The sequence below is a fragment of the Cibotium barometz genome, chromosome 25, assembly GCF_041138505.1.
Source record: "Cibotium barometz isolate CiBa-2024 chromosome 25, ASM4113850v1, whole genome shotgun sequence".
In the NCBI taxonomy this organism is placed as follows: domain Eukaryota; kingdom Viridiplantae; phylum Streptophyta; class Polypodiopsida; order Cyatheales; family Cibotiaceae; genus Cibotium; species Cibotium barometz.
Window position 1 is genome coordinate 41,068,258 of NC_141070.1, and position 144,179 is coordinate 41,212,436.

The window sequence follows — 144,179 nt, forward strand, 5'->3', positions numbered from 1 at the left end:
TACTTCTAAGTGCTAATTAATTAAGTGCTCACCTTCCACTTGACTGAATCCTATGCTAGCCACCCATTCTTAAGGTACATTTTCTTCTTCATAGAATGGTGCATGACATTGAAGACTACTGAAGAAATAAACTGCTACACACAACATATGGTAGGTGTGGAGATATGGAGTAATAACTACATCCAATGTCTCCCTACTGAATCCAAGTTCATAAAACATACACTTGTCATACTTCAAAATGGTCAAACTTTCTTCATTTTACTGTTGAAATCATATATTACAAAGTACCTATGTGTAACATATACGTCATTGGTAAGATTTCTTACTTGTCTATCTTCAGAACTACATCTGTGACACGAGAGGGATTTTTTGTTGAGGAATGCATGCTCGTACACCTCTTTGTGTTATGAATTCAGTAAGTTGGCTTAAATTGAACATAAATGTGGTTGTCTTAGCCATCTCCTCTTCAACTTGAATCTGGTCTAGAGTAGCCTCTTGTATCACATCATTGGAAGTTGATAATTTAGCTTCGAAACCAGATAGGTCTTTTTGTTAATTCCTTTAGCAGTGCTGCAGTAGTTGAGCTTTGATTCTATTGAGCATTATGGAGTTTTGTTTTAACCCACGATGATGTGTTTTGGTGCAAGTGCTTGCTTCCAACTAGATATTACCATGTTGAGTTCCTCGGATATAAATGTACATGCTGAACGATCGTTCCCCTTTATTGTGCCCAAAAATTCATGTTCTTCTTTCATATGTTTGTTGTCTTGACTAGCAACTTTGACATTGACATCTCTATGATGGGAAAAATCATTCCAATCAACACTGGTGCCATGCTTCATGGCAGTAAGGCACGAGCAAGCATTGTGCCAACTTCATTGTTCATGATTAATGGGGGTGAATGATAGATGATGGCATACAGATGCATAAATTCTTCTATCCAACATGGCTTCAAACCATTGATATGGTATCCATCCCTGACAGCTGACCTTATCTCGATGCTACCCCATGTTGCAGCCATCCATTGCTTCATTTGGGGGTACAATTCTGGTCTCGCATGGAGGAAGAAGTTCCAACTTAGCTTCTTGCCTTTGGGGATTGTGAGGGTATAAAGTGCAACCTTTCTCTTGCCCTTTGATTTGCTAGGACTAGCCATATTTCACACCTGCATGCATGAATTTATTTTAAGAAAATCAAATTCAACCCCTCTAAATGAATCATGCATACCAATTTCTACTACTTCATATCCTTGGTAAGTATGTGCATATGAGAGGGTGAGAAAAAGAATCGAGAGAGAGATTACATCACTGAAAAATTGTGAGAGGATGGATGAGAGAAATAATTCTCTGAGCAATATATATATATATGTGTGTGTGTGTGTGTGTGTGTGTATTGGCACGTCATGCTCTCTCATCCACTTCTTCCTTGATGTTGTTGTACTCTGCCGCCCAGTAAGAATTGTAGGAGAGCTTCTTCCACGTATCCTCCACACGCATCTGATCAATGTGATGGAGATGTGTTGCAATTGGAGCTGGCAAGTGAAGGGCCTCTCTGATCATTTTTCTGTGATATGGATCTGCTCTTTGGATCCATTGGCCTTGGTGATGGTTCCTCTCTTGGTGTTTTTGTCGTATGTCTTTAGGTACTCTGCACAGAGGGTTTGATTGAATGTTCTGGGGAGTACCTCGGCCATCCTTCCCAAGCCCACTTTCTCTAGCTTTTACTGCACATCTGTATCCTCTAGAATCTTGAGGCATTCGGGGCTGTGATACTAGAAGAGGAGATTTCCCTGCTCTATTTGGACATCCTACTGGATCACCGTCCCGTCGTCCAGGTCCTTGGAATATGGGCCAAGATAAGTAGGTTTTACCCCTCGATGTCCTTTGTTCTTTTGTTGGAATTAGGGTTGCAAGAAAACACACAAAGCTTGGAGAAGAAGAAGCAAGAATGCACACAAACACAGTGTATAAGATTGTGTCAATGTACAAAAGATAAGTTAGCCCTAGAATGATGGGTGTATATACAAGCCGGGGGGAAAAAACCTCCTAAGGAGGGAAAAAGTGCCTCGGCGGTCCTAAGTGTATTCACACACATCACTGCCTATATATAATATGATGGCAACAAATCTCCCCTGGGAGTGATGGTGTGAATGAGAGCTGGCACTCATATATAGGGAAATGCCATGCCCAAAGTAGATCAGTCCACAAAGGGGAGCAAGCCCAAAGCTTTGCAGAAAGCTTCAAACTTCTCACGAGGAAGCGCCTTTGTGAAAAGATCGGGGCGAGGTTGTCCTCTGTTGGCACATATGCCAAGCTGATCTCTCTTGATGAGAGTCTCTCCCTGCCATAGTGATAATGCACCTCAATGTGCTTTTGTGCGAGCATGAAAAACTGGGTTTCTCGCAACTACCAATGCGCTCTGACTGTCAGTGTAGATAGAGGTGGCAGACTCCTGTCCAACACCCAAGTCAGCCATAAGCCGTCTGAGCCACACACACTCAACCGTAGCTGTGAAAGCTGCCGTGTACTCAGCTTCACAACTAGAAGTGGCCACAGTAGGTTGCTTCTTGCTCAACCAAGATATGCATGAGCTACCGAGCATGAAACAAAAACCACTTGTGGACACTCTTGTGTCATAGCAACCAGCCCAATCTGAGTCCGAAAAAGCATGTAAATCTGGCAGCAGCGATCCCCCCTTAGGATAAAATAACCCAAGATGTATGGTGCCACTCAAGTAGCGAAAGATGCATTTAACTGCCTTCCAATGCTAAGACCCTGGGCTATGCATAAACTTGCTCACCTGTGAGACTGCAAACTGAATGTCCGGCCTCATAATGCATACATAAATGAGGCAACCAACAACTGTCTGGTAGAGTGTGACATCAAAGTGATCTCCAGCATCATGAAAACTCAACTTCAAACCTGTCTCCATTGGAGTAGCAACAGGCTTGCAGTCTTCAAGGCCAAATCTCCGCAACAATGTCTCAATATACTTTGTCTGACACAAAGCAATACCTCCATCACACTGCTTAAATTGTATCCCCAAATAATGATGCAAATGCCCCAAATCTGACATCTCAAAAGAGGCATTCAAATCAGCCTTAAAATCAGCAATATGACTCTCATTTGGTCCTGTGAGCAGCATGTCATTGACATAGAGAGCAATGATTAGATGTACATCATCCACACGTTTGACATACAAAGTGCTTTCTGTTGGACTATTCTGAAAACCATGTACAGTCAAATATGCATGTATCTTTTCATACCAAGCTCGTGGAGCTTGCTTTAAACCATATAAAGTCTTTTTCAACTTGCACACTTTGTTTTCCTGCCCTCTTTGAACAAAACCACGAGGCTGCGATACATACACCTCCTCATGCAAATCTCCATTCAAGAACGCAGTCTTTATGTCCAATTGATGTACATTCCAACCATTATGAGCTGCCAATGCACAAATGCTATGAATGGTAGTCATACGACAAGTGGGAGCAAAGGTCTCATCAAAATCAATGCCCTTTTCTTGAGCTTAACCCTTTGCAACAAGTCTAGCCTTATAGAGATCAACACTGCCATCTGGCTTTCGTTTTAACTTAAAAACCCACTTACATCCAATGACCTTTTTACCAATAGGCAAATCACACAAAGACCATGTACCATTCTTTATTATAGTATCATATTCACTTTGCATTGCAGCCAACCAATTTTTTGATTTTTGTGCCTCATCAAATGAAAGAGGTTCTTCCTCTTCACACATACTAGACACAGCCAAAGCATAACAATCTGATGCATAAGAGGCATGCTAAAAACCTGAATGAGTACGACTAGACATAGGTGCATCAATTTTACTATCACACAAGGTTTGCACCAGCCATTTAGGCATACCTCTAACCTGCTCATTTTCAACCCTATCCTCATAAATTACATCTTGTAAATCTGCATCGGAAATAGGCTGATCTATGATGTCGTTTGAAATCTGCATAGGCTAAATATTTACCTCATTAGGACTTACATTTGAATTGCCACCTGTAAAACAGAGACAACAACGTATCAAATACATCCCGTGAGCTCACACCTCTCTTTGGTACATGATAACAAAGGTTGCACAGCATCTTCCACAAAAACAACATCTCAACTAATCAAGATACGCTTTGATTGCGGATGATACAATCTACAACCCTTACTCTCAGCACTGTAACCAACAAAAATGGATTTGACAGCCTTATCATTCAATTTTTTATGTTGTTGCACAGGCACTAAAGCATAGGCCAAGCAACTAAAGACACGCAAGTGACCAATAGAAGGCATCCTGCCATGCCAAGCTTCGTATGGAGTAACAGACTGCAAGGCCTGTTGAGTACATATGCAGCACACATGATAGCCTCAAGCCAAAATGCATGTGGCAAATCTTGGCTCTTGACCATACATCGTGCCATCTCCATAAGTGACCTATTTTTCCTCTCAGCAACACTATTTTGCTGAGGAGTATACGGCACTGTACACTGGTGTTTTATCTCATGACTAGCCAGAAATGCATCAAACTCTTTAGACATGTACTCCCTCCCTCGATCAAAACAATGGAGGGTGTCCACAGTACAATTGGATACATTTTCAACCATAAGCAAAAACTGTTTGAAGCACAAAAACACTTCGGACTTTGCCTTCAGTGGATATACCCATGCATGCCTTGAGTAATCATCAATGAAAGTCACGAAGTACAAGTGTTTACCAAATGACAAAGTTTGCATAGGCCCACATACATCACTATGTACAAGTTGCAATTTGTGAGTGGCCCGCACAGAACCATTCTTTGGAAACGCAGAACGTTGCATTTTGCCCAAAATACAGCCTTCACAAACATGTTTTAATGGTGCCTCAAGAGGGGGCAATGAAGCAACCATATCAAATTTTTGCAAACGCAGCAAACTACCAAAGTTCAGATGACCAAAACGAGCATGCCATAGTTTTGCATATGAAACTACCTTTTCATCAGAAACTGCATTTACTGAATCTTCCACACACTTGTCATAAGAATTGAGCCTATACAGCCCACGAAACAAGGTGCCAGATACAATAATCGTATCACCAGAAGTCAAATCATGAACAGTACATCTGTCATCCACAAATTTGACTACAAGTCCAAGTCTAGCAAGCGCAGAGACAGACAATAGATTCTTCTTTATCCCTAGCACATACAAAGCATCTGAAAGTGTGAAAGCGCTGCCATTTGCAGCAATAAGCATAATTTTACCAACTCCCTTCACTGGGTAAGAAGCATTATTGGCACATGTGACAGTATTCCCATTAGGGACAGCCTCAAGACAAGTGAAATATCACGATGCGAGGTAATGTGCTTTGTAGCACCACTGTCAAAATACCATACATCAGAGTCAACAGAAACTGCCAAACATGCATCATGTACAGATGGGTCATACTGGCAATACACGCTAAACGTCCATTTTGTATCCTGCACAACATTTGCAGAATCTGCATTTGTAGAAGCATCCGCTATTGTGGCTGCATTTGACTCTTTCTTCTTTGCCTCTTTAGCCTTTAGCTTAGGGCAATTCTTAATGACATGATCAGTTGCCTTACAATAGTTACATCTAATTTTTTTCTTACCTTTATCAAGAGCCTTCTCAGACCTATTGTTGCTACCTGTGGAAGGAGAAGAAGTTGCAGACCTACTAATAGGAGAAGAAACAGTGGAAGGGGCTGCCTTACCACTTCTTCTCTTAGTGGGCAGCAACAAATGCCTGATCAACTGCACGCTGCCTAGCCCTGTTTTGCCTGGACTACGCTTCTTGCAAGAGCTTGTTGACTAAAGTATCATACTTGACAACATTAGGTCTGTCCTCAGTAACAAGTCTCCACGTGGAAGCAAAAGTTTGATATGACTCAGGTAAAGCATCAAGAACAGTCTACACAAGAGAATGATCAGGAATAATCTCACCTGCAGAAATCAACTATTCCTTGAGATCTTTAATCTCAGCAAGAAAAACATTCATGTCATCATCTTCCTCCTACATAATCTTTGATTATATCTCTTTACGCAGGTAAGAGAATTTTGCCTCGTGATTATGACCTGCATACAAACCAGCTAGAATATCCCAAGCCTATTTTGCTGTTTTAGCTGAACGAATATGTGGAGTAATGTTACATTTGACAGAAAGTGCAATCAAGGCATGAGCTTGCGCATCTTTACCATCCTAACGAGCTTGTTCAGCAGTGGGTAAAATAGCAGCAACATTAGAGCTGCTAGAACTTGCAACATCCTCAACAGATCCTACATCCATAGAACCTGGACGTACATCCATACCCTGCACAATGTTCCACACTCCTTTTGCAACCAAAACATGCTGCCCAAAGTGGGTAGTTGTTGTCTCCATCCAATTTGTTATCAGCAGACAACATGCGAAATACATCACTTTGTTGTTATCAGCCATGGCCACTGACTGAAAATGATGCAAAAGCTACCTGAAATGAAGCAAAGACTGAACAAAAAACAACTCATGCTATGTAGCATGGTCCACAATAGAATACGTATGCCTGTTTTGTAAAAAATTGCACTGTTGAAATTTTTGGCACAAAAATGACGAAAACACCTGTACACTTGTAATGCAAAAACGGAGCCCGAAACGACCTCAGATGCAATTTCTGAGAACGCAATGCCATATGGGTGAATCTGCAGAGTATAAGGACCTACAAGTACTTGTAAAAGCTCACCTCAATCGGAGAACGTGAGTCGGAGGGTGTTAGCGGTGTAGCCCTAGGAGCCGATGTCTGCTCTGATACTAATTGTTGGAATTAGGGTTGCAGGAAAGCACACAAAGCTTGGAATTAGGGTTGCAGGAAAGCACACAAAGTTGGAGAAGAAGAAGCAAGAATGTACATAATACAGAGTGTATTAGATTGTGTCAATGTACAAAAGATAAGTTAGCCTTAGAATGATGGGTGTATATACAAGCCGGGGGAAAAAACCTCCTAAGGAGGGAAAAAGTGCCCCGGCGGTCCTAAGTGTTTTCACACACATCATTGCCTATATATATGGTAACATCTTTCCTACAGGCGGTGACTCCAGCGCAGGATCATGTTTTGTCCTCCTTTTCTTCTTTGCTGTACAGCAGGAGATCCGGTGGCGCTTGCTTGAGTGACCACAAGGGTCGCTTCGTACTCAGGGTCAGAGTCTCCTTTTGTGGATCTGGAAGCCATCTGAAACAAAATCATGAGAGCGTTAGCCTCTGCTGTGGTTGGTAGGAGTTCAAGAACACTTGGTACATGTGTGTTATGTCTTGGAGAAAAACTTGAGGCTCGCATTTAAAAAGTTAGAATTCCATTTCCGGCCATGTGTTTCACGGGTCTACATGACATTTCACATCATGAAATGCGACTTGGTTCACGGTGTGAAATGGCAGGTTTGAAGATGTAAATTTTGAATAGAATATGTAAGTAATCTTCTAAGGGTGTATGCATGATGGAAAGTGGGTTAGTATGGTGAACAACAAAACAATAGTGCAGTGTGGCCGTGAAATAGCAGAGTTAGCATTTCACAGCATGAAATGGTGCTTCGGCAGCATGAAATAGCAGAGTTAGGATTTCACGGCGTGAAATGGTGCTTCACTTCATGAAAAAGCCAAGTTAGGATTTCACAGCATGAAATGGTTAGGTGGTCAGTGGTGGTGATTTTTGTTAGCTATTAGCTTTGTTCTAGAACATAGATAAGAGCAAGTGCTAACATCAGATGGAGTCATGAGATGTTTATAACCCATTTTACGGTGTGAAATGGTGCTTGAAATAGCAGGGTTTGAATTTCACACCATGAAATCGTAGACTGCTATTTCACAACTTGAGATCTATGTCATTAGTGATTGTGATCTTAAGTAATCAAGTGCATGACATTATAAGATGAAAAAGATGAGAATTGATGAAACAAAAAAGAGGAGAATCAATTACAACCATGAGGAGAATCGATTAAACATTTAGCAGGGTTGCAAGAGCATGACTGATGAATCTTTAACATGCAAGGAGGCATTATGAGTTAACATGTGGGCGTATGAGCTCCTACTTGAGGAGTGGAAGTGGCAAAGTGCTAGGCTGATGAAGCACACACAATGGACACAATCGATAGCGTTGAGATGCAAATTTTTAAAGTTCAATAGGAGCAAAGTGCAAGAAAAGGGAAAGGTTTTCGTTTTTATGGTCCAGTCGCCGCGTGTCGGCATGGCGACCATCTTAATTGGGGATGCCATGTGGTAAAATGTGATTCGCTGAATCTTGCTGGCCATTTCACGACATGAAAACTCCTAGCTCTTCACGAGCGACATGAAATAGTCTACAGCTTTTCACGGTGTGAAATGCTGCCAAGCGACCATTTCACATCGTGAAATGGTTGCTTTCCCTTATTCATATACAATTGGTGATACCCTAGATGGTCCTATATGCTCATTCAATCCAGGACTAAAAAATATGCATGTAGAGGAATAGAAAGTGAGCTCGTGAAGCATATAATCCTATTTCACGACATGAAATGGGTTAGACAATTCACGATGTAAAATACTTAACCCTTTACCTTGTACCCATTGAAAATTTAATTCATTTCTTGGTATCTAGGTACTCGTCCCTTGTCACCTTCCCTTCGCCTTATTTCTAGGGAAACCAAGTTGGAACTTTGGAGTTTGTTGGTATTTGTTGTTTAGATGCCTTAGTTTGAAATGAGAACTCCTTAGTTTTCTTTCCATCCAATGGAGGAGAATATCAACAAAATCCTGCTGTTTTTATTGTGCATTACCTTTGTCTAGAACTTGGCCCTGCTTGATCTCTTTGGTGGGTGACGTTGGTGGTGTTGCACTCTCTTGTTTACTTAGGTGAATGGTTTTCTTCCTCCAAACAAATTTCAGTGCTACCTTGACACATGATATAGCTGGGCCCTAATTCTTCTTGTGCCTATGGCTCTCTTCTTTTCTTTTGGAGGTAAACCCCGTACTAGATTTTTTATTGTCCCTTGGTACCCATACTTGCGTGGCTTCTTGATAGTATCCTTGGGTGGCTAGTATGTCTTTTCTTACCTACCTCTTTTGGATGCTTGGGTTGTTGCTTCCTCTCCATGGTTTGGTTCTCTTGGCCCTTACATGTATCCCTATTGTGCTGCCTTGACATCCCTGAGGTGTTGACATTATCATGATAGCCTTGGGCTTTGAGCTGGGACTTGGGAATCCATTGTTGCCTTGCTGGATACGTATAGTTCTTTTGCGAGATGATCCTCGAGTGGTGAGGTTTGTTAGAGGTCGATGCCTTTACCATGGATTCTCCTAATTTGCCTTTTATTGGCATACCCATGTGGCATTCAATTGCTTGCTTTCCTTTATTCAAGGGACTCCATAATGGGATGGTCAGGGGTTCATTGCCATGGTGCAGTTGCACGTTCCTTTCCTCCCATTGGATGATATAGTTGGTCGCACAAATCTAGGACCTTCCTAGTATCATCTCCTCTTCCATTGTACCTACTGCGAGCATAAAAAATACCTTCCCAACTGAGGGATTATTTCTCATGGAGATGTTAACATTTAAAAGCCCCATGGTTTGCGTAACTGACAGATGCACACTACAAACCTGTGCGTTAGTTAACTTGGGGTTTGTTTCATAGGAAATCAAGTTGTGACTTGGATCCCATATCAATCAATGCAATGCTCTTTGTTTGAATACCCTCCTTTGTAGACACATGTACATTTAGGCATGTAGGTTCAATATCCAGGTCATCATCTTCGAGCAATGTGAGTGAAGCCATGTTTACATGTAGCGTTCTTCTCTGGAGTCTCTGTTTTATTTTGGCTTCCCTTGCCTTGGCTTCCACTTGAGCTTGTCTGATTTTTTCTTTTTCTAGCTGTTTCTTTTGTTTCAAAAGATGCTCTTATGCAATCATTTCTTGGGTCAGGGGTCCGTAATACTTTTTCAGCTTGCTTCCATTTATATAACCCTCCATTTCTACCCCATCGATAGTCTCGATCCTGACTGACCCTTGCGGGGTGATCTCAAACACTTCCTAAGCCTCAGTTTTTCAATTTCTTTTACCTCGTGCTTCCAACACCATACACAAAGAAAAGGTCCCCTTTCAAGTTCTTTGTCTTTTAGGTTATGGTCAAACCAATGCTTTCTTCATAGTTTCTTGACCATAGGCCCATGCGATGCAATTAGTTGCTGTGTTTCATCAAGTTTCTCCGAGTCAATCAACCTCTTGGCTAATGCATTCTCTGTGAGCCTATCTTGTACCGTAATACGTAGGCTTGGAACTAAGAACCCCATAGGCATTACTGCATGGATGCCATAAGTGAGACGAAAGGGAGTATATCCCATCGCTACCTTATACGACGTATAATAGGCCCATAATATTGAAGTCAACTTGTGTTCCCAATCTGTTTGACTGGCCTCTAAGGTCTTGGTCAAGATAGCACATAGGATCTTGTTAGTGCTCTCAGCATGGCCATTTTCCTATGTATAGTAAGGTGATGATTTATGATGTACTATAAGGAATCCTATGAGTAAATGTTAAATCACTTCATTGATTAAATGTGAACCCGATCACTGACTAATTCTAGTGAGCAGCCAAATCTGGAAATGATTTGTTCATACAAGAACTTGGCCGTAGTTTGAGCATCAACTCTTCTAGAGGCTCTTGCCTCTGCCCACTTGGTGAAATAATCTGTTGGCCACAATCACATATCGAGCTTGTGATGGATGCGCTGTTGGACTAATGGGTCCAAGAAAATCAATGCCCCGTTTCTCAAAAGGTTGTCTCACAATGGCATCCTATCTTTTTGTTGTGGAATGGCAAATCGTTGGCAGCATTCTTCACATCTCTTTACAAATTCTATGGCATCTCCAAAAATGTAGGCCACCATAGTCTTGCTTGAAGAACCTTGCAAGCTATAACTTCTCTAGCAAAATGTCCTCTAGCAATTCTCAAGTGTGCTTCTTCCAATACCGTAACAAATCCATCTTCTCGCACATAGCTTCTAAGGATATTGTCTTTACCCAACTTACATAGTTCTCCCGCAATTAGTTGATATGGTGCAACCAACTTAATAAGCCGCTGCATCTTATCCTTGTTCAAAGGCCGATCCTATGGAAAACCATATGCTAGGTACTCGGATATTTTCTCACTCCACTTAGGCAACAGATCAATCTTAAATAGACATGCATTTGGAAGGTCATCGTCCACACCAGCTGTGCAGGTTCTCCATTTGGAATCCTTAACATATGGTCTACCACAACATGTTGTGATCCTTTCCTTATCGTGACCATAAAATCGAATTCTGAGAGTAAGAGTAACCATCGTGTGACCCTCCCCGTGGTGCATGGCTTGTTCACCAGATATAATAAGGCTTGATGATCCACAAAAAATACAAACTTATTGGCCAATAAGTAATATCTGTATTTCTTAATAGCGTATACCATGGCCAACCCTGCACATTCAATTGTGGTATAGTTAATTTCTATATCAGTTAATTGTCAACTGGCAAAGCAAACCGGATAATCCAATTTGAATTCCCGAGGTTGCACCAACACAGACTCTATAGCAAAATTTGATGCATCAGTTAATTGTCAACTAGGAAAGCAAACCGGGTAATCCAATTTGAATTCCCGAGGTTGCACCAATACACACTCTATAGCAAAATTTGACGTAGAGCGATGTGCACATGGAATACAAGGTCCTAGTTGGGTGTTCTCAAAATTATTGCACTAGCCAATGCTTTCTTCAAACTGATCATATGCTTGTTGTTGGTACTCTTCAGTCCATTCAAAGACTATGAGCACTCTATACAATGGTCTGGCGATTTCAGCATAGAATATGATGAATCTTTGATAGTACCCAATATGTTCCATAAACCGTCGTACACCCTTGTAGTTTGTTGGTGGGGGTAATCCTAATTCCAGAATCAACTTCACTTTTCTCTGTGGAAATACCATTCTTAGACACAATGTGTCCTAATATAACACTGTGCTTGACCCAAAATTGGCATTTTAAAGGGTTTAAAGATATGAGATATAATCAACATCTCTCAAACACCTTTTTTAAGCAAGCGAGATGTTTAGTCCATCATGAGTGTGCACAAAGATATTTAATGAATACCTCAAGCCACTTTTGCAAGTAGTCCTCGAAGGCCATGCACATTAATCATTAGAAAATTGCAGGGGCATTAGTGAGGCCAAAAGGCGTAATCTTATAAGCATAAGTCCTCCCTCCCCCACATTGTGTTAAAGGCTATCTTTTGTTGGTCCTCTAGTGCAATGGACACTTGGTTGTATCCCAAAAGATCGTCTAAGAAGCTATAGGCTTCATCACCCTGCTACCTGTTCTAATACATGCTTCGTATATGGTACTGGGTAGTGGTCTTTCCTGGTAGCTACATTGACCTTTTTGAGATCAACACACACTCTTAGCTTTCCATTCTTTTTTGGCACGATCACAATTGGTGATAGCCAATCTGTGTGCTCAATCTTGTAGATGAAATTTGTAGCTATATGAGTTTATTAATTTCCTCCTTTACAATAGCTGTGTATTTAGGATTCATCTGGTAAGGTTTCTGCCTGGATGGTCTCGATCCCTCCATGATTGGAATAGTGTGTTGAACCACCTTAGGTGGTATACCCTTCATTTCAGTATACTTCCAAGCAAAACAATCCTTGAACTCTTTCAAGAGAGCAAAGAGCTCCTTTTCTTCAGCAGAGTCAAGTCATTAGCAATGTAGATAGGTTTGGGATCCTCCCCTAGCTCAGCAATGTCTACCTCTTTAACTTCTACTAGTCCATCGTAAGACATGGAATGGCCATTCTCCTTCACTCCTTTGGCCGTCAGTTGGACTAATTTATGCTCATCAATGGTGTAAGTTTTGAAATGTTCTGGCTTGTCATCATCATGTTGGACTAATTTTTGCTCATCAATGGTGTAAGTTTTGAAATGTTCTGGCACAGGTCTGGCTCGTCATCATCATCCTCCTCTTTCTAAGCCATCACCTTTCTTGCCTCTCGCTTGACTTTATCCAAAGCCTTATTTTGTTTCCTTCTTCTAGCCTTAGTAAGTTTAGGTGGATTAGGCTCTTGAAGAGTAGATTTCTCTTCTCGTTTTTTCCTTCCAAGGTAATCTTACTCAACTCATCACCCCAATTCTTAGAGAACTCATCGTACACCTTAGTGACCTTGAGATATATTAGCCATTAGGCATCCATGGGTTTACTTTGCACACAGGGCATTGCGTTCAGTGGTATACCTCTTTTGTTTTTGCCACTTCCTGAGGCATGTAGTGCTTGCGACCTTGTGGCCCACACACTTCTATGCTTGAGGCTTCATCCTGTGTTTTCTCTTCCATGAGTTGCACATTCACCATGCGTACTAAGTTAGTGGGAATGGTTCTTGATTCAACATACTTTGTTCCTCTGGGGGGGCAACACATCTATTGTGGCAACAAGCACATGCATCTAGTTCCTGATTCAACACACTTCTATGCTTGAGGCTTCATCCTCTGTTTTCTCTTCCCCACCTTGAGTTGCACATTCACCATGCGTACTAACTTAGTGGGAATGGTTCCTGATTCAACATACTTTGTTCCTCTAGGGAGGCAACACATCTATTGTGGCAAGTACATGCATGCATCTAGTTTCATGAAAGTCTAGAGGTGGAAGCGACGGGGATACATCTCGTTCTCTTCCTCTTCACGTGAGTGTTCTTTAACTGGTTGGTAGACTTGTAAGGATGTGGTTCATTCTGTTGTGACCAAATCATCTCCAAACAATTGGCCTTCCATGGGGCGTCTTCCATGTATGGAGATCGATCTTCAAAATTTGCGAATCCTTTTATACATATACTTGGTCTAATGTCCAATCATGCACCACATTGGCTTCCCTCATGAAGAGTCTGCCCAAGATAATATCATATGAATTTGGTTGGCACAAAAAGTCCATTACAACAAATGCATGATGGTAACGGAACGAAAAAACCTTAAGCTTAACGTTTCTCAAAAATCTCATTGGCCTTGAGGATGTTCCATTTGCCATCTTAACGATTAGGTCAACTCTTTCTAACTCAGGTTTTCCCTAGTTTTCCCAATATTGCTTGGTGATAATGCTCACAAACGCACCTCCATCCAGGATAGCAAGTGCTTGGTACCCATTATGGTGGATTAGAATTGTGGCATTCATGTCATCGCCCTCATAATATCTTCCCAATTGGTTGATAGGTATTTGGATAAATCTAGGTGCTTCCCTTTCCTTAGGTACTAGGTTTTTCTCAACTAGAGGTGTCTGGCTCTCCTCTGTAGTGGTCATTAGGTTCATTCTTCCTTCTACCCAATCCTTGACGTCTGCCCACAATGCTGGCATGTTGCGTAGCAATGGTCCAAGCGGCATTTTGATATTTGTGGACAATACTGCTGCTGAGAGACTACCTATATCTCTAGGTTCTCTGGCAAGTGAAGTCTCCTTCCATGTATTTGTCTCATACTCAATCCTAGGGAATGAATGGGTCGACAGTTCTTGATCTGACTCTGCAAACATCCTTGCCACCCATCAGATCACTATGAGTCCCTTCTTGAACTCTTCGAGAATTGGAGAAGGCACATCTAACTTTCTTTCTCTTAGTAACTCATTCCGTGGATACAATGTATCCCTAGCCTTGTTAGCCCCTCAATTTGGCTTCATGGTTGCGTTGACACTCCTCTACAAGGGCCTTAGCTTTTTCTAGCTTTCTTTTTGCCTCCTCTGCATTTCGATATTCTCCAACACCCTTGGGGTTCGCTGGTCGCTCTTTTGCGATTCCATGTGCCTGCTCATCTGTTCTCAGCAATAGATCGCCTCCTTCCTTTGACTGGGTGGAGCCGGTGTCATGGTATATTCCCCTATCCATCCTGAATTATAAACAAGGTGTCACCCTTGCCCACCTTTTTTGCTCTTCTCCTTCTCCCAGCCTTAAAAGTTGTAATATCTTCTAGGTTTTTCCCTTTGTCCACCTATTTTGCTTGTGTGCATGTTAGGACATTCTAGCGTGAGATTTCTAGTCTGCACACTTAGTCATGGTTAGATGAAGAAGAATTACCATTGGTGCGATAAGGGCAGTCCTTGATTAGATGATCAACACCACACTTAACACAAGAAAGAATTGGCATGGTGTTGATCTGTGCTGCCAATCGGCCGAGGGTTTGACTAGCATTTGCTACATTTTCAGAGGACGCTCCACATACTCGATGAGGTCCATTATAATGAAAACATTGTATGGGTCCCATTGTCATAGTCAAGATTATGTCTTTTCCCTTCCACTATACCATGGTCTAAAACACTGGCACTAGCATGCTATTTTGTAGGACATAATACTCTGGTGTGATCTCAAGTGGTTCCTCATAGTAGTCATTATTCACTTATACTTCGCACATATTTTCCCCGTCTTCCAAGGGTTCTTCAATCAACACCTAGTTGATCTTGGCATGTGGTGGCTATGGTGGTAGAACAGGTGGCGGTAATGACATCATATCCTACATCCTACCTCTTGAGAAATAGGATGCTTTTAGTTGCCTTGCAACCATATTGGGTTGCATTGGTGGTGCTGGTAAAGCTAATGGCACTCTGGGTGCTAGCAATTGTACTAAAGGTTGGATCCTTGGGTATCTACACATGGCAGTATCGTGGTCTCTAGTCTTTAACAATGAGCATAATAGAGTAACTGCCTTGGTCTTAGGTGAGGACATTCACTTCTTGTATAATTTTGTCTACCAACAATTGAGCACCAAATTAACTATCTCCGGGCGTAGAGATGGGCATTCCCTAATTGCTTCCCTCCCATCCCTTGTTTTTAGCTTCTCCAAGATGGCAGTACTGAGCTCTTCAACTATCATGTTGCCAACTTGCTTGTTTTTAGGTCTTGCATCTTGATGACTAGAGACTCATAATGTTGCTACTACACCGAAGCTACCTTGGCATCTTCTGGTGGTGCGGCAACTCAAGCATGTTATCTTCATACTCGATAGCCAACTTACAACAAGTATCTAGAGTAGTCGGTCGGGCCAACCCCAAATAATCATGCATCTTATGATCCTGTACTCTTCTTCAAAAACAAGGCAATAACTAGTCACCATCAATTAGCCTTTCCCTCAATTCGCATCTTAAGTTTAGGTGCTTGAGTCGAGAAACATAGTCCCTCATGGATTCATTTTCTTTCTGCTTAATGTTATGGAGCTGAGCCACAAGACTCCATCTATCACCACTTCGAGTGAAGCTTGCTATGAACACATTCTTAAGTCGAGTGAAATTGACTTTGTCCTCATGCTTTAAGGTTTGATACCACTGGTGGTCCTTCCCTTCTAGAGTTAGAGAAAATGCATGTATGATGGTCACATCATTCACCGACCCATAGGTTTCACATGTTGACTCAAAGATCTCTAGGTGTTGGATTGGGTCACCATCTCCTGAGAACTTTTACACAAGTTTCAAAATGATGTACAGCTTCATCAGAGACTATTAGAATTCAAGGGCAGTGCCCAATTCCCTAACCATGCCTCTGCCCATTTTTGCAGCCATATTCAACAAATCCTTCCTTGTGGCCGTATTTAGATCTGCATGGGGATCCACTATTAGCCTTTAAGGAGCAATTTCCCCTACCTAGACCTCGTGCTCTGCCTGCGTAGGTCCTTCTATCCTTTTCGGGTCTACGGTTGGGTTGGGCAATTCCTCATCACCTGGCTCTTCATTAGCAGCCTCAGCCCGCAGCCTCAGCCTGTTTGTTGAATTAAGAGTTCCATGCTATGCAAGAATGTGGGATTATTGATCATTTCATTTATCTATTCCCTTGTGTAGAGCCAATCCTCTTCTTTTGCAGATGCCCTAGGTAGATTGTCCACTTCTTGCATTTCGAGGTCTTCCTCAACCTCGGGCTCCTCATTTATGGGTTCTAGGGCTGGTATCCCTCCTTCTGTCAGTCCCACCCCCATGTTATCTGTGGCATCCCTAGATGTTTATGCTTCCTTGCCATGTAACTTAAATAAATTATCAATTTCCCTCCGTTTCGCCACCATTCTACACGTATCAAGCTCTTACCTTTTTAAGCTCAAAAGTCGCAGACGCTCTGCTTCAACCATCTTAATGTCAATCTCCACTTCCTCAGATGTGGGGTAGAATATTTGACCCATCTTGATAGCATTCTCCTTGTCTCATCTAATCCTAGGAGTAATTCCACTAATTCTCAAGGTGTTGGTGTTCCTGGGGTTAGTAGACATTAGGGCTATAGGTGTTGTTAAGTTCGGTTTTGGACCATGTCCTATGCTCATTGTGATGGACCCTTGTCCGTAGATTGAGATTCAGCTTCTATGCTGGGTTGGAGACCAAAGAATCCCCTAGCTATATCAAATATTCCACTGGACTTCATAGGAGAAGCAAGTTTCCCTTACTCTCCAAGTCCAGAGAACCATAGTCCTTCCATGGATTCTTCACTACTAGTTTTTGTAGTGGTCAAATTTCTCCAAGCTACAACACTCAATTGAGTGCTCACCACCAAGCAACCCAAACCAACACTTTTCTAGTAGGAAGACATGGGTAATTAGATGCACTGTCATCATCAAAGGTAGGGTCGTCTCTAATAAGTTTTCTTGACCTCAAGTGCATGAGAATACAGTTCAACAAACAAACTCACTACTCCAATTTTTATGCTCTCTTATCTGTCAGACTAACATTTCATGTTGTGAAATGGGTTTCACACTGTGAACTAGGTCTCATGTCGTGAACAGCTTGTGTTTCACGCCTTGAAATTTCAGGTTAGAATTGTGCTAATTTGAGTCGGGGAGATTACTATAGTGCACTTATGATTCTCTCTTTCCACTGATGTGATAATCCTTCAATCCGTGAACTCAACCTATCTCACATCATGAAATGGAAGTTCTATCTCACGCCGTGAGATGCCAATGTGTTTCATGTCGTCAAATGTACCCGTTTTTTCACAAGATAAGATTTTTTCAATTTCCTTGAAATGTTGTGGTTGGTACTAATAAACGTCTTGGTTCCTTTGATGAACATGATGTAGAAGGCACATATGTAGACACGAACTCAGTTTCACATGGTGTATTACTATAGCATAGCATACTTCCTACACACGAACAAACAAATTGGGATGGAAGAGATACGAAGGCACATGTGTTGCTTGCTTTATCAATTAAGAGGAGTATCATTCCTCACATTCGGTCATGTAGGACTACTAAACATGCGTGAAATGCACTTGCATCATTGTAACAAGCACATAATGAAGCACGTGTTTCTTATCTATGTAAGCAATTAGAGTCATAGCATATGGATGAGCGAGACTCCATGGATAGCTTCCTTACAAAAGCAAGGATTTTGAGGAGCATTTGGCCCCCAGTGTTGATGAAGTATATTCTGACAGTTCATTGGTGCCTACTGTCTTGAATGCGTTGCCGGACTCGTGTCAAGTTTTTGCTTCTACTTTATCAAACTCATGAGATGAAAGACAATCCAAATGCCTTGAAGTTTGAGGAGTTGGTTTTTGTGGTCTTACAAGAAGAGCAATCCAAGCAAAACAGCTTTGTTATGCATATAGGAGATCAAGCCTTTACTGCCAACAAAGAGACAAAGGTAAATCCTTGCCTCAAGGTAGTTACAAGCCAAAATCAGAGTTATCAGCAGAGCAGCCAGCAGCAAGCTTGCAGACAAGGAAGACGATAACACAAAGAAAAAGGACAAATGCAACTATGATAGGAAACGTGGTCGCTACATTAATGAGTGCAAAAAATCACTGGAGAAGGAGAAAAAGAAAGACTTAGGTATGGCTGTATAGCTGATGCATGCTGTCTAATATGCAAAAAAACAAAGAATTTCAAACTATGCACATGTTGATTGGGCTTTCATGTGCAGTAGTGCAGTTTTTATCCTTTGCATAAGGATGTATGCATAGTTGTTACAAATGTATATGTTTGATATTTTGATAGCGGTACTAATAAGCACATTACTTCTCATCGTAGTTTGTTCTCATCACTTGAATCTACTCCATATGAAAACATTGTTATATGTGCAAAAACAACTCCTCATATCATGTAAAAGGAGTTGGTAAAATTATTCTCATTGCTATAAGTGGTGGAACAATCACGCTTTTAGATGTATTATATGTATCAAGGATCAAGAAGAACTTGTTATCTATATCTACCATTACTAAGGCTAGCTTAGTGGTTGTTTCATGATGATCATAGAAGAGTGACGACAATACAATTATTTCTTCTGGTACTTTGTCTCATGGCCTTTATAAGCTGGATACATATGAAAGACAAAGGCATGTTATATATAGAGTTTCTGCCACCCACCACAAAGGCAATGGGTGATGCTAAGCTATGGCATGCATTCTTTGGTCACTTGAACTTTGGCAATTTGTTGCGCTTGCATAACATGACATGGTGTTTGAGCTACCACATCTTGAAGCCCCTATCAAACATATTTGTGAGAGAGAGATTCTTGGAAAAATGGAATGGGCATCGTTTTCCAAAGATGGTTCAACTAGAGCTATCTAAAAGTTACAACTTATACACAATGATATATGTGGTCCTATGAAGACACCATCTATTGGAAGCTACCTCTATTTTGTCACATTCATTGATGATTATTCTAGACATACTTGGGTATATCTATTGAAACAGAAATTAGAGGATTTTTATGTGCTTCATGCACTTTGCTACTATGGTTGAAAATGCTTACCTATGTACTGATCCAAGGGGGAGTTAAGGAGTTTCATGCATACATGGCTGATCATGGGATAAAACACCAGTGTGTTTGTTGTGCCTAATACACCTCAGCAAAATAGTGTATCTGAATGCAAAAATAGGTCTCTCACAGAGATGACACCTTGTATAGTTAAAAGTTGAGAGTGACCTTATAGTTTTTGGCTAGAAGCAGTCATGTGTGCAACATTTGTTTTGAATAGATGTCCTACTAAGGCTTTGCATACAGTTATGCATTTTGAATCTTGGAATGGCAAACAGCCCATTGTGGCTTACTGACACATTTTTTGTTGTCTTACTTATACACGTGCCTTAGCAAATTCGTAGCAAGCTTGACGATAAGGCTATTAAATGTATTATTGTGGGGTACAGCTCGAAAAGTAAAGGTTATCATCTCTATCATCTTGCTACCAAGCAAATTCTCATAAGTAGAGGTGCTGTATTTGTGGAGATGCAATTTATCCCTTTCTTTCATATTAAAAAAATAAAATACATGTTTCGAAACTCTCCTTCCATTGTTCAATGTAGAGGACACATTGATGTAGAGCATTTGGGCAATCAAAAAAATACTGAAAATCAGTCCACACAGGTTATAAATCAACATGTTTTTCAGCCCAAGATCAGCCTATTGATGAGGAAAATGTGGATGATGCAATTGATGAGGAAAGAAGGGAAATTGAGGAGTCAAAAAGTATGCAAAAAATGGCTGGTGCAAACACTATATGACAGCAAATTGGCCACTCCTTTGCCTAGCAGAACATGTGCAAGTTCTCATCTCACACATCCCATGTTAATGCAGGTCATGCTTTTATTGCTAGATTATGTAATGAAAAGGAACCTGTCTCCTTTGATGAAGCAAAGGAATCTAAAAAATAGATGAGTGCTATGCGATCTGAGTATGATTTGATACTCAAAAATGATACATGGGATTTTGTAAACTTGTCTCTTGGCAAGAAGGCCATTGGTATGAAATGGGTTTACAAGCTCAAACGCAGAGAATATGGCAGTGTTGATCAATACAAAGCTAGGTTTGTTGCAAAGGGTTATGTGCAAGAGAAAGGCATTGAATTTACATAGTACACAAAGGGTTCCCTATGCAAAAAAAGGGGGTTTGGGTGGGATATCACGCCCGTACAGTGTCCAATAGGGGTGAAACTTTGTGAGTGGATTTATGGGACTGCTACCCCCCCACTCGTTAAGTTTCACCCCCATGAACGTCATATGGGCATGACGGTGTGTTGCCACCTGCTCTTTTTTACATAGTGCCCGAGAAGGGTCCCCTATGCAAAACAGAGTGGATTTGGGTGGGACATGCTGACAACCCAAAAGATCTTTGGAGAGAACTGAATAGGTTATATCAAGGGGAGGAAGAAGAAATTATAGTTTTTGTGAATAGATTTAAAGCAATTTGGAGAAGAATCCTGAGGGTTTTGGAAGAGAATCAGGTGCCGCTAGATTTCCCAAAGAAAGATAAATTCATAGGATTGTTACATGTGAGTATTAAAGAAAAAGTGGAGCTTAAGGATCGAGATACTTATGCAGAGGTAGTGAGGATGGCCACAAAGCAATGGAGAAAGAAGGTGAGGAAACAAGAGTTGCTTGGCTTATGTGCCAACACAGGACAACTTGGCAGATTTGTTCACGAAGGCTCTCCCACAAGAGAAGTTTGAAGCTTTTCGCAAAGCTTTAAACTTACTTCCCTTTGGAGACTAGTCTGGGCTCATAGTCCAAAGAGCCTGGCACATCTTTATACTTTTAGTGCCAGCTCACCCCTTGTTTACATCATCACAAAAACCTTTGCACCCACATGTCGTATGACTACCATACGGAGTATCATTGCGTTAGCAACGCATAAAGGTTGGAATGTATGCCAATTGGATATCAAAACTAATTTCTTGAATGGAGATTTACATAAGGACGTCTATGTATCTCAACCTCGAGGTTTAATATAAAAATAAGTCAGGAATCAAAAGTATGCGGATTGAAGAAAGCTTTGTATGGTCTTAAGCAAGCTCCCAGAGCATGGTATGAAAAGATACATGCATACTTAGTTACACAGGATTTTTGTAACGGCCCAACTCACAGTAACCTCTATATTAAGAGGACTAAGGATGTTTTATTGGTCATCATGTTATACATTGGGTGATGACATGTTACTCACATGCCCTAATGATGATTATATTTTAGCTTTTATATAGCTGATTTAGAGAAGTCTTTTGAGATGTCGAATCTTGAACCATTATACTATTATTTAGGCATTGAATTTTGGCAGCATAATGATGGCATTGTTATGTTGTAGAGGAAAAACATAGATGCATTGTTCAAGAGGTTCAATCTTGAAGACTATAAACCTATGGCTACACCTATGGAGCCAGGTTTATGTTGGAATTAGGGTTGCAGGAATGCACACACAACTTCAAGAAGATGAGGAAGCTTGAGCACAACACAGTAGTGTATTATGAGTGCCAAAAATGAAAGATTACAAGCCCTAGAAGATAATGGGCGTATATACAATGCACGGGGGAAAAAACCTCCTAGTGAGGGAAAAAGTGCCCCGGCGGTCCTAAGTGTGTTCACACACATCACTACTATAATATGGTAACAAATCCCCCCTGGAGTGATGCGGTGAACAAGAGCTAGCACTCATGTATAGGGAAGTGTCTAGCTATGTGGACGAATCCACAAAAGGGAGTAAGCCCAAAGCTTTGCGAAAAGCTTCGAACTTCTCACGAGGCAGAGCCTTTGTGAAAAGGTCTGCAAGGTTATCCTGTGTTGGCACATAAGCCAAACTGATCTCTCCTGCAGAGAGTCTCTCCCTGACATAATGGTAGTGCACCTCAATGTGCTTCGTACGAGCATGGAACACTGGGTTCCGCGCAACTGCCAATGCGCTCTGACTGTCAGTGAAGATGGTGGTGGCAGATGGCTGCCCAACACCCAAATCAGCCATAAGGCGTCTGAGCCACACACACTCAACCGTAGCTGTGAAAGCTGCCCTGTACTCAGCTTCACAACTAGAAGTGGCCACAGTAGGCTGCTTCTTGCTCAACCATGATATGCATGAGCTTCCAAGCATGAAGCAAAAACCACTCGTGGACACGCGTGTGTCATAACAACCAGCCCAGTCAGAATCTGAAAAAGCATGTAAATCTGGCGGCAATGATCCCCCCTTGGGATAAAACAACCCAAGATGCCGAGTACCACTCAAATAGCGAAAGATACGCTTCACTGCCTGCCAATGCTTAATGCCTGGGCTATGCATAAATCTGCTCACCTGTGAGACTGCAAACTGAATGTCTGGCCTCGTAATGCATACATAAATGAGGCAACCAACAGCTGTCTGATAGAGTGTGACATCAAAGTGATCTCCAGCATCATGAAGACTCAACTTCAAACCTGTCTCCATGGGAGTAGCAATAGGCTTGCAGTCTTCAAGGCCAAATCTCCGCAACAATGTTTCAATATACTTTGTCTGACACAAAGCAATACCTCCATCACACTGCTTAAATTGTATCCCCAAATAATGATGCAAATGCCCCAAATCTGACATTTCAAAAGAGGCATTCAAATCAGCCTTAAAATCAGCAATATGACTCTCATTTGGTCCTGTGAGCAGCATGTCATCGACATAGAGAGCAATGATTAGATGTACACCATCCACACGTTTAGCATACAAAGTGCTTTCTGTTGGACTATTCTGAAACCCATGTGCAGTCAAATATGCATGTATTTTTTCATACCAAGCTCGTGGAGCTTGCTTTAAACCATATAAAGCCTTTTTTAACCTGCACACTTTGTTTTCCTGCCTTCTTTGAACAAAACCACGAGGCTGCGATACATACACCTCCTCATGCAAATCTCCATTTAAGAACGCAGTCTTTATGTCCAGCTGATGTACATTCCAACCATTATGAGCTGCTAATGCACAGATGCTACGAACAGTGGTCATACGACATGTGGGAGCAAAAGTCTCATCAAAATCAATGCCCTTCTCTTGAGCATAACCTTTTGCAACAAGCCTAGCCTTATGGCGATCCACTGTGCCATCAGGCTTACGCTTCAATTTGTATACCCACTTAGTGCCAATGGCCTTCTTGCCAGGGGGCAAGTCACATAAAGACCATGTACCATTCTTCATAATAGCATCGTATTCTGCTTGCATAGCAGCCATCCAATTTTCTGAACTTTGTGCCTCATCAAATGAAACAGGCTCACTTTCATCGCACATACTAGAAACAGCCAATGCATAACAATCTGACGCATAAGAGGCACCATGAGAGCCAGAACGAGTGCGACTAGACAAAGGGGCATCCAACTTGCTGTCACGCAAAGTCTGCACCAGCCATCTAGGCATATTCCTAGAGCCCTCAATCTCTTGTCTCTCATCCTCAAGTGCATCATGCACATCTGCATCAGATATAGGCTGATCTGTGCCATCATTTAAAACCTGCATAGGCTGAAAAACTGCCTCATGAGGTATTGCACTTGACTGTGCACCACTGAAAAGAGGCAACAATGTATCATAGACATCACGTGAGCTGATATCTGTCTCCTTAGTACATGAAACCAAGGGCTGAACTGCATCTTCCACAAATACAACATCACGGCTAACCAAAATGCGCTTTGTCTGTGGATGATACAAACGATAGCCTTTGCTCTCAGCACTATATCCAACAAAAATACATTTGACAGCTTTGTCATCCAATTTTCTGCGATGTTGCACAGGCACTAATGCATATGCCAGGCAACCAAAAACACGTAAATGGCCAACAGATGGCTTGCGGCCATGCCAAGCCTCATATGGAGTGACAACCTGTAATGCTTTGGTGGGACACCTGTTTAGTACATAAGTGGCACACATGACAGCCTCAAGCCAAAAACCATGTGGTAGACTTTGACTCTTAACCATACATCTTGCCATTTCCATGAGAGACCTGTTTTTTCTCTCAGCCACACCATTTTGCTGTGGTGTATACGGCACTGTACATTGGTGTTTTATCCCACGCTCAGCCAGAAATGCATTAAATTCTGAAGACATATACTCCCCCCCTCGATCTGAACGGAGGGTGCCCATCTTACTTTCTGACACATTTTCAGCCATAACCAAAAACTGTTTGAAGCACAAAAACACTTCGGACTTTGCCTTCAAAGGATATACCCATGCATGCCTGGTAAAATCATCAATGAAAGTCACGAAGTAAAGGTAGTTTCCAAATGATGGAGTTTGCATGGGACCACAAACATCACTGTGAACAAGCTGTAATCTGCGTTCAGCTCTCACTGATCCATCTTTGGGAAAGGAAGCACGCTGCATTTTACCCAATATGCAGCCCTCACAAACATGCTTGACAGGTGCCTCAAGCTTAGGCAAAGAAGACACCATTTCAGATTTCTGCAGGCGCAGCAAACTTGCAAAATTCAGATGACCAAAACGTGCATGCCACAGTTTTGCATTTGAAATAGCCTGCGTATCCATAATAGCACATGCTGAATCCTCTACACATTTGCCATCCATATTGAGCTTATACAGCCCTCGACATAGTGAACCAGATGCTACAATGATGTCACCACAAGAGAGATCATGAACAGTACATCTGTCATCCACAAATTTTACAACCAAACCTGTTTTGGCAAATGCGGAAACTGACAGCAGATTCTTTTTGATCCCTGGCACATACAATGCATCAAAAAGTGTAAAGGTGTTGCCATTTGCAACATTCAGCACAATCTGTCCAACTCCTTTAACGGGATAAGAGGAGTTATTGGCACAAGTGACAGTATTCCCTGTGGGAGCAGACTCAAGGAAAGTGAATAAACTGCGCTGCGAGGTGATATGCTTAGTGGCACCACTGTCAAAGTACCATACATCTGAATCTACTGCAGACATACATGTGTCATGCAAAGATGGGTCATAACTGCACTGCGCATTGAATGCCCATTCTGTATCTAGCACAACATTAGCAGATTCATTGTTAGAAGGAGAGGCATCTGCAACAGCCATACCAGCCTCTTTCTTCTTAGCCTCTTTCGCAGCCAGCTTAGGACACGCTTTGATGACATGATCATTTCCCTTACAGTACTTGCAAAATGTTTTCTGTTTGTCACCCTTCTTCTCATCTTTGTCTTGCTTCTTTGGTTGCGCAGCATTTGCAGATTTCTGCTTACTAGAAGAAAAGCCAGCTTTACCTTTCCCGCTTCTCTGACTAGCAACGAAAGCTTGATCTGCGACACGCATAATATTCCTGTTTTGCCTTGATTGGTCTTCTTGCAGCAAAACAGAAACTAACTCCTCAAATGATAAGGCATTGGGATTGCCTTTCATCATCAAGCGAAGAGTGGAAGCAAAACCCTGATAAGAATCTGGTAGACCATTCAAAACAGTCTGCACAAGTGAACTGTCTGACAGGATTTCATCTGCAGAAATGAGCTGCTCTTTGAAATCCTTGATCTTTGTCAAAAAGCTATCCATAGAATCACCTTCGTTCATATGCTCACTCTCCAACTGTTTTCGGAGGTAAGCAACACGAGCCTCATTTCTTGCCTGATACAATGTGGCAAGTACATCCCAAGCATCCTTAGAAGTCCTGCAGGAGCGAATATGTGGGATAATGGTACGTTTGACAGACAGCGCAATCAAGGCATGAGCCTGCGCATCTCTACCATCCCAACGAATCTGCTCTGCTGAAAGTGGTGGTTCTCGAACAGCTGCTACAGCACTTGTGCCTGCACCATCATCAACAGTACCTGTTTCTGATGTGTTTGCAGCATTCCCAGCCACAATAGGACGTGCATCAATACCCTGCACAATGTTCCATAACCCCTTTGCTACCAATACATGTCGCATCATATATGCCCACAATGGATAGTTGGTGCCATCCAACTTATCCTCAGCAGCCAACATGCGGAATACATCATTGTTGTCAGCCATGGCCAATGACTGTACTACTGGATGTAAATGCTGTCTGTAAGAGGTAAACCTGTATAAAATCGACCTGTGCTATGTAGCACAGCCCAAAACAGACGAATGGGCACCTGTCCTGCAGATTTTAATGTTGACAGAAAATCTGCACAGTAGGACGATTTTGCCTGCGCAGTACTTGGAATGCAAAAACGGAGGGCGAAATGACTTCAGATCAAAATTCTGAAATGACCAAGCCCTATGGGCTTTCCCACGGCATATACTAACCTGCAGACGCTCGTGAAACCTCGTCCCAATCGGAGGAGATGAAGCGGCAGGTGCCGGTGATGCTGCCCGGGAGGAGGAAGCCTGCTCTGATACCAATTGTTGGAATTAGGGTTGCAAGAATGCACACACAACTTCAAGAAGATGAGGAAGCTTGAGCACAACACAGTAGTGTATTATGAGTGCCAAAAATGAAAGATTACAAGCCCTAGAAGATAATGGGCGTATATACAATGCACGGGGGAAAAAACCTCCTAGTGAGGGAAAAAGTGCCCCGGCGGTCCTAAGTGTGTTCACACACATCACTACTATAATATGGTAACAGTTTACGACTAAGTCTTGAAGATGTAGGTGACCCTTTTGATACTAGCTTGTATCAAGAAGCTATTGGATGCCTTTTTTTTGTGTAATACTAGGCTTGACATTTAGTATGTGGTCTCAATAATATTGAGCAGATTTATGCATAGCCCAAGCAAAAAACATTGGTATTCTATGAAACGGGTGTTCCGTTACCTAAAGGACACCAAGCACTTTGGGTTATTTTATCTCAAGGGGGGTAAATCACAACTGCAATGAATTTAACAGAATCAGACCAGGCTAGATATTATGACACACCGAGTATCCACACGTAGTTTTTGATTTGCCTTGGTCATTCATGTATATCATGGGGCTCAGCAAGAAGCAACCCACTGTGGCAACTTTTAGCTATGAATCTGAGTACAGGGTAGCATTTACAACTACAGTTAAGTGTGTTTGGCTCAGGCGCCTTATTGTGATTTGGGTATTGGTGGCAAGTCCTCAGCCACCACTACCATCTTCATTGATAGTTTGAGCACTATGGCAGTTGTTGTGAGGAATCCAGTTTTTCATGCTCGCACAAAGCACATTGAGGTGCACTATCATTATGTCAATGAAAGGTGCTCTGCAGGGTCCTAGTGTGATCCATCAATGAATCTAACATAGTACTTGCAACCTACAATTGTTATACAGTCTTGGTTGGTCCCTATATATCAGAATGTATAACTGTTCATGAGCCCTATAGCACCATATCATCCAATCATATTGAAATTCAATGCATGGTGCCAAATCCTCCAGGATGCCACTATCCTAAACAATGAGGAGGAGACCTAGATTGCTCGAAGAATCTAACTCCTGCACCAGCTTCAAAGTAATATCTAAGAAAGCTTCCATCAAGAAGGGTAGAGAAGCTAAGGTCACATACCAATATGTGCTAAATCACATCAGCACAATTTACCATCCAAGGGGTATACTCATAATATATCATAGAATCTATACATAGCTACAGGAAAATCTTGCAAGGGAAAAGCTTGATGCTTCCCATGTAGATGACTCCAATGATAATAAGGAAGATGTATATGAATGTTAAAAGATTCTAAATCAATGGATCCTAAATATGAAGACAAAAAGGCAACGAGAAGCCATTAACGTGTAAAGAAATATTAGTAGTACACATTGAGTACTCAAAAGAGCATGTGTTGCTAGATTAAAAATGGCATCCAAATGGACAATGATTATATGGTGAGCATCATCATTAATAACACTCTTGTAATAGAAAGAAGAGCCTAAGTTGTTAAAGTAGCTATAAAAGATCCAATTTGACTACCCAAAAAAAGAATTCCTGATAGATGTTGGGGTTTGAACTCTCAACTTGTTGTAGGAGTGAAGTGAGATAACCACAGTGGACTGAAAACATAAGCAAGCATATGTAGGCATCCTATAATAAATCTTGTGATAATTTCACCAAGCTTCATTTACCTATTAGATCGTGCCAAAATAAAGTTTCACCCTTAAATCCTTGCCTTGTTCAATAGCTAATAGCATCCATATAGGCATGAAGTACTTTCTACAGCTTAATTACTACACTTGACAAAAGCATCCCTTGTTGCTTCTAGAGGTCTAGACTATAGAGTGTAAATTATCAAATACACAATTTTGCACGAAAAAATTTCCAAATTCTCCTATTACAACAAATTCTAAAATCTCTCTTCTAAGATGCATTCACATTCACCACATGTGAAGAAAATTTAACTTCTAAGGTTTTTTTCAAGTTCTTGACTTTGCACACATTGGCTTAAATGTTTAATAAGCTTCACTTAGGGCCTTTTTTTCTCACCCACACTAACTTTTCACCTCTCTCTCTCTCTCTCACACACACGCGCACACACGCACACACTTTTGTAATACGATATATAACTAGTGGGAAACCGAGGTAGCTAAAGTTCAAAAGCAATCAACGAACACTTGAAGCTGGTTCAAGGGAAGATCTCTAAGGTCAAAAGAATATGAAAGAGATAAAAGAAGGGATCTCCTGAAGAAAGTAAAACAAGGAATATATTGTGTGGCAAAGATATGTGATTTCTTGCATGATAGATGGACCATAGGGTCCAAAATCCAATCCATGCAAATTCTAGAAAATCAAGGGACATGTTGCCAAATAGCCAAAAAAATTTACCAGAAGACCTGCCCACAAATCTTACACGAAGGTGTCTTGACAATTTGTCTAGAAGTGCACAAGAATGGAGGCAAGATCATAGAAGATGATAGACTGTCTCACCTGGATGTGAACATCTTCTACAAGATGCTGGAGCAATACATCTTTCGGCCAGAAAACTGCCAACCGATAAAGCACCAACGAGGCATCTCCAAAAGAAGTCTTTCTATTTGAGGAGTAATTTACTCTTCCAGATCTTCGAGAGAGCCACCCTCCACCACCCAAAAGACTTCTTAATGTGCCATAGTGAGTTTCTATGAGCATGTATCCAAGGAGGAAGAAGATGCAATTTGTATACACTAGCTGCAGTCAAATTTCGAAGAGGCACCACACAACAACTTGAATTTTGACTTACCAATATTCAATCATCCAAGATATGACTCAATTCTAGAGGAGGTACAGGCTGAAAATTATGCAATAAAGAAGCATCTCGATGAATGATGTAAACCTAGATTGTAAAGGGTCACAATTTGTGGAAAGGAAAGAACATAGCCTCTTCTCATTCAGCACATCCTCACCATATTGTAAAAGAGTAAGAGGCTACTGAAGTGCACGACTCCAATGAAGACTCTCTCTACAAAAGGAGTTGCCTTGATCATGCGGTCTATTAGACCATTTTAATTAAGCCATCAAAGTCTATCAGTCCTAAATTAATTTCATGAAAAACGGACATCCAACAATATGCCCCTCTAAGCATCCAAATATAACCTCGACATGAGTAATCATCCAATGTCCAAAAGTTAAAGTTTTCATTGCTACAACAAGACTTAATAACATTAAAGTTCCAGGACTATTTTTGCTCCAACAAACTCAAAAGAAGAAAAGCTTTCCTTGCAATAACATGAAAGTGTAAATTCAATATGTTCCATGCATTCTAGGAGTACATACCAAATAATTTTTTAGTAGCCTAATGGGTTGTCTTTCCACCTTAGCATGCCACAAACATGCTAAGGCTACAAACATGAAACTATCCAAATCGACCGAAGACCAAGAAACAAGAGGCAAGTGAAACTGAATATAAGCCATTAGCATGGATTGCACAATTCTCAATCTAACATGCTACGACCAAGTAGATGAATTCCAATATTGAAGTTTGAAATTTAGCTTGTCCAACACTCACTATCGTTCTCTCTTCAGATAGACATTCCAACCCAAAGGATACCCAAGATGTCTATCTATTCTAGTGAAATTATATGGCCCTGCCAAAGAATAGAGTGCCAATCACAATGCTTAAGAAGAAGAATCTTGGACTTAGCAAAATTAATTTTCAAGCTTACCACAAGACCAAACAGGTCAGACATCCATAATTATTTTAACATCACCTTAGAGTGTTCCTTGGAAAGAAAAATGAGTCATCCACACAAGTTTGGCTAACAAAGTGATTACATATTTGTATACCATGTAGGTTGTTCCCTACAAGTGCATAAGAGCATCACACACACACACACACTCACTCACTTCTCAAGACATCCAACAAGCACACGAAGAAAGTTGAAAATCAAAATCATGCATATTAATTTTGCGTCAAGCAATGCCTCAAAAATCTCTTTGTAGGTGGCTTGACCTTGAGATTCCAAAAACTGCTTATTTTCTTTGGAGGAGTGTTCTTAGTGAAGCACTCAAGCCTTCCAATGGTCGGTCTTTAACTCTACTCTAGCCTTCCAATGGTCTTTAACAAAGTGATTTACATCAAAACTTTGTATACCATGTAGGTTGTTCCCTACAAGTAGTTTGTCCAACAATAAGAGCATCACACAAACACACACGCACACACTTTTCAAGATATCAAACGAGCACACAAAGAAAGTTGAAAATCAAAATCATGCATATTAGTTTTGCATCAAGCAATGCCTTAATAGTCCCTTTGTAGGTGGCTTGACCTTGAGATTCCAAAAACTGTTTATCTTCTTTGGAGGAGTGTTCTTAGTGAAGCACTCTGGCTTTCCAATGGTCTTTAACTCTACAATCAGTTCGTACCTGCTTTCTTGCGTATCTTAGTATTGCATTTACTAGTGTAATTTTGGTTTTGCCAATTTGCATTTGACTAATGAAAAGGCAAATCACATCACATGTAATTCCTTGTCAGTGGGGGCCCAGGGGCCATGCTGCCCAATCTATGTAACAAAACGTGTATTTCCTAGATTGCAAATATAAAAATGCTGAGCAGGAGGAATGCCTCTCCAAGAAGTGATCTCAAGATACTTCCATCCATGAGACACACTGAGTAGCCTGCCATTAATAGGAGGCAACCAAAAAAGATTTCCAAAAAAGATTCCCTTCACAACATGGTGAGCCCACTGTTGACAAAACATAAGAGTAAACTAGTTACACATACAGCTGCACCATTGCCATCGGAAACTACTGTAATAATGTACATGCTGACATGCTGACACCTCAAGGAGGATCGAGAGCACTCAAATTGCCAAGGTCTTGTTCAACTGTTCCTCCCTAATAGGAGGATGACCACAAAGCATTCGTATGAGAAGAGGACAAACTGTGTCAGCTTCGGTTCCTTAGGGTAACCTTTTTACATCACAACACAGTCAAAACTCTAATAAAACATCTCTTCATACCAAACAATCTTCCTTGGCACCTGCTCCACCACAACTTACCATATGCATGGGTGATACTTCTCAAATCTACATCTTGCCTTCCATTTACTGCTCATCTTGCTTAGAGAACCATGTACCCTGAGTAAACCATGCTCGTTTGGATGCTATGCTACATGTTTTGCTCAGCTGCAGCAAGAGACATGTGGTCTTGATAGAAAATATAAGCCTTGCAGCATCTCTACCATCCAGATCCAGCATCAAAGCTAGTCTTGCAAGCTTCCTCTTCTCCAGCCACGTTTTCTCCCAGCTCCCCTTGCGTTTTGGCAGTGTTTTATGCCCTAATCTTTTTGCCTTCAGTTCCCGGGCTATCCCTTGGACAATCCGGTGTCTCCCAATCATTACTGCTCATTTTTCTTCTGGAGCCTCCATCCTGGCCCCTTCCTAGATCCCCCACAGCACCATTATGTACACGTGTCTTGGCACGTGTATCAGGTGATCCCTGATGGTGTGGCGATCTCAATCCTCCCTGCCTTGCTCCCTTATGCCCACCACCAGCATCATCTAATCCACCACTTGACTTTCTCTCCTTCTCCTTCTTTTCCCTTCCAGGAGTCAGGGGAGCAAATCTGTTACTGTGAACAGGTTGTACTTTGGGATCATATGTTTGGGATGCAAGATAGGTCAATGCCGTCACGACATCTCCTATGAGAGGCCGATGTGCTGCTTGTTCTTGCAGGCACATGGCTGCAACCGCAAGGGCTTGATATAATCCTCTCATGGGATAGCATCCTTGAAGCATTGGGTCTGCCATCTGAGGGAACTTTCTGCGATCCTTGAACAGCGGACGGGCCTGCAGTCAAGCACCAATTCAGAATTGCAACATTTGATACTTCACTAACAGAAAAAACTTTTAAGTGAAACATACTATTTTTGGTTTCTCTTATTTTCTTCTTGGTTTTTTTTTTTTGGGGGGGAGAGAGAGAGAGAGAGAGAGAGAGAGAGAGAGAGAGATGCCACATCAATCATTCCAGCATGGATGCAGGTGCCATATTACTTGGGGCTACAAGTGAGGAGATGAGTGTTGGCCACTTGTGAACCCTATTTGCATAGATGCCAGAAATGAGAACGGGAAATGGGAAACGGAGGTCCTTGGGGATGGAACATGGTTCCTTGAGGGCAATGAGAATGGGGGAGCACCATGTCGACATGTTTGGACATACCAACAATGTTTTTCTCTCTAAAAAAGCATAGCAAACAATAGACATGCCTAGGAAAATAGTAAACATCAAGAGAGTTTACGTTATAGATAAAGGCCTTGTGTATGAAATGCGTTGAAAACATGTTCTACAAAATGGCATATTTGGAAATGAGGAAACAAAGAAATGAGAAGACAGCAAGGCTGAGGAACAACGTTTCGCCATTTTTAGGTGGAGGAATGGCATTCCCCAATAACTACGCCTATTTGATATATGGACAAAAGCCCTAAGTGAGAGATGTTTGGGTTGCACACAGGTAGGCTAGGGGCATAGGAACAAAAAAACCTGTTTATAGCTTTCGAAACCTCTAAACCTCGAAACTTCGAAACGATTTTTAAAAACCTCGAAACCTCTCCAGTACGGCAGTTTCGCCCAAATTTCAGGTTATGTCCCCCCTCGCAAGTGATTTTTCTGAGATTTTCTTATTTTTGTTTTTCTTCCATATCCTCTTCATCACCTTCACCTTCCTTCCCTCTTCTTCTCGTGCCTCCCTCCTTCCCTTTTCCATCTTCTGCTATTTCTTTCATCTCTACTCCTCCCTTCATTCTCCTCTTCTTCTTCCTTTCTCTTCTTCTCTCTTCTTCTCCCTTGCTCTTCTTCTCCTTTTCTCTTCTTCTCCTCTCTTCTCTCCCCTTTGTTGTCATACACCATCCTTCAATGCCTTAAATCTTTCCCAATTTCTACCTTCTCTTCTTCAATTTCTTGATTGAATCACTTGTGGCATCTAATCAAGCAAAATTGCCATAATGAATCACCAAAATAAGGATGGTTTCCCGAGATGTGTGAGAAGACACAATTTTTCATCATTACAATGTTTTCAGATGGCTACTTTAAGTTCTTTAAGTATTTATACTTTATGAAATTATTGATTTTTCGAAACCCTGTGGTTTCTTAGCCGAGGGGGACCACCTTTCGAAACAAAACCCGAAAAACCTCGAAATGAAAAAAACCTCATAACGTTTCTTGTGACTATGGCTAGGGGCACGCCTCTGGCGGGAGAAGTGTGTGCCCACAGGTGAATCACTTGTGGCATCTAATCAAGCAAAATTGCCATAATGCCTCACCAAAATAAGGATGGTTCCCTGAGATGTGTGAGAAGACACCATTTTTTCATCATTACACTATGTTTTTAGATGGCTACTACAAGTTCTTTAAGTATTTATACTTTAATGAAATTATTGATTTTTCAAAACCTCAAGGTTTCTTAGCTGAGGGACGAAACCTTTCGAAACAAATCCTCGAAATGAAAAAAAACCTCGTAACGTTTCTTGTGACTATGGCTAGGAGCACGCCTCTGGCGGGAGAAGTGTGTGCCCACAGGTGTTGGCTTATAAGAATAAACAAGGTGGGAACACAAGATTACGTTCGAACAACAACCTTAGCACAGAAACAACATGAGCAGATTTGGAGTAGACGAAGCATTTAGGGGCTGATGTGAAAGGGGTATTTAAAACCAATATATGGAATTTTATCCGGGTTTCAATCCTTGGCCAAGCTGACCAGAAAAATTAAGAGAAGGGGAGAGAGAGAGAGAGAGAGAGAGAGAGAGAGAGAGAGAGAGAGAAATGAAATGAAATGATATATTAACGTCTTCAAAAGGCCAAAATGACCTATGAGACCAAAAAGGTTACAACAATTGGTGGATCTGATACAATGTCTGTGTAAGGAAAGCTAAAAACAACTAAACAACTAACTGAAACTGAAACAACTATGAGGAAAAGTACGGTACCAGGAGCTCCTAATGGATAACATGTGGGAGGAAAACTCCAGCAACAAAGGTAAGCATCATACACATCACTATCCAAAGATGTCTCTCATCGGTCGATGGCGGATATCCTCAATGTCCTCCATGGTGAGTACTCTGACTGGACGTCTCCCATGCCGTGCTAGTATGGTCCTGATCCTCTGTTGTAGTCTCCGCCGGTGTCGAGATGGGCCTCTCATCTTGGGGCGCCTGGACCGCCCCAGCTCTATAGCCCGATCAATCAGTGTACCTCTGGTGCGGCTGTACTCTGGGGCTAGCTGCAATGCCTGCTGACCTGACTGCTCAATCTCTGGTCGAAAGAAGTCTGTAATCTGCCTCTGTAGGTGTCTCTCCCTCTCTGATCCCCTCCCTCTCAAGAGACCCGCTCTGTCTACGCAGCTCCAACAAGTACAATCCGAGGCATCTCTGATCCTGGTATCTCATGACTCTAGAAAGTGGTCCAAAGCCCTCTCTGAACAGGCAGTGAAAACGGCCTCGTATCTCATAATATACTGGACAGTGACATATGTAATGTAACTCTGTCTCTGGCTCCATCTGGCACAGCTGACAAATCCAGGCCTCAGCTGGTACTCCTCTGAATCTGCCAGTCTCAATCTCTAGCTGGTGTGAGGATGTGCAGAGAGAGAGAAAGATATATTAACGTCTACGAGAGGCCAAAGTCGGCCTATGAGACAAAAAATAATACAATTGTGTTCTTCCGGTCATCGGAAGAAAAGGAAAAGAAAGAAAAGAAAAAGTGTGCATGTGTCTGGATACAACTGTGAATCATCATGGATCGGTGGAGCCCATATACAAACAATATAAAGGGGAGTGGGGGTGTGGATGGAGTGCTAAGGCAAGATGCATCTCTATATGCTGAAGGGGTAGTACAAGCATGCTATGCAGATCTATGTCTAACTCCATCCAGTGCCATAAGAGGGATATAAGATATCATACATCGCCGATGCTGAGGCTGTGAGTGGCGTGAACATGTACCCTGAGTCTGAATGAAAGCAAGCTAGCCTCTCCTGTGTCTCCATATGGTGTCTCATCTGGATAGCTGCTATCTCTCGGTGATGGAATCGGGGTGCTCTGTGTCCAATCTGTCTAGATCTCCTCCTGGCTCTCAATTCCTCTGCTCTCTGTGCGGTCACCCCACGTGGTACATCAGCTAGCACTGGCATAGCTCTCTGGAAGAAATCTGTGAGCTGGGACTGTCTCCCACCCCTAGTGGGAGCAAGTGTCTGGAGGAGTCTCTCTCGAGAACTATGAAGCTCTAGTAGTAGTCTACCAAGCTGTCGCTGGTCCGAGGCCTCCATCAACTGATGTAGTGAAGAGTGCTCCTCAAACAATCCTGCATAACTATCTCTGACCGCCTGGTGGGCTCTACATCTACATACAAAGTTATCCTCAGTCTCCCCCTCCTCGCGGCACAATCTACATATCCGCTCGGCTCTGGGAACCCGTGCCGCTCTCCCAGCCTCTATCTCTAGCTGATGTGATGAGACTCGTAGCTGTCCAATAGCAACACGAGAGCTGTGGGGCATGTATGCATCCATATACCGCGGTCGCTGTACAAACCCATCTCCTGAGATGCTCATAAAGTGGTCTCTGTAATACAGCATCTTCGGTGGTAGTGGGCTCTCTGGTGCTGTCCATGTCTCCTGTATGTAGCGCTGCCATATGTCCTGTCTCATCACTCTGTTCCTCTCATTGAGAGAAAGGTAACCCCGTGGAGCAGACTGATCATACTGAAAAGGTGGCAACTGCTCAATGTCTATCCCATGATGTGAGAACCACTGTAGCATCTGTGCATACCAAGATCCAGTGTATCCAGCCTTGGCCAGCTGTCTCGATGCCTCAAAAGGTCGGCGGGATAATCTCTCCGTGGGCATCTCCCTCATCCTGTATATAAAGGAGATCGTCTTGAACAATGCCTCCATTGCCATAGGTGGTGCAGCAAACTCAGCTCGAACAATGTCGTGCGGGATGGATGGTTTGCTGCGTATCATCCTCGAGAGCATCAAGATCTGTGGTCTCTCTAGCTGTACCCATGTGGAGGCTGCAAGCCCTGCTTCCCAAACCGCTGCTGCATACATCAAGGCTAGTGTCACTAATGTATCAAAGAGCCACCCCTTCGTGCGGGGTTCCTGAAAATGTGCCTGATGACACTGACGCTCAAGGCCAGCAAGAGCTGCATACCCTCGGGTCACGCTGTCTCGTACTGCCTGAGCCATGGAGAAGCGTCCAGTTGAGCTAGTAAATGTGATGCCAAGGTAAACATAAGAGCTCACCACCTCGACCCGCCCTCCTGCTAATGTGAGAGTAGTGTGGCTCCTGACTGCGGGTGAGGTGTGGAAGATCATAACCTTGGTTTTCCCAAGGTTCACTGTGAGACCCTGCTCTGCGCAAAAGTCATCAAGAGCCACAAGGTGTCTTTGAAGCCCAACTTGCGTGTCGGATACCAAGACGATGTCATCAGCATAAAGCATAACATGGACAATAATACCTGATAGCTCAACCCCAGAGTGTGATGTAATCAATCACCTCATCAATGTAGAGCCCAAAGAGCGTGGGGGAGAGCGGGCACCCCTGCTTCACACCAATGGTGCTAGCAACTGTGTCGGACAAGCCTCCTGGGCATCGGACTCTCCCAAAGACCTGCTCATATAGCCTGTATATGCCCCACATCATGTCTGAGGGTATGCCTAGTGTCTGTAGTCGCCGAAAGAGGCGCTCTCTGGGCACAGTATCAAATGCCTTGCGGAAATCCACAAAGCAACAATAGAGCCGTTGCCTCCGTGCCTTGGCCTGATCAATCAGGCACCTCAATGCAAAAATGTGGTCGATGGTCGAGAAGGCTCGTCGGAAGCCTCCATGGCTTGCTGCTCTCAATCCCCCATCCTCTGCATGAGTGCTCACCTCTGCCTGCAAAACTGCCCCGTATAGTTTGGCCAATATATGGCCAATCATGATGGTCCTGTAGTTCCCAGGGTCTAGTACATCTCCCGCTTTATGGATCGACACAATAGTGTGCATCGTCCACTCAGCCAGAAACCCCTCTGACAGAGCTCTGTTGAAGAGATGAGCAAGAAATGGTGCCAATGTATCAATAGCATAGATGAGATGCTCTCCCTGTAATCCTGTATGATCTGTCGCCCGTCCATGCTAGAGTCAGCATATGGCCCTCCTAACCATAGGTGGGGTGAAGAAGGTGGAGACTGCGGAGCATGGCTCTGTGGGCTGTGGTATAGGGGGTTGTGCAGGCACATCATAGAGTCTCTCTGCATATGTCTGCCAGGTCTGAGGATCGGTAACAGGTGTGGGAGGACGGGGCTCTCTAAGTCTCCTCCAAGCAGCAGCAGCAGCATCTCTGCTCATGAGCATGTGATATGTGTCAGCTCGCCGCTTACGGCGGGTGAGAGTATGTATCCTCCTGCCTGCCTGTCTCTGGGTGATCTCCCCACGAGCCCTCTGCACTCGGAGACTGCGGTAAAGGTTTCTGCACTCATCATCATACCATCCGTTCTGGGGCATGCTCCCATATGTAGGTGGCTGTCATGTCTGTATGTGGTATGGGAAACTCCTCGCGGCTGCGGAGTGCAGTACATGTGAGAGCTGGGAGGTGAGCATAGCCATGGGTGCCGATGGATCTAAGGCAAATAGCTGATCATGAACATGATAGTCATACACATCGCCCCCTCCCCGCCCTCGTGACTGCCTCACCCCGCCTGCTTGCATCCCCCCCTCCGCGCCCCTGTGCTTCTCGCGCCCCCCGCCCTCCCTTCCGTGCCCGTTGCCCCCTGCCCGCCTGCCCCGTCTCCTTCGTGCCCCCCACTCCCCCCCTTCCTCCGCGTCCCACTCCCCCCTGCCTACCCCCGCTCTCTCGCGCTTTCCCCGCCCCCCCCCTTTTCGTTCCCCGCTAACCCCCCCCCCCCTTTTTGTTTTTTTCTCCGCCTCTGCCTTCCGCCCCTTCCCCTCTGTCTTCCGCCCCTTCCCCTCTGTCTTCCGCCCTTCCCCCTCTTTCCCTCCCCGCTCCGCCTGTTTTGTGCAGCTTGGTTCTTGCAGGACCCTCCGTTTTCCTCCCGCCCCACCTCAAGAGGGACTCTTCCGCAGCCCCCTCGCCCGCCCCTGAGGATACCCCCATCAGGCTTTCTCTTTCGCCAGAAGAGGAAGCGAGCCTCGCCGCAGAGGTGGAACGCCTCCAGGCACATTCCACCATCTGCCGTATAGTTGGCACTGACCCCAGCAGAGGGAAAATGGTAATACAAGTCTATGATGTGCTTTAATGTTGGCCTATCGCCTTATTGATACTTGGTAGGCGAGGAGTATTCTACTCTAGACCGATGCCTTGGTTGATAGGGGGTAGCCTTGCCTAAAGTAAGCTAATAGATTCGTGGATAATGCCTTGTGTTAAACATGGTACCAGGATCGATGTTAGTTTTGCCTTAGGAAGGTCGCCATTGTGTGTAAAAATTGTCACGTGCATTTTTTATTTTTTTTTTAAGAAGGCAAAAAGCTCCTGAAATTTCCATATTGTGTCCACTCTCCCCTTTTCAAGTCTAAAACCAATCCTAGTTAGGTTTGGAAATCTAGGCTTGGTAAACTTCAAAGCTTAGGTAGTGAGGCTTGGATAGGCACAAATCTTATATATGCATACCACTTTATGTCCACATGAGCTTCAAGAGGATCCACATAAGCAGTTTACCACCTCACCTTGCCACCTCCACCCTCCATGTCAACATGGTCAACCTAGTTGACTCCCCAGCTCATCATCCTAGTCATCATTAATGCCACATCTTCTTGCCACCTCGCACTTGGTGACATGACATGCCACATCATGGAATTGCCACATCAACCATAATAGTGCCACATGTCAAGAGAATGCCACGTGTCATGCACGCATGTGACACGTGGCACCTCCTTCCAAGCCCGCCTTCTTGCAGATGTGGGCAAGATCTTGGACGTTCAATTACTGGGCCGCGGACACTACTAGATTGAGTTCAAGACAGCCCAGAGCGTGGCCCAAGTCCTAGCCATGAGTCCCCTTGACATCAGGGGCGCTTGGGCCTTCTTCAGACCTTGGCAGCATGGTTTCGACGCAGCAGCGGCCGAGCAGGGAGAGCGCCTATTCCATGTCACAGTTTGCTTTCCTGGACTCCGCCACGGCCGAGCTGCTGTGGGGCCAGTCTCAAGCACTGAGCCCACCAATGATCCTATCCTAGAAAGGAGCGGAAGGTACTTCATTGGCGGTAGGCCCAGCATGCAGTTTTGGAGATTGGCGGGCCTTTTGCAGTTTCCCGGAGGAGATCCAGGCGGAGAGGCTGAGTCACTTCAGAGGGGGGCTGATTATGAGGGATGACATTCAAGAGACACTCACTCAGGAGTGGTTCACACCTTTCGAGCCAGTGGCCCCATGGTGGATGGGAGCCTTTACACAGTTGGAGATCCTGATTGCTGTCAGAGCTTGCACTGAGGATGGTAGATGCCTCTACTATGAGATACAGGATGAGGGCAGACTTCAGAGAGTGGAGGCGGAGGCCACCACTCTCTGAAATACAATCTTAAATGGTGGCATTAGATTTCCTCTTCTCTTTTGAGGTCCGCTTTGGCTTGCAGCACAGAGGATTGAAGGGAGAGGTTGCCTTTGTTGACCTCTTGCTCTAGCAGGATCACTCTTTTGTATTTGGCATTTCTCCTCTCCTGTCTGACTTCAGCCACCACCACTGCCTTTCTTATATGGTTGAGGAATCTCTGAGTTTATTTTGTCGCTAGAGACCATCTCCTGGCTGAAAGATATTTTCCTAGGAAGTGCTTGCGCCATATTTCTTCCACCCCATGCTTTGACAGAAGGCAATTCAAAAAGAGCTGGATCAGTGTGAAACCACCCTGATCTGATTTTGGACTCACTTTTTTCCAATTGTACTAAGATAGGTTGGTGGTCTGAGAGGGCTATGCTTGTGGCTATAGTTACTTTGGCCTTTAGGTATCCATTGCAAAGGTTGGATGCCAAGTCGCAGGTGGTCCAATCTTGCCTTTCTGAGCAGGTGCCCTTGTTTATTATTGCTCCATGTGAACTCCTTTTTTAGGTGTCTATATCCAGTAGGTCTTGTTAAGGTTCTCCCAAGCCCTCTTTACCCTTCTTGAAATTGTGATTCCTTGACATTGGTATCTATCATCTGGGGATTCCACCATGTTGAAACCTCCAATTAGCACCATCGGAGGGGGAGGACTACATAAGTCGCCTTTGGTTGCAGAGTGCATCTTTCAGAGGATACGGGTAGTGGCCGCCGCTTCTCGAAAGTGGCATATTGATCCAGACCCTTCAGATGTGGACTCTGATTGGCACATATGGGCATATGTTGCGCGCCCCTTGGCCCGACTCCAGTGGAACCCTGGTGAGTACAAGTGGCATGATCCTTATGCGTCCCCCAAGGCCACAGAGATCACCTTTTTCCAGTACACTGTTCGGTTGGGGAGGCATATTTTGACTGCGAGGAGGATGGTCTCTCCAACTGCATCCGAGCATTGGCGGCTACAGGGACTCTCACAGGAGTTCCTGGAGGATTTTTGGACCAGGCTCTGGGCTAGCCGACAGGCACGCAGGATTTCGACTTTCCAGTGGTGGCTGGTTGCCCACAGGGGCTCTGCAGTTGGCACCTGGCTTGTCTAAAGTGGCCTTCCGTCGGCCTGCGTCCGATGCCGCCACCCATTGGAGACACACAGACATTGCCTATGGGACTGTCCACAGGCGTAGCAGATTTGGCTGAGGATGCTACACATTTTGGCCCCCCTCTCTCCAGAGGGCTTGTATACATGGGGAGCCGCTGCTAGGTCGACTTCGTCAAGGCTTGCTCTGGGATACGAGACGAAGCACGACAGCCAGGCCATCAGATTCATTAGGGGCCACCCTCGCCTTGGCATGGATCTGGTTGATTGACCTTGTTGCCAGTTGGTCCTCAACGGATGCATCCATGGTTCTTTCATATGGATCTATTGGTTGATCTTGCTGATCTTCAATGGAGATTCCATTTTGATATGTGAATATATTGCCGAGTACTATGAGCTAGGAACCATCGAAAAGGCCCCTAAGTGGGCAGGTGGTGAGCGTTCTGATTGCCAATGATGCCATAGGTACAGTGATAAAGGAATGATTGGAAATAAGGATTCAACCGGAGATTTTGGAGGATTATGATCAGTGACACTATGATTTCATTAAATGATTGTTTTAAAGACAGCTGAATTTGTGAAAAAGGAAATTTCATATTGGGTGGGGAGAGGGATCTACAATGGGAGCTCCTCAGCAGCCTCACCATATGGTTCACCTGGAGAGCCCGTTGTTTCAGAGCCTTTGAGGGGAGATTGGAGCCACCACCAAAGACTGTTCGGGGGATCTGGCAGGAGCTGATTCACACCCTACGAGCACAGTATGACCGCATCCGGGGCGACTCGGATCGAGCGATCTTGCGGCGCCAGGCCTTCCACACCACTTGGCGCAGCGGCCCCAGTTATTTGTACTGTTATTTGTACTTTTTTGCACCTAGGGAGAGTCTCCCTAACTACCTTGATTGGCTCTCTGCTCTGCCTTCTTATGAGCAGGAGAGGGTTTTGTAGCCCAGTGGGCGTTTTTTTTTTTATAACTAATGAAAGGATCTTTTCTCGGAAAAAAAAAAAGTCATACACATCGGCTAGGTCCCAAGTGAAGTGGAAAATAGTGCGTGGTGGCTGTATGATGGGTGGGTGGGTCTCCAGTAAGCTCCTGAAAGTGAGGGATAGATATGTATGATCTGCCCCAATGGGGCATGGTGGTACGGTAAAGTGAGACACCATATCTGCTGCCTCCCGGGATCCCATCACATAGTCCACTGTACTGCTGCCACCCCCCACTAGAAAGCAAGTCAACCCACCTGAATCTGGCCACTGAGTCATCCCGTTATAAATAACGAGATGGTGTCGGGCCCCAAGCTCCAACAAATGTTGCCCATATCCAGTGCTGTCAGCTCCTCCAAGGTTATGTGAACAGTCTAGCTGAAAGCACATTGTATGTGAAGAAAACCGATGCCGATATTCTCATAGTCATCTTGCATGTAGATGGCATGCTCATTACAGGTACTAGCAAAGCACAAATTTCAGATTTCAAAGCTGATTTGAAAGCTGAATTTGATATGTCAGACTTGGGGCCTTTACACTACTATCTCGGCATACAGTTTATGCATACAGATGATGGCATTGTTATGCAGCAAACTAAGTACATAAAAAGTTTGCTAAAAAGGTTTCACATGGATGAATGTAAGCCCATTTCTACTCTGGTAGAACCAGGTGTACGAATTACTATGCATGATATTGGTGTAAACCGGCCTTCAGAGAGCAAAGGGCGGTGGAACAAACACTCGCACATAAAACACTTCAACACCATTGAGGACCTAGAAAAGGAAAACAAACAGGGGGAGCTAGAGTGCTCCTGCAAATAGTACACGGACACCTATTGGCCCCAAATCGCAGTGGCGCCCCTTGCGGTATTTCTTTAATTGATTATAAGAGCTTCGATTACAATATAAGGCTGGGAACTCAGCCGTCGCGGTAGAACCCTTGAAGCCTGCAAAGAACCTGCATCTGGCTTCTTGTCCACTCGGCATCCACAAACAAGTCCAGCCATTGTTCACATCGAAAGACTCTCACACATTGAGTCTGCATACAGAAGCTTTCTCCCATGATCAAGGCTGCCACAACCATCCATAGCCTCTCACACTATGAACAGCATCACACCCTGACACATCCAGTGCTTCTGCATCACAACACAGACTCCCAAACTGTCTCTCAAAAGAGAACTCGCATCACAGCACAGCATACAATACAGTTGACACACCTGTACAAACCCTCTCTACCTTCCAAGGGTACCATCCATCTCTGTCATGGATTCCCTGTCCCCTGTCTAATCAGTAGCAAGGCTGTACCAAGCATGTGTCCATTCCTGTACCTTCTGCCTGCATGTGACCTATCTCCTAGAGAAACCCAAAAACATGTCTCTTCGCCAACAACGGCATACATCTAGTCACCTGTTCCCTCATGAAACATCTGGCAACATAGAGATGCCCATAACTGTAGGTCCCACTGTTCCTTTCTAGCAGGAAGAAAACAATCTACTCCATGAGCACGCAGCCATGCGAGCTTGCATCACTCCCATGCCAAGAAACATAACCAAAAGATCTGTACTTGCAGCCAAAAACCCAAGCACATGGCTGAATTTGCGACCAAACAAAAACAGCCCATAAACTGTCCCAAAACAGTCCTGAATCAAAGCATAGAAAGGCTGAAAGTTCCATCTGATGAACACCATCGACATGATGTCTATGTTCATGAAAAAAACCAGCCCCTCCTTTCTGTAGAAACACGGCGTCCTCCAAAAGCACACACCTGGCTGCCTGTGTGTCTAGAGAAACCAACCTGTAAGCGTCTCTTGTGCAAAAGAGCATGAGCTTCAGCCCTCTGCGCCTGCAGTCCAGCCCCTTATGCGTGGAGAAAAACATGCGCTGCTCTGTCCAGCGCTGCCTGCAGCCACCTGAATTCAGCTGTCGTACAGCCTCCGTACTGGACTGTACCTGCTGTCCGTACAGGCCTGCAGTTACTGTTCCAGCCGCCAGCCCAAGACCTGCACAGTAGGCGCCAGAATCTGCACAACCAAATCTGCAACATGGACAGTACCTGCAGACAGCCGCCTGGCCTGCCACGTGGACTGTACCTGCACAGCAGCCGTACACTGCCACGTGGACTGTACCTGCAGTCCAGCCCTTCCATGCGTAGCCAGCATCTTCTCTTTCCAAAAAGCTCAAACGTGGGTATGCTGCAGTCGACTCTTAGCCAGATAGAGAGAAAGCCCATGTGCTGTTCATCCCCATGCTTCCTTGCAGCCCACTTCTTCCAAAAAGCACACCACCCCACAAGAGTAAGGCGCCTCCAGCTTTTTCTGCCCAAAAAGCACACGTGGCCCCAAATATAACATAAGGGCCACGTTTCTTTAATGAAGGGCTTAATAAATGATTTTAAAGGTTTTTAAACCTTCAAAGCTAAAATTCCTTTGTCCCCTTTCACACATGGGGTTATCCACACATGGGCTTCCATCTTCACTCCCACCTGATGCCATTTCACACTGTCCACCATGTCCCCGTGCACATCTGCATCTTGTCGAGAGAAAAACACAGGGTCATGACATACCCCCCTCTTGAAAAATGGCAAGCGTCCTCGATTGCACTCAATGGCACAGTAAAGCATCTTATGAGCAAAGACTCCCCATATGACAAAAACAATGGCCTTCCAATGCATCTGGATGATAGAACAATCATCCTGCACAATAAGCCACACTGTCCTCTTGCTTGTTCCTTCAGAACCTACAGCAAAAGTCTAAAATCAAATGGAAACACGTTAACTGTGTTAGCCAAAAACAAAACCATGCATCATTCTACATATGGCACACATATGCATGACGCACATATGCATTCGCAAACAATATGCTCCTCAAAATGCTCTACCTACTCCAAAGTAACAGTCTAAGGGCTGCTCGCAAGCCTTACGCCCATGGGCATCCCGTAGGACCCACGACTGAAGGTAAAACATGAGCATATGCAAGCACTCAATGCATCCAAACACTACGTCTACCAAGTACTTTCCCACATATGTCTCATGGCCATCCCGCAGGAGTTACACCCAATGGTGCATCCATGAACATAATAAAGCACTTGATGTATCATACCAATATACATGCAGCACTCAACACAATGCAGAGTATTTCCCAATGTATTCTCAATGGTACCAGGATCCAATGGCACCAGAATACAGAAATACCTCTACCTCAAAAAGTGTATGCATACATGCACAAACAGAGTTCGATCCATATTTCCATGAACCAAACCAACTCTAGGACTGCTCGCAAGACTTATGTCCTCCATAGAGTTATCCATAGTTGCAGTTAGAGTTCCAGGTGCGCGCGACTGTGAACCATACTCAACCATCATCTCATGTGTCTAGAACACAATATCATAGAAGTCCCATAAGCAGATGTACTGTCAGCCTCAGTACCTTCGGGTGAATACAAAGATGTCACCAAGCGACTCCTAGATAAGAAATGAGCCTGTCTGTAAAACACAAGGGAGCGGAGGTGCTACCCCCCTCTTGAGCATCAGGCAATGCTCCAGACCTATGCTCTGCTGAACCTGAATGAGCCGTAACAAGAGTCGACTCCAACTCATAGGCATCAAGATAAAGCTGCAACTCCTGAGGTGAATCTGCTAAGTCACCCTCCTCCATCCACTTCGCATCCATCAATGAACCTCCTCCATCCACTTCGTATCCATCAGTGAACAGCTCTTGAACTTCACAGGATAGCGACGGGAAACTTTACCCTGTACCTTTCCTTCCTTATGTGCCAGTATATGCTCAGGAATAAGAACCTCGTCAAGTTCCTCCACTTCCATCTGAGCCTCATCTGATACATCCTCAGGCACCCAAAACCTGCTTGCACTCCACCCAAGTGGTAAGCACAAGTCCTCGATGAAGCATAGTAGATCACCACTGCTAAACATAGAAAGAAACTGTCTTCCGAACCCATGAAGCCTCTATGAAGATACCACTGGTGACACTGTGTCGAAAGCCATAGCCTTCAACGCATCTCCTGCACCATAACACTTCAACTGCTTCTTGTCCCTGGCCGACTACTTCTTGTCCTTGGTGTCTTTTCTCCTAACCTTCATCTTCAGCTCTTGCTCTTCACCTCATATAGGCAAAGACACAAAATCCTGCACTGTGTCCTGCACTTTCTTTTCACTTTCCTCATGTTGAAGCTTTTGATGTGACTCTCATGAGACAACCACGAGCTCGCCCCCTTAGGAAAGTTGGCGATTGTCCCGACCAAAGCAACCACGGACTCGCCTCCTTGAGAAAGTCGACGATGTGTCCCGGCAACGGAACCTTGTAAACCGGCCTTCAGAGAGCAAAGGGCGGTGGAACAAACACTCGCACATAAAACACTTCAACACCATTGAGGACCTAGAAAAGGAAAACAAACAGGGGGAGCTAGAGTGCTCCTGCAAATAGTACACGGACACCTATTGGCCCCAAATCGCAGTGGCGCCCCTTGCGGTATTTCTTTAATTGATTATAAGAGCTTCGATTACAATATAAGGCTGGGAACTCAGCCGTCGCAGTAGAACCCTTGAAGTCTGCAAAGAACCTGCATCTGGCTTCTTGTCCACTCGGCATCCACAAACAAGTCCAGCCATTGTTCACATCGAAAGACTCTCACACATTGAGTCTGCATACAGAAGCTTTCTCCCATGATCAAGGCTGCCACAACCATCCATAGCCTCTCACACTATGAACAGCATCACACCCTGACACATCCAGTGCTTCTGCATCACAACACAGACTCCCAAACTGTCTCTCAAAAGAGAACTCGCATCACAGCACAGCATACAATACAGTTGACACACCTGTATACTAATCTTCCCCATCATCACGGATCTTCAAGGTGCCATATGTGATAGAAAAACTCAGCAAGTGCACCAGCAGTTCAGTAGGTACATTGATGCAGCAAATACAATGGCTGCTACAATAAGTACAAGGGCTGGTATAGCAAGTACAGTGGCTGGTACAACAAGTACAATGGTTGGAAATCATAATAAAATGATTAAATACCCTTGCCTTTAGTATTTCTTCGCACTGGAAGCCTTCAAAACAATCCCCAAACAACACGTATACTCCATGGGCAGCCTGAGAGAGAGAGAGAGAGAGAGAGAGAGAGAGAGAGAGTAGCCAGCATTAGGGCAACCTATAATGGTGGTAGAGAGCCATAACATTGGAGGAGTTGCCAACATAGTAGAGGCCACTTTGCAGCAGTAGAGCCTGTCCAAATGAAAAGAGAGAGCTCCAATTTATAGATTTGGGCCTCCCATGAGCTAAAATGGCAAAAGAAGGCTATAATGACAAGTGGAGGGCCACACAATAGCTGAAGTGACAAGTGTGAGGTCACTTGTCTCACTTTGACCCACTTTCTAACAAGTGAGGCCACTTGTCTCACTTTGATCCACTTTCTTGCCACACGTCCCAACCTAAGAGATGGGTCCTCCCATAATCTTTACCTTTAAAAATATCCCAGTTGGAAGCCCATTTGTTGCATGCGCAGAAGCCTTGTTGTACTAATCCACACCCCTAAGCCTGATTGAGAACAAGATAATGACTAACACATGATTAAGAAAGAGAGAGAGGGTTGGTGTCAAGGTTTTCTTGTATTATGGTACAAAAAGGTTGCTGAAATGCTTGTACATGGCTTAGGCCCTTGATCAGCCCCAAGGGGCGACGTCTGGCTCTACATGACTTCTACTAACTTCTATGACTGCTGAATGATGAAACGTGATGGTGGGAACAAAATTTCCATCAGAGTCGAGCCAAAAATAGCAACTCCTAAATTTTAGAAGTGTGATCCTGTCATGTGCACAGTGTGTATCTACCGTGTGCTACACGCACACAAGACTAGCTTCGAGGTTTGGGGAAGCTTGGAACTAGGCAAGCTGATTGGCGAGCTGAGTTAGGGATAGACTAACGGGCGGGCACTCAAGTATGGACGGGCAGGCGCCCAAGTGTGGACGCCCGATGACTGGCCAAGAGCCTATAAAAGGGTGGCCAAGGTTAGTCATTAGTCATATAGAGTCTTGCGAGATTTGTGAGAGCTCTATGGTCTTGGAGCCTGGATCTAGTGCAGACGTGCACCTGCTTTACGCAACCGAGGCCGGCAGTAATCTCGAGGCCCGCGAGGGTAGCTTCGAGGCGGTATGGGACGTCACGAGGAGGAGATTGGTCAGAACATCAACCTAGTTAGCTCGGCTCGTGGCTCGGTGGGGACAGCCAAGATTGTGGGCTTGCCCACGGCTATCATGGTTGGGAGGTGAGTCAGGCCTGCACCCCCCTTGTTGTTTGTTTGTTTGGCAGGTTTCGAGTCTCGTACCAGAAGGGTTCCACGAGGAGATCCAATGGGGATTTGACAGTGGTATCAGAGCATGCCTCGTAAACGAGCAAGTCGGTAGGTAGAGAAGATGAGGTTAAAGAAAGGTATGTGTTCAAAAAGCTTGCTGTTTTTCTGTGCATATTGCTGTTTTTCAGATTCAGTATGTTGTTTTTTCATCATAAGAACCCGTGATGATAGCGATTGTGGTCTAGAAAGGGTTGTTTGCTTTGCAAAGAAGAGGAAAGATGTTTTGAACTGTGTAAACAGTTTCAGCTGAGAGAAAAGCATGTTCGTTTATTTTGGTTGAACTCGAAAGAGAGAGAGAGAGAGAGAGAGAGAAGTGATGGATCGGTTGTGCTGGGTCGCATGCTCGTGCTGGTCGTGGGCTACCCGAACATGTAGGCAAAGGCGTGTAGGCAGCCATGCCCACGCAGCCGGCCAGGCTGGCAGGCGCCTAGGCCTACGCAGCCTAGGCCTACGCAGGCTAGAGCAGGTGCAGGCATATATGACGTACCGGCAGTCACGGTCACCTGACAGCAGGCAGCGCCGGCTGATTCAAAAGCGCTGGCAACACGGTCGACGAAAGCAACAACGCGGGTGACGCCAGCAGGCAGGCCGACGACGTTAATCCAGGAGGGAAGAGGAAAAAAAACAAGGAAAGCACTCGCCGATTTGGGCTCTTTTTTTTTTTTTTTTGAGTTTAAAGACCCCTTGTTGTTTTTTTTCAAGAAAGCAAAATACATATATCCATATATATATATATATATATATACTTTTTAAACACAAAAGCAAAAGCGCAAGTAACTTTTGGAGATAGTTATATAAACCCCTTAAGTGGGCTTCTTGCCACACATCTCTCAAGTTTTCAAGCTCTCAAGCTCTCAAGTTCCCTTGCACTTTTATTGTGCAAAGATCGAATTTTCTCTCCACTTGTCCTCTTCACGATGTCGACCCAAGAATCGGAGTTGGAGCCCCTTGTCGAACGCGAAGGCTTGCCGGCTACGGAAGATATCGATGCCAATCTTTTTGATGATTATGTGTCAAAATCAGATTTCCAAGAGTTCAAAGTAGCTATTGACGCTTCTTCTTCGGAAGGTCAGGCACAAATCGCCACCCAAATGCAAGCCTTGCAGAACTCCATCTCTCTCTTGACCACTACCCTCTCTACTCTTTCGGGTATGGATACCTTGGCCTCTGCTTGAGGCCCCAATATTACTCCGGAATCGTTCGGGGGCGAGCAAAAGCAGCGCACCAAGGAGATCGTGGACACTTGGCTACATAAGTGGCATGTCCATTTTCAGTTTCATCCATATGATGATGGAAAAAAGATCCAGTTCACAGTAGGTTTCTCTCCGGCAAAGCCTTGCTTTGGTGGAAGGAACTCAATCCTAAGCCAACAACTTGGGCACAATTTAAAGACGTCTTCAAGAAGGAATTCCTCAAGAAAGAGGATGATCATGATGTTGTTGCCTGGTTTACAGCTTTGACCATGACCTCGCAGCACCTCACTTATGAAGTTTACCTCCAGAAGTTTAGGGACTTGCAGATGAGCTACAAAGATGGATCCCACTACTCTTTTGGGTTTCTTCGTAGCTGGTTTACCAGATTCATATCGTTTACAAGTTAAAAATAACAAATGCAAAACATTGGATGAAGCCATTCATTCAGCTCGTATCTATGACGATACAATGGTCTCTTCCAAGTCGAAACCCGTTACCGAGCAGGGGAACAAGCATAAAAGAAAGTTCTATGCACCTATGGCTAACACGAGTGAAGGAAAGTCTTCGGACCAACCTTCGAAGATTTCAAGTTCGACACCAGCGAAGAAGAAACGACTCCTTAAAGCTTTAAAGCTCAAGAAGGAAGGACGTTGTTTCATCTGCGAAGAAAAAGGACACATGCGTAACGAGTGCCCAAACCAAAAGGGTGCAAAGACCAACGCAAGACCCAAGCCAAAGGCAGCTAATCAGTTGTCTTTGACAGGTACGTCAATTACTATACTTTCTCGCCCTAGTACATGTTCTAATTGTCTGTTCGACTCTAAAGTATTTGGCTTGCATGATCTTCTCCGAGTTTATGGAGAAGTGAATGGCCATAAAATTCACATTCTTTTAGACCCTGGCAGCTCACACAACTTTGTTAACTACAAACTTGTGCAGAAATTGAGTCTTGATACCACACCCAACGATCATACCTATGAGATACGCGCCTACCTGCGGGAAGGCAAGTATGGGATCGAAAGGTGGAGATGCTTCCAATCCAGATTCAAGACTACAAAGATACTCTGGAATGCTATGTTATGCACCTAGACAATGTAAACTTGTTATTAGGGATTGAGTGGTTTAAGACTCTTCAAGTCCAGATAGATTGGTCTAGTCATATTTTTTCTTTTAAGCATAAGGACACCCAGTATAGTATTTTAGGTGATTGTATTCATCCCTCTCAGGGACCTCTTGTAAATACAGTTGATTTTGGAAATATAATGGATTCTTCTTTGTATACCGCTTTCCATTGTGTATTGATTCCACTTACTTCCTTTCTTATCCCTTACATAGATGTAAATGAATTAAGTGCGTTTGAAAGCAAAGAATTACAGAAGATACTTGATTTGTTTCAAGATGTATTTCCTAAGGAATTGCCATCAGGTTTACACCTGAACGGGCCGTAGATCATCGTATTGACTTGATCCCTGGTGCTCATCCTGTCAGTATTCCACCTTACAGGATGAGCCAAGCTGAGGATGATGAGTTGGCTAAACAACTCGAAGATTATTTGAGGATGGGCCAATTCCGTCCAAGTAAATCACCTTGGGGTACACCTGTGTTGCTTAGCAGAAAGAAGGACAACACCTGGAGAATGTGTATAGATTACAAGAGATTGAACAAGCTGACAATTAAGAACCGTTATCCTCTCCCTAGATCAGATGACCTGATTGACCGGTTCGCAGGAGCGAAATATTTCACGAAGATAGATTTACGTACAGGCTATCACCAGATACGTATTCATGGAAGACATGTCGAAAGAACCGCCTTTTAGACTAGGTATGGCCATTACGAGTTTCTCGTATTACCTTTTGGCATAGTCACAAGGGACGGGGGACGGGGACGAGGACGGGACGGGGGACAGCCATAAGTAGGGAACGGGGACGAGGGAGGGAACGGCACTCAAAAAATACTTTTTTTTTTATTTTTCTACTCTACACTTATTCTACTTTGGAAGTACATCAAAATGAGCACAAATTTACACTAAAATGGTAAGCTTTTGAGTCATATTAATAATTAAGTAGATACAAAAATAGTCATGACTCAAGACTCAAGAGTCAAGAGTCAGGACTAAGCCTTAAGGAGAGGCAAAATACATGGACGGACTCAAATGAGTCAATGACAAAAAAGTGCTGAAGACTAGAGGCTAGAGGCTAGAGCTAAGTAGTAAGGCCCATGAATCATGATCCATGAATGATCATCCACGTAAAGTGCTTGCCTCATGGTCATGGGTAGCTTGTGCCAAAGAAGCATCAAGCTCATCCTCAGTCTCATCCTCACTGGCATGCTGCTCCTGCACCTCATCCTCTTGTTGCTCTTCTTGTTGACTCCTCTCCCACTCGGTGAAGGAATCTGCCTTCTTGGTCACGCTCTTGCAAAGCATTCGCAAGTTCGCGCTGACGAAGACAAGGTCATTGGCACGCTCTACCCCGAGTCGGTTCCTCTTCCTAGAGGCAATGTGGCTATAGGTACTCCAAAGTTGCTCCAAGCAAGAGGAGCTGACGACTTGGCTAAGTATGCGGATGGCAAGCTGCTGCAGCTCCGGTCCATCTGAACCAAAGTCCTCCCACCATAGAGCAACACCAACTTTGGAGCGGTCAACCTGTGCATCATGACAGCCATAGGAGCCATGAAATGACCTGTACATCAAAAGCTGGTCCCTGATCTTGCGCCTGATCTTGCGCCTAACCGATGCATCAGGCACAAGACGATCCAAGATGATCCTCCATCCACCGCTCACCTCCCGGTCGCTCTCCTGCTTGTTGCCTTGGAATTCTGGGTCCACCACATAAGCTGCTGCATGCAATGGAGAGTAGTAGGAATTCCACCTTCCTAGACACAAGGCATGGATCTCCTCGTATCTGTCTTCGTCAGGCACGAAGTCTTTCAACTTCTCTATCATGCGATCCATGGCCTCATAGACCTTGCCTATGCATGGTTGCATAGCGTCTACAATCCTCAATAGGTGGACTATGGGCCTCACCATAGCATCTGTGGTCTTCACACGCTCCCACCAAGAGGCGTCATCCGCCCGTAGCCTACACTCTTGGCCAGTGTTTGTATGGGACTCTTGCATGGCGACAAACTCGTCGCTAAGGAAAAGCCCCCTCAAAGCACCGCTACAATCCTTCAACCGGCCCAACATGAGAAAGTTGTAGGCAAACCGGGTGTCGGAATATTTGAGGAGAGAGACAGGACCTCTTGTTGAACTCATGCCGAAGTCTTTGGTGGTTGAGGACAAAGGAGACCATGGTGGTGGCCTCCTCAATGAGCGGACTGATCCATGGTTTAGGCAATGAGCCATACAAAAGGACACCCTGACATGTCCATACATACCTTGGAGAATAGCTCCCGCCGCCCTATTGGAAGGCTCCCCATCCGCAACAAAGCCCACTACATGCTCGGGGCCAACGATCTCCATGGTGGGCCCACTCCGCCGCAAGCACATCCGCGCTCTTCCCAGTGCCGGATGCGTCATGAGATGAGATGAAGTACATCTCTCCGCGGGAATATGCAACCATGCCGTGAATACTCCTCTTGCGGGTGTCACTCCATCCATCCACAATGAGGGAGACTCCGTTCCTCTCCCATTGCCGCTTTGTGTTGTCGGTCGCTTGCTCTACAATGCGCTTCTCCTTCTCGAGCAATGTAGTGCGCAAGCTCTCGGATGAGGGGGGCGTATAGGTTGAGCCATACTCCCCAATCTTCTTAACCATGACCTTGAAGTATTCCGACCTATTCAAGAAAGCAATTTACTAATGAGAAGGGGACTAGGATGATGAAAACATAAATGATGAATTGGCAATGATCGATTGCACTTACCTAGCCGCTTGAGAGGCAATGTGGTCATGGAAGAAGAAGCGGGCCACCGCCATATCCACCTCCTCCTTCAACTTGGGGTTCCAATTCTCCCCAAGTGTAGATTGTTGCCGTGGGCCACGTAATGATTGAGAGGCCGTGGAGATGGAGGGTGCCGGCGTCGTGGATGGAGTAACATTCCGACTTGATGGTGAAGGTGATGGTGTGCATGATCCCGATCCACCACATGACTCCATTGTAGAGGCTTGAGTTCCTCTCCACATCGTCGCGGGATCCACGGCCACTCGTGGTGTCCTTCTTGTTGCTTCAACCGCTTCGTAGACGCTAAGCTTGTCAAGAAGTTCTCGCCTCTTCTCGGGTGTGACATTCGTGCAAAACCTCACCTCATGCCCACTCTCATGCAAGAGGTGGGCTCGCACTTTGTCAGCGCCACCCGTTCGCCGGTACGGACAAAGCTTGCATACCCATGGCCGAGAACCGCCTCCATGAACGGATGTGGTGTAGTTAACCTCCTCCCACCATGTCCATCCGGTTGTCCTTCTACGAGAAACCCCGGCACGTGAGGAGGATGCCATGGTTGAAGATGGCTTGACTCTTGAGCCTTGAGGAATGAGAGAGAGAGAGAGAGAGAGAGAGAGAGAGAGAGAGAGCCTAGGCCCTAGAGGCTTGGAAGAGTCAAGAGTCAAGAGGCTTGAGGGAGAGGTGAGAGAGAGAGAGAGAGAGAGAGAGAGAGAGTCTAGATTCTAGAATCTAGATAGTAGGGCGGCGGCCCGCGGGCCTTGTGTGAGAGCCTAGGCCCTAGAGGCTTGGAACTTGGAAGTTGGAAGAGAGAAGAAGCTTGAGCCTTGAAAGCTTGAGCCTTGAGAGTTGTGAACTTGTGTGCGCTTGTAGCCTTGTAGAGGCTTGTTCTTATATAGATAGGCAAGAGAGAGAGAGAGGAAAGCCTCAAGGGTAAGAGAGAGAGAGAGGGCCAAGCCTCAAAGAGCCAACAGCCATAAACGGCTAGAAACGGGAAGCGAAACGGCAAAAAACGGCGACCAACGGCTCTCTGTCGTCCCCGCACAGTGCCGTACCCGACCGGCGTCCCCCGTCCCTGCGCCATCCCCGCACAGTGCCGTACCCGACCGGCGTCCCCCGTCCCTGCGCCGTCCCCGTCGCCGTCCCCTGTGAGAAACGCGCCGTGGGGGACGTCCGTCCGTCCCCGTCCGTCCCCGTCCCTGGTTCGTCCCGCATCGCCGTCCCGGCGTTCCAAGCTACCGTCCCCTCTGTCCCCTGTGACTATGCCTTTTGGGTTAGCCAATGCTCCAGCCACTTTCCAGCAAATGATGAACGATCTTTTTCATGAACATTTGGGAAAATTTGTGGTGGTGTTCCTCGATGATATTTTGATATATAGTCATACTCTTGAGGATCATGTTAGACACCTCACGATTGTCTTATCTATTTTAAGACAGAATCGACTATATGCTAAGTTAAGTAAATGTGAGTTTTTTATGACAGACATCATTTACTTGGGACACAAGATCACTAGAGATGGATTCAACATTGACTATGACCGAGTTCAGAAGGTTCTGGACTGGCCTATACCGCAAATAGTGAAACAACTTTGTTCTTTTCTCGGTTTTGTTGTTTTTCTTCGAAAATCTGTGGAGGAGTACTCTCAGCTCACACTAACGATGACCGACTTATTGAAAGGTCGTGGACGTAAGTCAAATAAGCCTATCACTTGGAATAACGATTTGGATATGGCCTTCAGACTTTTGAAAGATAAAGTCAAGGAAGCACCTATCTTAGCATTACCCGATCCTAGTCGGCCTTATGTTCTTGAAACTGATGCGAGTGACTATGCCATCGGGACTGCTCTATTTCACGATGGTAGACCGGTTGCTTTTAAAAGTAAAAAGCTAGACGACACTCAATCTCGTTGGCCAACCCTTGAGAAGGAGCTTTATGCTGTGATTCATGCTGTCAAAGTTGGAGACATTTAACTTGTTTTTGAGAAGTTGGAAACAACTTTGAATTTGAGTTCCTCCGATCATCCTCAATCTGATGACCAGACTGAAAGAGTGAAGCATGTTTTGGAGGATATGCTTCGAGCATATGTATCCAAAAGACACAGTTCATGGGAGGATTATCTTCCTATGTTAGAATTTGCATATAACAGTACAACGCATACGAGTACAGGTTTTAGTCCTTTCATGCTTATGTATGGTTTTCAACCTAGATCACCTATTACAGTGGGATTCTCAGGACTTCGGCATGATGCAGCACGTAATTTTTTGCAAGATATGCAAGAAATGTTACAAAATGCAAAGAAATCTATTAGAATTGCTCAAGACCGAGACAGGTTTTATTCTAATAGACATCGTTCACCGAGAGAGTTCTCTGAAGGAACGATGGTGTATTTGCGAGTTCCGAAAGGTTTTGAGACTTTACGGACAGGTCGATCTCCGAAATTATCCCTAGATAATGTGGACCATTTCGTATTACACGATGGATTTTTTCAATTACATATGAATTGGATTTGCCTTCTCATGTGAAAGTTCATCCTGTATTTCATGTCAGTAGACTTAAGGAAGTACTGGGTGGAACAGATCAGTTAGTTACTCCTCAAGAAATTATAGATGTCGAGGACATGACATTTGTTCCGCACGAACCTGAAAATATTCTTGGATTTCGTGAAAGAAGATTGCGTAATACGCTTATCACGAAATACAAGAACAAGTGGAAGGATCGTGTTGAGGAGGATGCTACATGGGAGACATTGACTACTCTTCAGATAGATTACCCTGGCTTTTTAGTGAGCTCAGGAGTGAGCTCTTAGAGGAAGGGGAGTATGTCATGTGCACAGTGTGTATCTACTGTGTGCTACACGCACACAAGACGAGCTTTGAGGTTTGGGGAAGCTTGGAACTAGGCAGGCTGATTGGCGAGCTGAGTTAGGGATAGACTAACAGGCGGGCACTCAAGTATGGACGGGCGGGCGCCCAAGTGTGGATGCCCGATGACTGGCCAAGAGCCTATAAAAGGGTGGCCAAGGTTAGTCATTAGTCATATAGAGTCTCGCGGCAAAAAGGAAGGGAGGAAAGAGACCCCGGTGAACCTTCATGAGTGAACAAGTGTAAGCTTTGCCGCCCGACAGTATCCAGTACTGACCACACTGAGGGACAGGCCCAGTGAGCGAAGGGCAAGAACGAAGGGTACAAGCAGTGTCAGTTTTTGGCCTAGATTTGTGAGAGCTCTATGGTCTTGGAGCCTGGATCTAGTGCAGACGTGCACCTGCTTTACGCATCCGAGGTCAGCAGCAATCTCGAGACCCACGAGGATAGCTTCATGGCGGTATGGGACGTCACGAGGAGGAGATTGGTCGGAACGTCAACCTAGTTAGCTCAGCTCGTGGCTCGGTGGGGACAGCCAAGACTGGGGGCTTGCCCACGGCTGTCATGGTTGGGAGGTGAGTCAAGCCTGCACCCCCCTTGTTTGTTTGTTTGCAGGTTTCGAGTCTCGTACCAGGAGCGTTCCACGAGGAGATCCAGTGGGGATTTGACAGATCCTTTGTATTCCAAGATAATCCCCCATTCCCAAAGCTTGTACTTTCCAAATATTTAGACGTCTTGGAGTCCACTACACCCCTTGCTTACCGGGAAATGTCCAGGCTAGTGAAATCACACACCCTCCACACGGCCTTCTGCCAGCTCTCTAGCATTCATCCACACCAAAATCCGGTGTCCTTAGCCTTCCGTACCCAGCCTCTTCATCCTCGTAGACTTGCACCTCCAAGCATTGGTTTTCCCATACCTAGCGTGTACCTTAGCTACTGTCATGTGCATGCACATGGGCATGCTAATCCCTGATTTGCAGCAGATAAAGACTTGATTCTGGAGCTTCAGTAGCTATCAAGAATGGAAGGGTATGGTTGTGGACGAGGGCCCCTGTCAGCCAGCAGATAAGACAAGACACGAGAGCTTCCACGCATGTCACACACTGACAGCTACCCTATGCAAACCCTGACAATTAGAAACACGAATGCCCTTTTTATGGGACTATAGCCCACAGCCCAGGCCGCCCAGTTAGGCTACCTAACTGGGTTACCCACAGCCAGTCTAAACAGCCCACAAAGCAGGGCTGCTCCTATCCGCCCTAGCACACCCTCTGCAAGTCCTGCCAGTCCTCCAGCATTCATCCAACCCAGAATCCAGTGTCCTTTGCCTTGAGGAACCCTTTTTTATGGGGCTTTAGCCCGCAGCCCAGGCTGCCCACTTAGGTTACTTCGCTGGGCTGCCAACAGCCAGTCTAAACAGCACCACAAACTAGGCCTGATCCTATCCGCCCTAAGCACAACCCCTCTGCGTCCTTCCAGTCCTCCAGCATTCCTCCACGCCAAAATCCAGTGTCCTTTGCCTTTGGTACCCGCCCTCTTCATTCTCATAGGCCTGTGACTCCAAGCATTGGTTTTCTCATCCCTGGCATGCACCTAATCTACCCTCTGCAAACCCTAACTAACCTCATTGATCACTCAACAATGGCATCCCTTCTGAACGAGGGTTCACAAGGGTATGTTAACCCTGAATTTCCCTCGTCTACCCTGAATCTGCTTGTCACATGCATCTGAGAACTGATGCATGTGGCATCCCGACCTCTTTATCTTAGAACAAGAGGGTAGGGTGTCCTTGTAGATTGTCCATCTTTATCTGGTGCATTTTCAAGTCTTTGATGGTACTCTAGTGCCAAGGGATTGAGTGGTTTAAGACTCTTCAAGTCCAAACAGATTGGTCTAGTCATATTTTTTCCTTTCAGCATAGGAACACCCAGTATAGTATTTTAGGTGATTGTATAAATCCCTCTCAGGGACCTCTGGTAAATACAATTGATTTTGGAAATATAATGGATTCTTCTTTGTATACTGTTTTCCATTGTGTATTGATTCCACTTTCTTCATTTCTCATGCCTTCCATGGATATCAATGAATTAAGTGTGTTTAAAAGCAAAGAATTATAGAAGATACTTGATTCGTTTCAAGATGTATTTCCTAAGGAACTACCATCGGGCTTACCACCTCAAAGGGTAGTAGATCATCGTATTGACCTGATCCCTGGTGCTCATCCTGTTAGTATTCCACCTTACAGGATGAGCCAAGCTGAGGAAGATGAGTTGGCTAAACAACTCGAAGATTATTTGAGGATGGGCCAATTCCATCCAAGTAAATCACCTTGGGGTACATCTGTGTTGCTTAGGAGAAAGAAGGACAACACTTGGAGAATGTGTATAGATTACAAGAGATTGAACAAGCTGACAATTCAGAACCGTTATCCTCTCCCTAGATCAGATGACCTGATTGACTGGTTCGCAGGAGCGCAATATTTCACGAAGATAGATTTATGTACTGGCTATCACCAGATACGTATCTGGCTATCACCAGATACGTATTCATGAAAGGCAAGTCGAAAGAACCGCCTTTCGGACTAGGTATGGCCATTACGAGTTTCTCATATTACCTTTTGGGTTAACCAATGCTCCAGCCACTTTCCAGCAAATGATGAACGATCTTTTTCGTGAACATTTGGGAAAATCTGTGGTGGTGTTCCTGGATGATATTTTGATATATAGTCGTACTCTCGAGGATCATGTTCGACACGATTGTCTTATCTATTTTAAGACAGAATCGACTATATGCTAAATTAAGTAAATGTGAGTTTTTTATGACAAAAATCATATACTTGGGACACAAGATCACTAGAGATGGATTCAGTATTGACTATGACCGAGTTCAGAAGATTTTGCAGTGAAACAACTTCGTTCTTTTCTCCGTTTCGTTGTTTTTCTTCGGAAATCTGTACGGGAGTACTCTCAACTCACACTACCGATGACCGACTTATTGAAAGGTCGTGGACGTAAGTCAAATCAGCCTATCACTTGGAATAACGATTTGGATATGGCCTTCAAACTTTTGAAAGATAAAGTCAAGGAAGCACCTATCTTAGCATTACCCGCTAGTCGGCCTTATGTTCTTGAAACTGATGCTAGTGACTATGCCATCGGGGCTGCTTTATTTCAAGATGGTAGACCTGTTGCTTTTGAAAGTAAAAAGCTCGACGACACTCAATCTCATTGGCCAACCCTTGAGCTTTATGTTGTGATTCATGCTATCAAGGTTTGGAGACATTATTTATATGGCTCCAAGTTTGTGGTATTGATTGATCATCAGTAAACCAAGTATGTGTGTGATGCGGATGATTTGAGAGGAAGGAAAGCTCGTTGGGCTGAGTTAATGCAAGATTTTGATTTTAGATTTGTTATCGGAAAGGATCCATGAATAGTGTTGCAGATGCACTTAGTCGAACTAGAGAGGTGAATACTTTGTCGTTCACCGAGATTTCTACTGACTTATTTCAATCATTGAGAGGGCTTTGCAAGACTGATAGTTATTTTGATCCATTTTGGCAGAAGATCCAGGACGGGAGCTCATTGAGTGACCAAGACTCATTACTGAGCAATCTACGATTCAAGCTGCAGGAGGCCATTGGATGATTCGGAATGGTTTACTATTCCGTAATGACAAAATTTGTGTACCACAAATCCCGGACATTAGGTCCAAGATTCTTAAGGAGTGTCACAACACCCCTTCTGCTGGACACCCTGGGGTACACATGACGCTATCGTTAGTGAAACACACTTTTTATTGGCTAAAGATGAAAGGGTATGTAGAAGATTATCTTCTCAAGTGTCAAGTTTGTCAAGCAAATAAAGCTGAACGCTTTAGACAGACTGGGTTGTTGCATCCTTTGCAAATCCCAAGTAATCAATGGGAAAGTATTTCTATGGATTTTATTACCGGATTGCCAAGAACACATCAAGGCCACTATTCGGATTTCGGTTGTGGTAGATCGCTTGACAAAAATGGCTAGATTTTTACCGACCCGGAAGACTATTACAGCTACGCAATTAGCACGGCAGTTTATTGAGCAATTGTTTAGACTGTACGGGTTACCGCAGAACATAGTCAATGATAGGAACTCTAAGTTTACGAGTGATTTTTGGAAACTTGTTTTTGAAAAGCTGGAAACAACTTTGAATTTGAGTTCCTCAGATCATCCTCAATCTGATGGCCAGACAGAAAGAGTGAATCAGATTTTGGAGGATATGCTTCGAGCATATGTATCCAAAAGACAGTTCATGGGAGGATTATCTTCCTATGTTAGAATTTGTATATAACAGTACTAAGCATACGAGTACATGTTTTAGTCCTTTTATGCTTATGTATGGTTTTCAACCTAGATCACCTGTTACAGTAGGATTCTCAGGACTTCAGCATGATGCAGCACGTAATTTTTTGCAAAAAATGTAAGAAATGTTACAAGTTGCGAAGGAATCTATTAGAAGTGCTCAAGACCGAGACACATTTTATTCTAATAGACATCGTTCACCTAGAGAGTTCTCTGAAGGAATGATGGTGTATTTGCGAGTTCCGAAAGATTCCGAGACTTTACGAACAGGTCGATCTCCGAAATTATCCCCTAGATATTGTGGACCATTTCGTATTACACGACGGATTGGTTCAGTCGCATATGAATTAAATTTGCCTTCTCATGTGAAAGTTCATCTTGTATTTCATGTCAGTAGACTTAAGGAAGTACTGGGTGGAACTGACCAGTTAGTTACTCCTCAAGAAATCATAGATGTCGAGGATATGACATTTGTTCCGCACGAACCTGAAAAGATTATTAGATTTTGTGAAAGACGATTGTGTAATACGCTTATCACGGAATATAAGATCAAGTGGAAGGATCGTGTTGAGGAGGACGCTACATGGGAGACATTGACTTCTCTTCAGAGAGATTACCCTAGCTTTTTAGTGAGCTCAAGAGTGAGCTCTTAGAGGAAGGGGAGTATGTCATGTACACAGTGTGTATCTACCGTGTGCTACACGCACACAAAACTAGCTTCGAGGTTTGGGGAAGCTTGGAGCTAGGCAGGCTGATTGGCGAGCTGAGTAAGGGATAGACTAACGGGCGGACACCCAAGTATGGATGGGCGGGCACCCAAGTGTGGATGCCCGATGACCGGCTAAGAGCCTATAAAAGGGTGGCCAAGGTTAGTCATTAGTCATATAGAGTCTCGCGTGTCTTTGTGAGAGCTCTATGGTCAGGAGCCTGGATCTAGTGCAGACGTGCGGCTGGCAGCAATCTCGTGGTCCGCGAGGGTAGCTTCGTGGTGGTATGGGACGTCGCAAGGTAGGGATTGGTCGGTACGTCAACCTAGTTAGCTCAGTTCATGGCTCGGTGGGGATAGCCAAGTCTGTGGGCTTGCCCACGATTGTCGTGGTTGGGAGGTGTGTCAGGCCTGCACCCCCTTCTTGTTTATTTGTTTGTTTGCAGGTTTCGAGTCTCGAACCGGGAGCGTTCTACGAGGAGATCCTTTGGGGTTTTGACAGAACCACCAGAGGGATGAGGTGGCGCATGAAAGCTCCCGGCCACTAGGGAGGGGAGGGGTCCTATAAGGGGGTCTGCCAGTCGAGGGGGATGGTTGAGTCAATGGTGAGGACAATCTGCTCTCTACCTCTCATCTCAACGAGGCACTTGTCCTAAGGCTCCTCGGGAAGCCACCTAAAACTAGTCCACTCGCCAAGAGACTGAGCAAGGGCCCAAGCTGAGAAGGCCCCAAGCTATATGAGAACGTAAGCCCAAAGGGTGACCGTTGGGCATCCTAAAGAGGCCATTCCACATCAGCGGCGGCTGGCGGAGTCTCTCCTCGTCCGAGGCCAGGAAGAGCTGCTAAAGGGTTGGCTCGAGGTGGCCCCAAGCTCTCATCAAACTGGCTGCAAATCTGTCCTCAAAAGCGGTGCTCATGCCTCCGAATCAGGCCACCATGAATGAAACCGGCCTTCAACAACTGGACGGGTGGTGAACACACTTAATCACACTTTAATCACTTTACGAACTGGAATAATAAATTTGGAAGAAGAAGAAAATAATTAAGTGGAGCTAGAGTGCTCCTGCACAAAAGACCAATTGGCCCCAAAGCGTGGCGCCCCTGCAAGTATTTATTTATGACTCAAAGTCGGCGTAGCCCTTGAACAATTCCCAAGGAGATGCCTCCTTGATCCACGGGGAGGAGATCTCCTTCAAGCTTTCACCCAAGATGTGTTGTAGGATACAAAGGCCTTGGCCCCTTATTTATACAAGTTTGGCTTTTCCCCCTTAGAAAAATCTACTAGAAAGCCTTTTTCCCAAAAACCATCGAGTAGCTTTTCTCTTTCTTTTTCTCTTATATATATATATATATATATATACATAGCTTAGTTTTTTTTTTTAATCCCATGGTGCGTTTGGGCTGCCCGGTGCTTTTCTCATGCGCTTTTTTTTTCTTGCACGTTTTGCTGCCCAACGCCCCACGCTTCGCTGTTGCCCACGCTGTATGCGCCTGTCCACCTGCGTGGCAGCCAGCCGCCAACGCTTCTGCTGCCCGCCTTGTGCTTCGCTGCTGCACACCCTGCTGCGCTTCGCTTGCTACCTGCGCTTGGCTGCACTGCAGCGCCTGGCGCCTGCTTGTAGCCAGTCACCTGTACATGTGCCATCACCTGCAGCCAACCTTACGACAACGCCTGCATCAACCACACGACAGCGCCACGTGTCAGTTGCATGTGCCATGATCAAAAATCCGCTCAAAATCTGAGTCATGAGCATTCTGTTCTCGCATATCATCGAGTTCATGATGAAAGATAACAGAGACGGCGGCCACATGTGGTTTCCAAGACAAGGCATCCACTACCACATTCTTTTTGCCATCTACATGAACAATCTGAAAGTGAAACATGGACAAAAAGTTTGCCCATCTCATATGCATCTCTGAGAGCTTCGTTTGAGTAAGGAAGTATCGAAGAGTCTGATGATCACTCTGAACAATGAAATCAGCCCCAAGAAGGTAATGCTTCCAAGTAGAAAGAGCATGAATAATCGCAAGAAGCTCCTTCTCATACACTTGTAGATTCCTTTCTGCTGGTGACAGAGTTCTACTCTCATAAGCAATAACATGTCCATCCTGCATAAGAACAGCTCCAATGCTATTCCCGCATACATCACACTGTACCCAAAAGGTTTATGAAGATCCGGGTTGATTCTTGTGTGTGTAGTGTACCCAAAAGGTTTATGAAGATCTGGGTTGATTCTTGTGTGAGGATTGGGTTAAAAGAAAAGATGATCCATGGAGGGGGGGTTGTCAAAGAGGCCAAAAGTTTTGCAAGTACATTGTGTCCCTCCTCACCCGGTGAGACCATCATTGATATGTTTACTAGGACCGGCACAATAGGGCTAGCTGTTGCATACATGGATCGACATGTGATCTTGAGAGAGAATAATCCTGTAATATGAACATAGTCCTGAGAAACTTCTCACATCATGAATAGTCTGTAAATCCGGCCAATTCTTTATCGCTTCAATTCAGAAAAGCAAATTTGACATCCATCTGGAACACGGGCCATCTGAAGTGTGCAGCCAGAGCCAAAACAATCCTGATGGTGGTATACCTGGCTGTAGGAGCAAATATCTCATCAAAGTCTTCAACCGCCTTCTGAGCATATCCTCGAGCAACAAGGTGGGCTTTGTACTTGTCCAAAATACCATCTGCATGAAACTTGACTTTGAAAATCCATTTCACACCAATAACATGACAATGTAAAGGCCATGAAACCAAAGACCAAGTGTTATTCCTCTCAATAAAGGCCATCTCTGCTTCTGTGGCTTGCCGCCACTACGGCTGAGAAAGAACCTCCTTTGGACTCTCAGGCTCATTGATCTCCTAGAGAGAACTCATGAGAGCATAATTCATTGTGTGATGAGATGTGCAACCCCGAGATGAACGGCGAGGTCTAGGGGTGGTGGTAGAGATCTGGTTATGGAGCTCTACATCAGTGAGGCCAGAATCTCTAGAGAGTTGCTGGACCCACCGAGGTAGGCCAACCTTCCTCTCAAAGCGTGAAGAAGAAGATCCAGCTGCAGTAGAGGACTCATCCGATGCTGCTAGAAGTCGTGATGGTGAGGGTAATCCCGGAGCCAAAGCAAGACTCGTAGAGGGACCGGGAGCTGCAGAAGCTGGTGCAACAAGAACAGGGGGCTATAAAGTAGTAGGTGGCACCGGGGTTGCAGCAGGGGGAGGAGGAGGAGGAGGAGGAGGAGAAGCTAGACATGGAAGCGGTATAAGATCACTAGCATCTGCCGAGAATGGATGATCTAGAAAATCAGAAGATGCATCAGATGGAGAGGAATCAATGCCAAACAAGCTCTCATCAAGCCGAGCATCACGGTAAATGATGATGTCATCAACCTCTGGATCCCAAAAGCGGTACCTCTTTGGATCTCATACTATAGCCTATGAAGATCATCCTCTTTGACTTCAATGCTAGTGTGGTCCTTTTCTTATCTCGGACATCAGCAACACAACCAAAAACACGTAGATGAGAAACAGAAGGCTTGTGTCTTGTAAAAGCCTCCTCCGGCATCCCCTCAACCACTTTTGTGAGAGAGCGGATAATGAGATAAACTGAGGTAGCCACAGCTTCACCCTAGAAAGTAGGAGGGAGACCTGCATGATGCAACAAAGCACGAGCCATCTCTTTGACGATCTGATTCTTTCATTCCACAACTCCATTCTGCTGAGGAGTGTAAAGAACTGCAGTCTGTTGGTGAATGCCCTTCAAAGCAAGGAAGTCATCAAATGGTACAAACTCGGCACCATTATCAGTCGGAGGAACGAAACTCTACCCCCAGACTGATTTTCCACCATCGCGATCCAAGTCTTGAAATTGGCAAAAGCATCAGACTTGCGAGCCAGATAACATACCCAGACTTTGCGAGTGAAATCATCCACAAGAAGAAGAAAATATCGAGCCCCGCCAAGAGACTCAACCTCCATAGGTCCTGCAAGATCTGCATGTATAAGCTCCAGTCTTCGGATTGCTCGATGAGTGGCCTCCTCTGGAAATGCATCTCGATGATGCTTGCCCATCATGCGGGATGGGCAGATGTGTGAGCTGAGGAAGTCCGCTGACAACCTACTTAGAATGGAACTTCTGTAAGGCAACAATGGGTACATGACCGAAGCGAGAATGCCACAGAGACGCATCTGCCGCCTCGGAAACCAAAGCCATCAAGGGAGAGAAAAGTTGATGAATATGGGAATCCGTGTGAGGGATCCGGAAAGAAAAATTGGTGATCTTGTAGAGACTCCCATCATGGACTCCATTGGCAACAACCGAGAGAGTCTTCCTGTCAATTACTTTGATGACCTCATCATGAAAGTACACACCAAGTCCCTTCCTGAGAAGCTTTGTATACAAAAAACAGATTTTTGGAAATCCGTGGTACATGTAGAACATCATGTAAGGTGGCAGAGGAACCCAAAGAAACATTACCAACACCGGTGATGAAGAGTTGTCGCCGATACGAACTGAAGAAGAAAGAGTCTAGTAGTCCTCCAAGATATGGGCTTGATTGGTCATGTGGGCAGAAGCACCACTATCACCAACCCATTCTACAGCTTCAGGTGTGTCACTAACCTCTTCAGGAGGAGTCATATCTGTGATCATGAGGAATGAATCCTGTGAAGAAGTGGATGAACCTATGACTACCATGTATGCAACTTTGGCAGATTCCTCCTCTGAAACTTTGCCTTTATCTTTGGTGTTGTCCTTGAATCCTCGTGAAGCCATGTCCTCTAACAAGAAACCTTCTCTGAAGAAAGGGGGCTGAAAAAATCAGCAAGTCCTCCTCTCAGGCTGTGCACAGCAACAAGAAAGGGAGGGAGGGTGGGAAACTGAAAGGAAAGAAAGAAGGAAGATCTCTCCAAGATGTAGATCCCTGTCCTTAGCACCTAGAAGAGGGATTCAACAATCCAATCAACAATCTTTGCTGAAAATTCAGAAATTCAACATATGAAAATGCAGCAATCTTGAGGAAGCCTCTGCACTTGAAAGAAAATGCAGCACCTTCTACGCTGAAATCTGCGGAAAACGCAGCAAACTGTCAAATCCTCTGCTCCAAAACAGAAAATGCAGCTCTCTTCTGCTCACAGGTCAGCGTTTTTCTCTAATACCATGAAAGAAAGTGAAGCAAATAGAAAACACAGATGTAGGCCCAAGTACAAGACCTGTAAATGCTAGAAACTGATGTTTATTGCTGAAAACTGAGAACGAGGAAGCCCATAAGTGTTGTACAATGGTAAGAAGCAGCAGCTGCTGCTAATGACCTCAACTGGATGCAAAAGAATGAGATAAATTGGGGGAAAGGGAGTCAGCCCTTATATATTCCCCCAGAGTGCTGGTCAGCTAGCTGTAGCAGACCGACAACAAGACAGTAGCATAAAACGCTATAAAATACCTTAAAAATGGTAGAAAAATGTTGAATAATATCTGCTAAGATATGCCAATGCAAGGCCTCATAAATGGCCGATACAAGCATGAAAATGGTGATGTAGACCATCTAGAGATGATATAATCCAAGATTTGCAAAAAAAAGATTACAAATTACATCAATCATCAATGATCAATGTCAATTCATAAATGATCTACAATCAAGAGTGACAAGTCAAAGCTTAAAGCAAGAGGTTACAACGACAAAATGAATCGATGATAAATCAAAACTACATAGTACAATGATCAATCATGGGAATGACAGGTCTGCATATGTGGCATCAGCAGAATCCGCATCAACTACATCTCCCTCTGCTTTGTGACTACCAACTGAGTCATCGTCGCTATGAGACCCGAAGCCAATGAAGCGCTAAGATATGCCAATGCAAGGCCTCATAAATGGCCAATACAAGCATGAAAATGGTGATGTAGACCATCTAGAGATGATATAATCCAAGTTTTGCAAAAAAAGATTACAAATTACATCAATCATCAATGATCAATGTCAATTCATAGATGATCTACAATCAAGAGTGACAAGTCAAAGCTTAAAGCAAGAGGTTACAACAACAAAATGAATCGATGATAAATCAAAACTACATAGTACAATGATCAATCATGGGAATGACAGGTCTACACATGTGGCATCGGCAGAATCCGCATCAACTACATCTCCCTCAGCTTTGTGACTACCAACTGAGTCATCGTCACTATGAGACCCGAAGCCAATGAAGCGCTCCTCCACGAACTCCCAGCAACCTTGTTACCAGAGTGAGGAGGTGGCGCTGAAGTGCTCAGTCCGCTCTCGCCACTCTAGGGGGGGTGGACCGGCGTGCTGAGCTCAGGTGATGAGGGCAAGCTCTTGCGAGGTGACCCATCTGACGACAAATGAAGCACTGGCCAGAAAGGCACCCGCTCAAGGATGGAGGCATTGAAGAGAGATGACGTGCGATACTCTCTCCAGAGAGGAAATGCTGCTACGGCGTGTGAATCCCAGCCACCCGTGCCAACATCAAGGCGGCTATCGCCAAGGATTCCAACACTTTCTCTATTGTTCTCCAAATGACAAGGAGAAGTGGAAGGTACTCCTTCCTCAGGCTTGAAGAATAGGCTTGGAGAATAGACTATGACCGGGAATCAAGATACTCCAGCTAGAGGGTTGGAGGCAAGATCAAAACCATGCTGCCAATATGCAAAAAACGCATGGGCCATGCGCAACGCGACAAGGCTCAGCTGAAGCACGCGGTCTAAAGCTACTAGGGTATTGAACTCCACCTAGTAGTAGCCACGCCATAGGGTATGGATATCAATGATCTTGCCCGGTTCACCAAGGAGGTTCGCTTGGTGCATCCTAGCCTTTTACTACCTTTGATCAGTGTTTTAGGGAAAGCCCACACAGAGAACGGAACCAAGGTGACAACGAGGATTTTCCACAGAAGAAGGGGTTAAGCTGAAGGATTCATTGGCATGGATTGGCCTAAAAGATGGTCACAAACCATGAGTATCATGGGATTTTAATCATTTATGTGCCTTATAAGGTTTATGAGTCAATGTGTTCAAACATCATTAAAATTTGGCCAAACATCTTATTGTTTGGGCATGAATTCATGGACAAAAGAAGACGCCTATGTCTGAGGGCCAAATCTCGCATACAAAACTTGGGCAGGAAGTTAGAGGATGCTAAAAGTGACTTCCCCAAGTCTTTTTAGCTGCCTGACCTATCTTTTTGGGGCTCATGCCATATTTTTAGGTTGGCCGACTCCAGCTAAAGAGAGAGGGGCTGAAGCGTTGAAAAGCATGAAGGTGGGTCAGCTCTTTGGAGGATGCGCACAGGCACTCAAGTCAGCTGCAACTGGTTCTCTTTCTTTCTCTCTTCTGGTCGAGTCGGTGGTTGCACCAGTGTGCTGGCCGCACAAAAACAGGTCGGTTCTATCTTTCACTCTCTTTCTCAACTGATGTTGTAGAGGTGCAGGCCATATAACAGCACTCCTCGCAAGGGACCATACAGCAATAGTGCTGGTCAACAGTGGACACAAACAGGCCGACTACAGCAGCTATTTCTCTCTCTCCTTCCACCTTTTGAACAAGCCGACTGTAGTATTGGGCTTGATTCTTGCTGGCAGCCCTCAAGCTGGTCGAACGGCGCAGCATGTTTCTCCCCCAGCTGGCTGCTCTTTATGGTGGTTTGTACGGTCTGACAATACAGTTTGTTTCTCTCTCTTGCGCTCAAAACAAGATCTCAACAGTGGGCTGTTTAGGGGCAGATTTGGAGATTGTTTGGGACTGCTTCTTTGAGATTGTTTTGGCTTGGCTTTGTGAAGAGTGCTGTGTCAGAGTCTCATGTGAGCTTTGTGAGGAAAGCTACCCAAGACACATGTGGAAAATCCAGTGCATCTTTGTAAAAAGCTTCTCCAAAATAAAGAAGTATCTACGGGGGGGCGGCCGTTTTGGCTCACTGTGTTGTCTATATTATATTATGTGGTTTCTTGCTGTATACTCTATTTGTATATGGAGTGTTTCTCTTATGGTCCGGGTCCTATCGGTTACAGTGGTATCAGGATTCAGAGCTCAGCTTCTCTAGTTGACTAGAGAAGAGTAAAGATCTTGGAAGGACCCAACTATTGTCATAGTTTTCTCAGACATCTATCTTATGGATCAAACAGCTTAATGGAAGCAATCATGTGTTAAGAGAATGAGCAGTAGACAGCTTGGACTAAGGATTTATGGATTCACAGAATTATCCTCAAAGTATGGAGTTGGCTTTACATGCCCATGTTTAGCACTCTTTCCATATGGATATTGTGGATTATATAATCAAGCTTACATGCAAGCTATATGGAGATATATCTCCGGATATCTTATGGATATGGTGAGGAGATATTGCTTTTAGCTTCTTGACGAACCTAGCAAAGGAAAGCTAAGTATACTTTGAGTTTGCAAAGTTGGTGCTTTTGATGTTTATCATGAAGAGTTTTTGATGTTCACTAACCCTTGTATGCCTGTACAAGGACAATAGTGTGCTGTTGTTTGCCTTGAGATGGTTTCACGGAAACATTGCTTATGTTGTTTGCCTTGAGATGGTTTCGCGGAAACATTGCTTATGGCTCCCTTTATTGGGAAGGAGTATGTTTTTGGCTCCCTTTATTTGGGATGCATTCGACTTATGGAACTCATGGATATCTCATGGATGGAGGATTTTTCTATGGATTTCTATTTGTGGCCGAGATGCCTGCAAAACTATTGGCGGCCGAAATGCCTGTAAAACTATATGTAGCAGAAATCTTTACAGAGCACCAGGATATCTATGCCTGTGGCTCATTCTTATCCTACACACTTGAGCCCACCTCTCCTACCAAGTCTGTGATCAAAATACCACCACGGAGTGCATGTGGTAGAGTGAACTTGAGCCCACCTCTCCTCCGAGGTGTGTACCACCTCTCCTACCAAGTCTGTGATCAAAATACCACCACGGAGTGCATGTGGTAGAGTGAACTTGAGCCCACCTCTCCTACCAAGTCTGTGATCAAAATACCACCACGGAGTGCATGTGGTAGAGTGAACTTGAGCCCACCTCTCCTCCGAGGTGTGTAGTTGGAGTATCAACACGGAATGCATGTGGTAGAGCGAACTTGAGCCCACCTCTCCTCCAAAGTGTATGCTCTAAGCACTGACACGGAATGCATGTGGTAGAGTGGACATGACGCCTTGTTGGCAAGGGACTTATATCTTGGCTTCATGGAAGGGTAGTTGCCCTGGTGAAGCAGTTGTACTCTTGTACAAGGCGGAGATACCCGTGAAGAGATGGACATGTGGAGCATGTTACGCTTGCGCATGCGAATGGATCATAGGGGTGGTGCCCTTGTGGAGTCCAATGGCATGGCAAGATGTTTTGTGGCTATGTATTCTGTCTATTTTCTTTTTGTAGGTACTCATAGCTACTTATGGAAATATGCATATTTGGGACACACTTGGCTCTTGTGCCTGTGTCTGGCTGTTACCAGAGTTGTTGACTCTTGATATGGCCGGTGGAGCTCGCCAACGTTTGTTTCCCGATACAGTTGGCTCTTGTGCCCGTATCTAACTTTGGATTGCGGATCTAGACTTATGTTATTTTCTTGAACATGGTTGGCTTCAATACCCGGATTATGAATATACTGGATTTTGGACTTGAGCCCAGCTCTTCCTCTATAGTGAGGGATGGATATCCAACTGGGAGTGTATCTGGTAGAGCACTTTGCGGAAGCTAGGACACGATTATAGATCTGGAAGTGTGCTATCTACATTATATTATGTGGCTTCCTACTATATACTCTATTTGTATATGAAGTGTCTCTCTTCTGGTCCGGGTCCTATCAGTTACACCTGGAGCAAGTCACGAAGCTGACTCTACGTTGGATAGCTACCCACAATCTTGCACACCGATGTTGAGGCTTAGAGGGAGGCTATCGTTGATGCTAGGAGCTGGAGGTCCACTTCGGAGAGGCAGGGGACAGTGGCCTTGGTCAAGGATGACGGAGCGACTTTCATGGAGTCCTCCCATCACATGCATGCCCGTGCCATGGGTAATCTTCGGCATGCACTGTCTTAATCCCTAATTAGTGCAGCAGTTATAGCAAAAGCATCAGCATTAGCATCATCATTGTAATCATCAGCAGGACCGTCACCATCAACACCAGCATAGTTAACATCATCATGAGGAGTACAGAAGGGCTGTCGGCTGGCAGCCAGCACTTTGTGTCGGGGCTAGCAACAGGCCTATGTACAGCAGCCGGTTAGGTGTTCCAATCATGGACCACAGGTGTGGCAAGGCAAACAGGCATAAACGTAGCATTCACAACAAATTCATGAATTTCTTTTGTCCACAACAGGCCAACAATTATTTGCAACTGGCCGACTACCTCCTCCAGCAAATATATAAGCATAATCCAGAATTCAGCAATGATCTAGTCATTTCCAGCATATCATTCATTCCATAGCATTGGTAGAAGTTATGTAGAAGGGTCAGGGTCACCCCTATGGGGCTCCCCAGGCTAGACGAGGCCGAGAACCCAGCATATGACCCTGCTCTGTACGAACCGCTGGGCTCCAGATGAGCGGCTGCCTGGCCCGCTCCTCAACACAAGACGGAGGCCGCTGAGAGAGCCCCGGTCTCAGCAGCTCCCAAGCTCTCAGGATACTCAAAGCAAATCTGTCCTCCCATCCTCTACTGAGGCCTGTCCTCCTCATCTCTATGATGTTAATTAGCATCAATGTTCTTAATTAGGCTTAGGGCTATGGATCAGTATAGCAAGGCTTCCGTGCATGCAACATTGGTATCAGAGCATTCAAGCTCAGCCCACTAAGCTATATCCTGAGGAAGGTGCACAGTTCCAACAGAAAGGATGCAATAGGGTGGCAAATGGAGTGGTCTGCAAACAAGCAAAGCCAGAGGAAGTATTCCCTAAGGGTAGGTACGCATACCCAGTACCTCATTAAGCTCTCAGATCATTTCCAAAGGCCTAGCATCAAGCATGATCAGTTCCGGTAGGTCACCCGACACTATGTCAAGGGTAAGGGAAAAGCAAGCATGGGGACAGCAGTGAACATATGCTCAGTTCTTCAGCAAGACTTGGAACTGGAGATCAGGAGTGAAGGTGTTCAGTCAAAAATAGCAATCAGTAAAGTCAAAGTACGTAGAAAGTCAATAGCAGTTCAAGGTCAGTAGAAGTCTAGGGAGGAAGGATGACAAAGTGTCCACCCCGTCATCAAGTTTAGCAAAAGGGAATGTCATGTGCACACCCATGCCATGGCTAATCTTCAGCATGAACTATCTTAATCCCTGATTAGTGTAGCAATTGGCAAAAGCATCAGCATTAGTGTCAAATCCCAATAGGATCTCCTCGTAGAACGCTCCTGGTACAAGACTCGAAACTTGCAAACCAAACCAAGCAAACATGAAGGGGGTGCAGGCCTGACTCACCTCCCAACCATGACAGCCGCGAGCAATGCGTAAAGCAGGTGCACGTCTGCACTAGATCCAGGCTCATGACCATAGAGCTCTCACAAAGACACGCGAGACTCTATATGACTAATGACTAACCTTGGCCACCCTTTTATAGGCTCTTGGCCGGTCATCGAGCGTCCACACTTGGGCGCCCACCCGTCCATACTTGGTGCCCGCCCGTTAGTCTATCCCTAACTCAACTCGCCAATCAGCCTGCCTAGCTCCAAGCTTCCCCAAACCTCGAAGCTAGTCTTGTGTGCGTGTAGCACACGGTAGATACACACTGTGCACATGACATACTCCCTTGCCATTTTTGTCAAGCGATCTACCACACTCAAAATCAAAATCTTGCATTAATTCAACCCATCGAGCTTTCCTTCCTCTCAAATGATCAACATCACACACATACTTGATTGACTAATGATCAGTCAAGACCACAAACTTGAAGCCATATAAATAATGTCTCCAAACCTTGAGAGCATGAATCACAGCATAAAGCTCCTTCTCAAGGGTTGGCCAACAAAATTGAGTATCGTCCAGCTTTTTACTCTCAAAAGCAACAAGTCTACCATCTTGAAATAGAGCAGCCTCGATTGCATAGTCATTTGATATCAGTTTCAAAAACATAAGGCCGACTAGGATTGGGTAATGCTAAGATAGGTGCTTCCTTGACTTTATCTTTCAAAAGTCTGAAGGCCATATCCAGATCGTTATTCCAAGTGATAGGCTGATTCAACGTACGTCCACGACCTCTCAACAAGCTGTTTGCGGTATAGGCCAGACCAGAACCTTCTGAACTCGGTCATAGTCAATGCTCAATCCATCTCTAGTGATCTTGTGTCCCAAGTAAATGATATATGTCATAAAAAACTCACATTTACTTAATTTAGCATATAGTCGATTCTGTCTTAAAATAGTTAAGACAATCATGAGGTGTCTAACATGATCCTCAAGAGTACGACTATATATCAAAATATCATCCAAGAACACAACCACAAATTTTCCCAAATGTTCACGAAAAAGATCGTTCATCATTTGCTGGAAAGTGGCTGGAGCATTGATTAACCCAAAAGGTAATACGAGAAACTCGTAATGGCCATACCTAGTCTGAAAGGCGGTTCTTTCGACATGCCTTTCATGAATACGTATCTAGTGATAGCCACTACGTAAATCTATCTTCATGAAATATTTCGCTTCCGCTAACCGGTCAATCAGGTCATCTAATCTGGGAAAAGGATAACGGTTCTTAATTGTCATCTTGTTCAATCTCTTATAATCTATACACATTCTCTAGGTGTGAAATATTTCGCTTCCGCTAACCGGTCAATCAGGTCATCTAATCTAGGGAGAGGATAATGGTTCTTAATTGTCATCTTGTTCAATCTCTTGTAATCTATACACATTCTCCAGGTGTTGTCCTTCTTTCTCCTAAGCAACACATGTGCACCCCAAGGTGGTTTACTTGGATGGATCTGGCCTATCCTCAAATAATCTTCGAGTTGTTTGGCTAACTCATCTTCCTCAGCTTGGCTCATCCTGTAAGGTGGAATACTAACAAGGTGAGCACCAGAAATCAGGTCAATACAATGATCTACTGCCCGTTCGGGTGGTAAGCCCAATGGCAATTCCTTAGAAAATACATCTTGAAACAAATCAAGTATCTTCTTTAATTCTTTGCTTTCAAACACACTTAATTCAATGACATCCACAGAAGGTATGAGAAATGAAGAAAGTGGAATCAATACACAATGGAAAGCAGTATACAAAGAAGAATCCATTATATTTCCAAAATCAACTGTATTTACAAGAGGTCCTTGAGAGAGATATATACAATCACCTAAGATACTATACTGGGTGTTCCTATGTTCAAAAGAAAAAATATGACTAGACTAATCGATCTGGACTTGAAGAGTCTTAAACCACTCAATCCCTAATAACAAGTCTACATGCTCTAGGTGCATAATATAGCATTCCAGAGTATCTTCGTAGTCCTGAATCTGGATCGGTAGCGTCTCCTCCTTTCGATCCCATACTTGCCGACCCGCAGGTAGACGTATCTCATAGATATAATCGCTAGGTGTTATGTCAAGACCCAATTTCTGCACAAGTTTGTAATCAACAAAGTTGTGTGAGCTACCAGGGTCTAGAAGAATGCGGATTCTATGGCCATTCACTTCTCCATAAACTCAGAGAAGATCATGCAAAGCTAAAAACTTTAGAGTTGAACAGACAATCAGAACATGAACTAGGGCGAGAAAGTACAGTAACTAACATACCTGTCAAAGACAACTGGTTAGCTGCCTTTGGCTTGGGTCCTGCGTTAGTCTTTGCACCCTTTTGCTTCGGACACTCGTTACGCATATGTCTTTTTTCTTCGCAGATGAAGCAACGCCCCTCTTTCTTGTGCTTCAAAGCCTTAAGGAGACGTTTTTTCGTCGCTGGGATCGAAGTTGAATTCTTCGAAGGTTGGTCCGAAGACTTTCTTTCTGTCGTGCTAGCGATCGGTGCGGAGAACTTCCTTTTGTGCTTGTTCCCCTGCTCAGTAACAGGTTTAGACTTTGAAGAGACCATTGTATCATCATAGTTACGAGCGGAATGAATGGTCTCATCCAAAGTTTTGCATTTGTTGTTTTTAACCTGTAAACGGTATGAGCCGAGTAAACCGGTTACGAAGAAACCCAAAAGAGTGGTGGAATCCATCTTCATAGCTTTCATCTGCAAGTCTCTAAATTTCTAGAGATAGACCTCATAAGTGAGGTTCTGCAAGGTCATGGTCAAAGTAACAAACCGAACAACAACATCATAGTCATCCTCTTTCTTGAGGAATTCTTTCTTGAAGACGTCTTCGAACGAACTATGCCCAGGTTGTTGGTTTAGGGTTGAGTTCTTTCCACCAAAGCATAGCGTTGCCTGAGAGAAACCTGCTGCTAATTGGATCTTTTGCTATCGTCATATGGATGAAACTGAAAATAGACTTGCCACTTATGTAGCCAAGTGTCCACTATCTCTTTGGTACGCTGCTTTTGCTCGTCCCCAAACTTTTCCGGAGTAATATTGGGGCCTAAAGCAGATGCCAAAGTATCCATACCCGAAAAAGTAGATAGGGTAGCGGTCAACAAAGAGATGGAGTTCTGTAAAGCTTGCATCTGCGTGGCAATTTGTGCTTGACGTTCCGAGGAAGAAGCTTCGAGAGCAACTTTAAACTCTTGGAAATCTGATTTTGAAACAAAATCGTCGAAAAGATCGCCATCGGTGGCTTCTGTAGTAGCCGACATGTCTTCACATTCGAGAATGGGCTCCAACTCGGATTCTTGGGTCGACATCGTGAAGAGGGCAAGGTGAGAGAAAAGATTTATCTTGCACAAGGAGAGTGCTAGCGAGCTTGAGAGTTTGAGAGATGTGTGACAAGAAGCCCGCTTAAGGGGAATATATAGGCTTTCCCAAAAGCTAACTTAGCTTTTGCTTTTGTGTTGTTTTTTTTTTTTTGTTTAAAAAACATAAAAAATAAAATTATATATATATATATATATATAACCTTTTTTTTAACACACATAAAAGAAGACATGGGTTTTTTAAACCCCTTTGCTAAGGTTCAGAAAAAAAACGAAAACAAAGCAAAGCATGGCGTGGGGTTTTTTTTTTTTTAACGAAAGCTCAAAAAAAAAAAACCTTACTCGACGCTTGCTTTTCGTGTTTTTTCTACCACCCGCCTACTGTTTGCGTTTTCCTGCAACGTGTCCGCCTGTAATTAGCGTGTGCGCATACACGCTTGCCTACGCCTGTTTATACACGACGCACCTGCGCCTACCTGCATGTACATCCAGCCTACGTACACGTGCAGTCAATCGCCTGCGTTCGTGTACCAGATGCGCAAGTCCACCCGCCTGCCTGTGAGTACCACCAGCGTGTACCAGCGTGCCTGCACACGACTGGTGTAGATTTCATGCAATTGGCATCTTCACTCAAGTGGACTGCGCAGCCACTTATGCACCACACCTACATAGGCGATACAGCTACTAGAGCAAACAGCCGCGATACTTTTCTCTCTCTCTCTCTCTCTCTCTCTCTCTCTCTCTCTTACAGAAATACAGCCGATAGGCTTTTACCTCTTCTCTCTCTTTCTCAAAGAGTTCATAAAGTTGAAAAACACACAGCCCCTCTTCTTGCAAAGCAAACCAACCCTTAACAAGACCACAATCCTCATCACGGGTTCTTACGATGCAAAATAACATGCTGAAATTGAAAAACAGCAGTATACTCAGAAAAACAGCAATCTTCTCAAACTCATACCTTTTCTTTGACCTCTTTTCCTCTACCTACCGACTTGCTCGTTCTCGAGGCTTGCTCTGATACCACTGTCAAATCCCCACAGGATCACCTCGTAGAACGCTCCTGGTACAAGACTCAAAACCTGCAAACAAACCAAACAAACGTGAAGGGGGTTCAGGCTTGACTCACCTCCCAACCTTGACAGCCGTGGGCAAGCCCACAAGTCTTGATTGTCCCCACCAAGCTGAGCTAACTAGATGGACATACCGACCAATCTCTACCTCGTGACGTCCCATACCGCCACAAAGCTACCCTCGCGGGCCTCGAGATTGCTGCCGGCCTCAGCTGCGTAAAGCAGGTGCACGTCTGCACTAGATCCAGGCTCCTGACCATAGAGCTCTCACAAAGACACGCGAGACTCTATATGACTAATGACTAACCTTGGCCACCCTTTTATAGGCTCTTAGCCGGTCATCGGGCATCCACACTTGGGCGCCCGCCCATCCATACTTGGGTGCCCGCCCGTTAGTCTATCCCTAACTCAGCTCGCCAATCAGCCTGCCTAGCTCCAAGCTTCCTCAAACCTCGAAGCTAGTCTTGTGTGCATGTAGCACACGGTAGATACACACTGTGCACATGACATACTCCCCTTCCTCTAAGAGCTCACTCCTGAGCTCACTAAAAAGCTAGGGTAATCTCTCTGAAGAGAAGTCAATGTCTCCCATGTAGCGTCCTCCTCAACACGATCCTTCCACTTGATCTTATATTCCGTGATAAGCGTATTACGCAATCGTCTTTCACAAAATCCAATAATCTTTTCAGGTTCGTGCAGAACAAATGTCATATCCTCGACATCTATGATTTCTTGAGGAGTAACTAACTGGTCAGTTCCACCCAGTACTTCCTTAAGTCTACTGACATAAAATACAGGATGAACTTTTACATGAGAAGGCAAATCCAATTCATATGCGACTGAACCAATCCATCGTGTAATACGAAATGGTCCACAATATCTAGGGGATAATTTCGGAGATCGACCTGTCCGTAAAGTCTCGGAATCTTTCGGAACTCGCAAATACACCATCGTTCCTTCAGAGAACTCTCTGGGTAAACGATGTCTATTAGAATAGAATCTGTCTCTGTCTTGAGCACTTCTAATAGATTCTTTCACAACTTGTAACATTTCTTGCATATCTTGCAAAAAATAATGTGTTGCATCATGCTGAAGTTCTGAGAATCCCACTGTAACAGGTTGAAAACCATACATAAGCATGAAAAGACTAAAACCTGTACTCGTATGCTTAGTACTGTTATATGCAAATTCTAACATAGAAAGATAATCCTCCCATGAACTCTGTCTTTTGGATACATATGCTCGAAACATATCCTCCAAAATCTGATTAACTCTTTCAGTCTGGCCATCAGATTGAGGATGATCTGAGGAACTCAAATTCAAAGTTGTTTCCAACTTCTCAAAAACAAGTTTCCAAAAATCACTCGTGAACTTAGTCCCTATCACTGACGATTGGTCGGTACGTCCATCTAGTTAGCTCAGCTCGTGGCTCGGTAGGGGCAGCCAAGACTTGTGGGCTTCGAGACTGCTGTGCACGTCTGCACTAGATCCAGGCTCCTGACCATAGAGCTCTCACAAAGACACGCGAGACTCTATATGACTAATGACTAACCTTGGCCACTCTTTTATAGGCTCTTGGCCGGTCATCAAGCGTCCATACTTGGGCGGCTGCCCGTCCATACTTGGGTGCCCACCCGTTAGTCTATCCCTAACTCAGCTCGCCAATCAGCCTGCCTAGCTCCAAGCTTCCCCAAACCTCGAAGCTAGTCTTGTGTGCGTGTAGCACACGGTAGATACACACTGTGCACATGACAATAGAATCATAATTGTAATCATCAACAAGACCATCACCATCAGCACCAACATAGTTAGTATCATCATGAGGAGTACAAAAGGACTATTGACTGGCAACACGTCTCTATACAGTAGCCGGATAGATGTTCAGATCATGGGCAGCAGGTGTGGCAAGGCAAGCAACCAAAAGCGCAGCAATCACAGCAAATTCATGTATTTATTTGTCCACTAAAGGCCGACAGGTGTTTGCAACTGGCGGACTACGGTACTACCTCCTCCAGCAAATATATAAGCATGATTCAGAATTCAACAATGATCAAGTCATTTCCAACATTTCATTCATTCCATAGCATCAGTAGAAGTTATGTAGAAGGGCCACCGTCACCCCTATGGGGCTAACCATAGCCCGCCAGTGAAGGTTAGACACACTAGGAAATCTGAGAGCCAGTGAAGGTTAGACACACTAGGGAATCTGAGAGCAAAGTTTATCTGGGAGAACCAAGCAAAGTTCCCTCCGCGGTGTACCCCTTTGCCTGTGTTAGTACAGGCGTGCCTCTTAGTGCACGATCCCGGAAAACCAGTGAAAGGCAGGTGTGCACCCAGTGAAGGGGGGAGTGTGTTTGTGATTTGGGACTTCTTCGACTGTCCAAACTTCATCGACAAGTACCCAATTTGTTTGAGTTGTATTCACTCCATGTGAGGAGAAATCTGGCCTTTGGCCCGTGACACTTGTACATATAAATACTCCAAGAAATACAAATGTATTGAGTGAGGGGGGGGGGGAGGGGGCTTTCCGGCCCCAGTGCTGGTATCAAGTGTTATTGGTCATTTTCAGTATTAATGTTGCTAATAATGTCCATTGATGATATTAGTTAAGTGCTCTAAAAATGTGTATTTTGTCTTTCGATTTGTAGGCCTCCAATAGGGAGCGGTTACACGATCTCTCTTTTCTTCTCTCTCCTCTGTCTTTTTTTTTTTTTTTTCCAAGAAAAGATCCTTTCATTAGTTATGTAAAAACGCCCGTAGGGCTACAAAAGATCTCTCCTGCTCCTAAGAGAGAGAAGAGCAGTGAATACATCATGGCAGCCCGGGAGACTCTCCCTAGGTGCTGCAAAGTACAAGCATCAGTATAAAGAACTGAGCGGCTAAATCATACAATAGGGGGGGGGAAGAGCCAAACAGGTGGCCTGTAGTGCCAACGGGGGGATCCCGTGTGTAGGGTGTAGAACGGGCCGCAGCGCCAAGTGGTGTGGAAGGCCTGGCGCCGTAAGATCGCCTCATCCGAGTCTCCCCGGATGCGATCGTACTGTCCTCGCAGGGTGTGGATCAACTCCTGCCAAATCCCCCGAACAGTCTCTGCTGGTGGCTCTAATCTCCCCTCAAAGGCCGTAAAGCACCGGGCCCTCCAGGTGAACCAGATGGTGAGGCTGCTGAGGAGCTCCCATCGTAAATCCCTCTCCTGTGTCCAGCTGGCGGACGAGAAATCCGGTGCCGGAACCAGGCGAGGCTGGCCCCTAATAAATCTGATGGCCTGACTGCCCTGCTCCATCTCATAGCCCATAGAAGGCCCTGACGAAGTCGACCAAGCAGCGGCACCCCACGTAAACATACCCTCTGGAGAGAGAGGGGCCAGAATACGCAGCATCCGCAGCCAAATCTGCTGTGCCTGAGGGCAGTCCCAAAGGCAATGTCTCTGTGTCTCCATAGGGTGGCCGCATCGGACGCAGGCCGCCGGAAGACCGCTGTAAACAAGCCAAGTGCCAACTGCTGAGCCCCTGTGGGCGACCAGCCACTGAAAAGCCGAGATCCTGCGGGCCTGTCGACTAGCCCAGAGCCGAGCCCAGAAATCCTCCAGGAACTCCTGTGAAAGTCCCTGCAATCGCCAATGCCCCGCTGCCGCTGGAGAAACCGTCCTCGCCGTCAAAATATGCCGTCCCAGCCGAACAGTATACTGGAAAAAAGTGATCTCTGTGGCCTCAAGGGATGCATAAGGATCATGCCACTCGTACTCCCCGGGGTCCCACTGTAGCCGGGCCAAGGGGCGCGCTGCATATGCCCATATGCGCCAATCCGGGAGCACATCAGCAGGGTCGGGGTCAATATGCCACTTCCGAGAAGCGGCAGCCACTACCCGAATCCTCTGAAAGGTACACTCTGCAACCACAGGCGACTCCACCTCCACTCTCTGGAGTCTGCCCTCATCCTGAATCTCATAATAAAGGCATCTGCCATCCTCAGTGCTGGCTCTGACAGCAATCAGGATCTCCAACTGTGTAAAGGCTCCCATCCACCGTGGGGCCACTGGCTCGAGGGGTGTGAACCACTCCTCTGTAAGTGCCTCCTGAATATCATCCCTCATAATCAACCCCCCTCTGAAGTGACTCAGCCTCTCCACCTGGGTCTCCTCTGGTAGACTGCAGAAAGCCTGCCAGTCTCCAAAACTACGAGCTGGGCCTGCCGCTAAAGGTCCCCAGGCTAGACGAGGCCGAGAACCAAGCATATGACCCTGCTCCGTACGAACCGCTGGGCTCCAGATGAGCGGCTGCCTGGCCCGCTCCTCAACACAAGAAGGAGGCCGCTGAGAAAGCCCCAATCTCAGCAGCTCCCAAGCTCTCAGGATACTCAAAGCAAATCTGTCCTCCCATCCTCTACTGAGGCCTGTCCTCCTCATCTCTATGAAGATCCAGCGAATCTCTGGTGCCCAAGTACCCCCTGCAGGGGGTGCCCGAGCCTGCAGAGTCGCTGCAAGAGGAGCTCTTTCCAAGGCTCAGCGCCTGGAAGCAACCCCCGAACAATAAGCTTCCCCAATAAGGCTCTACTCTGATCGACTGGATCTATAATGCCCAAACCGCCCTGAGCCAGCGGAAGTGTAATAACTGCCCATGCAACCTTTGCCCGAGCTGGCTGACCGTCCCGCCCAGACCACAGAAAGTTCCTGATCAGCCTCTGTACCTGGCTGATGCAAGAGCTCGAGAAAATCCAGCAAGACGTAATGTACCACATGGTCGCTAACAGCACCTGATTTGCCACCACCACCCTCCCAGCCAAGGATAGTCGAGCTGTACTCCAATACAGTAGCTTCTTCCGAATACTCAGAAGAAGCGGGGCAATCTGCTGCTCAAGTGACAAATCGAGGCCAATCTGGCATCCCAAATACCGCACTGCTGTGCCTGGAGGAATCCATCTAAAATCGGGGTCCGGGCTCCATGCCGGAGTGGGAGCACTACTGATCCAAAAGGCCACTGTCTTGCGCCAATTGATCAATGCTCCCGAAGCTGCACTAAAGACCTGGAGCGACTGCTCTGCCCGAATAAGATTGGCCTCATGGCCATGCAAAAAATAAGCCCGTGTCGTCTGCAAACTCAGCATCAAGCAAATCCTCCCCCCGGACTGGGAGCTAAAGTCCTCTCAAACCAACCTCCTCTGCCGTCAAATACATACTCATAGCCTCCGCAAAGAAGAGAAAAAGGAAAGGGGCGAGAGGACACCCCTGACGGACTGATCTGGTCAGCTCAAAACTCGGCCCCCGACCTCCTGCAATCAGCACCTGGCTGCGAGCTGTGGAATACAGAGCTGACACCCCTCTGATCCATCCTGGCTCAAAGCCCAGGCGAAGCATAGTGCCCTCTAAGAATCCCCAATCAACTCTATCATATGCCTTCTCAAAATCGAGAAGCATCACGACCAAGTCCTCGCCAAGAAACCTAGCTCGGGCCGTCGCCTCCCAGAAAGTAAAGATGTTGTCAAGGATACTGCGCTCCTTGACAAATCCTGTCTGAGTAGCATGAATCAACTCCCCCAGGAAGGGCTGGATCCTCAAACTCAAGGCCTTTACTAAGACCTTGTAGACAGTATTGAGGATCGTAATAGGCCTCCAATGCCGAATGTCATCTGATACTCCCTCCCCCTTGGGGATAAGATAGATCAAGCCCTCTGAAAAGCTCTGCGGCATCACCCCAGTGTCCAAAACATGCTGAAAGCCTCTGCGGAGGCCTGGCCCCAAAAGGTCCCAATAGCGCATAAAAAAGGCCGGCGTCAGCCCGTCCTCCCCTGGGCAACTATGTCGCGGCAGGACCCTCAAGGCCTCGGCAAGCTCAATCTCTGACAAAGGCGCACCTAGAACTGTACGCATATGGTCTGTGACCCTCCTCTGCACATGGGCCCACACAGTCTGTCTGCAAACATCTCGATCCTCAGTGGCTGGCTCCGCTGAAAGCAGGTCACTATAAAAAGCCGTGGCAATGGCTCTGATCTCCCCGAGCTCAGTAGCTATCGATCCATCCGGTCTACCAAGCTGGCGGACTCCTGCTCGCGCATGACGGGGTCCAGTGATCTCAAAAAACTCCCCAGTCACTCTATCACCAAGCTGCGTCCACTGAGAGGCCTGACGACGATAGTAAAACTCATGTCTCTGCTCCTCTACCTCTCTAACCTCCTGGCGTGCCTGGCTCAGCTGGGACGCCACCCACTCACATGCAGGCTGCTGCTCCTGAAGGCGCTGTAGCGAAGCAAGGCTGCGTCTCACCCGTTGCTCCCGCTCGCGAATCTCTCCCAGTCGTGTCAAAGCTGCAGCGTGTAGAAAAGAGCTAAGATCAATGAGTCCCTGGGCACACTGGCCCGCTGCATCCTGGTCAGAGCACTGACTATCATGCCAGATCCTCTCAATGTCCTCAGCGAGACTGGGATCTGCAAGTACCCTCTCTGGGATCCTCAACTGCAAGCTGGGCTCCCGTGTCCCCTCCTCCAATGTCAATATAACTGGCGCATGATCTGAAAATGAGGTGCCAGCGAGAATGCCGACGGAGCCCCCTCGCTCCCCTAACCAATCGCCCACATAAAAGCGATCAATCCGTGATAGATTAGTCCCTCCCTGCCGGCGATCCGACCGAGAGAAACTAAGACTGTCCTGAGACCGGGAGAAAGCCCCATGCTGCCATGCATCAGTGATCCTCAGTGACATGCAAAACCGGTCCCAAGCTGCAAGCTCCGTGCCGTGCACTGTAACATGACTGCCTCCCACCCTATCTGCCGGGTCCTCAAGCATGTTGAAGTCTCCCCCAACACACCAATGTGCGGCCTCTAGCAATGCATCTGTAACCTGAGTCCAGAACTCTGCTCTGGCACTAGCATGATTGGGCGCATAGATGTTGAGCACACCCAATAGCTCATCATGCATCCTCAGAATGACATACTGTGCTCTACCAGGCACAATGATCCCTCGATCCACAATGGCCTGCCGCCATACATCTGCAATAACCATGCATACTCCTCCCTGTCCACCCGAAGGACCAAACCCTGCAGACCAAAAAGTGTCCCATCTACCAGGCATCACCGAACCATATCTCCGGATCCTGCTCTCACCCAAGTGGTGCTCCTGCATCATCAAAATGTCAATGCTGCCACCAACCAGGCATCTCTGAAGCTCCTGCCTCAAGCAACCTCGATAGCGTATAAAGTGTGCTCCGCCAAGGCCCTGTACATTCCATGAGATGATCCTCATGGATGCCCTGCTGAGGTGGATGCTGTCTCAGCCGTACGGCGGGCCTTCGCAAGCGGCTTGGATGGAGAGTAGTCCCCATCCGAACGGCTGCGAATCTGCCCACCCGGTGTACTGCAAGAATCCCGGATCAGGCGCCAGTGGCTGTGGCCCATGGCGACTGCCTCCTGCTCTGACAGAGAAACCTCGTGTATACTCACATATCCAGGGTCGCGTGCCAAGTCTGCCACTATGCGCACGACCAAATGCCGAATCCCTGAGGTATCCACACTCCCGGGATCCAAGAAGAAATGAGCCAACTCCCAAAGTCGGCCTATCACATCAGTCACCCCCAAATCGCTCATGTGGTGAGAAAACTCAACTGCTTGAGTCTTCAAAGTGCTGAGAGCGAGCTCTAGAGTCCACTCCCGATCACAAGGTCCACATAGAGGGAACGAGAAGGCCACCGCTGAGTCTAGTGCCTCCTCCCCGCGGGCCGGAGGTATCACTACATGAACTCGAATGGGTGCTGGCTCATGGAGGCCCTCTGCTCCAAAAAGCCGTGTAAAGGTATAATCAAAGGCCTCCGAGCGCTGTCTAATGCCAAGGCGACTCAGCCGACTGCGGATAGATGAAATCCGTGAGGCCCTAATCGGCATAGGTCTCCTCTGTGATGCTCGAGCGAGGTCAGTGCTCAGCGCTCTCCGGACTGCAGGTGAGCGCCAGGGAACTGCCAGGGTCTCCCGGGAAGGTGAGGCGGGCGGAGGGGGAGGAGGGGGAGGCGAGGGAGGTGGAGAGGGAGCCGCTGCCGAAACCGGAGCGGGGGCGGGAGGAGGCGAAGGTGGAAGCGAGTCGGTGGGAGGGGACGGGGGTGGGGGGGGTGAAGAAGGGGGAGCTGGCATCTCCTGGTCCTCGGTCACTGCAGGGGTCTCCTCCTGAAGGGGAGCAAAGCTGTTCCTCACGGGAACCCAGTGAGGCTGAGACTGTGGCTGCTGCTGCAGCGGTCTCTGTGCGTGCTGCTGTGGCTGTCTCCCTCGGTGGCGCCCCTGTCCAGGCTGCCACTCCGAGGTCTCTGTGGCCTGAGCAGGTGTCCCTAGCATGAGTAAAGGATAAGGGGGGGAGAGGCGAGAGGAGAGAGGGGGGGAGGGGAGGGAAGAGGTGCGAGAAGAAGATAAGGAGGGAGAGGCGCAAGTAGAGGATAAGGGGGGGGGAGGCATAGGCAGGAGGAGAGCGAGGAGAGGATAAGGGGGGGGGAGAGGCATAGGCACAAGGAGAGCAAGTAGAGGATAAGGGGGGAGAGGCTAAGGGAGGGAGGGACCCCCTTTATAAGGGGGATCCCTCCCCCCCTTTAGCCTCTCCTCGCGCCTCTCTCCCCTTCTCCCCCCTTATCCTCTCCTCATGCCTGTGCCTCAACAAGTCTCTTCTTAGTTAAACACATACCAAATGCTTTCTCCAACATTCTCGCGCGTAAAACAGTCCTTTAAAAGAAAACAGAGGTTCTATGCAAGTAGAATTCCCGGTTCCAGATTGGTTCCACAAAACCCTTTTCTCGTAATCCAGATTTTCTTGATGAGAATCATTGATCTCTCATGAGGGTAATCTACCCATCATTTGATTGAATTTACAACTAGATTCTTGGTGATTTCGATTAAGGAAAAACTATGTTAATTCAACGGTAGTCTATTCTTTGTGTCAAGAATTGGAATCACACGAGGTTTTTGCTTGATTGAGATTCGAGAGATGAGTTTACTGGCTACCATTGAAGCAATGAAGAGCTCTCACCTATGGTTGCCATAGCAAAATGCAACCTGTCAATGCCTGACTCCCTGCAAAAATGTGCAAACACTGCACCAAAAGCACACAAAGTGCTCACAGTTTTTCTCCCAAGCTTTATCTCCCACTGCGGAAGCAAGAATGCAACTTTTCTCCCACTGTATGTGATGAAAACACCAAAATCTGGTTGCTGCAGATTTTGGACAGCACCTTAAATGTGCTCTGTTGCCCTTCCAAAGTACTGTACAACAGTACCCTGCGGCGGTGGTGAGGGTCGAGGTCTCCTGCGAGGGCAGGCCTTGGCCAGATGACCGACCTGCCTGCAAATGAAGCACTGGTTCGGGAGCCCCGAGAACTCCACTCTCTGATCTATCCACCCCCCCCTATCCTAGGTAGCTGAATGACCTTAGGAAGGGAGGAGATGTCAGAACACCAACACTCTGACCGAAGGTAGCCCAGCTGCTCTGGCCACCACTGAAGCTGCTGAGGGGCCCGTCTCTAGTACCGAGCCCACCAATGCTCCGAGCCTGGAGAGGAGCGGAAGATACTCCCGGCGGAGACCAGGGAAACAAACTGTAATATGGAAGAGGCGCTCTCCCTGCTCTGCCGCTGCTGGGTCAAATCCATGCTGCCAAGGTCTGAAGAAAGCCCGAGCACCCCTGATGTCCAGAGGACTCATGGCAAGGACCTTGGCAACGCTCTGGGCGGCCTCGAACTCGATCTGATAATGGCCCCGGCCCAGGAGCTGTACATCTAGGATCTTGCCCACATCTGCAAGAAGGCGAGCCTGAAGAAGATCCCTGATCTCCCCTCTGCTGGGGCGAGTGCCGACTATACGGCAGATGGTGGAATGAGCCTGGAGGCGTTCCACCTCTGCAGTGAGGCTCGCTTCCTCTTCCGGCGAAAGAGAAAGCCTGATGGGGATGTCCTCGGGGGCGGGCGAGGGGGCTGCGGGTGAGTCCCTCTGAGGCGAGGCGGGAGGAGTCTCCATCAGAGTCTGAAGCTCAGGCGAAGGCGAGGCGAATGCGGAAAACCTGCAAGAAGCGGGCTGCACCCAAAGAGGCGAAAGACCGGATGAAAATGAAGAAAAACAAAACCCCCTGGGGGTGAACAACAGCACGAAAGAGGAGGGAGAGGGGGAAAACGAAGGAGAAGCCCTTGGGGGGGGGCGGTAACAAAGCGAAAGGGAGGGGAGGCGGGGCGCTGGCGCGAACAGGCTGAAAGGTGGGGGGCGAACAGGCGACAAAGGGGAGGGGGGGGCGAACAGGCGAAGAGGGGGTTGGTGGCGAAAATACAAAAAGGCGGCTAGGCGGGGGGGGGGACGAAATGGGGTGGAGGGGGGAGGCGCAGCAGCCAAGCAGGCGGGGGGTGAAGAGGCGAAACGGCGAGGAGAGGAAAGGACGAAATGGCGAGGAGGGGGGAGGCGCAACAGCGAGAAGAGGGGAGCGAAGGCAGGCGGGGGGTGAAGAGGCGAAACGGCGGAGAGGTGGGGGGCGAACAGGCGCCAGAGAAAAGGGGGGGGCGTGCAGGCGCGCAGTGCAGGGTGGAGGCGGGAGGCTTCAGCAAGCTCGTAATGTGTACATTAGCATCTTCCTACATATGGCTGCACATTCTCTCTCCTCTGTCTTAATCATGTTAATTAGCATCAATGTTCTTAATCAAGCTTAGGGCTATGGATCAGTACAACAAGGAAACCTGCTGAGAAGAAGGGCTGAGTGGGGGGAGTAAGGTGGGGTCATGTGGAGCAAGGCAAAGGGGAGCTCATGAGAGCGAAAAGGAGGCGACATAGAGGCAGGAGAAGAAGGGATGGAAGAGGGACTCAAAGGAGGAGGTGGGCAGCAAGGCAGATAACAAGCAAACTGGGCAGCGCAAGAAGAAACGCACAACACTTGGCCGCTCAAGAAGAAAGCGGCAAGAGGCGGAAAGCAGAAAAAACACCCAAGGAGGGCAGCACACAGGAGAAGGGAAGGGAGGGAGGGAGAAAGCAAAGGCAGGTGCGGGTAGAAGAGAAGAGGAGGGGGACGGGGGTAGCGCAAAGGAGGATAGAGGATAGGCATGGCAAATCCGTTGACGAGGGGGTGCTCCAGCTCTCTACGTGCTATTTATAGTGTAAGGACTGTTTTGCTCATCAACACACTGGTTTTTTGTTGAAACGTGGTCTCCTTGCTTCCTCTGCAGAGATGCAAGTACGCCTAATAGAGAAAGTCAAATTGTTCCCATGCATTGGGCCACCTGAGTGCTCACTAATGGACACACCTCTCCATAAGTGAGAGGGTGCCCATACAAGTGCCCACATAGGTGCCCAGGTGCGCCCACTTCAATGCCCACACAAGTGCCCAGGTGCTTGTTTAATTGTCTGGCTGGCCGGAAGATATAAAAGGCCCAAACTCACTTATAGACTGTCCACCCACACTTTAATGAAGTGTGAATACCCAAACTCACTTATTTTATAGCATGTCCACCCACTCTTCAATGAAGTGTGGACATGCAAAATAGAAAAATGAGTAATAACTCTTGTGCAAACAAACAAAGAGTTTAGGGTCACACACCTGTTTACAGCCCACAAGCAAAATCTGAATATAGTTTCACACGCACAGTTCACATGAGAGCGTCTCCTGCCTGTAAACTAGACATACAGATCTTTGTAGGCAGTAGAACAGTTCACACAAAAACAATTCCACCATGCAGGTATGCCATGCAACAAAATCATTTCAGTGTGGAGAGAAATTCAACTATCAAACTGCAGGACAGTTTTCAACCCATCAACTTTGACATGATCTTGCCTTTCAACTCTCTTGTGCAACATCAGCAACAATTACTACCCTTTTCATTGGGGTGTTGAGAGAAATTCTCCCACTCCTCCATTCCAATGGAGATAACTTTCTCAAAATGGCCCCCACTAGGCTAAGACAACGTCCCTTTTCCAGGACCAGAAGGTTTGGCAACGCCGAGCTGGAAAACCAAAAGATGAGGATATACTGCTTAAGCACACCCAAATATAGAACGCCTTGAGAGACCCCCACCCCAAGGAGTTCTCATCACAACCTCCAAATGGTTAGCTGCTTCTAGACACTCACAGAATTGTCTTAGAGGGCATCTCAAAGATCCACAGAATCTCATAAACCCGGGACTTGTGGAACCACATCAACTACCCAGAGGAGACCATAGAGAGCCCACGAGTATCCTGTACATGCTCCATGGATCCTTGAACAGCTTGCCACATAGCCCCTCAAAGGACGAGGTTCTCACCCACATCAGCAACTCCAAGGTCAATACACAAACTGAACTTGCAGCCATAGCAGCAGAGTACTTGAGCAGGAGTCACTAACTCACCATGTCGCATTTGCTCTCAAAAATCACATTTCATTTTTTCATTAGGTATCGATTATTCTAGGGGATGCCCTTGCAGCTCCTATTATAAATTTTCTACATGCATTATTTTGGTCTCATTGGCCAATGGCCTACTTCGGCCTTCAAGAAATCTCTCTCTCTCTCTCTCTCTCTCTCTCTCTCTCTCTCTCTCTCGTATCCAAGAAACAACTGCCAAGCCAACATGTTCTTCACAATCACATACCCAAGCAACAAGATTTTGTTCTCCACTAGCCCTGGTGTTGTCGATCGCTTTCCTTCCTGTAATTAATTCAAGCAAGACAACACCAAAACTGTACACATCTGACTTCAAAGTAAGCTGGCCAGTCATGGCATACTCTGGAGCACAATAGCCATATGTCCCCATTACTCTTGTAGAAACATGGGTTTTATCTCCAACAGGTCCAAGCTTAGCCAGCCCAAAGTCTGACAGCTTTGGATGGAATTCAGAGTCAAGTAAAATGTTGGAAGATTTTAAATCTCGGTAGATGACCGGTGGGTTCGCCTTGTCGTGCAGATACTCTAGCCCTCTTGCTGCACCAGCTGCAACCTTCATTCGGGTATTCCAATCCAAAGGCTCTCGATCAGGTAGTAGATCTGCAAAAAAAAACAAAAAACTGTCAATTATATACACTAAGAAGCCACTTTGCATTAATATGGCACCTGGCTCTAAGTTACGAAATACCATGCAGATGATCTTCCAAAGAGCCGAGCGGCATGAATTCATAAACTAGAAGCCTCTGGTCTCCATCAGCACAATAACCAATCAGATTCACAAGGTTGGGATGATGAAGCAGACTGAGCATTAGCACCTCCACCAAAAACTCTCTATTCCCTTGCAGCCCATTCCGATCAAGTTGCTTGACAGCCACAATCTGCCAATTGAGGTGTGTATTACAAGCATGTGTTGCTTATACCATTCAAAAGTATACCTAGCATGTACCCTCTAGAGGTCCCTTGTTGTCAATTCCACTGAAAGAATGCATTTTCAAAGTATACTAGCGTCAACTATACAGAGGTCCCTTGTTGTCCACTACACATTTTCATCAATCCACACACACACACACACACACACACACAATGCAACAACGAAGACACGAATTCAATGCACGACATAGTATCCCTTTAATCTATACCAGGCTGGTACGGTCAAAAGGCCCATTCAAGGCACTTGATAAGACTTTTCATATGTATGCCTCTCTAAGGTTATCTAACATGTCCATTTAGTCGAATGGCCATCTTTGTGATCACTTTCAAAAGTACGCCTAACCAAGTCTTCTCCAGCACCTTCATATGCACTCATGCTTGCACATACACATGCACACTCTACTGCTCCTAGGAGAGAGTGAAGATACCTCAATGCATGATGGCCTCCTGGCTAGTATTTCTTGTAAATTTGTTTTGCTTCACACACAAAAAAAAATCATAATAACCTGGCCAGTGGTGTCCAGACGTCCCTTGTACACTCTGCCAAAGCCACCTTCACCTATTAGACATTCAGGCCTGAAATTCTTGGTGGCTGCAGCTAACTCTTTGAAGGTGAAAGTCTGGGCAGCAATAGGCTGGCCGCCATCCTTTGGTGTCTCTTTGTCCTTCTTGCTGTCAAATGAAGGCTTGGATTTGAATTTTCCTGCTTTAAAGCATGATCAGATCAACCAAGCGGATGGACACGCATGAAATTACTGTAATTGAACGAAACAAACGTCTGAAAAGCCGAAAAAAATAGAATCTTCTTCTACTTTTCGAACACTTGCCCAAAACAGCAATCCTCAATGCAACTCATAAACTGAGCTCCCCATCATAAATAATGGTAGTTTCTCACCTGAAGATGTCTTGCTGAGCTGAGATGCAGACGAATGTGTGGAGTCCTTATTGATGCTGTGGGTCTTTTCTGAAGAAACGAGGTTAGGCCCTTTGGAAGCAAAACAGCCCATGTCGCAATTCTCCTGTGTGTATGTGTGGGTGTGCCGGGGGTGGGGTGGGTGGGTGGGTGTGTGTGTGTGTGTGTGTGTGTGTGAGGGAGAGAGGGTAGGAATGAAATTTGATGATTCTATCTCAGCCTGCACAGATAGATCGGCAATTTAAGAACCCATTAACGGATCTACCTTTAAATGCGCATATTGCCACATCGAAAAGCTAGCCGAATGTACTGCAAATGCAAGCAAACTGCAGAAATCGGCCTGCACAAAGGGGGGGGGGGCTATGAAGAGAGAGAAGAGGGGGGGACACCATTCTTTTCCTAGAGAGAGAGAGAGAACCATATATTGAGACCCCCGCCCTTTTCTCACCCACGTTTTCCCCCCTCATTTGTCCAGACCAATATATATTTTTCTATTCCCTCTCATTTCCCTAGATCTCCAGTCCTGACTCTTCTTCTACAAGAAAGTAAACTTCTTGGGAGCCACACATTTACATGTTTTTAAACTTTCTGGTAGCCCAAAAGAAAGTTTGACGGTGGCCCCTTTCACACTTGTCCCCCCCTCCCCCCATCATTGACCACCACCACCCACACAGGCTCATGGAACATGTTACACATTTCCTATATGCCAGTTTACCTCCCAATTACGACCTCGCCTCTGTAAATTGGGCAGCTCACGAGAAGATCTAATTATATGCCCCACTGCTGACTTTCCTTACCTACATTGTTGTGTAGACCAAAACTTGGAGACCTTATACACTCGTATAATCGAGTGTGATTCTTTGCATGCTCATGAACAAAGCTAAAAGCCCCAAAAAAAAAGACATTCTAGTGTATTTGTACATACCACAATTAAGAAAAACCCAATGCGATATTAAGTAGCCCTTATTTTAAGGAATGATTTTTCATATATTTTTGTTATAACCGGCATATAGTAGAGATTCCGAAAACTAAAACCGGATAGATTTAAGAGTTGTCCCTATTTTGATTGGTTAAAAAATATAATTTTTCCAAGCATTGTTGAGCCCTATCAAGAATTAGGTTGTTTTTCATGTTTCCATTTTTATGCCTTTTGGGTGCTTTCCCTTGACCACCATTGACACAAACCTTTGTAAATTTGATATTTGTTATGCATAGTGCCTCAAGTCAAGGGCCTCATCCAAGTCCCACCTCCGAGGTTCTTTTATTGTTGTTGGGCCAAGAAAACATCTCCAACTCAAAAGCAATCCAAACGTGGCACTCCCTCCCTTGAGTGGTTTTGGGCCAAAACAAGGCTCATGTGAGCCAAAACTCTCTGAGGTGATATTACCCACAATATCTTTCAATCACACAATTTTGACAAGTGTGTTTAGCTTAAAACAACACTTGTTCATGGGTGCAACTTATTTTAAGAGCTAATATCTAACGTGTGTTTCTTTCACAAGCAAGTAGCGACTCGCATCCAAGGCTGTTATGATTACATAATTCCCCCTATCTGTGATTCATGTTGAAATCTTCTTTCCTCTTTTTTAGCGCACTACTCTTTTGTCATTTTCACCCACCCAAGCACGAGACATATTAACAAAATACAAGCACTTTTCATGCAATCTTCTAGGCTACATGTAAATATTTTTGATGCGTTGGAATATTCATGGTGGAATACTGCTATAATGTTTAATGCCTCTTCAACTGGAACATGAAGGTCCATGATCATCACCTCTGTTTTTCTTACTTAATTCTTTGCGTGAAACCCTTTCTTATAGCTCTCTTTCAAATTATATTTAAACCAACAATCATGCACATATATAGCCACTTCTTGGCAAGATAATTCCCTATTTCAACATATGTTTCAAGGCATTTGTTGACATAAAACCATGCACATGCGTTTGTATGTACCAATTCATGTTTACTTGTTACCTTGCTTTTCACATTGTGAGATTGTAATGTTACCTATTTCAAAGTTTTATTTATTAGCATCACATTCTCCTTGAAAATACATACGTTGCATTGTAAGCATACAAAAAGAAAGATTCAGATCATTGAAATCATAGATGTGTTTATAATAGAAGTTTTGAAAGTATATCACACATTAGCAACTTGTAAAGCCTTTGGGAGGTTATGTGTTTAAGTAAAAAGTATGCCCTTGAAGTGACCTTACTAATACACTTCCAAATCTCTAATGCACTTACTCCCTACTAATACATTTACTCCATTATACGTATGTTTCTAAATCTCTAATACACTTACTTTTGAATACGCTTCATCCCTTATATCACACATTCACAACTTGCAAAGCCTTTGAGAGGTTATGTGTTTGAGTAAAAAACATGCCCTTGAATGACCTTACTAATACACTTCCTCCCTTACACCTCTGTTTGAGTAAAAAACATGCTCTTAAATGACCTTACTAATACACTTCCTCCCTTATACCTCTGTTCCTAAACGTGCATCCCTCACACGTGCATCCCATCAAACGATCTCTCTCTCTCTATATATGTGTGTGGGGGGGGGTACAAAAAAAAAAACAAATGAAAAACCCTAAAATTTGTACCCCACATAGAGAGAGAAAGAGAGAGGTATTCTATCAAATGAGACCTGCCTCTAACTACGTCTCTAACTCCTTGCCTACTCATCCCTACAAGTATATGGACCACCTATGTTTTATGTTCTACTCATCCATACAAGCATATGGACCACCTGTGTTTTAGGTTCAACTATACATCTACATACCTTTTATAAATAAATAAAAATTGTACACTTACTGCTCCCCTTCCCCCCTTCTTACATACTTTCAAACACAACCTTTAAGACCTTCCTTAACCTTTGGTATTTCCCACACTATAAAGGTAAAACATTGCCCTCCACCCTTGCAATCCTCAATACACTTTAAACCTATGGCTCTCCCTTCATACAAAGAGCATATTCCTTTTATGGACACATCATTATCCTCACTCAACCTTTCCTCTCATAAATCTACACACCATAATATGCACTCCCAACTTTCACTAGAAAAAGAGAGAGAGAAGCCACACAACACCATGTGACTTCTCCCATTATTGGATTTGACAAGTAATGATGCTTGTCTCTTTTGAAAATAAAAAAATATTATTTTGCCTCCAAGTTTTGGAGGTGACATTCCATTTTTTAAATAGTGAATGTGTCTTTAAAAAAAAGCAAATTTATGAAATTGTTGATTGGTGGAGCTCAAGACAGATATGATATTCACAAGAATCTCCTCAAAAAAACATTTCTGAAATGAAAGATGCGAAATTTTATTTACAATTACATTTTCTTAAATGTTTAGAGAACATAAAAAAGAAAGTTAAGAAAGTTGTGAAATTTTCTTTACAATGTTTAGAGAATGTAACAAAGACATACACAAAGTTTGCTTCTTTTAGGGCCTCCCCTCCAATAACGAAAGGACAACTAATTCTCTCTCTCTCTCTCTCTCTCTCTCTCTCTCTCTCTCTCTCTCTCTCATGTGCATTAAACAAATAACCCAATCCTTATGGGATCCTTATAAAAATATTTATACTTTCGATAATCTTATTAAGAAATTCAAGATTGGTATCTTATAGGTAAACCTATTTTTAATATATAAATATTTATTTATCTATATTATTATTTAGTTTATTGATTAGTATTTATTTTGCTCTAAGATAGTGGTATATAAAATTTTACCTTATGTATATAGCTAAAGCATAGTAACAACCCCTATTAGTATATTAAATTTTATCTTATATATAGCTAAACCATAATAATGGCCCTGTAGCCTATTTACCTACTACTAATACAACCTACCCTATATCCTATCTACCTACTAATACTACCTACCCTACCATTTATTCATACTAAAGATGTTGCACATGAAAATTTTGATCATGACCCCCTAAACCTTAATAAAATTTCAATTCCTATGTCTCCTAGCATTTGCTCCCAAGCTATTCCAAATTGTGCAAACTCTTTTAAATAAACTAAACATGTAAATGTTGATTACAACGTCACCCAAAAATCAACCACCCATTGCTTGGCAAGTTAGTGTGTTGCTACTTATCAACAAATATTTAAGGACACATCGTCACATGGCAATGCTCCATTTTCTTATAGATTTACTCTCGATTTACTCGTGTACCCACACAAGCCGGTCCTCCCCCTATCCCCTTGTAATGTTGTTCCTCGCCTATAATTAGAAAAAAACTTAGGATCTTCCCTTTAATATCTCAACCTCTCACCACTATGTTAGGTTGCAAGAGATAGTAGTGTAAATTTTTACAACCCATCTCACGATCATAGAATCATCATTTTTAAGTTATTTTCGTTATGTTGATTCACAAAATTGCATGTACAATTACTGTATCTTATTTTAACATTTAAAATTTAAAAAATAGTGCATATGCAAGCACAAAGAGAGAGACTTGAATAGGTAAGAATTCTAGATACGCGTAGAAGAAGATGTTACATTAGACACTGTTATGTGTATATTCTTATTAAAATTTTTAGCCTTCAAATGTTGTTTCTTTCTTGTGAATCTTTTACTTCACTTACATTACCATGAAAAGTACCAACACATTTAGGCATGTAATTTGTTACAATGAATATAAGAGATTTGTATGATTCCTCTCTTCAATGTTATCACCCGCTTACAAGCTTAGAACCAATATGTACTTGAACAATGATATGTTGCCTTGGTAAGCAAGGTCTCAAAAGAAGAAGGGCCTTAGGAGAAAGAAGTCGGTTAAGAATGGGAAAGTAAAAGAAACAAAAAAATAAAAACTTGGAAACACCACAAGAACTAGTCTTCATAAGGGACCCAGATGAGGACTCAGATTCCTTGGATACACGAGCTGATACAGTAGTGACATACAAACCAAAACCAAGGAAACAAAAAATGTGACACTAAATAAAACTAGAGATCTTGAAACTAAATCATGCAACGTAAAACTGGGCTCTTATCCTGACACTCAGAAGGAGATTGAACAAGTCTAAGGGCTCAGTGATTTAGTTATTAAGATACAAGAGAAACCCCAATTAGGTGAGAGTCCCATACACTATGCATCCTAGCACCTAAATGCGTGTCGAGACTCACAAACCCCTAAAAGTGCCAAGTGTCATCATAGAAGAGATTGATACATCCACTACTAATCATGGTTTAAAAGAGACTCACAAACCCCTAAAAGTGTCAAGTGTCATCATAGAAGAGACTAAGACATCAACTACTCATAGTTAATTCCTGATTGGTTCAAGGGGGATAATTAGAGTACAATAACCTTGAGCTTATCTCAAAGATGGATATTCCAATTTCAACAACACCTTCCTATAGAAAGGGGGTGATGGTTTGCCTCTAAACATCCCTCAATTGTTAGATTTTATGGCTTCACATACAAGTACAACTATAACCGCCTGGATGAGTAAGTTTTTTATACCAAATAAGAGCTCTTCTTAATGGAGAACTCAACATAGGATTACCACCACTCAGCAAACATGCATAAGGCATGCCCCCATTATGTGATGGAAACACCTCAAGTCATGCCTTAATAAAAACCCCTAGTGGAAGAAGGAAATGCTATGTTTGTGGTTAAAATTCCACTCAATAAACTAGACCAATATTTTGAAGGTGATGAGTCTAATGCATTGCTACCAGTCACCACCAAGGGCACAATAGTAACGGGAGTCCTAAATGGAGGCGTGGGAGTAAGCATAATTGCCAAAAAATGTTGGGAAAAGATGGCCAAGCCACGTCTTGAAGGCACAGATATTTTGTCAAGATGGCAGATGGAACAATTGCCAAACCTATTGGGTTGTTGTGAGATCCTAAGATCAAGGTGCTTAAACATTGAGTTAAACATACTTTCATTGTTATAGACTTTTCCAAACAACTTGAATCTTATGAAATGGTCCTTTCTTCATGAGATCAGCCAAGATGGTACACCACTAGTCAAAGAACCATGTTTACCTCTAATTTGATGATTCAATCATGAGGGTTGATCTTGTCTTCTGTGCGGCATACATCCAATGGGTAATGGAGGATTACTTGAAAATCATTCTAACACCACCATCCATTCAGCCCATTGAAATATTGGTAAGTGACGAAGAAAAGGACTTTATAAATGATGTAGATGTTATCACAACGTTCATGATTACACATCGCAAATCATTGTACTACCCCACAAGCAAATGTTCAAGTCGAGAGCCTCTTACTCTCATTTTGAGAATCGCAAGAAGGAAACGCCACCATCATCTCAACCTAACAAAACGTCTTCCACCTCATCGTATTTATCAGCTACTAACTCTTGGTTCTTTTCCCTCCTTGTTATCAAAACCTCCTTGCCAAAAGAACCAAGCACCCCAATGGGCACAAAATTGGCAGCCCCAATCCGCCTTCAAAAGGCTTCCTAAAATTTCACTATCCATGCCACCTTAACAACCCAGCAAAAAAAATATGGAAGAGAATCTCTGTGGAAAGTCCACATTACGACTTACCCCAAAATGCATACCTACATGCTTACTTTAAGCTCAAGGCTACTACAAGGATACCCATTAGATTTGGATAAGCAAAAATAAGTACCCCTAGGCTCACTGCTAGCCAACTCCCAAGTTTTTGAGTGGTCATCACAAGCTCTAAAGGTTCAAAATCAGACAAGGGGAATAAAATTTTTAGATGAACCTTCAACATCATCACCGTAACAAATCTAGATTCCTAAAAGATACCCAAGGTCAACAAGTACCTCATAGAAAGGGGAATGCCTGGGGAAGCTCAGGAAGAGAAGAGATGATGTAATGATGTGATGTGCTAGCAACACTATCAAATTACCATACATCAGCATCTGTAACTACAATGCATACATCATGTAAGGAAGGATCATAGCTGCAATGTACCTAGAATACCCATTCATCTTAAGCATAGCTAGTTAAATCCTTTTTGTCAGCATTAGGTATTGATGCATAGGCCATAGACATGCTAGAGTCTCTTCTCTTTTACAAGCCTTTTCCTGCACTCATTTATGTAGTGCCTTTTCTTATGATTGCATTTAGCCTCCTTCTTGGGTTTCTCACTGTCACCCTTGTTTACCCGAGTTGTCTAAATCCTTTATAGAGAGACATTTACCCTTCTTCTTGGGCTTCTCATTGTCACCCTTGTCTATATCCTTTTCCCAAAAGAGATAGTTGTCTCACCTTTAGCCTTATAGCCACCCCTTTTGTTTACCTTTTCCTCATTCCTAACCTATTATTATGGGATTGCTCCTCTTGTAGGAGCAAAGACATTATCTCATCAAAACAGAAGGCATTTGTATTGCCTTTCATGAGTGAGCAACCAAAGTGTAGTAACAAAGCCCTAATATGAGTCAAGCAATGCATTAAGGATAGTAGTGAGATAAGTGAGCTGTTCGCAAACTCATCAATGTTAGCTAGCTGTTCTCGAAGGTTTCTCACCTTTGTGAGATACTCATCCCATAGAGTCATCGTTATCCACATGCAACATGTCTAATTGCTTTTTCAGGTAGGCTACATGAGCCTCATTGCACACATGATATAGTGTTGCAAAGGCATCCATGCTAATTTAGCAATGACAAATGGATATGTGGTATAATGCTCCTCTTCATCACTGAGAGAGCAATGAGGGAATGTGCATGTGCAATTCTAGAATTCCAATGTCTTTAAAATACAATAGGAGGTACAAGTGCTACAATGACCACCAAACTCCTGTAAAAGTAGCAAGAGTAGGTTGTTGCACTATAGATAACTAGACATTCTTCATCTCCTGTAACTATTTTCCAAAGCCCTTTGTTGGTAGTGGGTAGTTAGTCTTATCATATAAGCCCACAATGGGTAGTTAGTCCCATCAAGCTTATCTTTCCAGTAAGTAACTCATCATATAAGCCCACAATGGGTAGTTAGTCGCATCAAGCTTATCTTCAACAACAAAAGCATCCCAAATAGATTATTACTAGCCATACTATCTATAAGAGTACTCTTTGTAACCCAACTAAATGCAAGTGATGTAAAACCCCCCAAAATATTGTAAGTATGTATGTTACTGATCGCAATGTGAAACACTGTAAGTAGCTCTCTCGAAAATATTAAAAGGAGTAGGGATAGAGATAACTTTTTGTAATTTCTACAAGATTGATAAATGTATTTCGATGTTGGTACCACTAATGAGTAGCTTGAAGACTCCCGCATGCAACCCTATGCTCAATTCATCTCTATTTTGGGATAAGATAAAAATTTACATAGGTGTCTTGTAGGCCCAAACGAACTCCAATTTCAACGATTTTTCGAGAGAGATGAGGAACACAGTGGTGAGAAAAAATTAGTTCTTTAAAATTTGAGCTGCAAATGGGCTGAACCACCAATCGGGTAGCACTGGGCAAAAATACCCAAATCAAAAAATTAAAAAGGGGGATGGTTATTTAGATTGTTGAGGAGTTCGTGTGTGTACATAGCTTCCTGGATCGGGCTATGGAAGATGGTCGGAGTGACTTGTATTAAAAAGGGGGATGCTTAATTGGATTGTTGAGGAGTTCGTGTGTGTATGTAGCTTCCTGGAGCGGGCTATGGAAGATGGTCAACCTAACTTGTAGAGTGGTGGCTATTTTTCTTGCTTCTAGCCCCAATGAAGCTTTGCCTCTTACAAATGAAGGCTTATAAGGCTTTTAAGCATCCTAAGGGGTCTTTTGAGGTGACCAAGGTAGGGAGACGAGGTGGTTAAAGCTACAGACTGCTACCACATAATAAAACAAGCTGCTTTAGGTGAGCTGCTACTATAGATGTGAGTTCCACAATCACAGAAGAGTATAAGGCTCTGATACCAAATGTTGGAGAGATGCTGCCAATGCTGCACATAAATCCACACACAAACACACACACACACACACACACAGAGCAGTACAATCATAAGAGTATTAGGAGAGGCAAATGTTGGAGAGATGTTGACCAAAGCACATAAATCCACACACACACACACACACACACACACACACACACACACATATATAAAGAAGTACACTCATGAGAGTATAAGGAGAGACACACAATGCAATGTTATAGATTACGTGATCAGAGCTAAAAATACAATATAAGATGAACCCTGTAATGAAATAAGGGTGGGTTCACACCTAGAGTAGTGCACCGGGGAAAAACCCTCTTATGGAGGGTAAAAAGTGGCCCAGTTGGTCCTACTGGAGTTCACCCATCACTACCATGGCACATATGTCTAAAATTGCCTCTCAATGATGCTACTAATAGATTATTGGTGCTAATGAATTTCTTTCGAAGGCTTACAAATAGAAAAACTCTTGTTCTTATTATTACTACAAAGAAGCCTATGGCTTCACTTTATGGTAGAGATGATTTTTACTGGTTTTTTAAGAGCATAGCTAGTTACAAGATGATTTTTACTGGTTTTAAGAGCATAGCTAGTTACAAGATCCTAGTATGTCTCAAATCATGGTGCTACCTTACAATTAAGTTTTTAAACTTGTCTTTTGAAAATTATCCTCATACTGAAACCTATCTTTTGGAAATAGAGGCCAAGGTGAGGAGAGCTCACCATCTACGGGGGCCCTTTTTTCATGGACTGTGCTCTCAAGTTTACATAAGCAGTATATGGTGCCGATTCTCAAAAGCCATGTGCATTTGCTTTGTTACCTTTGCCATGTGCATTTGCATGATGAGAAGCTCTCTATTTGTCTATTGTTGCAACCCTTTGATCAAAGTCCAAACGCAAATCTTTGAGCTCTTACTTGAAGATCAAATGCTCTTGTTCAAAGGCCAAACATTGATTTTCAAGCTTCTGCTCAAATTTCGAATGCATATTGTCGATCTTGCTTCTTGAAAGGCCAACCCAATCTTACCTTGCATGTCCATCCAACCTTGTGCACTTGCACAGGGCATTGGTGGTTCGAGCTGTTTCGAAGTCCCAGATAAATTATGCTTAGCTTGGTGCAATGAGAATAATCAAAGTGATGTGAGAAGTGACAGCCTCTTTGTATGCTTAATGTGGCCCATTTTTGTGTTAAACCACGAGTGTAAGGCTTTCATTGCACACTTTCAATGCATTACGACAATAGTTGTTTCTAAAGTCTTGTGTTGTTTTTGGTTTTCTTTGCATTGTGAAATATTGTAAGGAGAATGAAGCAAAATAAGTTTTATCATCATGTGCATAATAGAAACAATCATGATAACCTTGTCTCATAGTAGGTACCCTAGTCTTTAAGTAATTATACACTACCATACACAATAATGACATGCTTTTGAGAGAGATTTTTACTAATTGTCATTGTATATTTTAATTCAAGTATACGGTCAGAGAGATGGCACCGAGAGGGAGGAAGAAAGGTGATGCAAAAGGTAAAACCATGAAATTTATCAAAAAAAATCTTTCTACATTGGTTTGCCCTAATGTGTTGACATGATTTGAACTATTGTATTTGTCTGCAGCTACCAAAAGTTATGGGTTGTAGGGTAGAACAACTAGAAGAATTGAGAGTGAGGAGATAGCATCTTGAATCCTCATAATCCAACACAAACTAAAATCAAAGCCATTGCCACTCATGAGAATCAAGAGCCAACAAGGAGAGAATCAATAGCATGTTGAGCATGGTGACACCTCCTGAGAAGGGAAGTAAGGTGAAATGCCCTCCCATTCCACTTTGCAGGCTAATTACAAATGAGGCCATCTGCATATAGCTTCTTTCGAGATTAGCATCTTGAGAGAGAGAGAGCTTTGATAGTAAGGCATGTGTTTCTAGCAGTCCTCCTTTCTTAGTTTCTCTGTGGAGGCCTAACAAACAATGAACAATTTTTATATGTCACTGAGCTTGAATTGGGGCCAATTTAAAACTTATAGAGTGATACATTCAATAATGAGTTAGAAGAGGAGTGGAAGGACTTAAAGGGGAAGAAGTTATTGGTGTGGGATAGAAACCATCACAAGAAGGCATGGTTTGCACAAATCAGAGAGGGTAAGGCTTTAGAAAAATTGGTCATGTTATATGTATATTTTCTTGGCATCTATTCTAATGTGTAGCTTATGAGGTAAATCTTATGTAGCTTATGAGATGATGCCATATCAACACATATGTAGCTTATGAGACCATGGCATATCAACACATATGAGTCGAGTGTCAATTTATAGAAGTGGAGAGAGCTTGAGAAGTCAACCAACAAGTATGATACTCCTTTCGATACACGCTACTTCAATTAAACATTTTATAGCATCTTCTCAAATTCAATTACATCTAGCTTTTGGTTGGACATAGACTTGTTTAAGTACATTGATGTGGAGCCATCTTTTTACCACAATGTTTTCTAAAAGTTTTTCTTGGTAGATAAAAGTTACCTCCTCAATCTGCTATCTCCAGTGGGATAGGAAATTATGGAGATGGCCATTGAAAGAAAAAATAGTAACCCATGGTACATTTCAGTAATTGTTGTCTTGTCGTCGTAGCTTATACAGAAGGTATAGCCTTGATGACTATGTCACTCATAGCTTGTAGTACGTATAAAATAGGCATCGAGAAAAGAAAGATACATATGACCATGGAAGGTAAAACCTTGATTACCATGTCACTCAGAGCTTGTAGTACTTAAGTACTACAAGCTGTGAGTGACATGGTAATTAAGGAAAAGCGCTTTCCTCCTAAGAGGTCTATGTTCATGGAGTATAGTCACAAATACATTAAGAAGTGGTGGATAGCTATATACATAAAGGAACGGAGAGGTCAAAGTATCTACATAGGTAAGGCTCTCCATAAGATAGTACTATATACACAAAGGATTGGAGAGGTCAAAGTATCTACATAGATAAGGCTCTCTACAAGTTAATACTCCATAGTTGTATGTAGTCGTATGATACTATTAAAGGAAATTCGTTGGTGTTGGTGAAGACATTTTATTAATCTTTATATGGTCCTCTTTTGATAGGTGGATCCAGGGAACTCATTGATGAAGTCAAGAAGTTGCATGAGAAATTGGTCAGGATGCATCAATGAGTCATTTGGGTGAGAGTAAAAAAAGAAAGATAAATTTAAAAGATCAAATTAGAAGAAAATACACCCATGCAATTGTTCTAGTATGCACATCACGATTGAGGCCTTGCTGGAGGATTTGATATTGCAAGAAAACAAGGTGTTGGAAAAAGTGATAAATCACCTGCCACCTCCACAAGTACTTTATGTGGTTGGACCTCGTGATGATGTTTTTCCACACTTTATCCTTGAAGCATGAACCGATGATGCTAAAGAATATTGCTCAATTGTTCAAAGTCTCAAAGATTGGAGAGAAGAGGAGGCACAACCCTAAAGAATACTGTTGAACTTTACATGGAAGAATTCAGCTCAGGCATGCAAGAGGTGAGGAATAGGGAAGGACAAAGAGTTTGTAGACTTAGCATACAAGATGACCCAAGATATTGTGCAACAATGGGAAAAAACAAGCCAAGAGCTTATGAAACAAACTAACAAATTATTATAATTAGAAATCAGAGCATCTATAGTTTCGTTGAGGATGGTGTAACAAACAAAGTCTTGGGAAAATAAAAGCATAACTTTGGGAATTTGAAGAATTGTTTCAAGCCCGAGTACGGAACAATGAGCTAGTATAGCGAGTGGGATGGATGGGAATAGCCAGAGCATGTTTGTGAGAGGCCATAACGAGAAGATCAAGACCACTGGGCCGAGTGTACTCGCACAACCGGTAGGCTAAGGTTGACTTGAGAATATGAAGACCGGGAAGGCGGGTGTGAAGACCAAGAAGAAACACAACAAACACACCAAGAAACATAAAAAGAAGTAGAAATTGGGGATAGGATCCTATGTTTGTAATCAACCATGAAATGACACATGGTAAGCTGGTAGTGGCATTAAGATTCTAGAAGGGTATATAAACCCTGCAAACTTTGAAAAAAGACTTTGAGTTCTATGATGTCTATTCTAAAATTTCTTCAGTTAAACAAGTTGACTAGTGTGGAAACCTTCTTGGTTAATTGTAATCTCACTATTATTCTATTATTTAGATGTATAATGACTATATTTATAAATATAATGTCAAGCCTCATTGATCGTATTGTCTGATTGCATTGAGAGAGAGTATGTTTGTTAATTTTCATGAGAACCTATTACTCTGCAACCATGTCTAGTGAGTACCTATAAAAAGTCTATAGGAGACAACTATCTCTTATAGAAACTCTAGAGTAGATAGTTGTGACAATTTGGCGAGATCAGCTCCAATCCTCTCTCAAGTCAAAGACAGGAGTACATTTCTTGTAAGGCGAGCTAATCCTTGAGTGAACATAGCCAACGAGCATGAGTGACAGCTAAGCCCATAGCAAAAGCTCTATCGACAAAGGACCATCTATAGCTCATTAGGGAAGTGTGGATTTACTTCATGGAAAAAAAAGTGACATGCTTGCTCACTTTTAGAGATTTAAAGGCTTTGTTGAAAAGGAAAAAGGTTTGCAAATCAAATGCCTAAGATTGGATGATGGAGGATAATATTTCTCCAATACGTTTAGTGATTTGTCGAGAAGTAGGGAATTAAGAGGCAATTCAGGTATAGGTACAATTCGCAACAGAATGGTGTTGTAGGAAAGAAAAAATAGGCATATTGCAGAAGTTGCTTGTGCCTTGATGTCGTGAAAAGAATTTACCGGATTATTTCTGGTGCAAACAAATGCCTAAGATCATATGATGGAGGAGAATATTTCTCCAATAAGTTTAGTGAACGAGGCAATTCACGTATAGGTACACTCCGCAACAACAGAATGGTGTTGTAGGAAAGAAAAAATAGGCATATTGCAGAAGTTGCTCGTGCCTTGATGTCGTGAAAAAGAATATACTGGATTATTTCTAGGATAAAGCAGCAGCAACAATACATTTTGAATAGGACCCCCACTACAGTTATTCATTGTATGATGCCTGAACAAAAGTTTATAGGCATAAAACCAAATGTGTCTCATTTGCAATTGTTTGGATGTATTGCATATGTGCATATTCCTATTTGCAATTGTTTGGATGTATTGCATATGTGCATATTCTTGATGAAGCGAGAACTTAGTTAGATCCAAAGGTAGAGAAATGCATCTTCGTCGACTATTCGTTGAAGTAAAAATAGTATAGATGCTATAACCCTACCACTCATGAGATGCGAGTAAGAGCAGAATGGTATCTTTGATGAGATGAGTAGCTATTGATATGCACTAGTGATTGAAGGTAAACGGAAGATGTAGATGTAAGAAATAATAATGTTGTCCCACATGCAAAGCAACAATCATAGGTGCTTAGTGAGTAGCTAGTATACACCAGCTCCTGATTGCAGGCAAATTAAAGATGTAGATGCAAGAAAGAATGATGTTATCCCACATGCAAAGTAATGGTCATAGGTGCTTAGTGGACATGGAGAGTCCTCTAGCAGTGGATCTAGTGTTAGTCCATGGTGAGGCAGTTTAAGAACATATGCAAGGAATGTAGATGTATCATTTTGTGGTAGTATTACAGGTGTTGGTCACGCAAAAAAAAGAAAAGGTAAAACAACATTTGTGCATAATCTATCAGCATGTCACTCTTTTCTGGATGGTGACTTTTTTGGATGGTGCCTTAAATGGTCTCTTACCAGAGTCTTGATAAGGAGCTTGGCATAATCTATCAGCAGGTCACTCTTTTATGGATAGTGACTGTAGTGGTCCGAGCAGAGTCGATGGCATTCTGGTTTCTCCTAGTGCATGGAGAACTAGGGTTGTTTTGATGAGGACACCCGATAGTGATCCAAGTGTACACAGGTCTACTTGGGTTAGATACCCTATCGACATATTGAGATATGATGAATCTACAACTCATCACTATGCTTACATGGTTAAATGAATATAGAAGATAGATCCCACTTCAGGCACTTGGAAATCAAAATGGGAAGATGCCACCATGGATGAGAAGATGGCAGCATTGGATATAAATGCGACATGGGAATAAGTGCCTTTGCCTAAGGATAAAAGGCAATTGGATGTATAAGGTTAAGCTTAGATGGATCTATGAATAGATATAAGGCACGATTGGTGTGCCAAGGATTATGCACATATATGGCATTGACTATGAGAAGACATTCCTCTTTTACGAGAATGGTAACTACGAGAGCTGGTATTGCTATGATTGTAGTGAAGGGTTGGTGTTTACATCAAATGGATATAAAGAATGCATTCCTACATAGTGGTTTGCAACACAGGAAGAAGTTTACATGATGCATCCATAGGGTTATGAGAGCGACGCACATCCACATTTTGTATACAAGCTATTCAAAGCCTTATATAGTTTGAAGCAAGCACCCAAAGCATAGTCAAACAAGATCAGGGAGTATCTTGTTACCATTGGATTTCATATATCCAATGTAAATTTTTTACTTTTACTTTATGTGAAAAAGCAAGATAGAGGGATCATGTTGTTAGTTATTTATGTGGATGACTTGATTATCATTGGTTGATATACATGATGTCAAGATGCTTTTGAACTAGAAGTTTGATATGAAAGATTTGGGTGGAGCTGCAGTATTTTGCTGGTATAAAGGTGGTGAGATCACCTGATGATGGAATTTTTCTCTTGCAGAGATAGTATAGCTTGAACATGTTATCCAAGTATGGTATGACAATCTATAGGTCTATTTGAGTATTATCAGAGCAGAACATTAAGCTTTTTGTAGATACATGTGAGCTTTTGGAGGACCCCACTATGTACAGGCACATAGTAGCTAGCTTGATCTATATGACCCATTACTAGGCCATATTTAAGTTATGATATGTTGAACTTGTAAGTTAGTTTATGTAGGGCACCAAGAAGCCACATTTGGATGTGGCTAGACTAATTCTCAGTCCACTATTGATTATGGACTTTTCTATGAGGTTGGTAGAGAGATACAACTGCATGGGTATACAGATGTTGATTAGGCTCGTAGTGTCTTAGATAGAAGACCTACCAGTGGCTTTATGTTTTCTTTTCAGAGTGTTGCTACGAGTTGAAGCAGCAAGAAACAATTGATGTCAAGTACAAAGGTAGAGTATAAGGGTGCTAATATAGGGGCATTGCTATGGAAACTTACGAGGTAGCTTAGTTTTATAAGCTACTTGGTGATATGGGTGAGCTCATGGATAGGGCTATTGTCATTTATTGTGACAACATTAGTATCAAAGCTGGCTAGCTAGTCTCCACATCTTTGCTTGATCTTTCTCTCTTCCTCTAAAAGAGAAGCTTTACTGTCCACAAGCTTTGGTGAAGCAAGTTGGTGAGAGTTATAACCACAATGCCATAATCTTCCTGTGGAAGACTTGTTAGTAGAACTGCAATGTTAATGTCTTCTTCAATATCCACTTTAATAAGTGTGAATTGGGTAGTTAAGCTTTTCATATATTTTAAAGAGAGTCTCCTTGGTTCATTTTAGTTCAAAGAACTTGATGACGAGGAGACTAATCTTAGAGCTCTTTGCTTGGGTAATACCAAAAGAGATTGGCTAACTCTTCCCAAGCTTCAAATGAAGTCTCTTTCCCATCAGTGTGATGGATATAATTAGCACTTAACCCTAATGCTATGATGGTATGTGCCTTCTCGTCTTTTGTTGACCGTATAGTCTCAGCACCTCTAGTTGAGGGTTTGTTTTCCTTGCCATTGACAGTGTTCCACAAACCTTTCTTCATTAATGAGAAATTTATCTTTGTCTGCCATATATGAAATTTATCTATCTTGATTTGAGTATAAAAAGATTGGGGGAGGAGAGAGAGATCGAGCTCTTGCAAGCACACACACACACTCTCACAACAATGGATAAGACACACACAAAGATGGAAGGCTAAAATATTCTTTTTCTTGTTGCTCTCAAAAGAGGTATTTAAAAGATAAGTGAAAACCAGCATAAGTACTAGAGTACTATGTATAAGTAGTCCATAATGTGAACACGCTAAAGTAGATGAGATGCCAAAATACGTACACCATAACTTAGTTGGACTAGGTAGGTGTAGTCTAGCTATAGAATCACCGACAAAGATGTGTCATGTTAGCTACCAAACGTGCCAATTGTGTAAAGGTGGAATGGTCACAGCCCATGCATATCATGAGTGTTAGCTTATGTTAAGCTTCACATCTTAACACTCCCCCTCATGCTCAACTCCATCTCTAAAACACCAAGCATAGTATAGAACCTCTGAGGCTTCTCTACTTCCAAGGCCTTGGTGAAAATGTCAGCTACTTGCTCCTCTATGCTGACATACATGAGATCAACATCTCCTACCAAGACCTTCTCTCTGATTAAGTGATAATGGACCTCTATGTGCTTGGTCTATGCATGAAACACTGGGTTCCTAGCCCTAACTATATGCTACTAAGATTGTTGCACAATAGATGACAACATGCTTATCCACATGTAGCCCGAAATATCTAAGCAGCTTATGCAACCAGGCAATCTCGCATGCTGCCATCACAACACCCCCCTATACTCTACCTTCGTACTCGATAAGGTAACTTTTGGCTTCTTCTTCTTGTTGCTCCATGTAATAGCATCACTCCCAAAGGAAAACATAAACTTGCTCTAGTAGATCTTCTATCCAAGATGCTACAAGCCCAATCTATATTAGTGTATCCATAGACCTCTGTATAGAAGAGGCCATTATCCACACTGTGAACCTCACCTAGCATAGTGTGCACCTCACACTTTCTAAATGTGCCTTCCAAGGAACTTGCATAAACTGAATCTCCAACCCAACTATGTAGTTTATGTTTAGCTTGTTGATCATCATGTAGATCAAGATACCCACTATCTTCCTATACATATTGGCACTCTCAAAAATCTCACTTGCATTTGCACTCAACTTTGCCATTCTGATCCAACGATAAAAAAATGGGCTTATAGCCAGCCATACTATATTTGGACAACATATTCCCAATGCATACTATCTCTGTGAGACAGCCGTATGCCCTCGGGCATCCTGATAACCTCAATGCCAAGAAAGTATCTCAACTCACCCAAATCCTTCATATCAAACTTCTTCTTGAGGAGCACCACACTACTTCAATAACTCATAGTATCATAGATAATTTACGAGCCAATAACATATGCATTCTTCATAATCTTCTCTAATACACATAATATCTTCCTCTCTCTCACATAGGAGATGTAACCTACACAATATCCTACTCTCTTCTCTCAGGGTGGAAAAGAGTCCTTTTCAAAATCCTCTCTATGAGCTAAATGGGTTACAACCACTACCAGTGGTGGCTACCCCAATATCCACATTGTCATGATATTGATTATAAGCAAGATCTTTCGATCTAGAGTTTATTGGGTATGAGAGATAGTGCTCAACAAGATCTCCTGTCACCTTGGGAAAGGGAGGGAAAAATAACGCTTAAGAGATATTGATTATAAGCAAGATCTTCCGATCTAGAGTTTATTGGGTATGAGAGATAGTGCTCAACAAGATCTCCCGTCACCTTGGGAAAGGGAGGGAGATGTATTAGTAGCCATAAGTATCCTAGCCCAAGGTGACCATACACATAGTGAGTGCACATGACCCCATCGATGGACTTAGCACTCGGAGAAGTATGAGGGCACTAGCAGTGTGATGACAAAGGAGAGGGATGGTGAGGGAGCATTAATCGATGAGGTTGGGGAACGTCCCCATCATCACATTGGCGGTGCTCTCTAAGTTATTGGCCATGATCATCGGGTTAGAGAGCTCAGGGAGGTGGTAGAGAGATGGTAGAGATGAGGATGGAGTGTGGAGGAAATGTTAGCGATCTATAGGGATCTCTCCTCATTTGGGAAAGGGAGGGAGATGCAATAGCCACCATGAGAACCCTAGCCCAAGGTGGCCATGCACGTCATGTGTACACACGACCATCAGTGGGACTTGGGAGTCGAAGAAGTCTAAAGTCTGCGGGCACTACTGGTGATGATGATGGAGGCAACGGATAGCAAGGGAGCATCAACCAGTGAGGTTGGGGAGCTCAGGGAGCATCGACAATGACAACGGGGAGCTTGAAGATCATTGGCAAACAACGGTGGCCTCAGTGAGGTCCGAGAGGTCAAAGAGCTGACAGAGATATGCTAAAATGGCTACTCCTCTACCTAGCACAACACTTGCATATTCTCATCATGTATATTATTCTTTTGTGGATCGTGACCTCATTGCTAGTATATTTCAATGAAGAGGAAATTATTTCCCTTGAGGACGCATAAGAAGATGATCTCATCATGTATATTATTCTTTTGTGGATCATGCTCTCATTGTCAATATATTTCAATAAGGAGGAAATTATTTCCTTCGAGGAAGCATAAGAAAATGATCATTTGATACAAGCCACGCATGATGAGTATGACTCAATCCTCAAAAAGCCACTTGGTATTTAGTAGATTTGCCTTTGAGGAAGCCTAAGAAAATGATCATTTAATGCAGGCCACGCATGATGAGTATGACTCAATCCTAAAAAATGACACTTGGCATTTATTTCCTTTGAGGAAGCATAAGAAAAGGATCATTTGATGTAGGCCATGCATGATGAGCACGATTGAATCCTCCAAAGATGACACTTGATATTTAGTAGATTTGCCTTATTGTAAAAAGGCCATTGGTGCAAAGTTGGTTTATAAGCTTAAGCATAAAGTTGATGGTAGCATTGACCAACCGCTAAGGCTTGTTAAACAAGGTTATGCTTAGGAGAAGGGCATAGATTTTGATGAGAGCTTTGTACCCATATCTCATATTACTATGATTAGGTGTATTATTGCATTGCAGCACATCATGGTTGGAATGTACATCAATTGGATATCAAGACTGTCTTCCTAAATGGTAATTTTCATGAGGAGGTATATGTATCTTATCCTCGTGATTTTGTTGAGAAGAGACTAGAGTCTAAATTATGTAGGTTAAGAAAAGCTTTATATGGCTTAATTAAGTTCCTAGAGCATGGTATGCGAAGATAAACACATACTTGTTTCCAAATGATTTCTGCAACATTCCAACTGAGAGTACCCTCTATGTAAAGAGGAGTAATGATTTTTTTTCTGATCATCATTTTATACATTGATGACATGCTACTGACAAGCCCTCATGGGGACGAGAAGATTTTAGCCTCCTTCAAGGTTGAATTACATGTGTCATTTAAGATCAGGCATACGATTTATGTAGCGTGATGATGGTATTGTGATGTTATAGTCAAAGTACATATAGAGGCTACTTATAAGGTTTAGTCTTGAAGATTATAAGCCAATTGCTACACTAGTAGAGACATGTGCTAGGCTTAGTCTATAGGATACAAGTGAACCATTTGATGCATCACTTTATTAACAGACTGATGGGTGCTTCATCTATCTATGTAATATGAGGCTAGACATTTAGTTTGGAGTCTTCCAATTGTTAAGGAGGCTTATACACTATAAGCATTGGTAGGATTATAGGGAACTTAGTCCCTTGGCCTATTCTATTCTAAGGGGGGTGATATAATATTTAGTTGCATGCTTTTAGTGATTACAATTGAGCTAGATGTTATAACATGATGCGCGTGTCTACTAGTGACTTTCGCTTTCACCTTGGTGAGTCATGTATATCATGGCTTCTTAGTGGCCACTTTGTGATGTGAAGCTAATCGCATGGCAACTTTTACAACGGGTGTATGGCTTAGATGCCTTTTTGCAGATCTTTGTATTGGATGGCAGTACCCCACCTCCATCTTCATTGTGGCAGGTAGAGTGCACTAGCTGTTGTTGTGAGGAACCCAATGTTTCATTCTCGCATAAAGAAAAATTAGGTGTATGATCATTATATCAGGGATAGGTTCATTGTAGGAAAGATTAGCTTAGCTTATGTCTCTACACACGACAATGTGGTTAATATGTTCACGAAGGCTCCCTATTGATAGAAGTTTGAAGCTTTTTGCAAAGCTTTGGGATTATTGCCATTTGGGGATTGATCAACCATATGATCCATGTACATGTTTTCATTATCACTATAAGGGGGATTTCAAGCCATTTATATGGTAGTCATGTGTGGACCACGTAAGGATAATAATGGGCCAAAGTACTTTTTCCCTCTCTTTAGGAGGTTATTTTCCTCAAGTATATGTACACACTCTTATAAGTGTACGGAAGTGACCTTATCATGTCATTTCACTTGTCTTCACTCAGTATCATCAATCTACTTTTATTGTTGTGCTTCTATCTATCTATCCTTGCTTGTTGCATCTATGTTTTTGTTGTTACCTTTATCTCCACTTCAACATGGATATCCACCAAGCATTGATATATCTTGTCAACAAGCCTTGCACCATGGGATTGATTACACAATGGTTGCTCTTCCTCTCAGAGTTTGACATTACAGTTAGTGTAAGAAAATAAACCTAATCATGTGTCATGACTCCCTTATGGTGAGCCTGACCATTAGAATCGATGGATGCATGCTTGTTCAAAATATACATGGTCCATGATTAGAGTGATGAAATATCTTGATACCTTGCATGCAACATTGACCATTAAACAAAGATATAATGCGATGGCTTATTAAGCTAGCAACATCATATATCTGATAATAACGAGATAACTATATAAGCTAGGTAAAGATGATATTTTATGAAGGTGTTTCCGTGAGGATGAATTTATACACGTGCAAGAGGATGAACACTTCGGGGTTACGAGAGGACACTTCGTTAGGGACGTGGCTGGAGGCTAACATTGTTTGGTGATATGACGTAATTTATCAAAGGTTACATTAAGCCTACATGGGTTATATTCAAGTGTTTGTTTGTTAGAAATAATAACACAAGCATAACTCTAACTGACACAAGAGTAATTCATAACTTGATGTCTTATGAAACATGGGAAGCTCTGTTAAACCAGACTTAGAACCAACAAATGCAAATGTTCGTAATTTCCATGCTAGGATGGTAAAGGTTGAAGGCTATTTAAAACTTATAGTCCTTTTCAACAATAATTCTATAGCGAGAAAGGTATATGTTATGTATGTAAGTGTTATGGAAGAGCAACAATTACAAGGAGAGTTGTATTGTAGAGAGAAATTGAGACACAACCGATGTAGACATGCCATGCACAAGTAAAGCTTTGGCCCGTGCATCCATATAGGTTTGATATTGAAGGCACCATATGAGGAGAAGTGATTATAGACCACACCCCGGCGCTTTCCAAAAGAAGTTGCATAAACAAGAACCAAGTGTGGTAGTTGTTTGGTGGGGTAAGCTTTTGTGAATCGGAAAGACTTGGAAGGCTCAAAGATTGAGTGAATGGGTTAAAGGGATGATATGATTGAGTGGGGAGAGGAGTAGTAGTGGAAGTAGTAGAAGAAGGAATCATAGTAGATGAAGTTGCCATAAAAGGCATAGATGATGTAGGAGGATATACCATAGAGGGCATAGAAGTATGTGGATAGGAAGGCATAAAGGACAAAGAAGAAAGAGTGTATGGATCCGTAGAAGGTAATGGATACAACGGAAAAGAGAAAGTAGAAGCACCTACCGAAGAAGGAATTACACCAACTTCCGTTGTAGTAGTTGTCGGTCCAACCGTCGTAGGAGATGTAGGATCCATAGTATCTTCAAGTTTGCCTTTGTCTTTTGGAGTAGAGGACTTCTGAGATCCCATAGGGAGTGGAGGGTGGGAAAACACAAGGGAAGAAGTGTCGTACCTCCAACGTAGCCAATAGATAGGCTGTCCCCACCAAGGAAGTATCTCCAAAATATGCACAAAGATAATGCAAAAATGCAGCCACAAAACGCAGCCGATATATGAACCAATAGACTCTGTAGAAACCACCAAAAGAGGGCTGAGAATGTAGCCTTAGGGAGAAGGAGTATGGAGGAGTTGATTGTCCACAAAAACGCAAACACAAAGTGTGTAGCAAAGTGAAATTTTCAGCCGGTAGAAAGGTGTAGAAAAGAGGATGAATATGTACCTCAAAACACCATGAAGAGGGCTGAAGTTGATGATGAAAACGCAGCCAAGAAATCTCTCCACAAGAAGCCTCCAAAAAAACGCTACCGCATGTAGGGAAAACTAGTTGGCAATGTTTTCACCGCAAGTAGAGTTGTAGGACTCGGATTGAAGTGCTTTAAAAACACACTTGTAGAGGATGGTAAGGGGCTGGTTTGAAGCCTCTTGCATCATTGAATGAGTGCAAGGATGATGAGTAAGGGCTTCTTCAATTAACACAAGCAGAAATTCTGTATGCAAGCAGTTTGCGAAGAATAACTCAAAAACAGTGAGGAATTTGCGAAAACTTTCTTCTACAAAGTTGTAGACCACGATGATTCCAGTAGGTCACGCGAGCACAATCCTCAAAAATACATCCGTTTAGCAAATAATCAAGCATGTAAGAGCTTCTGCAAAAAACGCAAGCAGAAATTCTGCATGCAAGCAGTCTGCGCGAAGAATAACTCAAAAACGGTGAGGAATTTACGAAAACTTTCTTCTACAAAGTTGTAGACCACGATGATTCCAGTAGGTTATGTGGGCACAATCCTCAAAAATATATCCGTTTAACAGATAATCAAGAATGAAAAAATGCAATTGAAAGCGGGTTGTTGAAGAGGACTAGAGGTAGAGAGGAAGAAGGATAAGGAGGCTCTATGTGCACCACCACCTTGCTCTGATGCCATGTGAGAAAGAAGAGATGAGAGAAGAGACAATGTACGCAAGAACTCATCAAAGAACCACTAGCCAACTTCATTAGAAATACAGTGGATACACATGATGGCCACAATTGATAGTTGGGAACAAGACACTCTACATTGGTTATACATAATGCTAAAGAAATCCCAAAGGTTGTACCATTATGAATGATTCATGCTATCTACTTTGATATTGAAGGGATTGGATACTTGATCCACATGGCGGATGACTGCAACACAAGCATCGATGGTGATGAGTCTGAAATGGAAACCAAAAGTGACACCAACTCTGCAGCAACCACGAACAAAACACAATTGGCACTATCAAACGAAACCTTAGGAAGTGAAACTGAAACGAAGACTAGCCAGCTATAAAAACTAACACTGAGTCCCAATCTAAAGAAAGGAACGAGCATTCTAAAAAAACCAAGGAATGTCTTTAAAAATGGCAGACACATGAGCATTAAGTGGCCAATCATCATGGAACGATGAAAGAAAGGATGACTAACTTCCCAATGGCTACAATATGTTAGTGTATTTAATGCATATTGCAAGTTTATTAACAATTGGGGAGAGGAATTATAAAACCTATGTATTGCCACCCTCTTCCTAGTGAGTTAATAGCTAAAATGGACAAACCAATGCTTAGTCATTCAACCATGCAAAGGAAAAATAGAGAGTTGACTCAAAATAAGAAGGGAGAGCTAGCTTAAAAGAAGAAGGAAGCAAAAGCTAAAGTAGTTGAAGAAGCTCACAAGCCAACACCTAGCTTTCCCCCTATGTTGGAGCACTATAAATCTATTAGAATTAGGGACCACAAGTTAGTGTTTAAAAAGGCCTCACAAAAACCAATAAGTGAGATAAGAGGAGTCTATGATGGCCTGGTTGAAGTAAAAGAAGTAGATTTGGCTGAACCTTGGGAAGACCCTAAACCAAGCTTTATAGTAAAAGACCTCACCCGAGTCAAGAAGCGAAACTCATTACTCTCCTCGAGAATGTAAGGATTTCTTTACATGGACTTACCATGACATGAAGGGAGTGCCCGCTAAGGTTGTGCAACACACAATCCCCATGGTACCAAAACATTAGACTTGTCTAGTAATGACCCTATCCTATGAATCCCAAGTACGCTAAAATTGTTAAGGAAGAGATCGACAAGCTTATTGAATGTGGATTCATCTATGAGACTGAACACTCAAGCTGGTGGGTGGTACCCAAAAATAATGGAAAATTTCAAGTGTTTGTTGATCTCAAGAAAGTAAATGTAATTAACACGAAGAAACCATTAACCCCTACCATATTCAGAACACATTTTTGAATGCGTAGCTGGTAAGGAAGCATATAGCTTCTTAGATGGATACTTGGGATATAATCAAATTTCCATTGCTTTTGAGGATTAATCTAATATTGCTTTTGTTATAGAAGATGGTGTATTTGCTTATAGAGTTATGCCATTTGGTGTCACAAATGCACCAGTCACATTCCAACGAGTTATGAATAATGCATTTTAAGGACTTTCTAAGGAAGTTTCTTAAAGCTTTCTTAGATGATTTATGTGTTCATTCATCATCATGGAAGGAGAATTTGTCTTGTTTACGTAGGTATTTGAATGATCCAAACTTTATTTCATATCCTTAAACCTTTCAAGTGCCAATTTGGGTAAAACATAGAGTCATCTTAGGGCATATAGTGTCCAAAAATGGGATTTCCACTTATGAGAGCAAAATAAAAATTATCTTAGAATTACCCCCACCTAGGAACTACAATGAAGTCTAAAGGTTTATGGGACATATAGGTTACTACATAGAAGGTTTATACTCTTCTATGCCAAGATTGTTCGTCCGCCCATTGTACAAGCTTCTCATTGTATTTGAGTGGACGGAAGAATGCCATGCCTATGATATGTTAAAAAGCAATCTCTGGCTAGCTCTCCAATATTACGAGTGCCAAATTGGGATATTATATTCCATGTGTATATAGAAGCTTCTAACTTTTCTATTAAATACGTCATAGCTTAGTCGGGTGAACACAAAGTAGACTACCCTATGTTGGAGCAATATAAATCATTTACAATTAGGGACCACAAAATAGTGTTTAATAAGGCCACACAAAAACCAATAAGTGAGATAAGAGGAGTCTATGATGGCCTGGTTGAAGTAAAAGAAGTAGATTTGGCTGAACCTTGGGAAGACCCTAAACCAAGCTTTGTAGTAGTAAAAGACCTCACCTGAGTCAAGAAGCGAAAGTCATTGCTCTCCTTGAGAATATAAGGATTTATTTACACGGACTTACCATGACATGAAGGGAGTACTCGTTGAGGTTGTGCAACACACAATCCCCATGGTGCCAAACGTTAGACTTGTCTAGTAATGACCCTATCCTATGAATCCCAAGTATGCTAAAATTGTTAAGGAAGAGATTGATAAGCTTATTGAATGTGGATTCATCTATGAGACTGAACACTCAAGTTGGGTTGTACCCAAAAAGAATGGAAAATTTCAAGTGTATGTTGATCTCAAGAAAGTAAATATAATTAACAAGAAGAGACCATTAACCCCTGCCATATTCAGAACACATTTTTGAACATGTAGCTAGTAAGGAAGCATACAGCTTCTTAGATGGATACTTGGGATATAATCAAATTTCCATTGCTTTTGAGGATTAAGCTAATATCATTTTTGTTATATAAGATGGTGTATTTGCTTATAGAGTTATGCCATTTGGTGTCACAAATGCACTAGTCACATTCCAACGAGTTATGAATAATGCATTTTAAGGATTTTCTAAGGAAGTTTCTTAAAGCTTTCTTAGATGATTTATGTGTTCATTCATCATGGAAGGAGAATTTGTCTTGTTTACGTAGGTATTTGAATGATCCAGACTTTATTTCATATCCTTAAACCTTTCAAGTGCCAATTTTGGGTAAAACATAGAGTTAGTGTCCAAAGATGGGATTTCCACTTATGAGAGCAAAATAAAAATTATCTTAGAATTACCCCCACCTAGGAATTACAATGGAGTCTAAAGGTTTATGGGGCATATAGGTTACTACAGAGAAGCTTTATACTCTTCTATGCCAAGATTGTTCGTCTGCTATTGTACAAGCTTCTCATTGTATTTGAGTGGATGGAAGAATGCCAACATGCCTATGATATGTTAAAGCAAGATCTGGCCCCAGCTTTCCAATATTACGAGTGCCAAATTGGGATATTATATTCCATGTGTATATAGAAGCTTCTAACTTTTCTATTAAATACGTCATAGCTTAGTCGGGTGAACACAAACAAGACTACCCTATAAGTTTTACTAGCCGATAATTATGTGAGGTTGAGATAAACTATGCCAGCACAAAACGTGAAGGATTAGCTATGGTGTATGCAATGAAGAACTTTTGGCATTACCTATTAGCTAATAAGTTTGTTTTCTATGTTGACCATCAAGCCTTATTATATCTTATTACCAAACCATGCTCACATCAGGGAGAATGACCAGGTGGTTGTTGATCCTTCTTGAATTTATTTTTACAGTGGTTATGAGACCTAGTAAAAAACATGTCATGGTTGATCATATATCTCGCGTACCTAAAGCTAAAGCATTAGTTGGAGCAGATGGAGATCTACCTGCACTATTCAAGGTTAAAGCTATACGAGAGTGGAGTGAGAAAATCATTAACTTTCTAGTTAATGGTTTTCTAGAATTGAAGAAGTTAAGGTGAGATCTAGCAAGAAAATTGTTAAAAGAAGTGGAGCCTTACCAATTGATTGATGAAACCCTTTATAGAAGAGATAAAGATGATATTTGAAGATGCTAGCCCAAGGAGGATGAATACTTATATATCTTAGAACAAGCGCAACAAGGGGTAGCTAGTGGACACTTCACAGCAGACATTACTACAAGAAAGATACTCTAATCTGGCTATTGGTTGTCAAAGTTTTAAAACCCTTTATGAAATGGGGAATTTATTTTGTGGGACCCATCCGTCTGCCTCCTACACGTAGCACCCAAGTAAGATACATTTTAGTAGCACTATATACTATGTCACAAAATGGACCGAAGTAAGAGAGGATAGCAAATGTTGTGGCCACATTTAAGTTTATTTATGAGAACATTATTACTCGTTTTGGCTATCCTTTTGAAATGGTAAGTGACAAAGAAAAGCACTTTATAAATGATGTAGATGTTATCACAACGTTCATGATTACACATCGCAAATCATTGTACTACCCCACAAGCAAATGTTCAAGTTGAGAGCCTCTTACTCTCATTGAGAATCGTAAGAAGGAACCTAACAAAATGTCTTCCACCTTGTCGTATTGATCAGCTACTAACTCTTGGTTCTTTTCCCTCCTTGTTATCAAAACCTCCTTGCCAAAAGAACCAAGCACCCTAATGGGCACAAAATCGGCAGCCCCAATCCGCCTTCAAAAGGCTTCCTAAAATTTCACTATCCATGCCACCTTAACCAACCCAGCAAAAAAAAATCTAGAAGAGATAATCTTTGCAGAAAGTCCACATTACGACTTACCCTAAAATGGATACCTACATGCTTACTTTAAGCTCAAGGCTACTACAAGGGTACCCATTAGATTTGGATAAGCAAAAATAAGTACCCCTAGGCTCACTACTAGCCAACTCCCAAGTTTGTCAGTGGTCATCATCACAAGCTCTAAAGGTTCAAAATCAGACAAGGGGAATAAAATTTTAGATGAACCTTCAACTTCATCACCGTAAAAAATATAGATTCCTAAAAGATAAGGTCAACAAGTACCTCATAGAAAGGGGAATGCCTGGGGAAGCTCAGGAAGAGAAGAGATGATGTTATGATGTGATGTGCTAGTACCACTATCAAATTACCATACATCAGCATCTGTAACTACCATGCATACATTATGTAAGGAAGGATCATAGCTGCAATGTACCTAGAATACCCATTCATCTTAAGCATAGCTAGTTAAATCCTTTTTGTCACCATTAGGTATTGATGCATAGGCCATAGACATGCTAGAGTCTCTTCTCTTTTACAAGCCTTTTCCTACACTCATTTATGTAGTGCCTTTTCTTATGATTGCACTTAGCCTTCTTCTTGGGTTTCTCATTGTCACCCTTGTTTACCCGAGTTGTCTAAATCCTTTACAGAGAGACATTTACCCTTCTTCTTGGGCTTCTCATTGTCACCCTTGTCTACATCCTTTTCCCAGAAGAGATAGTTGTCTCACCTTTAGCCTTAGAATGCCTTCTGTTTACCTTTTCCTCATTCCTAACCTATTCTTATGGGATTGCTCCTCTTGTAGGAGGAGCAAAGACATGATCTTATCAAAAGAGAAGGCATTTGTATTGCCTTTCATGAGCAACCAAAAAGTAGTAACAAAGCCCTAATATGAGTCAAGCAATGCATTGAGGATAGTAGTGAGATAAGTGAACTGTTCGCAATAAACTCATCAATGTTAGCTAGCTGTTCTCGAAGGTTTTACACCATTTGTATTGCCTTTCATGAGCAACCAAAAAGTAGTAACAAAGCCCTAATATGAGTCAAGCAATGCATTGAGGATAGTAGTGAGATAAGTGAACTGTTCGCAATAAACTCATCAATGTTAGCTAGCTGTTCTCGAAGGTTTTACACCATTGTGAGATACTCATCCCATAGAGTCATCCTTATCCACATGCAACATGTCTAATTGCTTTTTCAAGTAGGCCACATGAGCCTCATTGCACACATGATATAGTGTTGCAAAGGCATCCCATGCTAACTTAGCAAATGACAAATGGATATGTGGTATAATGCTCCTCTTCATCATCACTGAGAGAGCAATGAAGGAATGTGCATGTGCAACTCTAGAATTCCATTGTCTTTAAAATACAATAGGAGGTACAAGTGCTACTATGACCAAAGCGACCATAATACCTCATGTAAAAGTAGCAAGAGTAGGTTGTTGCACTACAGATAACTAGAAATTCTTCATCTCTTGTAACTATTTCCCAAAGCCCTTTATTGGCAATGGGTAGTTAGTCTTATCATATAAGCCCACAATGGGTAGTTAGTCCCATCAAGCTTGTCTTCCCAGTAAGTAACTCATCATATAAGCCCACAATGGGTAGTTAGTCCCATCAAGCTTGTCTTCAACAAAAGCATCCCAAATAGATCATTACTAGCCATATTATCTATAAGAGTACTCTGTGTAACCCAACTAAATGCAAGTGATGTAAAACCCCCAAAAGATTATAATTATGTATGTTACTGGTCGTAATGTGAAACACTGTAAGTAGCTCTCTCAAAGACCTACACAAATAATAAAAGAAGTAGGGATAGAGATAACTTTTTATAATTTCTACAAGATTGATAAATGTATTTCGATGTTGGTACCACCAATGAGTAGCTTGAAGACTCCCGCACACGCAACTCTATGCTTAATTCAGCTCTATTTTGGGATAAGATAAAAATTTACATAGGTGTTTTGTAGGCCCAAATGAACTCCAATTTCAACGATTTTTTGAGAGAGATGAGGAACATAGTGGTGAGAAAAAATAGTTTTTTGAAATGGGAGCTGCAAATGGGCTGAACCACCAATCGGGTAGCACTAGGCAAAAATACCCAAATCAAAAAATTGAAAAGGGGGAAAGTTAATTAGATTGTTGAGGATTTTGTGTGCGTACACAGCTTGTTCGATCGGGCTATGGAAGATGGTCGGGCTGACTTGTATTAAAAAGGGGGATGCTTAATTAGACTGTTGAGGAGTTCGTGTGTGTATGTAGCTTCCTAGAGCGGGCTCCTAGACCGGGCTATGGAAGATGGTCAACCTAACTTGTAGAGTGGTGGCTATTTTTCTTGCTTCTAGCTCCAATGAAGCTTTGCCTCTTACAAATGAAGGCTTATAAGGCTTTTAAGCAACCCAAGGGGACTTTTGAGGTGACCAAGGTAGGGAGACGAGGTGGTTAAAGTTGCAAATTGCTACCACATAATAAAACAGGCTACTCTAGGTGTGTTGCTACTATAGATGTGAGTTCCACAATCACAGAAGAGTATAAGGCTCTGATACCAAATGTTGGAGAGATGCTGACCAATGCACATAAATCCACACACACACACACACACACACACACACACACACACACAGCAGTATGATCGTAAGAGTATGAGGAGAGGCAAATGTTGGAGAGATGTTGACCAAAGCACATAAATCCACACACACACACACATATAAAGAAGTACAGTCATGAGAGTATAAGGAGAGACACACAATGCAATGTTATAGATTATGTGATCAGAGCTAAAAATACAATATAAGATGAACCCTATAATGAAATAAGGGTGGGTTCACACCTAGAGTAGTGCACTGGGGAAAAACCCTCTTATGGAGGGTTCACACCTAGAGTAATGCACTGGGGAAAAACCCTCTTATGGAGGGTAAAAAGTGGCCCAGTTGGTCCTACTGGAGTTCACCCATCACTACCATGGCATAGATGTCTAAAATTTCCTCTCAATGATGCTACCAATAGATTATTGGTGCTAATGAATTCCTTTCGAAGGCTTACAAATAGCAAGACTCTTGTTCTTATTACTACAAAGAAGCCTATGGCTTCACTTTATGGTAGAGATGATTTTTACTGGTTTTAAGAGCATAGCTAGTTACAAGATCCTAGTATGTCTCAAATCATGGTGCTACCTCACAATCAAGTTTTTAAACTTGTCTTTTGAAAATTATCCTCATACTAAAACCTACCTGTTGGAAAAAGAGGCCAAGGTGAGGAGAGCTCACCATCTACGGGGGCCCTTTTTTCATGGACTGTGCTCTCAAGTTTACATAAGCAGTATATGGTGTCGATTCTCAAAAGCCATGTGCATTGGCTTTGGTACCTTTGCCATGTGCATTTGCATGATGAGAAGCTCTCTATTTGTCTATTGCAACCCTTTGATCAAAGTCCAGACCCTCTTGCTTGAAGGTCAAAACGCAAATCTTTGAGCTCTTACTTGAAGATCAAACGCTCTTGTTCAAAGGCCAAACATTGATTTTCAAGCTTCTGCTCAAATTTAGAATGCATATTATCTATCTCACTTCTTGAAAGGCCAACCAAATCTTGCCTTCCATGTCCATCCAACCTTGTGCACTTGCACAAGGCATTGGTGGTTTGAGCTTTTTCGAAGTCCCAGATAAATTGTGCCTAGCTTGGTGCAATGAGAATAATCAAAGTGATGTGAGAAGTGACGGCCTCTTTGTATGCATAATGTGGCCCATTTTTGTGTTAAACCACGAGTGTAAGGCTTTCACTACATACTTTCAATGCATTATGACAATAGTTGTTTCTAAAGTCTTGTGTTGTTTTTAGTTTTCTTTGCATTGTGAAATATTGTAAGGAGAATGAAGCAAAATAAGCTTTTTAATTATCAATTTAATATCATCATGTGCATAATAGAAACAATCGTGATAACCTTGTCTCATAGTAGGTACCCTAGTCTTTAAGTAATTATACACTACCATAGACAATAATGACATGCTTTTGAGAGAGATTTATACTAATTGTCATTGTATATTTTAATTCAAGTATATGGTTAGAGAGATGGCACCGAGAGGGAGGAAGAAAGGTGATGCAAAAGGTAAAACCATGAAATTTATCAAAAAAATCTTTCTACATTGGTTTGCCCTAATGTGTTGACATGATTTGAACTATTGTATTTGTATGTAGCTACCAAAAGTTATGGGTTGTAGGGTAGAACAATTGGAAGAATTGAGGGTGAGAAGATAACATCTTAGATCCTTAGAATCCAACACAAACTAAAATCAAAGCCATTGCCACTCACGAGAATCAAGAGCCAAATATTTTTTATGGCGGTCAAGAGCAAGAAGAGAATCAATAGCATGTTAAGCATGGTGACACCTACTGAGAAGGGAAGCAAGGTGAGATGCCCTCCCATTCCGCTTTGCAGGCTAATTACAAATGAGGCCATCTGCATAGCTTCTTTTGAGATTAGCATCTTGAGAGAGAGTTTTGATAGTAAGGCATGTGTTTCTAGCAGTCCTCCTTTCTTAGTTTCTCTGTGGTGGAGGCCTAACAATAAACAATTTTAATATGTCATTGAGCTTGAATTGGGGCCAATTTAAAACTTATAGAGTGATCATTCAACAATGAGTTAGAAGAGGAGTGGAAGGACTTAAAGGGGAAGAAGTTATTGGTGTGGGATAGAAACCATCACAAGAAGGCATGGTTTGCACAAATCAAAGGGGTAAGGCTTTTGAAAAATTGGTCATGTTATATGTATATTTTCTTGGCATCTATTCTAATGTGTAGCTTATGAGGTAAATCTTATATAGCATATGAGATGATGCCATATCAACACATATGTAGCTTATGAGATGATGACATATCAACACATATGAGTCAAGTGTCAATTTATAGAAGTGGACAGAGCTTGAGCAGTCAACCTCTTGCTTAAGCACATGTGGAGTCATCTTTTTACCACAATGTTTTCTAAAAGTTTTTCTTGGCAGATAAAAGTTACCTCCTCAATCTGCTATCTCCAGTGGGATAGGAAATGGAGATGGCCATTGAAATGGAGATGGCCATTGAAAGAAAAAATAGTAACCCATGGTACATTTGACTAATTGTTGTCTTGTCGTAGCTTATACAGAAGGTATAGCCTTGATGACTATGTCAGTCATAGCTTGTAGTACTTATAAAATAGGCATCGAGAAAAGAAAGATACATATGACCATGGAAGGTAAAACCTTGATTACCATGTCACTCACAGTTTGTAGTACTGATAAAAATAGGCATCGAGAAAATAAAGCTACATATGACCATGGAGCTATCATGCAAGAAGAGTTCACTCATGCGATTAGAAATCTAGTTCCAACCTTGATCTCTCAAAGATGAGACAACAGGCGTTCACGAGAAACTATACGAAACCTATCAAGAATGTGGAGGGGAATTTTCATGATTGTGCATATAAAAGGGTGTCTATTGCCAAGACCACCAATGGGGATGGTTTCTTCTATCTTGTCTTCCGATACAATTGGAATGAAAAGGGAGTTGTGGTAGAAAGCAAGGTTCAAATCCTTGCATCCTCTCGACTCAATCCTGATGGGTAATGAGTTCACAATTGTTAGATTTAGTTCTCTTAACTTGATATTTTCAAATGCTAGAAATGTGATAATTATCTTGCAACGTGTTTAGAAAGAAAGAGATTCTACACCAAACGATGTCAGCAAATTCCAAGGACATGGTTATAACAGACAAGTTTGGAGATGCTTCCAAATTTCGACCATATGTGAGGAAGGAGATTTGTTGGCAACACATGCTTGAATGGGGGATCGCCATCATTGAGCACCTATGCAGTGATGGTTTAGATCTCCCATTTAAGTTTGAGGTGTTTACTATAGAGCAAAGGTAGTAACATCTCCTCGATGCCTTTTATGATCTTTGGAAGGATATAAAGCCAACATTGGAAGCTGATAAGCAACCTGAAATGCAAGAGTCTTCTAAGCATCTCGTATACATGTGATAGATTCATCCACTACATTCTTTTGTGTGAGCTTAAATTGTTAATCTTGTATTTGTTACATTCTAAGCTTGACAGACGAGTACATATGTTGATTACTGGGGGATGCCAAATGAGTTGGTGGAGTGAAAAGACATGGAAAAAGAGGGGAGTATGTACCCATCAAAGTGGAAAAAGAGGGGACTATGTACCCATACATACGTTGATTGTGATGACTGGGGGATGCCAAATGAGTTGGTGGAGTGAAGAGACATGGAAAAAGAGGGGATTATGTACCCATCCAAGTGGACTAAAAAAGAGGGGATTATGTACCCATCCAAGTGGACTAAAAAAGACATTACCATTTGGGAGATCAATGTGTGTCCTTGGTGGTTGGACTACCCATTGGGCAAGTGGTATCCCATTGAGCAAGGATGATATGAGGGTATGCGTACTTAGATTTGTATATTTAAATGTGTCTACATACAAATAACTAACATCATAGCCTTTTGGGTTTATAGAATTGTTGAAGAACATGAGTCTATGTGAAGAAGATGCATTTAATAATGATGTTAGGTCTGAAAACAAAAATGAGGAGAATGAGGAATTCATTGTGCAGCCTATGGGGGGGGGTCGAACACCAAAAAGTATCAAGTGGAGACAGGCTAATCATCAAGGTTCAGAGAAATAAGAAGCAAACAATGGCTTGACTATATCAAGCTAATAAGGACATCGGCATTAGTCAACAAAATATTGGTAATCCTTTCCACTATGTTTACATGAGATTACATATTCTAATGAGATATAAATATGCAACATGATGAAGTTTCTTTATTTTTTGCCGTAGGTGTATAGAGGAGTATCTATATGAATGTGATTATGGAGGATATATGTAGTTTGGTCGATGCACCAGAGAAGTAAAGGGGAGTTACCTACATGAATGTGATTATGGAGGATATATACAATTGGCAGATGCACCAGAGAGGTAAGTGTCTTATCACTTCAAAGTATGGTGTTTTAAGTTTTTCAAGTATGACGGTGGGTTGATTGGTCTGTGCTTTGTAGGGTTGATGATTTTTTATAGATGGTAAATGCCAAAGACCTTTCTCTCAAGCGATGGCCAAATTGGTTTATGTAGATTTTCTGATAGGTTTGGCAATGGAGCTCACAGATAGTGGCACATCATGTCCATAGTGGAATAAAATCATTGTCCCATTGTCTAAAGAGGTGTCACAATTTTCCCATTACTTCACCATCAAGATGAGGGGTGGTATGTCACTCTCTATCTTCTTGATCACTTTGGCTACATCTTTGCACATGCTTGGAAGGCTTCACCATCAATATGAGGGGTGGTATGCTACTCTCTATTTTCCTAATCACTTTGGATACATCTTTGCACATGCTAAGAAGGCTGAGTCTACACTCTATCGATCATATACGGTGCTTCTATACGTTGGTTGTGTGTATCTCAATGGGAGGAGGTAAAATGACATTATCCTTTTACTGATGTCATTCTCACATAGTATCTTCATACATAATGATATTTATGTGTTTATCAATGATGTGTCCAACAAGTTTCGAGTTTGTGGATGGGGATCTTTTATTGGGATAGGAAGCCACTCCCATGGATGGATAGGGAGGCGAGCACACAGGTCTCTAAAAAGCTCTTTCCTCCTAAGAGGTCTATGTTCATGGAGTATAGTCACAAACATTGAGAAGTGCTGGATAGCTATATACATAAAGGAACAAAGAGATCAAAGTATCTACATAGGTAAGGCTCTCCATAAGATAGTACTATATACACAAAGGAGTGGAGAGGTCAAAGTATCTACATAGATAAGTCTCTCTACAAGATAATACTCCATAGTCGTATGTAGTCGTATGATACTATTAAAGGAAATTCGTTGGTGTTGGTGAAGACATTTTATTAATCTTTATATGGTCCTCTTTTGATAGGTGGATCTAGGGAACTCATTGATGAAGTCAAGAAGCTGCATGAGAAATTGGTCAGGATGCATCAATGAGTCATTTGGGTGAGAGTAAAAAAAGAAAGATAAATTTAAAAGATCAAATTAGAAGAAAATACACCCATGGAATTGTTCTAGTATGGACATCATGATTGAGGCCTTGTTGAGGATTTGGGTGAGAGTAAAAAAAGAAAGATAGATTTAAAAGATCAAATTAGAAGAAAATACACCCATGGAATTGTTCTAGTATGGACATCATGATTGAGGCCTTGTTGAGGATTTGATATTGCAAGAAAACAAGGTGTTGGAAAAAGTGATAAATCACCTGCCACCTCCACAACAAGTACTTTATGTGGTTGGACCTCGTGATGATGTTTTTCCACACTTTATCCTTGAAGCATGAACTGACAGATGCTAAAGAATATTGCTCAATTATTCAAAGTCTCAAAGATTGGAGAGAAGAGGGGGCATAACCCTAAAGAATACTATTGAACTTTACATGGAAGAATTCAGCTCAGGCATGCAAGAGGTGAGGAATAGGGAAGGACAAAGAGTTTGTAGATTTAGCATACAAGATGACCCGAGATATAGTGCAACAATGGGAAAAAACAAGCCAAGAGCTTATGCAACAAACTAACAAATTATTATAATTAGAAATCAGAGCATCTATAGTTTCTTTGAGGATGGTGTAACAAACAAAGTCTTGGGAAAATAAAAGCATAACTTTGGGAATTTGAAGAATTGTTTCAAGCCCGAGTACGGAACAATGAGCTAGTATAGCGAGTGGGATGGATGGGAATAGCCAGAGCATGTTTGTGAGAGGCCATAACGAGAAGATCAAGACCACTGGGCCGAGTGTACTCACACAACCGGTAGGCTAAGGTTGACTTGAGAATATGAAGACCGGGAAGGCGGGTGTGAAGACCAAGAAGAAACACAACAAACACACCAAGAAACATAAAAAGAAGTGGAAATTGGGGATAGGATCCTATGTTTGTAATCAACCATAGAATGACACATGGTAAGCTGGTAGTGGCATCAAGATTCTAGAAGGGTATATAAACCCTGCAAACTTTGAAAAAAGACTTTGAGTTCTATGATGTCTATTCTAAAATTTCTTCAATTAAACAAGTTGACTAGTGTGGAAACCTTCTTGGTTAATTGTAATCTCACTATTATTCTATTATTTAGATGTATAATGACTATATTTATAAATATAATGTCAAGCCTCATTGATCATATTGTCTGATTGCATTGAGAGAGAGAGAGTATGTTTGTTAATTTTCATGAGAACCTATTACTCTGCAACCATGTCTAGTGAGTACCTATAAAAAGTCTATAGGAGACAACTATCTCTTATAGAAACTCTAGAGTAGATAGTTGTGACAATTTGGCGATCAGATCCAATCCTCTCTCAAGTCAAAGACAGGAGTAGATTTCTTGTAAGGCGAGCTAATCCTTGAGTGAACATAGCCAACGAGCATGAGTGATAGCTAAGTCCATAGCAAAAGCTCTACCGACAAACGACCATCTATAGCTCATTAGGGAAGTGTGGGTTTACTTCATGGAAAAAAAAGTGACATGCTTGCTCACTTTTAGAGATTTAAAGGCTTTGTTGAAAAGGAAAAAGGTTTGCAAATCAAATGCCTAAGATTGGATGATGGAGGATAATATTTCTCCAATAAGTTCAGTGATTTGTCGAGAAGTAGGGAATTAAGAGGCAATTCAAGTATAGGTACACTCCGCAACAACAGAATGGTGTTGTAGGAAAGAAAAAATAGGCATATTGCAGAAGTTGCTTGTGCCTTGATGTTGTGAAAAGAATATACCGGATTATTTCTGGTGCAAACAAATGCCTAAGATCATATGATGGAGGAGAATATTTCTCCAATAAGTTTAGTGATTTCTTGAGAAGTAGGGAATTACGAGGCCAATCATGTGTATACGTACACTCTGCAACACAGAATGGTGTTGTAGGAAAAGAAAAATAGGCATATTATAGAAGTTGCTCGTGCCTTGATGTCGTGAAAAAGAATATACCGGATTATTTCTAGGATAAAGCAGCAGCAGCAACACATTTTGAATAGGACCCCCACTACAATTATTCATTGTATGATGCCTGAACAAAAGTTTATAGGCATAAAACCAAATGTGTATCATTTTGGATGTATTGCATATGTGCATATTCCTGATGAAGCGAGAACCTAGTTAGATCCAAAGGTAGAGAAATGCATCTTTGTCGACTATTCGTTGAACCAAATGTGTCTCATTTGCAATTGTTTGGATGTATTGCATATGTGCATATTCCTGATGAAGCGAGAACCTAGTTAGATCCAGAGGTAGAGAAATGCATCTTCGTCCACTATTCGTTGAAGTAAAAATGGTATAGATGCTATAACCCTACCACTCATGAGATGCGAGTAAGAGCAGAGATGGTATCTTTGATGAGATCAGTAGCTATTGGTATGCACTAGTGATTGAAGGTAAACGGAAGATGTAGATGTAAGAAATAATAATGTTGTCCCACATGCAAAGCAACAATCATAGGTGCTTAGTGAGTAGCTAGTATACACTAGCTCGTGATTGCAGGCAAATAATAATGTTTTCCCACATGCAAAGCAACAATCATAGGTGCTTAGTGAGTAGCTAGTATACACTAGCTCAGGCAAATTAAAGATGTAGATGCAAGAAAGAACGATGTTATCCCACATGCAAAGTAACGGTCATAGGTGCTTAGTGGACATGGAGAGTCGTCTAGCAGTGGATCTAGCGTTAGTCCATATGTTAGTCCATGGTGAGGAAGTTTAAGAACATATGCAAGGAATGTAGATGTATCATCTTGTGGTAGTATTACAGGTGTTGGTCACACAAAGAGAAGGAAAAGTAAGAACAACATTTGTGCATAATCTATCAGCATGTCACTCTTTTCTGGATGGTGACTTTTTTGGATTGTACCTTTAGTGGTCTGACCAGAGTCTTGATAAGAAGCTTGGCATAATCTATCAGCAGGTCACTCTTTTATGGATAGTGACTCTAGTGGTCCGAGCAGAGTCTTGATGGCATTCTGTTAGTGGTTTCTCCTAGTACATGGAGAACTAGGGTTGTTTTGATGAGGACACTCGATAGTGATCCAAGAGTACACAGGTCTACTTGGGTTAGATACCCTATCGACATATTGAGATATGATGGATCTACAACTCATCTGCTTACATGGTAATATAAATATAGAAGATAGATCCCACTTCAGGCACTTGGAAATCAAAATGGGAAGATGCCACCATGGATGAGAAGATGGCAGCATTGGATATAAATGCGACATGGGAATTAGTGCCTTTGCCTAAGGATAAAAGGCAATTGGATGTATAAGGTTAAGCATAACTTAGATGGATCTATGAATAGGTATAAGGCAAGATTGGTGTGCCAAGGATTATGCACATATATGGCATTGACTATGAGGAGACATTCCTCTTTTACGAGAATGGCAACTACGAGAGCTGGTATTGCTATGATTGTAGTGAAGGGTTGGTGTTTACATCAAATGGATATAAAGAATGCATTCCTACATAGTGATTTGCAACAAGAAGAAGTTTACATGATGCATCCATAGGGTTATGAGAGCGACGCACATCCACATTTTGTATACAAGTTATGCAAAGCCTTAAATAGTTTGAAGCAAGCACCCAAAGCATAGTCAAACAAGATCAGGGAGTATCTTGTTACCATTGGATTTCATATATCCAATGTAAATTCTTTACTTTATAAGAAAAAGCAAGATAGAGGGATCATGTTGTTAGTTATTTATGTGGATGACTTGATTATCATTGGTTGATATACATGATGTCAGGATGCTTTTGAACTCGAAGTTTGATATGAAAGATTTGAGTGGAGCTACAGTATTTTGCTGGTATAAAGGTGGTGAGATCACCTGATGATGGATTTTTCTCTTGCAGAGATAGTATAGCTTGAACATGTTATCCAAGTATGGTATGACAATCTATAAGTCTATTTGAGTGTTATCAGAGCAGAACATTAAGCTTTTTGTAGATACATGTGAGCTTTTGGAGGACCCCACTATGTACAGGCACATAGTAGCTAGCTTGATCTATATGACCCATTACTAGGCCATATTTAAGTTATGATATGTTGAACTTGTAAGTTAGTTTATGTAGGGCCCCAAGAAGCCACATTTGGATGTGGCTAGACTAATTCTCAGTCCACTATTGATTATGGACTTTTCTATGAGGTTGGCAGAGAGATACAACTGCATGGGTATACAGATGTTGATTAGGCTCGTAGTGTCTCAGATAGAAGATCTACCAGTGGCTTTATGTTCTCTTTTCAAAGTGTTGCTATGAGTTGAAGCAGCAAGAAACAATTGATGTCAAGTACAAAGGTAGAGTATAAGGGTGCTAATATAGGGGCATTGCTATGGCAACTTATGAGGTAGCTTAGTTTTATAAGCTACTTGGTGATATGGGTGAGCTCATGGATAGGGCTATTGTCATTTATTGTGACAACATTAGTATCACAGCTGGCTAGCTAGTCTCCACATCTTTGCTTGATCTTTCTCTCTTCCTCTAAAAGAGAAGCTTTAATGTCCACAAGCTTTGGTGAAGCAAGTTGGTGAGAGTTATAACCACAATGCCATAATCTTCCTGTGGAAGACTCTTTAGTAGAGCTGCAATGTTAATGTCTTCTTCAATATCCACTTTAATAAGTGTGAATTGGGTAGTTAAGTTTTCATATAATTTAAATGTGCAAGAAGAGAGTCTCCTTGGTTCATTTTAGTTCAAAGAACTTGATGATGAGGAGACTAATGTTAGAGCTCTTGGCTTGGGTAGTACCAAAAGAGATTGGCTAACTCTTTCCAAGCTTCAAATGAAGTCTCTTTCCCATCAGTGTGATGGATATAATTAGCACTTAACCCTAATGCTATGATGGTAAGTGCCTTCTCGTCTTTTGTTGACCGTATAGCCTCAGCACCTCTAGTTGAGGGTTTCTTTTCCTTGCCACTAATAGTGTTCCACAAACCTTTCTTCATTAATGAGAAATTTATCTTTGTCTTCGATATATGAAATTTATCTATCTTGATTTGAGTATAAAAAGATTGGGGGAGGAGAGAGAGATTGAGCTCTTGCAAGCACACACACACTCTCACAACAATGTATAAGATACACAAAAAGATGGAAGGTTAAAATATTCTTCTTCTTCTTGCTCTCAAAAGAGGTATTTAAAAGATAAGTGAAAACCAGCATAAGTACTAGAGTACTATGTATAAGTAGTCCATAATGTGAACACGCTAAAGTAGATGAGATGCCAAAATACATACACCATAACTTAGTTGGACTAGGTAGGTGTAGTCTAGCTATAGAATCACCGACAAAGATGTGTCATGTTAGCTACCAAACGTGCCAATTGTGTAAAGGTGGAATGGTCACCACCCATGCATATCATGAGAGTTAGCTTATGTTGAGCTTCACATCTTAACACTCCCCCTCAAGCTCAACTCCATCTCTAAAACACCAAGCATAGTATAGAATCTATAAATCTTCTATACTCCCAAGGCCTTGGTGAAAATGTCAGCTACTTGCTCCTCTGTGGTGACATACATGAGATCAACATCTCATGCCAAGACCTTCTCTGTGATGAAGTGATAATGGACCTCTATGTGCTTGGTCTGTGCATGAAACACTGGGTTCCTAGCCCCAACTATATGCTACTAAGATTGTTGCACAATAGATGACAACATGCTTATCCACATGTAGCCCGAAATATCTACGCAGCTTATGCAACCAAGCAATCTCGCATGCTGCCATCACAACACCCCCGTGTAATCTACCTTTGTACTTGACAAGGTAACTTTCGGCTTCTTCTTCTTGCTGCTCCATGTAATAGCATCACTCCCAAAGGAAAACATAAACTTGCTCTAGTAGATCTTCTATCCAAGATGCTACAAGACCAATCTATATCCATACACCTCTGTATAGAAGAGGCCATTATCCACACTGTGAACCTCACCTAGCATAGTGTGCACCTCACACTTTCTAAATGTGCCTTCCAAGGAACTTGCATAAACTGAATCTCCAACCCAACTGTGTAGCTTATGTTTAGCTTGTTGATCGTCATGTAGATCAAGCTACCCACTATCTTCCTGTACATAGTGGCACTCTCAAAAATCTCACTTGCATTTGCACTCAGCTTTGCCATTCTGATCCAACGGTACAAAAATGGGCTTATAGCCAGCCATACTATATTTGGACAACATATTCCCAATGCATACTATCTTTGTGCGACAGCCGTATGCCCTCAGGCATCCTGATAACCTCAATGCCAAGAAAGTATCTCAACTCACCCAAATCCTTCATATCAAACTTCTTCTTGAGGAGCACCACACTACTTCAATAACTCATAGTATCATAGATAATTTACGAGCCAATAACATATGCATTCTTCATAATCTTCTCCAATACACATAATATCTTCCTTTCTCTCACATAGGAGATGTAACCTACACAATATCCTACTCTCTGCTCCCAGGGTGGAAAAGAGTCCTTTTCAAAATCCTCTCTATGAGGTAAATATGTTACAACCACTACCAGTGGTGGCTACCTCAATATCCACATTGTCATGATATTGATTATAAGCAAGATCTTTCGATCTAGAGTTTATTGGGTATGAGAGATAGTGCTCAACAAGATCTCCCCTCACCTTGGGAAAGGGAGGGAAAAATAACGCTTAAGAGATATCTCTCCTCACCTTTGGAAAGGGAGGGAGATGTATTAGTAGCCATAATTATCCTAGCCCAAGGTGACCATACACATTGTGAGTGCACATGACCCCATCGATGGACTTAGCACTCGGAGAAGTATGAGGGCACTAGCGGTGATGATGACAAAGGAGAGGGATGGTGAGGGAGCATTAATTGGTGAGGTTGGGGAACGGCCCCGTCATCACATTGTCGGTGCTCTCTAAGCTATTGGCCATGATCATCGGGTTAGAGAGCTCAGAGAGGTGGTAGAGAGATGGTAGAGATGAGGATGGAGTGTGGAGAAAATGTTAGCCATCTACAGGGATCTCTCCTCATTTGGGAAAGGGAGGGAGATGCAATAGCCACCATGAGTACCCTAGCCCAAGGTGGCCATGCACGTCATGTGTACACACGACCTTTAGTGGACTTGGGAGTCGAAGAAGTCTAAAGTCTGCGGGCACTACTGGTGATGATGATGGAGGTAAGGGATAGCAAGGGAGCATCAACCAGTGAGGTTGGGGAGCTAGGGGAGCATCGACAATGACAATGGGAAGCTCAAAGATCATTGGCGATGACGGTGGCCTCAGTGAGATCTGAGAGGTCAAAGAGCTGACAGAGATATGCTAAAATGGCTACTCCTCTACCTAGCACAACACTTGCATATTCTCATCGTGTATATTATTCTTTTGTGGATTGTGACCTCATCGCCAATATATTTCAATGAAGAGGAAATTATTTCCGTTGAGGAAGCATAAGAAAATGCTCTCATCATGTATATTATTCTTTTGTGGATCATGCTCTCATTGTCAATATATTTCAATAAGGAGGAAATTATTTCCTTCGAGGAAGCATAAGAAAATGATCATTTGATACAAGCCACGCATGATGAGTATGACTCAACCCTCAAAAAACCACTTGGTATTTAGTAGATTTACCTTTGAGGAAGCCTAAGAAAATGATCATTTAATGCAGGCCACTCATGATGAGTACGACTCAATCCTAAAAAATGACACTTGGCATTTATTTCCTTTGAGGAAGCATAAGAAAAGGATCATTTGATTTAGGCCATGCATGATGAGCACGACTCAATCCTTTAAAAATGACACTTGATATTTAGTAGATTTGCCTTATTGTAAAAAGGCCATTGGTACAAAGTTGGTTTATAAGCTTAAGAATAAAGCTGATGGTAGCATTGACCAAACACTAAGGCTTGTGAAACAAGGTTATGCTTAGGAGAAGGGCATATATTGTGATGAGAACTTTGTACCCATATCTCATATTACTATGATTAGGTGTATTATTGCATTGCAGCACATCATGGTTGGAATGTACATATCAAGACTGCCTTCTTAAATGGTAATTTTCATGAGGAGGTATATGTATCTTATCCTCGTGATTTTGTTGAGAAGAAACTAGAGTCTAAATTATGTAGGTTAAGAAAAGCTTTATATGGCTTAATTAGGTTCCTAGAGCATGGTATGCGAAGATAAACACATACTTGTTTCCAAATGATTTTTGCAACATTCCAACTGAGAGTAGCCTCTATGTAAAGAGGAGTAATGATTTCTTTTCTGATCATCATTTTATACATTGATGACATGCTACTGACAAGTCCTCATGGGGACGAGAAGATTTCAGCCTCCTTCAAGGTTGAATTACATGTGTCATTTAAGATTAGGCATATGATTTATGTAGCGTGATGATGGTATTGTGATGTTATAGTCAAAGTACATATAGAGGCTACTTATAAGGTTTAGTCTTGAAGATTATAAGCCAATTGCTACACTAGTAGAGACATGTGCTAGGCTTAGTCTACAGGATACAAGTGAACCATTTGATGCATCACTTTATTAACAGACTGATGGGTGCTTCATCTATCTATGTAATATGAGGCTAGACATTTAGTTTGGAGTCTTCCAATTATTAAGGAGGCTTATACACTATAAGCATTGGTAGGATTATAGGGAACTTAGTCCCTTGGCCTATTCTATTCTAAGGGGGTGATATAATATTTAGTTGCATGATTTTAGTGATTACAATTGAGCTAGATGTTATAACATGATGCGCTACTAGTGACTTTCGCTTTCACCTTGGTGAGTCATGTATATCATGGCTTCTTAGTGGCCACTTTGTGATGTGAAGCTAATCGCATGTATATCATGGCTTCTTAGTGGCCACTTTGTGATGTGAAGCTAATTAGTTTCCCAGAGCATGGTATGCGAAGATAAACACATACTTGTTTGCAATTGATTTCTGTAACATTCCAACTGAGAGTACCCTCTATGTAAAGAGGAGTAATGATTGTTTTTTGATCATCATTTTATACGTTGATGACATGCTACTGACAATCCCTGATGGTGGACGAGAAGATTTCAGCCTCCTTCAAAGTTGAATTACATGTGTCATTTAAGATTAGGCATATGATTTATGTAGCGTGATGATGGTATTGTGATGTTATAGTCAAAGTACATATAGAGGCTACTTATAAGGTTTAGTCTTGAAGATTATAAGCCAATTGCTACACTAGTAGAGACATGTGCTAGGCTTAGTCTACAGGATACAAGTGAACCATTTGATGCATCACTTTATTAACAGGTTGATGGTGGGTGCTTCATCTATCTATGTAATATGAGGCTAGACATTTAGTTTGGAGTCTTCCAATTGTTAAGGAGGCTTATACACTATAAGAATTGGTAGGATTATAGGGAACTTAGTCTCTTGGCCTATTCTATTCTAAAGGGGGTGATATAATATTCAATTGCATGCTTTTAGTGATTACAATTGGGCTAGATGTTATAACATGATGCGAGTGTCTACTAGTGACTTTCGCATTCACCTTGGTCAGTCCACTATTGATTATGGACTTTTCTATGAGGTTGGCAGAGAGATACAACTGCATGGGTATATAGATGTTGATTAGGCTCGTAGTGTCTTAACAGATAGAAGATCTACCAGTGGCTTTATGTATTCTTTTCAGAGTGTTGCTATGAGTTGAAGCAGCAAGAAACAATTGATGTCAAGTACAAAGGTAGAGTATAAGGGTGCTAATATAGGGGCATTGCTATGGCAACTTATGAGGTAGCTAAGTTTTATAAGCTACTTGGTGATATGGGTGAGCTCATGGTTTAGATAGGGCTATTGTCATTTATTGTGACAATAGCATTAGTATCATAACTGGCTAGCTAGTCTCCACATCTTTGCTTGATCTTTCTCTCTTCCTCTAAAAGAGAAGCTTTAATGTCACAAGCTTTGGTGAAGCAAGTTGGTGAGAGTTATAACCACAATGCCATTTGTACCCATATCTCATATTACTATGATTAGGTGTATTATTGTATTGCAGCACATCATGGTTGGAATGTACATCAATTGGATATCAAGACTGCCTTCTTAAATGGTAATTTTCATGAGGAGGTATATGTATCTTATCCTCGTGATTTTGTTGAGAAGAGACTAGAGTCTAAACTATGTAGGTTAATAAAAGCTTTATATAGCTTTATTACATTCCCAGAGCATGGTATGCGAAGATAAACACATACTTGTTTCCAAATGATTTCTACAACATCCCAACTGAGAGTACCCTCTATGTAAAGAGGAGTAATGATTGTTTTTTGATCATCATTTTATACGTTGATGACATGCTACTGACAAGCCCTGATGATAGGAAGGAGAAGATTTCAGCCTCCTTCAAGGTTGAATTACATGTGACATTTAAGATTAGGCATACGATTTATGTAGCGTGATGATGGTATTGTGATGTTATAGTCAAAGTACATATAGAGGCTACTTATAAGGTTTAGTCTTGAAGATTATAAGCCAATTGCTACACTAGTAGAGACATGTGCTAGGCTTAGTCTACAGGATACAAGTGAACCATTTGATGCATCACTTTATTAACAGGCTGATGGGTGCTTCATCTATCTATGTAATATGAGGCTAGACATTTAGTTTGGAGTCTTCCAATTAAGGAGGCTTATACACTATAAGCATTGGTAGGATTATAGAGAACTTAGTCCCTTGGCCTATTCTATTCTAAGGGGGGTGATATAATATTTAGTTGCATGCTTTTAGTGATTACAATTGGGCTAGATGTTATAACATGATGCGAGTGTCTACTAGTGACTTTCGCTTTCACCTTGGTAAGTCATGTATATCATGGCTACTTAGTGGCCACTTTGTGATGTGAAGCTAATCTCATGGTAACTTTTACAACGGGTGTATGGCTTAGATGCCTTTTGGCAGATCTTTGTATTGGATGGCAGTACCCCACCTCCAGCTTCATTGTGGCAGGTAGAGTGCACTAGCCATTGTTGAGGAACCCAATGTTTCATTCTTGCATAAAGAAAAATTAGGTGTAGCATCATTATATCAGGGATAGGTTCATTGTAGGAAAGATTAGCTTAGCTTATGTTTCTACACACGACAATGTGGTAAATATGTTCACAAAGGCTCCCTATTGATAGAAGTTTGATGCTTTTTGCAAAGCTTTGGGATTATTGCCATTTGGGGATTGATCAACCACATGATCCATGTACATGTTTTCATTATCACTATAAGGGGGATTTCAAGCCATTTATATGGTAGTCATGTGTGGACCACGTAAGGATAATAATCGGCCGAAGTACTTTTTCCCTCTCTTTAGGAGGTTATTTTCCTCAAATATATGTACACACTCTTTTGAGTGTACGGAAGTGACCTTATCATGTCACTTCACTTGTCTTCACTCATCATCATCAATCTACTTTGATTGTTGTGCTTCTATCTATCTCTCCTTGCTTGTTGCATCTATGTGTTTGTTGTTACGTTGATCTCCACTTCAACATGGATATCCACCAAGCATTGATATATCTTGTCAACAAGCCTTGCACCATGGGATTGATTACACGACATCTGGTTGCTCTTACTCTCAGAGTTTGACATTACAGTCAATGTAAGAAAATAAACCTAATCATGTGTCATGAATCCCTTATGGTGAGCGTGACCACTATAATCGATGGATGCATGCTTGTTCAAAATATACATGGTCCAGGATTAGAGCGATGAAATATCTTGATACATTACACCCAACATTGACCATTAAACAAAGATAAGATGCGATGACTTATTAAGCTAGCAACATCGTATATCTGATAACGAGATAACTATATAAGCTAGGTAAAGATGATATTTTATGAAGGTGTTTCTGTGAGGATGAATTTATACATGTGCAAGAGGATGAACACTTCGGGGTTACGAGAGGACACTTCGTTGGGGACGTGGCTGGAGGCTAACATTGTTTGGTGATATGACGTAATTTATCAAAGGTTACATTAAGCCTAAATGGGTTATATTCAAGTGTTTGTTTGTTAGAAATAATAACACAAGCACAACTCTAATTGAGACACAAGAGTAATTCATAACTTGATGTCCTATGAAACATGGGAAGCTCTGTTAAACCAAACTTAGAACCAACAAATGTAAATGTTTGTAATTTCCATGCTAGGATGGTAAAGGTTGAAGGCTATTTAAAACTTATCATCCTTTTCAACAATAACCCTATAGCCAGAAAGGTATATGTTATGTATGTAAATGTTATGGAAGAGCAACAATTACTAGGAAGAGTGTGGATTGGTGTAACCAAGTGCTCCATAGAACATAAGGGTGTAGAGTGTGAGAGAGATTGGCAAGCTCAAAGGAGAGAGATGAAGCTCTCTAAAATACAAAGAGAAAATACAAATGAGCAAGTAAACCTACACTTGAATAGAGTGTAGATGAAACCAGAAACCAAGCTATGAAAAACTTAGCTCTGATACCACTGTTAACTTACACAACAGCATGGAGAGTTGAACTCACACACACAATGCTCAAAGACAAGAACATAAGGGTATTAGCAAGCTCAAAGGAGAGAGATGAAGCTCTCTACAAGTACAAAGAGAGATGAAGGAGTGTGAGATATTAGCAAGCTCAAAGGAGAGAGATGAAGCTCTCTACAAGTACAAAGAGAAAGTACAAATGAGCAAGTAACCCTAAATAGTGAATGAAGTGCTTATATAGAGTGTGAGATATTAGCAAGCTCAAAGGAGAGAGATGAAGCTCTCTACAAGTACAAAGAGAAAGTACAAATGAGCAAGTAACCCTAAATAGTGAATGAGGTTGCTTATATATACTAGCTAACCTTAAGGTGCCTGTTCACACCTAGTGGGACAAAAGTACCCATGGCATAAGTGCATGGCCTCACAATGAACTACTACCAAATATCTAATAATTCTCCATGTATATTGTCATTGTCTTGACACTTTTTGTTCACACTATCAAAGCTAGTTTCTTCAAAGAACATGGGCACTTGATTATGGAAAGCTCTACATTTGTGTGTATGTACCACAATTTGTACTTTCTTATATAACATTGACCTCCCTGCCATAATTGAGGGTGTATAAAAAAACATGGTTGTGTTGATATAGTTAGCTTATAACACCTCTTTTGGTGCACATAGATTGCATGAGGTTCCAAAGTATAGTGGTTTCTTAGTACACATAAAAATCTTTATTTGTTACACACTTCATTAGAAAAAGATAAATCAATCAAAATGTTGTTAATCTTATTCAAAAAAAGAATCTTAATTAATAAGGTTAAAAAGGGTTATAAAGCGTAATGATTAATACCCTTGTATTGGGTTTGAAATTTTCTAAATAAGCACTCGATCATTTAATAAAATTGGGGCTTTCTGCAAAATCGAAACATTAGCATCAAATAGAAGCCTTTGCAATCCCTAGAAATTTGGGTTTTTAAATTTATTTTTGACAAAATTGACTAATTAAAGCCTCGTACGACACATTTTGAGAGTCATGGGCTAAATGCTCTAAGAAGTTGTTCCCATCGGCCGATAGTGCATCATGACACTCAAATAGGATCCTTAGTTTAATTTTTGGCACATCCGGTACGCAAACCTTATCATTTCAAAATTAAAGACCATTCCGAATAAAAAATTGGTTGGCTTTTCCTTGATTCACCAGGTTTTGATCTACCTCAGAGTTGGAGCCTGATTTTGCCAAATTCTAATATTTTCCAAAGAAAATATATGTACTGCATTTTCCCTTGAGTGAATCGTACAAGTTAGAAGTAATTTTTGTGAAGCTAAGTTCATTAAATTCACCAATTCGACGCAATGCATCAACAATGCTATTTAAGCTACCTTTTCTATATTTAATCATGAAATTAAAGTCCTGCATCAATTCAACCCACCTGGCCTTTCTACCTTTCAAGTCCGACAAATGAACTGTAAAGATTGATGATCTGTTCAAGACCATAAATTGAGACCCATAGAGATACTGTCTTCATGCCTTTAAGGCATAAATAATTGCATACAACTCTTTCTCCTGAATTGGGTACCTAGTCTGTGCATCATTGAGTTTCTTACTCTTGAAGGCCACAGGCTTCTCATTCTAGAACAAAGTTGTGCCTACCGCAAAATCACCAGCATCAGTGTCTCTACAATGTAAGGCCTACTAGGATCTGGTAAGGCTAACACAGGATCATCTTGAACTTTATATTTCAAAGTATTGAAAGTTTCTTGTAGCTTCTCATTCCACTTAATCGAAGAATTAGACTTCTTATTTTTACCCTTAGGAAGGTTTGTAAAAGGCACTATCAACTTCGAATAATCCTTGATAGATTTTTGAAGAAATACCACAAAATCTAAGAAAGATCTTAACTGTTTGATCGTACACAGAACTGGCCATTCCAAAACCTTTTGGATGTGATCCAAATCTATACTTAGGCCATCTCAAGAGATCTTATGACCCAAGTATAACAATTCCTTTTTAAAGAAATCACACTTAGATAGTTTACAATATAGTTTCTCCTTCCTGAGCCTTCCTAGAACCTCTTTAAGATGATTCTCATGCTTAGCCAAGGTTTTACTGTATATCAAAATATCATCTAAGAAAACCACCATGCATTTTTCTAATAGATCCCGAAATATATCAATCATCATTTGTTGGAAAGTTGCTGGTGCATTAGTGAGACCAAAGGGTAACACTAAAAATTCATAATGGCCATAACGTGTCCTAAAAGCAGTTTTAGGAACATCTTCCTCTGTGATACGGATTTGATGATAATCGGTTCACAAATCAAGCTTTGTGAAATACTTAGGTCCTTGCAACCTATCAATAAGATCGTTTGATCTAGGTAATGGGTATTTGTTTTTAATTGTAACTTTGTTAAGACGTTTATAATCAATACACATCTGCCAAGTACCTTGATATGTTTTGTTAACCAGGAGAACTGGTGGACCCTAAGGACACTTACTTGGTCTAATTTGACCCATTCTTAAGTATTCAGCTAGTTGCTTTGCTACCTCGTCTTCCTCAGTCTAAGCTAAGCCTATATGGAGGAATATTAATAGGTTCTACACCCGGCACTAGCTCAATCTTATGGTCCACCTCTCGTTTAGGAGGTAATCCATGAGGCAATTCATTAGGAAATACATCTTGAAATTTGCTCTTAATGGAATTTAACACTTTACTTTCCCAAACATCCATAGAAATGTTTACATAAAAATGAACACATGAAGACACTGGATCCATAACCAATTGAAAAAGTTCATCATTAAAAAGATTTTCCATTAACTCAAGCTCATTAATAAAAGTTTCCTTGGGTATAACAATGTTTCCCTTAAGAGTAACAAGGTTTCCATTGTGATGGAAAGACATCAAATGTTTGACCCAATTAAAAAAAAATCCTTATTGTTTTGATGAAACCATTCCATCCCTAGAATTATAATTACATGACCCAAGCTCATGACATGAAAATCAAGTCTATCTGAGTACAATTGGATGTCTAACGGTAGTTTTGACACCTTCTTGTCCCAGAATTGAACTTGTCCTCTAGCCATCTTGACCTTGTACATGTGATCATTCCGTGTGATTTCCAGCTTCATTCTTTTTACCATAATGTTGTCAATAAAATTGTGAGTACTACCAGGATCAAACAAAATATGAACCTGATGTCCATTTATTGATCCATAAACACGAAATAATTCGTTTGGACCAAAAACATCTTTACTGAAAGTACAATATGAACATTGGCTTCTTTCAAGATGTGTAATATTGACTTCAAAAAATTTACCTTGAAGTTTTGTAATGCGTACAGATTTCTTTGGTATGAACTTCTTTGGTGCCACCTTTTGTCCAGGTGTCGAAGGTGCTGTAGCTCCATTCAAAGGACAATATTTTTTTGTGTGTCCCTTTTCCTTGCATTTGAAACAT

At 42.8% G+C, this 144,179-nt stretch overlaps 2 protein-coding genes across 3 annotated transcripts; both read right to left on the bottom strand.

Moving 5' to 3' along the window:
* Positions 1-31,248: 31,248 nt before the first annotated feature.
* Positions 31,249-92,506, bottom strand: LOC147624570 (putative serine/threonine-protein kinase PBL7). 2 transcript variants are annotated; one of them, XM_086819588.1, is made up of 6 exons: positions 92,032-92,500; positions 91,643-91,839; positions 90,895-91,084; positions 90,415-90,806; positions 89,390-89,466; positions 31,249-32,846 (listed from the first exon to the last, which is right to left on the bottom strand). In XM_086819588.1, exons 1-6 carry the CDS (start codon positions 92,141-92,143, stop codon positions 32,771-32,773), a joined length of 1,044 nt encoding a protein of 347 aa, XP_086675714.1. In that variant the 5' UTR covers positions 92,144-92,500; the 3' UTR covers positions 31,249-32,770. The 2 variants fall into 2 exon arrangements, with proteins under 2 accessions (XP_086675714.1, XP_086675713.1); XM_086819587.1 differs by lacking the exon at positions 89,390-89,466 and having other exon boundaries at positions 92,032-92,506.
* On the bottom strand, positions 35,740-37,494 carry LOC147624571 (uncharacterized). Its single transcript, XM_086819589.1, has one exon. It carries the CDS (start codon positions 37,486-37,488, stop codon positions 35,911-35,913), a length of 1,578 nt encoding a protein of 525 aa, XP_086675715.1. The 5' UTR covers positions 37,489-37,494; the 3' UTR covers positions 35,740-35,910.
* Positions 92,507-144,179: the final 51,673 nt, after the last annotated feature.

Bases quoted from the DNA above. Each gene is read 5' to 3' on its own strand.
- LOC147624570 (XM_086819587.1), bottom strand. From the start codon at position 92,143: ATGGGCTGTTTTGCTTCCAAAGGGCCTAACCTCGTTTCTTCAGAAAAG. The intron at 91,085-91,642 runs GTTATTATGATT...CTCAATTGGCAG, and splicing joins GTCTGGACACCACTGGCCAG to ATTGTGGCTGTCAAGCAACT. The intron at 90,807-90,894 runs GTATTTCGTAAC...TTTTTTTTGCAG, and splicing joins TTTGGAAGATCATCTGCATG to ATCTACTACCTGATCGAGAG.
- LOC147624571 (XM_086819589.1), bottom strand. From the start codon at position 37,488: ATGCTTTATGCTGATGACATCGTCTTGGTATCCGACACGCAAGTTGGG.